Raw genomic sequence first — 144,179 nt, 5'->3', positions numbered from 1 at the left:
TTTTTTAAGGATTTCTTTTAAATTCAATATTTTATAAATAAATTGAAATTTCCAACATTTTTCTCTTTGATGGGAGTTTTAATTTAATTTTTTTTAAATTCTTATACAATTTTCCCTTAAATTTAATATTTATAATTAAGGGGCACCAGTATTCAGCTCAACACATGTGGTTATTATAAGTACCACACTATTACATAAACGTGTACGTACTCCGATAAGGTTAGTTGTGTTATGGTGATTTACTGGAATTGTGACACTCTAAGCTGGTGATATCAATTACAATAATGGTAATTATATGGGCTACTTGCCTTTTATATTGATTAGTTATAACAATGAACTAAAGTAATGTTATTTTCAATTTCTATCATTTTTCTTAATATTTTTACAAAAAAATTTCATATAAATATTTTTTTATTAATTAATATTTTTAATTATATTATATAATATATAAAAATATAATTTACATATAATATATTATTAATTATTATATTAAAAATATTTAATTATAATATTTATTTGATAAAAAAATAATTTAAATATAATATATAAAAATGTAATTTAAATATCATATAATATATTATTGATTATTATATTAAAAACATTTAATTATAATATCTATTTTATAAAAAATTAATTTTCTCCCCAATAAAATTACCAACCTTAATTTTTTATAAAATAAATACTATAATTAAATGCTTCTGAAATTAGAAAGTCCTAATATGCGCATATAAATCCTAATAATTGCATACGATAAAAAATTCAGATTAACAGCCTCGAAATTTCAAAATTTGAGGTTTTCTTATCCAATTAATTTTTGTTTCCAAACCTCAGACCGTTGACTTCGATTTGGAACTACCAGCAGCATGCTGCCTTGCTTGTTAAATGATATTTGTTTAATGATTAAAAATTTTAAACTTGTTATTACTTAGTGGAGTTGTTTTTAGTGTGATTTTTTCTAAGTTTTTTGCTGGGTTTTTATAGTTTAATTTCTCTAAAATCTGGCAGGAATTTATTGAAATCACAAACTTGATAGGTAATCCGTGCACAATTGAAGTGTCCTAAAAAATTTTCAGGGCGCTGAATCCATATATACTATGAAAAAATACAGTTTAAATAACACAAATCAGGATTTCACTTAAAATTTTTCCCCCAGATTCTAGCAAACAAAAATCTAAAAAATCACACTAAAAACAATTCCTTACTAATAAGTGCCATCATTAATGTGCATGATTAATATAAGTATAAACAAATTTTGCATATAAGAACATTTTTAAGTAAATTTATATGAAAGGTAAGTTTTGCAAAATTTAAAATGTTAGCCTCGTTCTATACAGAAATGCAGAAATTATTTAAATATAAATTGGCTTAATTTTAAGACATTAATCTAAATCGTGGGAAGTGAATTAATTTGTATTTTTTTAAAATAATTTGTATTTTTTTATGTTATCTTTTCTAAAATTTAGATGATCTATAATTTTATAAGCGAAGAGTAAAGTATAACTAATTTTTATTTTTAGCTTTACAATGGTTTAGAGAATGATATTTCTAGCCTAAGGAATGAAGGTAATATCTTTTTAATGGGTGACTTTAATGTTCGAACTTCAAGCAACCAAACTATCTTTCTAAGCAATCATTCCAACCCTAATCCTCTTTGGTTAGACGAAGATCTTCCTCTGGATAGCCAGTACAAAAGGAGCTTTGAAGACCACGGGGAGAATTTGTTTGGGTCAGAGCTAGTCACGCTCTGTAGTGCTCAAGATCTCATAATTTGCATTGGGTCTAAAGAAGTGGCTCAATTCTAGCCAGATGACCTGCATCCATGGGCTTGGTAGCAGTGTGGTAGACTATGTTATCTCCAATCTCCCTTTATACAACAAAATAATAAATTTTGACATCTTAAACGACCACGAGCCTGACTCTGATCATAGGCCTTTACTTATAACTCTCAATTTTGTCATGAATAGAGATCCCATAGAAGATAATACTTATAGCCAAAAGAACTTAATCTTTGATAGAAATAAAAAAGATCTCTTTCTAAATGAATTAAAAACTAATTTGATTCATTTATCTAGTATAGACAACATAGAAGAACTCTATCATAATTTTACTACAACCCTCTCATATTCTATTAACAAGTTCTCAATTGAAGTTTCAAGTAATAAAAGAAATAGCAAAACCAACCCATGGTATGACAAAGATTGTAAAAGTGCGAGGAGAGCAATTAAGGAAGTTGTTGATGAATCTCTTAAAATTGACAAGATAAAAATATACAAAGCCCTAACTAAAAGGAAAAAAAGGCAGTATATTCGTAAAAGACAAGAGAATATCTTACACCTCTCTAAGGTAGCTCCTAAGAAATTCTGGAGGCAGATTCTAACTAGGAAAACTAAAGATAATAATAAAATTGCTTTACATGACTGGAATTCCTATCTTAAAAAGCTTTATGAATCTCCAAATGTCATGGATAACTTTGAAACCCTGCTCACTACAAAAGAAGTTTTCTCATTAGAAGACATTGATTTTGGGATTAATCGTTTGGCTAATGGGAAAGCTAAGGACATTGAAGGTTACCAGGTGGAAATCCTAAAAATTGGAGGTCTTGTCCTCATCCCCCACATCCACAAGCTTTTCAATCAAGCGGTCAAGCAAGGGTTCCCTAAACCATGGAAGCAAAGCCTCATTATCCCTATTTTTAAAAGTGGGGATACAAATAACCCCTCTACTTATCGGACTATTATGATCAACCCTCTCCTAGCCAAGTTAAAGAGCAAGGAGGGGTGGTCAAAAGATATTAAGTGTAATATCGGAGTTAAACAAGGTTTCCCCCCCTCCCCTACCCTATTTGGCATTTACATCGACAAGCTAGAAGGTTGTTTAGAGGAAGCAGGATGTGCTGGCACGATCTTAGCTAGGATAGTCATCATCCTTCTTCTCTACGCTAACGATATCATTCTTCTCGCAAGGTGCCCATCTGATCTTGATAAGCAACTTAGACTTCTTAAGGATTTCGGCTCTACCATGGGTATGATTGTTAATGCTAACAAAACAAAATTTATGATTATCAAATCCAAGAAGGACACTTATGATAATTTTATGTATGACAATAGTAACTTGGAGGAAGTGTCTTCCTACAAGTACCTAAGAATTGATATTCATCACAAGCTCAACTGGAACTATAGCATTGAGAAAAGGATTAATGGGGGGTGGAAAGCTTATTTTGGTCTTGAAAATAATTGTAAAATGGAAAACCTCGTAATTTGGGATAGAAAGAAGTTCCTCTTTGAAACTTTAGTCACTCCAGTTATCTTATATGGATGTGAGGTTTGGGGTTGTAGCATCTCTAGAGAATCCTGGAGAAAGATTGAGCAAATCTAGAAGCGTTTTATAACGTATAACCTCAAAATTAAAAACAACACACCCTATCTTATTCTCCTTATAGAAGTGGGTCTTTCCCCTATCGAGAGCCTAGCTATGACTAGGCTTCTGTTGTACAAGCACAAACTCAATAACATAGGAGACCATAGACTTCCTAAACTAGCTTTAAATTCCAGCCAAAACCACCTAAGGCTCAAGCGAGGCTGGTATAAAGACACCAGGGCCTGGTTAAACCATTGGGAGATCGACGAGAATGTTGCATTGCAAAACATTAATAACATTAAAAATATTGTTACTTCTAAGTTCAAAGAAAAAATGTGGTGTGAGAAAGATTTAGCAGCTAAAAGAAAATTAAGATATTATAAGGAGGTCATCAACCCCACCCTAGAAGATCAAAAGTATCTCTCTATTTTAACTAGCCCAAAGAATAAAATTAATATAGCTAATATTAGAACAAATTCTCATGAGCTCCATAGTGAAATGGGTCGTTGGAGAGTTCCTAAAACACCATTGATGGAAAGGTTCTGCCATCTCTATGAGAATACGAACATCGAGGATGAAAATCACTTCCTCTTAGAGTGCCCCACGTACAACCACATTAGATCTCAGTTTCAAAATCTCTATTGCAATACTGACCTTCCTAGCCTTTTACGATGTCAAAATTACAGTGAGCTCGGAAGGCTTCTCTCCAAGCTTTTTGAGCATAGGAATAAAATCTTAAATCAAACTAAATAATTCATTTCTTTAGGTCCGATAGGCCAAAGTTTGGTCTCAGTGAATGTTAACCACCATCATCATCATCATTATAAGATACAAAATTTTTAATTTTAAAATTGGGATGATCAAGGAACTTTAATGTTAAAAAAGTGAAATTTCGTAACAACAAAATTTGATAACATTCCCCCTCATTTGATTTGTTTTTTCAAAATTAAATAATATAGTTTAATTGTAAAAATAATTATATATATATAAATCTTTAAAATTAATATGAAAATATTTATTAAATTTATGTTATTAATATTATAATCATAGTTATACATTTTAAATATATTTATTTACATATCCCGAGCTTTCTTCATTAATGCCACTGCGAGGTTGTTATCGCTACGCTCTAAATCAATGGTACATTTGTTCTTTCTCATCACAACAGTGATTAACAGCTTCTTGGATGATCAATTCTGGTCGATGGCGTGAGATAAAATTATATATATATCTATATATCTATATATATATATATATATATATATATATATATATATATATATATATATATATATATATATATATATATATATATATATATATATGGGGTGCATGCTATCATTTCCGCGAAGAACACGACATACACATATATCAAACGGAGGTAGGGAAAAGGTAGGAGGTGAAGTTGTTAGAAATGGGTTGGGTCATTGGAGGCTGGATGGAAGAGTCCACATATCAAGGTGAATATTGGTTTTCATGATATGGCATGGTGCCATGCATTAAGCCACTAATGATTGGCTTAGTGATTTGTTGTTAGGAATTGCCAAAATTAGGTGCTGAGTATCTGTGAATTTTGCACATCATGCCCACATTTAACGTCTCATCTTTGAAGTTCTCTAGACATAACACGTGCAAAAAGCATGTTGACAAGCCTTTGTGTATTCAAGTGATTGAAATGAATGATTTTAATGACGTCCATGAGGTTAAGCAGTTTAAGGGACCTAGAGAATAACAACCTTAACTCATCTTCGTATTCCTTTCGATGTTAGATCTTCTGCTATGAATCTTGACTAGAAGATTAGCAATATGATTAATTTTATCTTTGTCAAATAGATGGTGCATGTTGTCAACCTTTAGATTGTTTTCATATTGAATGTGGATATCCTTATATGTTGCACACTCCATGACAAAGTGTCATTCTATCTCCACCACACCCTTATCGCAGAAAATGCAAGTTCTCTCTTCCCAAACTTCCTTGGGGATCTTCCATCGACGAGTCTCACATCTAAGGTGATGTGACCCTTTTCTCAACTGTGCCACTAAAACCCTTGTTTTTCCTTTAATAAATGCTCCTAAATATGTTTTCTCACCATGGTCACAAGTTGGGTTGAACTCTTTGATGTAGTATGCTTTTTTACGCCCATTGTGATTGGTCCACATGGCAGTCCTAGATTTTTCCATCATGATTCTTTTTATTTCTTCGTTGGTGCTAAGGTATTCATGCAGCTTGATATTCCACTTACTCAACCATTTTTTGTTTTGCTTCATCCAATTTTTCTTCTTACGATCTAATCCCTCTTCCATAGCTATCTTGGGCCAATGTTTTCTATCCATGTTTCTAGCCTTATTTAAATAGCTTATTAACCTAATTATCGTTGTTGCCTCTAATGGAAAAGTGCCAGCTTCTCCAAAAGGATATCGTACGACATAGTGGATTTAACTTTGATATTGCTAGTAATTTATGTATTCTTTCTAATTGCCTCCAGTTGCAAGTTGACATGGTACTTCCCCATACTTCACAACCGTAGAGAACAACTGGCGTAACCAACAAACCAAAAAGGGTTTTCTTGGTTTTCCAATCCCAAAGTTCAGCTTTTCTGCACCTATTTTGGAGTAAGTATGAGGCTCTCCATCCTTCATGAATTATTTTCGTCCAAAAAGTCTCACAATTGACCTTCTAGTGGAATTCAATCCCAAGATATTTGTATTCTTTCACTATCTCCAGAGGACTACCTTCGAAAAGAAAAGTGTTTGGTTTGTCTTTTCTACTTAAAGAGAAAATCATGCTTTTGGTCTTGTTAATGTTCACTTTCATTGCATCCCAACATCCTGAGAAAATTGTTTTGAGGCCTTTAAGTGTTCTCTTAATCCATGCGCTGTTTTTGAGATTAGGATAAGATCATCAGCGTATAGAAGCAACTTTACCACATAGCTTACTAGAGGAACCCCTTCTCAATCTTCTTTTCTTAACCAAACTTCCAGCTTATCAATATATAAACCGAACAAAATGGGGGATAGAAGAAATCCATGTTTAACACCAATATCGCTACCAGACCATTTGAACATTCCTTCACTTGTTTTGATTTTAGCTCTAACCTTCTCATAAAGTCTATGAACTATTGCTCTATACTCATCTGGGATACCCAACTCTTCCATCATGTTCCATAGTTTGTCTCTAGGCACTGTGTCAAAGGATTTCTTGAAGTCCACAAAACAAAAATAAGTTGTTTCACCTTGCTTGTCCCAAACTTTATGTATCAAATGTCTAAGGGTGACACAATGGTCAGTGGTAGAGTGTTTAGGTCTAAAGTTTGCTTGTCCTTTTCCCCTTTTGCCTTACTTTCTGCCCAACTGTTGATTCTTTGCTCTATCATGCTCCCAAAAATCTTTCCCATGAGGGGGTTGACCATAATAGTGCGTTAGTTAGAGGGGTTATTGATATCTCCACTGTTAAAGAAAGGAATGACCACACTAGTAGTCCGCTCTCCTGGAAAGTCGTCCTCGATGATCCCATTGAAAATTCCTTTTAAATGAGGGGCAAGGAGCTCAACTCCCCATTTTAGGAATACATGTCTCACCAGGCCAACCAAAAAAAAGCTTTCTAATTTGAAAAAAGCTATGGATATACACTTAAAAAGAGTATATAATAATATTATATCATGGGTGGATACAAGGTCATTTAATAATAAGACTCAAAACTATTACAATAATATATTTAACATAAATTCATGATGTCATTTACAAATTACAACAATACATTCAACGTAAACTCATCATGTAATAATATTATATCATAGGTGGATACAAGATCATCTAATAATGATATTATGTCTCGAAACTATTACAATAATGTATTTATCATAAACTCATTATGTCATTTACAAATTACAACAATATATTCAATATAAACTCACCATGTTACTTGCAAGAAATTAAACTTAGACTTATCATGTTATTTATAAGAAATTACATGAAATTAAGCTTTAGAACATTATATATATATATATATATATATATATAGATAGTTTAGGCTATTAATCTAAATATATATTTTTAGATTTATTATAAATAAATTTGTTTATAAGAAACTCTCTCTTTAGTCCCTTATCATCCAGTGTATTTATAATAATTTATCTTCATAAACCTTAAACTATTAACCATTTAATAATATTTGATATATGGAAATTCTTTTTATTTATTAAAATTAAAATTAAATAAATAAATATATTAATCTATATCAAGCTTTGATTTAATTTCTCAAGAATTAAATTAAAAATTCTATGCCATTCCCCTTAATAGTAATTATCATGTTTCAAAACCTTTTATTGTTTAATAATAATTATCATTGGAATATACCATTCTAATTAAATTTTGCCTAATTAAATTTCTGAATATTACAGATGACTGAATATTCATATTTTCATTTGCCTAAATTGATTTTAACTCCAGCACCATGGGCTTCAATGTCATCCCACATGATCAAGAGCTCGGACCACAACTTGAATGACTACATCAAATATTCATTTGTATCCGAATCGAGGCTTACTCTTTAATATGATAGCTCGCTCCACACCTGGAGGCCCAAATAGTCAGATAACTTGTTACAACACAAAACCATGTCACATGTGGAACATTAACCAATATTCCTTTACAATTGTATCTAGATTTAGGTTTCAAACTCATGTACATGTTGCCTACACCCCTAGACCACTAGATGCTTAGATGTCCTAGCACGATCCCTACTTGGGAAAAGTAAATTACAAAGAAAAATTCCACCAAACTAGTCCTTGGCATGAATCTTGAGTCTTTAGGAGCTGCCATGTTGAAAGGCAAATAACCAATCATAACTTTCCACATGGTTCTCTTGCCACGTTATGTCTTCCATGTCATTTCCACATCATATTCCAAGTCAACGAATGTCCATGTGTCACTCTCCACTACTACCATGTGTCATCTGCCACCTATCCAATTGGACACCAAAAGGTGCAAAAAATAAGAGTTCCATGTGTCCTCTTTTTTGGCTGCCATTTCGACGTCCTCTACCACCTTATGCCACCTATCCTGCTACTTGTACTTCCTTGTCAGATGGGGTCCACTTGCTGGATAAGGTAAGGAAATTCATATTTAATAGTTTTCTTAAGCATTTCCCTTCTGTACTCCTAGAGGCTCAAATGCTCGGATATAAAAGAGAGATTTAGAGGAATCTGACGTCTAGATACTAAGCCAATGTGAAGTGCAACAAAGGGCCTATATGTTTGCAAGGGGGATTGAATATCTTTGAAAGCACAAGATATCTTGAAAGGCCTAGATACATTGTTGATACCTAGATATGACGATAAGATGGAACTTTGACAATTCAGAACATTGTTTTAAGTTCTTCACTTCAACTTCATTTTCAACTTGATTCTAGGAGAAGTGCCATATCCCATTGGAAATGTCTTAGAATAGTATATTCAACCATGCAACTTTCATTTTCATTTTGATTATGGACCTAGATAAGAAATTCCTTCAAAGATATGTTATCCAAACTACAACTTTGACATCATGTTATTCACAATCAAAAAACACATTTAAAACTCTCCCAATGCTATGTGAATTTGACATCAATGCAATTGTAGTTGACATCAATGAAAACCTATGTGCAACACCCTAAGATAAGAACCAAAGTGTATTATCTTCTCAACCAACTTATTGTCAAGTAAATCACCGAGTTATTGACATAAGCCTTGAAAAGGTGTAGGTGCATTGTTATGAATATTATTTTGTACAAAGAATAAATTTGTTTCTTGGCTATGATGATGCATAATCGTGTTCAACAAGAAATATCAAAACCAATGATGGATTCCAAATCTTTGATGAAAATATTTAAGTAGATGCAAACCATATTCATACATTTGAACATTACAAATATGTGGATGTAACCAATCAACATCACCAATGGGGAATAAAGTAGGGAATGCTATTTCTAATAATCCTTCAGCAGTGTATTCGTTTATGGGAGAGGAACCAATATCTAACTAGTCTAATAGATTATTAAGTCTAGAATCTACATTTTTCAATAAATTTACTTCTTTCATCCACTTCCCTTCATTCATTGGGTAATAAAGAAACAAAATATGAAAGATGAGAGTACCAATGATTAGGGGAGAATTAATAAATGTCCACACCATTTCTCTCTATTTCATCAATATCATGATCAACAAATTGTAGCTAGGTAGTCACATTGGTCAATCTTTTCGAGAGAGTAAAAACTAAATCCATGTTAATATAAATATCCTTATAATATTTATCCATTTGAATTTTATAAAAGATTGCATCCATTATGTGTTATCTCTTGACATAACATTCATAATATTTGAAGTTAGAATGATATCTCCTTAGAATTAGGAAGTCAAGTTCTTCAACTGTCATAAGAGGTTCTTTGAAATCATAACTACATCTTATGGAAAGATGATTGTGTGGCCATTATATTTATACTGGACACCTTGAGCATGTGTCATTTTCAATGTTGGATTAACCCATGTCATTAGCATCTCTTCAACTTGGGTAAGAACTCTTAGAACATGAGGTTGTTCATCGGGATCCATGTTATTAAAATTAGAGAAGTAGCAGCAATGTATCTCATTCTTACATATTTACAAATAGGTCCTTCAAACCATCTAAGAAATTGAACACAAGGACAACATTTTGATGATAGAGAGGTTATCAATCTTGGACCATTTTTTTTTTATGAACTTCAATCATGTGTATGCCAAAATGAAGGAAAGTGCTTTCATCTTCTCCATCTAGAGCAGCTTTAGGCTAAACATGATGTGAAGCATCCCATTGAATGAGACCATTTCTTTGAAAATTTTAATCCATAATATCATGGGATTGTATACTCATAATTTGGTTTCATCTAATCATGTTTTTCTTAGACACAATTATAAATGTTAATGTTAAACAAGGGCATAGCCAAAACGAGAAGTGGAATTGTAAAAATGAAGCGTAAATTAAATACATTAAACATTTACATTTTTTTTCTAGATATATGGTCCACGTTCAACTTGAGGAAGGTAAATAAATTGTCTTGGTTAATAATGGGCATTTATTTCTCTAACTTCATTGATTGGAATTTTGTTTTGCAAACAAACAAAAAATAAAACATTGATGTAATAATTAATATAATAGATCAAATTGTATAAAAAGAAAGAAAATTGATACTTGAAATACCCATGTTGTTCCAAGAGAGATAGTATGGATAGATTCTATGGGAGAGAGTGAATTTTCTCCAAAATGAGGCCAAGGAAAGGTAGATGAAACACTGGAAACAAAATATTCCATATTTTTGACCATTTGAGCAAGCTTATTCTATCACCAATAAAATTAGATGATGTTAATTGTTCAAATCCATCAATATGCATATCTTGCATACTTGCTACATGCTCCAAACACAAGGTTGCATTAGTAGAAGACTAAGGATTACGGTTTGTAGGAATATAATACTATCTTATAAACACAATGTTTGTGTAGAATACTATTGTTAGGAGATTATGGAAAACATTCATTGTAAGGAACACTAAGTTAAGAAATGTTCTTCACATGATATCATCCAAGCTTCGATACTTATCATTACTAGGAAATGATTATGAATATTAATTGTCATTGTTGTTTTTCTACAATACACAACCCTTCTTTATTCATTTATTGCATATCTGTTTTGTGGATATTGTAAATGTTGGATTTCATTAGCCCTCTCATGTGATGCACAATAACAATTTTGTTTCAAACTATGCCTACTCGTGTCTTGACATTTCTACAAACATATACCAATACTTATGAAATTGAAAAATAAACACGTAAATTTAAATTCTTAAATATAAACAATATTTAAATACATAATTAGTAATATATAGATATATAAAAAATATTTGAATAATTTTTAAAATATAAAATTATGAACTATTGTACTTGAAATATTTCAACAATATTTGAATACATTAAAATAGAGAATGGAGCATGTAAAAAACAGTAAAAATGAAAATGATAATATAGTAGATAAGTCCAGCTCACAATTTTTGAAGGTTCAAAATGAATTAGATAAACCCATGTCACAGCTTTTGTAGTTCAAAATGAAGTCTACTAGATAACACAATATATTATATTAGAGAAAAAAATATGCACAATGAAGTCTATTAGTCCATCTCACAAATTTTGTTGTTCAAAATGGAATCCAATTTCAATACATTACAATACAAAATGAAACATGAACTGTATTAGTTGATATGAAAATTGACATCACAACAATTTTTATGACATCTTTGAAAACATGTTAGAACATATATTTACAAGCATTAATTCCTTAGGAATGATATCCATAAGCAGTGATGGTATGTCAAGAATAGAATTCATAATTGGAACAAGTGGGAAAACATTTCCACTTTCAATAAGATCATTGCATTTTTCAAGTGATGATAAGTGAAACCCATAGTTCTCCAAGATGGATACATTATTAGTAATTTTCATAATATAACAAAAGTTAGTCAACAAATCATATGATTTTAATGGAAATTCCATATGTGAAGAGGAAAGTAGCTAGGGAATCTATTACTGACATAAGAAAAATGTTAATACAATAAGTTCCATATGAATCCCCAATCATCGTTAAAATAGTCCAAGATTTACTCATTGTAGGGTTTCCTAAATTGAAATTGTCAGCTTCTTTAATCGACCAAAAAGAGGTCGAACCATCATTGATGAAGCAAATAAATTGGTGCTTTTTCAATTCCAATGACATACATTGTATGTTAGTAATAGGAACAAATGAAAAACCTCATATATTTGTAAAAATATCTAACCAATAGATAGTGTATCGATATGTAGAGTAATCATCATAATCTTTATCTAAATATAATGAACAAACTTTTCCTTTATAGAAGACAACCTCCCTTAGTGGATCTGTGCTCAGGAGATGTCAATCAATTTTTCATGAATTAACTTCCTCTAATATAGAGAAGAAGTCACACTCTCCAACCCAAAGATGTCTAATATTTGTAAAAGTATTCATAAAAGGATTAATTACAAAAATAATTCTTTGAAAGAGAGAAGGTTGTAGTGATAGATAACATAGTCATTAATACAACTTCATCCTCAACTATGTATATTAAATCAATAAAAGGAGAAATAAAATAACATATGTCGCATTTATCGTTAACATAAGATCTAATAAAGAATATCTCTTGAGTATCAAATATTCACAATTTTTTCTAAATCTTGTCAGCACAAGAAATAGAAGACAAATAGATTAGTTGAACAATGTCAAATGGTAGAAACTTCTATATTCCTTGAAAAATAAAGAAGCTAAGGGAATTACTTGAACTAAAATAAACATTTACCATTATATAATAAAGAAAAAAAAACATTAAACTATATTGACATTATCAACTATATTAACGATATTGAACTATATTGAAACTTTCTTTTTGTGTATGTAGGTTTCCACAATCAACCAACATGTTGTATGCACTTTTGGAATTATATTGTGTATTCATATTGGATATGCCCAACATCTCGAGCAGACACTGCAACCATCATTAGGGACTAATGAAGTATGATGTTCGAAAAGAGTACATTGAGGTAAATAAATAGGAAGAAGAGTGGATAATTGTTGACAAGACCATTCCACCCGATGAGATGTCTATATCTTGAATATAAGTGCTATTAATTATGATTGGGGGGTGGGGGAGTTCAACCATGATAACTGAATTTAGATATAAATTAAAAATTAAATTAGATTGGTGTTGGCTGAAAACCTGCAACTCTGCAACAGCTCGGCTCTGATCACCTTTCTCCAATTTCGGAATGGTTAAACTCCATCAAATATTGTGAACTTAATTTTGGAACCAACAAAATTGAATCTACTTTTAGTAGATATAGATTTTATGGAATTTCACAGATATTTGCTAATTTTAACTAATTTTCTAGTAAAATGTGTGATTCTTTTTTTGAAGGTCATTATGGTTCAGTGAAATCAAAACTTTGTATCTTCCAAATACACTGTGAAAAAATATGGAAAATTTATGGTGCATTATGTTGGTTTGTCTTATTTAATAGGTAGTTTTTAGATTTCTAGTTTTTAACTAATATGTTGAGAAACATGACACTATGTTAAAAATCTTCAAAAACAACAGTTTTTATATATTGGTTCATTTCAAAATATTCTAGTAATTATGATGTGCATTTTTTGGTTCCGTAAATATAGCCATATCGAAGTAGAGACTGTCTAGATTGTTGTAACACAATTTTTTTTCAAAAATACAAGGTTAACAAAGAATACACTAGTGCCAAAAAAACATGACTTTTCATGAATCCCTTGATTTTTAAAGAACACATAGTCAAACGATAGCTAAGTTGACATATCAAATGTGAATAAATTTTTTCTAAAATATAAGCAATAAAAAGTTAATAAAATTTTTGACAAGTTTTCTTTTTATTGTAAAATGAAATTCTAAACATAAAAGTTTATTTGGCTTGCCGAAATTTGAAAAACTTCTAAACCATAATGTGTAATATTTAATATTAAAATATTCATAAGGCATGCATAATTACATCAATAGTACATCGTAGGGGAAAAATGATCCCTATAGGGTGAGTATGTGGTTCTAATATAGATCATGAAAGTCAAAATTTACATGTTGTCCTCTATACACTTCAAAATTATCTATGGTTATGTAAGTATAAATCCTTAAGTATCTATCCAAAAAAAGATAAAAAAAATTACATTTCATTGGATACTATATTATTCTTTGGTAGCTAATATTGTGGATTCCTTCTTGTCCTCTTGTCCATTCCAATCCTCTACTAGCTTGTTGAGGTATGGGAAATCTGGGTTCTCCTTGTTCACCAAGTTGATTGAGAGGGGAGATTCTATGTCTTTCCTCGCAAGATGGAGATTTAAATCCTCCAGCTTTTCCATGATATAACCAAGCTCATATTCAGATGTTCCAATTTCATAATTCTGATCAATGAGCTACTCCATAACTACTATTAGGGAGGAGGCTAGTTAATTATGGTGAATTTGGAGTTTTATAAAGGTAGAATTCACATATTCGTCATCATCTTGCATCTTTGTAACAACTTACAATAATTTAACATAGATAGGGAGAACTCACATTGGGGAATTCCTAAAGATTTTTGTGGCATTGCATTGGAAATAAATAGCCTAAACTAGTCTTGGATGCAGGGAAGAAACTCTAGTAAGATGAAATTAGAGAAGAGAATAAGATAATAGTAAGCACGAAGATCCAAAAAAACTCTTTGTCCAAACCCATCTATTGGGAGTGGAACCAATTGAATTCATCAAGAAATTGTGCTAGGAGATAAGACCTCCTATATGCATGAAACTCAATGCCCATGTGTAACACTAAACCTCGAGGTATCTTTTGCATGGGAAAGGACCTTTCATTTTTTGGCCAGCTACTCCTTTGATCATCATCTTGAATATTCACCTAAGGATCGTACCTTCCACCTTCAAGGATCTTGAATTAACCATCATGCTATCTTGCCATATCTTTGCATAAACTAGATAAGGGAGGCAAGTGCATAGGGGGAAGTAAATATGGATTGTTGTTGATACATCCTCACGTGTGTGTGGGCATGTGGCCACCATCATCCACGTTGCAAGCCTTTTCTTCTACCAATTGTCATGATTCTTAAGATCCATTATGGCTTTGAATGTGTAAATGTTAACCATGTTTATGGAATCAAACATTTGTGTTTATGCTTGCTAACCTTCAATTCTCCCTTTTTTAATTTTACTCCATTATTCACCAACAAGTCAGACTCCATGTTGTCTTAAAATATGAAAGGCTTCATAATCCTCAAACTTATGAAGCAACCCTTTTATCCTTAAAAAGAGAGCCTTCAATTTCAATTTGTTTGGAGGGGACTCTTTGTGCAAATACGAGATGAAGAAGGAGGAATCCCATAATAAAATTAACCTAGTGGTTTTCATAGATATAGCTTGAAGAAGTCCCTAGTATAGGCTATAGACTTATGCTTAATTGTTTAAACATGAAATTAGACCCTGAGAGAATAAAATTACTATTTTTCCTTCAGAGTAATATATCACCCATGCTACCCCTAAAAAAATTATGCATTTCGATGTGGAACTATTAATATATTTTGAACTACATTATATAGTTTGAACTATTTTATGTTTATATATTTGAATTACAATTTGAACTATATAACTTTTTTGGATATACAAATTGCTATGGTTTTACCCTATTTTATGCTTATATATATATATATATATCTATATATATATATATATATATATATATATATATATATATATATATATATATATATATATATATATATATATCTGTGTGTGTGTGTGTGTGTGTGTGTGTGTGTGTGTGTAAACATTATGTTAAAGCTATACACAAATTTGTAATATAAGATTGAACTTGTATTCAGTTTTCTTATATAAAACTAATTTGAAAATACATAAAAATAGACATTTCAAAGTGAAAATATGAATGTATTTGATGTCAAAATGTATAACAAAAAGTATTAGAGCATCATGTTAAAATTACATAAAAAAATTAATAAATAATTGGATTGATATTAAAGTTTTCTATATAGAAGTTCGAGGGGTAGCTCAATTGGTGATGGTAATGGTATGAAGTATTATGTAAATTGTGAGATTAGAGGTTCAAGTAAAATTGATTTAACCATGTTTGTGTCTGAGGGGTGGATGTAAGCATCTAAAGGTTATAGTGGTAGTGGTTGGAATCGACCCCATGCCACACAAGTATGAAACTGGTTCAATTTTCAATTCCTCTATATATTAAAAAGTTATATTCGAATGCCAAACTATTGATATATTTCAATGTATAATAATATATACTTTGAAATTATATTAAAACTACATAATTTTTATTTTTTTTGTAAGCTTGGTAGGACTCTGTGATTTTTGAGTTTTACATGTCCATTATTCACCCCGCTATGGGGGAGGGTAGCAAAGATTTGAACCCAAGATCTCCAGTTCAGTGAGACTTCATTCCACAGCCATTGCCACTTGAGCTACCCCAGGCAGACTAAAACTACATAAAAAATATTAATATAACATTGAATTGATATTAAAGTTTACTATATAAAAATAATTTGAAATTACATCTATTTGAAATTATATTAATATATCACATAAAATTACATTTTTTTTTATAAAAATGGATTGATATTAAAAAAAATTATATAATGATTTGTATTAATGTATTTGAATGTGTAACAATGTTTATTTTTATACTATACTAAAATATTATATTAAACTCAACATAGATCCATCTTAAATTTGGATATACCAGGAATTTAGAAGAATCAAATCTCTCGAGATGCAAACCTCTTTTCGAGTGCAAAACTTAAGGACAAATTTGTATCTTAAGAGATTTGATTCCTCAAAGCACTTGGTAGATCTAGAATTAAGATGGATCTATAGTGTTTTGTAATAATATTATTATATTTATATAAATATCACATCTCTCTCTCTATATATAAATATTCTTATTTTTATTATAGAATGTAGCATTTTTCTTTGACATGTGATATATATATAAATATAAATATTGAATTTTCATATGCTTATTAATTAAATTTAAATATGAAGTTTTGAGATATATTGGTTATGAATATGAACTATCATTTTAGTATATATGGTCAAATGGGTATATATATATATATATATATATATAGAGAGAGAGAGAGAGAGAGAGAGAGTTCACATTTCTATCCTTGGATGGGGTGTAATAAATGAGAAAAGGTCGAGGGAAGGTTGGCGTCGTTCCACCAGGCCATATGGCTAGGGAATGTGGCAACACACCCCCATAATGGATTTGTTTATGACAACTACAAATGGCATCTGGGAAATCACCACTCCACTAGCTAAGGCCTAATACAATTTTACCTACACTCGACAATTCTAAATTTCCTCCAATGCATGTAAATAGGTCCTGACACTCAATATGTAGACCTGGCCACCCTGTATGACTAGTTCATTAATGTAGCGCATTATGGAGGTTTTAATTAATTATCCAATGGATGTCACTCACATCAAATAATAGTTCAATGTTCTACATGCTTATCTTCGGTCTAACAGTTTTCACTTTATTGTTGTGTTGTGGATTCAGGAAATGGGGAAAAATTCTGGCCTTATGTCCATGGTTGAGGCATTATATTTATCCTCTCCTAGGACTTTAGTTTGTTTAGATGGGAGAAAGTGGAAGGATTTATATTTAAGGTCTTCATCTATTTAGGCCTAAGTCTTAGGCCTTCAAGATAGAAAAGCTAGCAAGAAGTGGTTTTTCCCTCTATAACCCATGTCTCTTCCATCTCCAGCTATTGGTAGAGGTTTGTTTATGAATTTAAGGAGCACCTTGTGGAAGTTCTTCTAAGCAAGTATTTTTGGTAGCCACATCTCATTGTCAGAGTTGAAATTCCTCCTATAATTTACTTTGGCTCCCATTTACTCAGGTTCATAACCATTGTCTCTTCTCTTGGCACATTTATCCTTAACTCTTGTATGGAATTTGTTGGTTCCTCAAGTGTTTTCACAACTTTGGGTGGTTTATTTTATCCTTTCTGTCCAACATAAGCATGGTTGTATTTCTCTATGAATTCCTTCGAGCTTCTTCCATTGGGTAAGGCCCTTCATAAGGCCATTTCCACCGAGAAGTATCACTTCTCTTCTCATTTCTATCCCGATCCTAAGGGAACTCCCATCTTTCCCTAGAAAGGTTACACTTTTCAAGCAAGGGAAATTCCTTGTTAGCATGCCTGTGTTCATCACGAGAGCTACTTGCTATTAGGAACATGGGGAATGTTGGCATATTAGGGCACAAGTTCGAGTAGAAAGTGAAATTATATTGTTTTAGGAGCTCACTCCTCAAACAATCCAAGTAGAGATTTCTCATGAAGAACAAGACATAGACAATTAAAGATGCATTCTCTTCAACACGAAATTTCTTGCAGATGTCATAGATTGGTTTCTTGGCACTGGGAACATGTGTAGTCAGTACAAGAAATATATGTACATGGTGAACAACCACTAGCACATTAAATTTATACTTGGAAAAGTATTGTTAGATAGACTTAAAAGATGCGAGGATATTTTCTTGTCCTTGGATCACGTGCAATGTCAATCAAAACTCTCGATCTTCAGCTGGGGAAAATTAAAAATCATGTAAGCATTCCTTGAGACTCTAGCTACTCTTCAGTCAACAACAATGAGCCTATACCTATAGAAGCCAACTATTCAGATAATTCCTCTTAGTTGATCTTTTTATATTGTGTTTTTTTTTTTATGTTTCAGTTCTCTCCTCATTCTCTTCAAGGCCTTGAAGGCCCATTATTAATCAAGTTTATCTTGAATCTTCTTTTGGTAATATTTTGTCTTATGCTTTCCTGAAACGATTGAATTTCTAGAATTGGTTGGGTTTTCCAAGTGATTAACTGCTTTAAAATTCTCAAATTTAGCATGTAATATCATATTTGAAGGCAATACAAATCATTTACTTCACGAGTATGTATATATATATATATATATATATATAAATTAAAATTTTTACTTTTTTTAGGCTTCATGTACGCCCCAAATGGTTAATTTGGTCGACCACCATCAAGGGGTGTGACTTTTGGTCAAAATTCATCCATTTGACAAATATAAAAACATAAGTTGCCTTCCTCATTTGACCAGTTTTATAATCACACACTTCCATTTTCTAAACATTGACACATGTGAAGTCAAGAGGAAGAGATCTAAAGTTTGACAAAGATAACGAAGCTACCATTTGGGTAAGTTTGACCTAACCTATTTGATTGAGAATATGTTGCATTTTAGTGATATTTTGACTGAATTTAACCACAAATAAAGGGGCAAGTTTAACAACAGAAGAGGAATCCTTTGACCATAGTCAACCAGAATTGATCACAGGCCCTTTAACCGCAAGACTAAGTTGACCTTAGGTCAAAATTTCATATTTTTGACTAGCATTGACCAACATTGATTTCTCTTATTTTTGGTGTTTTGACCATCATTGACTAGTTGGTTTTTGACCAGGATTGACTAGTATCTTGGATTTGGATTTTTGGCATAGATTTCTAGAATTTTCTTGGAATTGTAAATATTGTTGAAACACAATTTCTCCTTTGAAGAAAAATTGTTGGTTGTCCCCAAGGTTGGGTTCTCCTAAGGTAAAATTGTTTTCTCTATTGTGTATGGTTGTCTCTTTATGATCCTATTTTTTTCATTGTGTTACTCTTGAAATTTTTTGTGTATAATTGCTTAATGATATATGTGATATAAGATAACTTGATTGGAAATCATTAGGAAACTTAATTATCAAATAAAAAGATCAGTTTCTACTATACATTATTGTAGAAAATTCAACAATATCATGGCTGTGGATATGAATCATTATTATTTAAATTTATTTTAATGTAACATGTATATTATGATTTTTCCATTTTTCCATTTTAGTTAAAAAAAATTACGATGTAACAAATTGAATTGAAATGACTTATTATTTTTATTACTTTTTTAATTGAGTATACATTATGTTTTATTGCGTCAAGAGGAACTCTGAAACCCAATATAGGGGAGATGTGTGCAATGTAAGTAATTAATGTAATTTAAGCAAGTTTATTAACATTTTTTAAATGTACGGAAATATAACTGTGTGCAGGGGAAATGGTGTAATGTAAGTATCTCAACATTTTCTAAATGATAGGGAATATCTATATATATATATATATATATATATATATATATATATATATATATATATATATATATATATAGGGGAGATGTGTAGGCGTAATGTAAATAAGTAAGCAAGTAAGATGTAAATTACAAAATGTAAATTGCAAGAGGGAGATAGTGAAAAGGTTGGAGGGTGGAGAGAAAGAGGGAGGTGGGAGAGAAAGCTAGAGAGTGGAATTGAGAGAGAGAAGGAGAGAGGAAGGGAGAGAGAGATGGAGTTGGAGTGGGGGAGAGAGGGAGGGAAGAAGAAAGACATAGAGAGAAAGGTGGAGAGAGAGAGAGGGAGTGACAAGAGAGAGATAGAGAGAGAGTGAGAGTGAGAGTGAGAGCGAGAGGAGAGTGGGAGGGAAGAGAAAGAGAAGGAGAGAGAAGGAGAGAGAGGGAGAGAATGGGGAGAGAGACGGGGGAATGGAAGAGGGAGAGAGAGAGAAATAGATAGCTATGGAGAGAGAGAGGGAAGAAGACAGTGACAGAGAAGTGGAGCAAGGGAGAGATAGATAAATATAGAGGGAGAGAGAGCATGTGTGCCCGGGGGTGAGATAGAGAGACAAAGAAGGAGATATGGAGCGAGATATATATATAGATGGTATGGGGAGAGAGATTCAAGGGTGAGAGGGAGGGGGAGATACAATGTTATTCACTGAAATAGATGCATTGATTAGATGTTGGTTTCTAATTCTATTTGCTTGCTTGCAGTAGATGAATTTATTTTAGAATAGATGTTTATTTTTGATTCGATGTAGCTAGATGTACAATGTACATTAATTTAAAAGTAATTAGTTTACTAGTGTGCATAGAGTTTAGTGTAAGCACAAAAAAATTATTAATGATGTGCATTGAGGGAAGAGAGAGAGAGGAGAGAGAGAGGAGAGAGAAGAAGAGAATGGGGATAGGGAGAGGGGGAGAGGGGGAGAGGAAAGAGGGATAGACATGTATATAGATATGGAGAGAGCGTATATGTTTTGGGGGTGAGATAGAGAGACAAAGAAGAGAGGAGATAGAGATATAGATGGAGGGGCAAGAGAGGGAAGAAGAGAGAGATAGAGAGAGGAAGAGAGGGAGAGATATATAGATACAGTGTGTGTGTGTGTGGTTGTGTTTGGGGGGTGAGATAAAGAGACACATGGAAAATGGAGGGAGATATAGATATAGATGGAGAGAGAGAGGGGGGGGGATACAATGTTATTCATTGAAATAGATACATTGATTTTAGTGTAGATATTGATTCCTAATCCTATTTAATTAATTACACTAGATGCATTGATTTAAGTGTAGTTGCTGATTTCTATATTCCTTGATCCATAAAGAAGCTAAGGGAATTCCTTAAACCAAAATAAGAATTTACCATTATATAATAAAGATAGAAAACATTAAACTATATTGACATTATCAACTATATTAACGATATTGAACTATATTGAAACTTTCTTTTTGTGTATGTAGGTTTCCACAATCAACCAACATGTTGTATGCACTTTTGGAATTATATTGTGTATTCATATTGGATATTCCCAACATCTCGAGCAGCCACTCCACCCATCATTAGGGACTAATGAAGTATGATGTTCGAAAAGAGTAGAATGAGGTAAATGAATAGGAAGAAGAGTGGATAATTGTCGACAAGACCATTCCACCCAATGAGATGTCTATATCTTGAATATAAGTGCCATTAATTATGATTGGGGGGGGGTGGGGGGTGGGGGGAGTTCAACCATGATAACTGAATTTAGATATAAATTAAAAATAAAATTGGATTGATGTTGGCCGAAACCCTGCAACTCTGCAACAACTCGGCTCTGATCACCTTTCTCCAAGTTCAGAATGGTTAAAATCAATCAAATATGGTGAAATTATTTTTGGAACCAATACCAACATTTTGAGAATTGAATCTACTTTCAGTAGATATAGATTTTATGAAATTTCATAGATATTTTCTAATTTTAACTAATTTTCTAGTAAAATGTGTGTTTTGTTTTGTTTTGTTTTGTTTTTTGTTTGTTTGTTTGTTTGTTTGTTTGTTTTGTTTTGTTTTGTTTTGTTTTTTTTGCACTGAAGGTCATTATGATTCAATGAAAATAAAATTCTGTATCTTCCAAAATACACTGTGAAAAAATATGGAAAATTTATGGTGCATTACGTTGGTTCGTCTTATTTAATGGGTAGTTTTTAGATTTTTAGTTTTTAACTAATATGTTGAGAAACATGGCGCTATGTTAAACATATTCAAAATCTGCAGTTTTTTCATATTGGTTCAATTCAAAAAATTCTAGTAATTATAATGTGCATTTGTTGGTTTCATAAATATAGCCATATCAAAGTAGAGTTTGTCTAGATTGTTGCAACACATTTTTTTTTCAAAAACACAAGGTTAACAAAGAATACACTAGTGCCAAAAAACATGACTTTTTATGAATCCCTTGATTTTTAAAGAACACATAGTCAAACAATTGCTAAGTTGACATATCAAATGTGAATAAAAAAAATTCTAAAAAATAAGCAATAGAAAGCTAATAAATTTTCTGACAAGTTTTCTTTTTATTGTAAAATGAAATTCTAAACATAAAAGTTTCTTTGGCTTGCTGAAAGTTGAAAAACTTCTAAACCATAATGTGTAATATTTAATATTAAAATATTCGTAAGGCATGCATACTTACATCAATAATACATCATAGGGGAAAAATGAACCCTAGAGGCTGAGTATGTGGGTCTAATATAGATCATGAAAGTCAAAATTTACATGTTGTCCTCTATACACTTCAAAAATATCTATGGTTATGTAAATATAATTCCTTAAGTATCTATCCAAAAAAAGATAATAGAAAAACTACATTTCATTGGATACTAGATTATTCTTTGGGAGCTATTGTTGTGGATTCTTTCTTGTCCTCTTGTCCATTCCCATCCTCTACTAGCTTGTTGAGGTATGGGAAATCTAGGTTCTCCTTGTTCACCAAGTTGATTGAGAGGGGAGAGTCTATGTCTTTCCTCGCAAGATGGAGATTTAAATCTTCCAACTTTTCCATGATATAGCCAAGCTCATATTCAATTGTTCCAATTTCAGAATTTTGATCAATGAGCTACTCCATAACTATTATGAGGGAGGAGGCTAGTTAATTATGGTGAATTTGGAGTTTAATAAAGGTATAATTCACATATTCGTCATCATCTTGCATCTTTGTAACAACTTACAATAATTTAACATAGACATGGAGAACTAACATTGGGGAATTCCTACATATTTTTGTTGCATTGCATTGGAAATAAATAACCTAAACTAGGCTTGGATGCAGGGAAAAAACTCCAATAAGATGAAATTGGAGAAGAGAATAAGCTAATAGTAAGCACGAAGATCCAAAAAAATCTTTATCCAAACCCATCTATTGGGAGTGGAACCAGTTGAATTCATCAACAAATTGTGCTAGGAGATAAGACCTCCTTTATGCATGAAATGCGATGCCCATGTGTAACACTAAACCTCGAGGTATCTTTTGCATGGGAAAGGACCTTTCACGTTTTGGCAAGTTACTCCTTTGATCACCATCTTGAATCTTCACATAAGGATTGTACCTTCCACCTTCAAGGATCTTGAATTAACCATCATGCTATCTTTCCATATTTTACATAGACTAGCTAGGGGAGGTGAGTGCATAGGAGGAAGTAAATATAGATAGTTGTTGATACATCCTCACGTGTGTGTGGACATGTGGCCACCATCATCCACGTTGCAAGACTTTTCTTCCACCAATTGTCATGATTCTTAGGATCCATTATGGCTTTGAATGTGGACATGTTAACCATGTTTATGGAATCCAACATTTGTGTTTATGCTTACTAACCTTCAATTCTCCCTTTATTAATGTTAGATCCCTATACTGCTAGTGTAACCCCTTATTATTATTAGTTCAACACCCTTATTATATTGTTGTGCCCATGTATCACCGTTTCGACCTTACTTTTTGAAACTCATACCCAACAACCTACAGTTTCTCCTTTCTGTCACTTTTTACGAAATCTGAATCAGATGCTCCAAGAGAGAGTTATGATAATTTTCCCAAGGTCACTTGTTTGGGATGTAATTCGGGGGCCTGCAAAAACCCTACATGTCTTGGACCGTATCTACGAAAATATAGAGAAGAAAAATATGAAATTTGGGCCCGAGCTTCCCCAGGATTTCTGCTCAAATGGGTTTTAATTTCAGAATCTAAAACTTCGTATAAAACAAATTATAACAGAAATGCCACGATGAACTGTTTGAGATGGAATTCTAGAGCTTGCAAAAACCCTAACTTCCTCAAATCATATCTCCAAAAATATAGCACGACAAGATCTAAAATTCGGACCCGAGGTTCAGAACGATTTTGTTGCAAATAAATTTTTTTAATCTTCTCAAATGTTGCAGAAAAAAAAGATAGCGAAAATTTCACGAAGACTTGTTTTGAGCAGCGAAATCATAGAATCCAAAGCTCTGATACCAAATGTTATGAAACTAGCTCACAAAATAGAAGAAAAGATAGATAAACCTTCAAAATCAGCATGTTCGAGGGGGCAACCTCCTTTACATTACACAAATGAACAATTCTTGGATGATACAAATGAAAATACCTCCTTTCTATATATAGGAGTCTAAGGGGTCATAATGTAATCAAAGCCGACATAATAATAATAATGTAAGAGCACAACAATAAAAATAGTGGGCTTCTATGGGGCACAATAATAACAATATGGGGTTACATTAGTGGTATAGGAACCTAACAATTAATTTTACTCCATTATTCACCAACAAATTAGACTCCATGTTGTTGTCTTAAAATATGAAAGGCTTCACAATCCTCAAACTTATGAAGCACCCCTTTTATCCTTAAAAAGAGATCCTTCAATTTCAAATTGTCATTAGGGAACTCTTTGTCAAAATACGAGATGAAGAAGGAGGAATCCCATAATAAAATTAACCTAGTGGTTTTCATAGATATAGATTGAAGAAGTCCCTAGTATAGGCTATAAACTGTCGCTTAATTGTTTGAACATGAAATTAGATCCTAAGAGAATAAAATTCCTATTTTTCCTTAAGAGTAATATATCACCCCTACCACCCCTAAAAAAAATTATATATTTCGATGTGGAACTATTAATATATTTTAGACTACATTATAAAATTTGAACTATTTTATGTTTATGTGTTTGAATTACAATTTGAACTATATAACATTTTTGGATATACAAATTGCTATGATTTAACACTATTTTATGCTTATATATAAACAAAAAACTAATAATAATATATATATATATATATATATATATATATATATATATATATATATATATATATATATATATATATATACTATGTTAAAGCTATACACAAATTTGTAATATAAGATTGAATTTATATTTATTTTTCATATATAAAACTAATTTGAAAATACATAAAATAGACATTTCAAAGTGAAAATATGAATGTATTTGATGTCAAAATGTATAACCAAAAATATTAAAGCATCATGCTAAAATTACATAAAAAAATAATAATAAATAATTGAATTGATATTAAATTTATCTATATAGAAGTTCTAGGGGTAGCTTAATGGGTGATTGTAATGTTCTGAAGTATTATGTAAATTATGAGATTAAAAGTTCAAATAAAATTGATTTACCCATGTTTGTGTTTGAGGGGTGGATGTAGGCATCTAAAGGTTACAGTGGTAGTGGTTGGAATCAACCTCGTGCCACACAAGTATGACACTGGGTCAACTGTCGATTCCTCTATATATTAAAAAGTTATATTCAAATGTCAAACTATTGATATATTTGAATGTATAATAATATTTATTTTGAAACTATATTAAAACTACATAAAAATTATCAATATAACATTGGAATCATATTAAAGTTTACTATATAAAAATAATTTGAAATTATATCTATTTGAAACTATATTAATATATCACATGAAAATTACATTTTTTTTTTATAATAAAAATGGATTGATATAATATATATATATATATATATATATATATATATATATATATATATATATATATATATATTATATATATATATATATATATATATAATGATCTGTATTAATGTATTTGAATGTGTAACAATGTTTATTTTTAGACTATATTATAATATTATATTAAACTCAACATGGATCCATTTTAAATTTGGATATACTAGGAATTTAGATGGATAAATCTCTCGAGATGCAAACCTCTTTTTGAGTGCAAAACTTAGGGACAAATTTTATCTTAAGGTATTTGATTCCTCAAAGCGCTTAGTAGATCTAGAATTAAGATAGAGCTATATTGTTTCTTAATAATATTATTATATTTATATAAATATCACATCTCTCTCTATATAAATATAATTATTATTATTATTTTTTTTGTTGTTGTGGTTCACAGACACCTTGGTCAATGGGTGGTCACTAAGTCCATGGAAAAATCTAGGCTAATCGACCCCAAAGGGAATCTAGCCCCGCAGCCCACTAGCAAGGCCTAACCCCAAGGGCTTCGGGCAGAATGGACCCTGTGACCTCCCGATCGGTGAGGCACTGATTTTGACCAATTGAGCTAACCCTTGGAGCTTAAATATAATTATTTCTATTATAGAGTGTAGCATTTTTCTTTGACATGTGATATATATATATATAGTGTAAATATTGAATTTTCATATGCTTATTAATTAAATTTAAATATGAAGTTTTGAGATATAATGGTTATGAATATAAATTATCATTTTAATATATACGGTCAAATGGATATATATATATATATAGAGAGAGAGAGAGAGAGAGAGAGAGAGAGAGAGAGAGAGAGATGTTATTCACTGAAATATATACATTGATTTTAGTGTAGATATTGATTCCTAATATTATTTAATTAATTACACTGGATGCATTGATTTGAGTGTAGTTGTTGATTTCTAATCTTATTTTATTGTTTGCATTAGATGCATTGATTTCACTGTAGATGTTGATTTCTAATCATATTTGATTATTTGCACTAGATGCATTGATTTCAATGTAGATGTTTATTTTTAATTCTATTTGAGTGCTTGCACTAGATGCATCGATTTTAGTGTAGATGTTGATTTTTGATTTGATGTAGTTAAATGTATGATGTAGATTAACTTCAAAGTAATTAGATTAATAATGTGCTTTGATTTCAATGTAAGTACAAAAAAACATATTGATGGTGTGGATTAATTTTTGTGTTACAATAATTCAACCATAAATAAAATACGTGAGTTTTCAATTTAAATAAAATGTTCACTTGCCAAAAATGTTTTCTTCTTGAAACTGTAAACTATTTGTAATTGACTACATTCTTATTAATACCATTTTCCATCATTCAACAACATTAGTCACTTTGCATTCAAACAAGGTAATAGAAAACAAGTACAATTGAAACTTATTTGAGGTTTAACACTCCATAAGTCACAATGATTGTTTTGGAGAAAGCTACTATTAATATTAGAGAGCAAGAGAAAAAAGGTGTGATGTTTATTAAAATAGCTCAAATTAAATATTTGAATGCTCTATGATTTCAACCGCCTTTTTCATATGATCCATATGAAAATATGGCAAAACTAATAAGTGTGATAATAATAACAATAGAAGAAAATCATTTGAGATTCATCACAATGAAGACTATTTTTAATTGACTACATTTTTATTATTGACATTTTCTACCATTCAACACTGTTACATTGTCAGTTTGCATTCAAAAAAATTATTTCAACATTTTTCATCATTCAAGTTATTAACACTCTCTATCATCTCAACAACTGAGGTAACTGAACAAATTTAAAGTTAAAATGATCATATTAATCTTATACATATTTAGCATATTTAAAATGATTAAGAATAATTAGATGTTCAACAATTTTTTCATGGTTGCACATGACTGAAACCAACCTAGATACATTTTAACCCCAGATCTATCAAGCACCAAAAAGGATCAAATCTTTCAAGGTGCAAACTTGTCCTCAAGTTTTCACTCAAAAAAAGGTATGCACCTCAAGAGATCCGATCCGTCTCAATGCTTGATAAATCCAAGATTAAAATGGATCTAGGCTAGTTATTATTATTCTTTGATCTATTAGTTAATTTTATGAACACTACAATATCACCCTATATTAACTAATTTTTAAATGTTTACACTCATTTACAAACCCTACAACATCTCCCCCAACCCAATAATAAAATATATTTGAATGTAAAATTATTAATATAATGTCTATTTTAAACCATATCAAAATATTGTATAAAGTTTGTATAATTTTTTTAATATAAAACTTAATATTAAAATTTTCTCTATTAAAATATATATTAAAACTACTACCACTTTTTAGTGTCAAATTATTAATGTATTTGAATGTATAATAATATCTATCTTAAAATTATATTAAAATATTATACTAAAATTACATAAAAAATTTAAAATTAGATTGATATTCAATGAAATATTATATGATCACTAAATTTTGAGTTGAGAATTTTATTAAAAAACCTTAAATTAAAAAGCTTTAAAATTATAAAATAGTTAAAAATATTTAAATTAAATTTATAATTTTAACAATATAATTAATTTAAATATAATTTTTACATAAGTGAGAATGGGAGAATGGTATGCCATAGGGGAAACCATGCAATAGGGAAACCAGCTTACTACAAAATAATAAGGAATCAAGTCCAAAATAAACTTTGAGTTTGAAGCAGAGTTTCAAGAAGATGCAAAGTAACTTAAAGACTAGTGTATATAATGAATGATACATAGGAACCTGCACTCGTAACTAAACAAGCATATATAATGAATGATAGTTTCAAAAAACTCTGAAACTATACATAAGAAAACTAAGTGGGAGTGGAGACATACACTCCAATAGGGATGGAGTGCCTTTGAGTGTTACCACTTGGACCTGGTCTTCAATTTGCTTGAGATGGAGTCATATTTCTTTTTGGTTAAAAAAAAGGGCATGCAAAGCGTGAAGATTATTGACAAAGAGAAACTTTTTCAAGATTAAATTGTTTTGCTTCAAACTCAAGAGTACTCACTTCAGAACATACAACCATTTAGGTTTATTACAAACTGATTCAGTTTTCTCTTGTCTAACTTCATCCAGTGAAAATTTCGATCTGCTTGAGCAACTAAGAATATGTTATAGTGTGTTCTCCATCTACCCATTGACTTCTTATTAAAACATAATCGATGGCTAAGATTAACTGGAAATCGATCCATGTCTTCTTCTAGAAGATTCTCACGTGATTTAATTAATACCCTTTAATTAACCAGATTTCCTAAGTTTAGACTTAGGGAAACATTATAAAAAATTAATTACTTTAATTAAATCATCTCTAGGTGCAATTTTCCCAAATGATTTATGGGTATTGGAGAATGCATGTGTCTTAGCCTCTCTAAAAAATCTCGAGGCAAGAGCAGATCTGATGCTACAGAAATAAACACTCCCACTTAGCGAGGAATGTGTTATAGTGTTGCAACCCACTGAAGCATCACTCTGTCTCTGCACCATCTTTTGTTGTGTTGTTGATGTCTGACCCCACTTCCCACCAGCTACTGTGCAACTTTGATATGAGTTGAAACTGTGTTGCTGCTGACCCTACTGAACTGTTGTCAACTATTGCATCTGCACTGCAACTCCCTCTTAACCGTTGCTACTGAGAATCTATTGAAATGGATTCTCCACCATACCCATATATTCTCTAAACTACATGAAATTAGCTCTCCCTAGAGATTTTGTGAGTATGCCTGCTGCCTGATCACCTGTGGGAACATACTGCATCTAGACTTCCCAACATTGAACACAATCTCTGATGAAATGACATATGATATCAATGTGCTTCGACCTATCATGAAATATTGGATTCTCATAGAGTTTTATGCAACTATGATTATCACAATAAATATTGCTTGCTCCTATATTCTTCCTTAACAAACTCACAGGCAATTTCCTAAGCTATATGGCTTCGCATGTGGTTGTGTTAGCCACCATATATTCTACTTCAACTGAGCTCAGTGCTATTGACTATTTCTTCCTACTGCACCAAGAGATCATGCCTGATCCAACACTGAAACAGTACCGGGAGGTACTTTTCCTGTCCACTAAAATACCTACCCAATCTGCATCTATGAATCTGCTCAACCTAACATCATCTTCTCGAGTATATTTCAATCCAAGTCCAATTGTTCCATGCACATATATGAGAATGTGCCTAGATATTACCCAATGTACTATTTTCGGTTCTACCATGAATTGACTAAGGGTATTGACAGTGAAACAAATGCATGGTCTGGTGTTGACTAGATACATGAGTGACCCAATTAGTTGTCTGTACAAGGTGGGGTCGACTTCCTTGTCCCCTGAAGCATATATCTTTTTCCAGTTGGTAATCATGGGTGTCGCCATGGATCTGCAATCCTGCATTCTGAATCTTTTCAGAATTTCTGTAGCATATCTACCTTGTCTAAGGAAGATTTCCCCATTCTTCTGCCAAATTTCCAACCCCAAAAAATAATGCATCAACCCCATATCCTTCATGTCGAATTATGTTGCAAGGTTCCTTTTGCAGTCCTTTATGAGCCTCGATGATCCTATCAAAAATAGGTCATCTACATATAAAAATAGAATGAGAGGTTGATTCTCCACCATCAGGTAGTAGAGATTGGGATCTACATCACTCTTGATGAATCCCAACTGCTGCAAGTAACTCTTAATATGATCGTACCATGCCCTGGGTGTTTGCTTGAGCCCATACAAGGATTTCTTCTATCTGCATACATGAATGTGTCTCTCATGAGTTTCGAAGCCTTCAGGTTGCTCTTTGTACACCTCTTCTTCTATCACCCCATTCAAGAACGATGACTTGACGTCCATATGGTGAATTTCCCATCCCATCTATGCTGTTAGGGATATGACAGATCTGATAGAGGTATATCTGGAAACTGGGGCGAAGGTCTCCTCATAGTCTATTCCTTCTTTTTGTCCATACCCCTTTTCCATGAATATAGCCTTGTACTTCTCTATGCTTCCATCTGCAACGTACTTGATCTTGTAGATCCATCTGGAACCCACAATTTATCTATCTTTAGGTCTAGGAATCACCTCCCAAACATCATTTGTCATGATAGAGTTGTACTGTTATACCATCGCATCTACCCACATCTGATGTTGTGCAACTTCCTGAAATGGGAGGGTTCTGCAACCTGAGCTACTAAGGCCTAGTATCTGTCTAGTTGCCTACGCTGCCTCCTGTCGGTTCTAGGAGCTCCGACAAACTCTTTTGCTTCCTTTAAGGTCTGACGCACTTCCCTACTAGTCCTACCAATAGTGGTGGGAGGTTCAATATGTTCCTCTACCTGTTTCTGCAACTCTGTCTGATGAGAACTTCTTGGATTTCCTGCTACTAAGGAGATGATGGTACTAGTCACTATACTCGAATCATGTGACTGTCCCCTTGCTTGTTCTTCCTGCAGTCCCTACTACTGCTGGACTAATGGAACATCTGATGATTGATCTCTTGCAAGCATCTCTCAAGATCTTATGAAAGCTTTGTCTTCCATGAAATTTGCATCTCGCCTTACTACAATCTTCCTGTTGCAAAGAACTTAGATTATGTATGCCTTTGAGGTCTCGATATACCCTACGAGATACCCCTTTTCTGCAACCTAATCCAACTTAATGCATTTTTCATCTGGAATGTGACAATAGGCTACACTCCCAAATATCCTCAAATGACTTACCTTAGGTTTCTTCCAATGAAGACTCCCTTTGGCATTTTCTTCCCCAAAGCTCTGTGAGGTGTCCCATTTTGAATGTACATTGTTGTGTTGCATGCTTCTTCCCACATAAATCTAGGCATATCCTCATCATACAACATGGCCATTACTGCCCCGACTATAGTTTTGTTCTTCCATTTCGCTACTCCATTTTGCCGTGGATTGTAGGGAGTTTTCCACTCTCTTTTAATTCCTTCCTATGTGGATTGTAGGGAGTTTTCCACTCTTTTTTTATTCCTTTCCATGAAGTATGTATCTATGTATTCTCCACCATTATCTAAAAGTAGTACCTTGATCTTTTTCCTTGTCATGTTTTCTACAAAAGCCTTGAACTCTCGAAACCAATCAAATACCTCATCTTTGGTCTTTAAGAAGTAGATCCAAGTCTTTCTGGAATGGTCATCAATAAAGGTGATGAAATACTCATCACCACTAAGAGCTTTGGTGGATATAGGGCCACAAATATCTGAGTGTATCAATCCCAACATGCCTTTGGCTCTGCTGTCACTTCTGGGAAACACTGCTTTTGCATACTTCCCAAGTACACATCCTCGACATAGATCATCGTGATCATTACTAAGAATTGAAACTCCTATTACAATCTCTCTGAGCATCTTAAGTGCTCCATGGTGAAAGTGCCCCATCCTCCTGTGCCATAGTTCATTCAGCTCCTTCCTAATGTTATCATCACTGCGTATCAGTGCCATTGGAGAATTGATCTGCAACTTGTATAGTTTGTTGCTTCAAGCTCCAATATGTCTCACCTTCGTCTAGGTGGGATGCTTGACATACACTTTCTTTCCCACAAAGTACACATCATATCCCTTGTCCTATAATTAGGACATCGAGATTAGGTTCATACCCAATCCTGGCACATGTAGCACATTTGTGGAACTAGTGTTATTTCCTGCTTTCGTTTGAAAATATATGGTGCCTCTCCCTATAGGATTACACTTAGTTTGTTTCCCATAGTGATCTGGAAGTCCTTTTTCTCCTCTTGATAGCTCGAGAAATTCCCTTACTCCAGTCATATGAGCTGAAGCTTCGCTATCAGTATACTAAACACCAACTGAAGTTGATCCCGACAGACACGCAAACTCATCTTCCAACCTGGTAGATGATTCTAAGGATTCTTGATTATCCATAACTTCCTGTGATATTCTCCTTTCTTCTGACATTGTTCTGCCAACAACTGCTACAAAATAACTGCGTCCCAGTTGAAGATTTGCTCTGGAAGGAAATTGTGTTGCTCCTTTCTTCCTCTGGAAACATTTGATCTAGAGAATTTAATTTCTTTGTCGACTCACTCAAAGAAATCAATCTCACTCAAAAATTCAACCTCCTTGGCCCAAGGACTACGCTACCTCTGGGATTTTGAACTACTGCGAAGGTAGGATTTTGAACCCCCTTCTTCCTTTCTGATATAAGTTCTCCTATTCATGATTTGTGCTCTGATACTATGTGAAAATTTAGTGATCCTGAATCCTACTACAGTAACTAATAATATTTCTTCTATTCGTTAAATTACTTAAACAAATTATTTGCAGTTTTCTATGGCAAGCATCAAAATACATACATTGCAATCTTCACAAATAGAATTATGCTGAAAGTAAATACAAGGAAAATATTAACACATATATAACCACAGTGACACAATTATTTTTGGACAATTGTCCCCAGAAAAACTCAATGTGGGAAAACCAGTGCAACATATGAGGGTTTCTTTTATTAATCTTCAGTAATAATTTCTGCACAAGACAAAATAGAGGAAGAATCATTGAGAGAATTTTACTGGTGATTTTCTCATAATCCACAATGTTTTCTTACTCTGAAGAGGACATACTTCCTCTTTCACTGGCCTTTCTGCATCACACTCTACGCAGTGACAAGCCCTGCATCAACCCTTCTGCATCTCTCCTCTACGCTACCTCCTCCAGGTTTTTCCTACACTCTTTTACTATGTTGATGCCCTCTCTCTCCCACCCGCAACTCATTGTCTGATTCAATTTTCTCTTTGCCAAACTTCAACCAGTGAGAAAATTGATCTGCTTGAGCAACTACGTATCTGCTTTGGTGTGTTCTCCATCTACCCATCGACTTCTTCTTATAATCTTCTGTTGGAGCACTAATGGCCAATATTAAAACATAATTGATGGCTAATAGTAATTAGAAATCGATCCATTTCTTCTTCTAGAAGATTCTCACCTGATTTAATTAATACCCTTTAATTAACCAGATTTCCTTAAGTTTAGACTTAGGGAACCATTTAAAAAAAATAATTATTTTAATTAAATCATCTCTAGGTAGAATTTTCCCAGACAATTTATGGGTATTGGAGAATGCATGTGCCTTAGCCTCTCTACAAAATCTCGAGGCAAGTGCACATCCGATGCTATAGAGATCAACACTTACTATACAAATAATGACCATAATCTAGATAGTCTATTCTCTAACAATTGTATAGATCATAAGCCATATATTTAAATACTTGTTCAAGAATTTCTTATACAAAAGCATATGCCATTTCATTGATTCGGATGATGGTTTTAAAGAGTAGATTATATAAAGCATAGCTAGTTATATTTGTTATGGTTACTTACTTTTTTAATAAAATACCATGCTTCTAAAGTACATGCCAATCAGGATGTTTATCTTATGAAACCCACATACTTTCATTTTGCACTTATTTCTCAATCTTCTCCATGTTAAGCTTACTAGGGAGGAATATCTTCACAGAAGAGGGCTGGTACCTTTACTGTATCCATAGTTAAACCATATTTACTAACTGGACATCCTTGGGTGATGCCTTCAATCACTGCTACTTGGGTTGAATAGTTTATAGTATACATGGCAATCATTCATGTTTGTAATAGAAACAACATTAGTTGCTATAAATTTATAATTCTGATTAAAAAATTTCATTAGTCTTCATCAATCAATGAACTTAATATGTTATACACCATACTAAACTTTTAATTGATGCATTAATTGTCGAACCAAATCGAATCGTCGAATTTTCGAACATTTTTCGACAATACAACATAATTTGGTAACTATGAATAAATCACAATCTTTGATTTGTGAACATTACTAAGAATATCTTAGAATATTTCATAGAGGTTATATCCTTGCCATCCAAACTAATAATTATTGATAATTAAATTAAAATTCTAAACTTATTCCAAAATAAACAGCATGACATATCTACATATATATTCTAAAATATTCCATGTACTTTTAGATCATTATCATCCACATTATATTGAACTAGGGATGTGATCTTTGAGTGGAGTATTTTTTCTTCTTTTTTTCAAACTAAAAAATAGAGTTTCATTCCTTAAAAACAGAGAAAGTTTACATTTCCATGAATCTATTTCTGATCATACAGAGAAAGTAACTTTGCAGTTTGTAGCTCGAAACTACAAAAAGAGAGCGAGTCCAATGAAATATTTCTCTATAGGAGAAGAGCAAGAAAGCAAGAAAAACAAGGGATTATGCTAGGATCACAATATAAAGAAAAAACTCCAAAAAGGTAAACCATAAAGAAACATTTGGAAGGAGATTTAAATCTCAAACGAACCCATGCCACAACTCCTGCCCTCTCAGAATTTTTTAAAGAACATATATCCCAAATAGAGGGAGAGTTTGAGTTTGGAGATAGCATCAGCCTCCATGTCTTTCTCCTGATAGACATGCTAGAAGATAACCGCCGAGAAAGAAGGGATAATATTCCTAATCAGTTGAATCCAATTGAAGAGAACTGGAAGCTCAAGAGAACATTGACCCTGAATCCAATTGATCATAGTTAGGGAGTAACCGATGATTAGAATGTTTTCAATTCCTAACCAAGAAGAGCACTGGAGAGCACCCCACATCGCTATCAGCTCCGCTCTACATTATCTCCCCTGCCACAATACTAGAAAAAATGATAATGAACAAAGGGTCCATGTGAAAAGAGACACCACATCCACATTCCCCTTCAAAGGAGGCTCCATCGAAGGATCATATAGGGAAAATACCATCCAAATCAAGATAAGAGATAGATTGATGGGAGACCTTTGGAACCCAATAGCCAATTTCTTGGAAAAAAACCATAATTCCTAGAGCAACAACCTTAACCTTAGGGAATTTATCCTAAAAGAACAAAGCATTTATAGCTCTCCATATCCCCCAAAGGACATGAAGGGGAACAATACTATGTTCTTTTGCTCTTAGATTCCATAGAATAATGCATTCATGAATGGAGGTAGCATCATTGATATGAGGAACACCCAATATAGAGGCCATCTCCACCCATATCTTGGCAGCGAAGAGGCAACATAGGAATAGATGTATGTTATTGTCAAAATCCTGACTACACAAAGAGCACCAGCTAGGACCCAAGAAACCTCTCCTATGTAAATTGTCCCATGTCAGAATATGGTTGTGAATGGAAAACCACGAGAAACACTTAATATTCAAGGGAGCTTCCCACTTCCATAGCAGAGAAGTAGATTCTGAGAAGGGAAACGATTGAGATGTCAATGTGATTTGATCATAAACTTCCTCGACCAGAATCTTGTCATTCCCAATGTGACTGCCCCACACAAGCACATCAGGCCTCTGAGAGATGTTAACGCCTAACATGCATAAAAGACTATGATACATTTCCTATTCAACCAGCATATCCTTTGACAAACTAATCTTACAAGCATGTGGTCAAGTATGAGCAACATAAATCTTTCTAGACCACTCCCACAAGCTAGCGAGAGCATCCAACCCCTATGAGATAAGTTCATTAATGATAGAAATAAGAAGAATATGACTGCCATCGAGACCTTTAATAACATTCAGATCCACTTTAATTTCCAGCCCGTCTCCAACCCTCTAGCAAATATTTTTGCAAATCCATGGAATGGCACGCTTGAGACTGCTCTAGATTTTTGAAGGTCTACTAGCCAATGGAACCCCGCTTCAATCCATTCCTCCATGCTTGACTATTGAATATATTTTCAAAACATAATCGTTTTCCATAGCCCCTTCTCAAAGGATAACCTTCAAAGGTTTGTAATCAGAAGAGCCAAATTGAATCTATGGGTATGAATGATACCCCAAATGCCTTTCTACATAGTCTTGGCTATGGACTTCAATCCAATAAGATGTATCTTCCTCTATACAGTAATACCAAACCATAGAAATTTGGCAATGATGGATTCTATTTTGTTAATGGTTGCTTATGGAATGTGGAAGAGATGCATTCAATAGATGATATTGTTAAGCATAACAACCTTTATCATTATGACTCTTCCTCCTATTGAAATCCATCTCTGATCCTAGCTCGACAACTTTTTATTAAAATTAGAGATAAGTCATTCCCAGTCCATTATAGAGTATTTTCTAGGCTTTAATTTGCAACCTAGATTTTTAAAACCCCCAACCATGGATCAGATTTTGACCCCAAATAGGGCAGTTATTTCAAGCATCACCAAAGTATCCTCGAAATCACTAATCAACTATTTTTTCTTTGTTGATATTAAGGGTAGATTCCTTTCCAAAATCCACAAAATTCCTGTGGAATAATTCCCACACGGAGAGCTTGGCCTCACTAGCACACAGGTTGTCGTCCACAAACATTAGGTGGGAAATGCTACAGCCTCTAGAGAGTTACATCCCATAATATCCCCTTTAGCAAATTTGACCTTGATTCCTTTACTAAAGGTATCCATAACTAGTACAAAAAGTAGAGGAGATAATGCACAACCTTGTCTAAAGCCCCTGTGAGTTTTGAAGAATTGAGTTGGCACACCATTGATGAGAACAACCACGGACACTCATGTTATGTAGGCAATAATCCATTGAACATGTCTATGCTTAAAGCTAATCTTATACATGATTAATGAGAGAAAATTCCAATACACACAGTCATATGCCCTGTGAAGATCAATATTCATGAGACATGCCTTTAAATTCTTCATTTTGACCGAGTGTATGCACTCTTATGCATTGAAAACTACCTCTTAGATCCCCCTCTTTGACAAGAACCCAAATTCCTCCAAGGAAATGTGAGGCGATATTATATTTTTTATTCTATTAGCAAGTATTTTAGATATCATTTTATATACAAAATTGTATAAAGAAATAAGCTTGAAATTAGAGAAAGAGAGAGTGTTTTTTTTCTTAGGAATAAGAGTAAGGAAAGTGGAGTTAATAGCACTTAGGATGTTCCAAGAAACACGGATCACTTCCACCATAATGACGAGTTCCAACGCCATCATCTTGAAGAAGAAAAGGAAAAGTTTGACGGGCCAACCATCAGGCCCAAGATTCTTGTCCTTGGCCACCTCCTTGATTGTCTCTAATAGCTCTTCCTCCATGATTGGAATATCCATCAACATTGCATCCTCTTCATTAACCATCACTGGAAACATATATGAAAAAATCAATTTCTCTATCAAATGGTCACCCTCTCTTTCATTAAATAAGCCTCTGAAAAAACGTGTGTACCTCCCTTTTTATCTTCTGTCTAAGGTATAAATGTTTCCATCATCATCTTTAATGACCTAGATGGAATTTATTTGATTTATTTTGGATGCAACTCGATGAAATTTTTTTGTGTTCCCATCACCGCCCTTAATCCATGTAAGACGAATTTTTTGTCTCCATTCTGCTTCTTGTAATTGGAGAATTTTGTCCTTCTTTGTCACTAGGTTCAATATTTCCGCTGTTGATGGTCAGAGAACAAACCAAGTGAATTCATCTCCCATAGCCGAGCAATTTATTCGTCTGGATTGCAATTCATTACTGAGTGTTTCTCTCCTGTTGTAGATCTAGATTTTGTCCACTTTTTTCAATTGAAGGAGTTTGTCCTTAATCTTCAATATAGGGTATTTAGAGATAGGATGAAGTGAGGAAGACCAAGACTGTTGGATCAATTTCTGAAATTCCAGATAATCTAGCCACATCAAATTAAATTTAAAGGGCCTCTTGGGATCAACGAAATTAATGATCCATTCCAGCATAATAGCGTCATGATCTTAAATATCTGAGAAGAATGCCCAAGACTAGATTTGATTTAATTTATGGCACAAAATTGAATTGACCAGGAATCTATCAATTCTTTTAGCAATTTCCTCTTCCCCCGAGTGACCATTCTGCCATGTTGGACACAGGGGTGTCGAAGCAACATCTCTAAGAGATTTATGGTCTAAAAGTTCTTTGAAATATTTTTTCATTAGATCCATCTTGACGATGTGTTACCAACATTCATTTTCAACAATAGTGAAATTCATATCTACGGCTATGATTAATGGTCGATTGTCTTGTATTCCAGATGTCTCAAGTAAATCCCAGAAGGCTCTATGATTGGCATATGTTGCATATGTGTTCATCACCTAGAATCTAAAAGGGTTGTCCCTACATCATGTTGTCAGTATTATGCCAGTATAACAATAATATGCTTGGAATTTGAAGATTGTTGGATCCCATACAGCTACAAGGACCCAAGAATTTCCTTGTGAGTTTGTAGCACAACCCCTCCATTGTGGGCTTATCTTAAAATAATCTCAATGTATTTTTCCTTTGCTATCATGGTTTCCTGTAGCAGGACAATGGATGGTCCTTTATTTTTTATGTTGTATTTTAAGGATATTATTGTGTGGGAAGATCTCAGGTCTCTAACATTTAGAGACATGATCTTCATTGGATAACATTGTCAGTGGGAAATCTTGCTATAAGGTCTCAAAATTGTGTTTCTTCCCTTCTTTCATTTGATGTGTTGGAAGGACCTCAATCAAAAGCATGGAATAAAACCGCCTCCATGACTTCATAAAAATGAGAATTTAAATCAATCCAAGACCGCCACAATGTGAGAGACTTTTGTATTTGGTCTCTCTTCTCTTCTTCCTATTAGACTCTATTATCTTTGTAACCCTATTAACCGAATCTAGATTGATAGTCAATTGTTTCCTAATGGAAATAGGTTCAAGTGCAATGCCCAAATTCCTTTATAGAGCCAGAAGATCCACGTCAACCAAAATTGGGGAGAATTCTGCCTCAAATTGATTTTGATTGCAGATAGGAGATAATAAGGATAACCTTCTAGATTAACTCACTCCCCTCAATTTGATGTTCTTACCCTTCGTCTTCAAAGGGGTCCAACCTTATAATTGGAGTCATAGTCCGACTGTCATTTACTTTTTGGTTTATGCAAAGGGTTGTTCTTATATTCGATCCTCTGACTGTACAAGAGTTCGTTTCTAATAGATTTGAATCTAGGACCATACTATCCATGTTTTTCTCCGGAAATCTCGAAGGGGACCCATCCTCGTTATTTCCAACTGCAATCCTTGTGTAATTCCTACAAGTCAGGCCACAGTCCATATCTAAGCTTCCTTTGCTTATATATCGATTAGGGAAATTAATCATTAGGTGTCCCATCTTTTGACATTCAAGACATCGGAATGAAATTCCCTAGTAATCAACCCTTTGTCTGATATAAAATGTGGTCGAATATAAATGAATCTCAACAAGTAATCCACCAGCGATGTCCAGTTCTACTGAGAACCAAGTGGTCCTTTTATCTAACAATCCCATGGACCCCTCATCCACATAATATATATTACCATTTCTACTCGTAATTTCGCGGTTCACCCCTTTTGTCCATATTTCAATAGGGAATCTAGGCAGCTTTGCCTAAATGATTTTCCTCTTGGGAACTTCCGTTACAGGGTCAAAACCAACCTTCCAATGTTGCAGGACCAGGAACCATCATCCTTTTAACCATGATAATGATACTTCTTGTTTGCATCCTCCTCCTTTACAAAATGGAATCCAAACCACCCATTAACCATAACGCTCACTTTGGGTCTATACCTAGAAGAGCAGACCAACTTTTATGGACCCAATCCATAATTTTAACACCACTCATCCTAATAAACTCCCATTTGTCGACTAATATTATTTTTCTTAGTCTCATTGCATTATCCTAGTATAGATCACCCCTAATATTATCTTTTGGACTTCGTCCTGCACTTTAATTGGTTTTTTGTTCTTAAATTTGTTCTCTCTCCGCTAAGTATCGAGATTTATCATAGGAACCTTCGTTCTAACCACACCAGTATCAATAGCATGATCGATCATCCCCAAAGCCAACTTGAAATTTGGTTGATTGCACACCGTAGCTTTATGATGAGAATTATTAACACCACTACAAACCCCAAGCTTCATAGTTTTGTGCTTTTGTTGGCAGCATCTGAAGTCCTTCTTGTTCTCTACAACAATCGTGACCTCTATGGGCGTTGCAATGTCTATGTCTAGATCAACAATCAAGGACTGACTCTCCATTATTTAGTAATCTGTAGATACATTTTTGTTTTCTTTCTGGGATGACACAGAGATAACCAGGAACTCCGCTAGTAGTTCCAGTGCTATTACAGTTGACTCCACTTTGAAATAAGGTGATTTCAGTCAAGAGACACCCGCCACTAATGGAATTGAAAGGTGTTCAAAAACTCCATCATATCAGGAAATACAACATCCAATACAATTTTTAATACTTCACCTACCAATATCCTAGTTGGCTTACCATCAACCAATCGTTCTAGGAGAGCATATTACTAGACCTATAGGATGAAATGAAGTATTATATTATTGAGACATGTTTCTTCCTACCTATTAAATTCGTCGAAGCCAACAAGAATCAATCAATGGGCCACATTGAAACTTCAACTATCCAATCCAATGATGTTGTGACAGAAAATCCCCTCTACAGACAGAGGTGATCCCTCTAGCCCAATGAGTGGGTCTAGCAAAAAATTAAACAAACTACCATACACTTTCCTAGCTTATGTTTGACAAATGCAGAGAGAAGGAGAAACCTACCTCACTTTGATGCTAATCAATCGATCCTTAGAGGTGGCTTTGAATATTTCAATCTAGGGCTCGCTCCTTAGCTATTCTTCACATCTGGATACCTTGAAGGAATATAAAAGTACTATGAAAGATATGAGAGCATATATGGCATACATCAAACATAAACTACTTAACAGATTAAGGAACATTAAGCTAATAGCATAAAAATTTACACAATTATGGAAACTGAACATCAGATGTATGTATTAATAAGCTAAAAAGGGAAGCATACAACCTATGCCTTGACGTTGGAGACCTCCCTTTGGTGAATCCCAAGTCCAAGAAAAGAATCTTCAAGCCCTCTTTCTCCAAGCTAGAATGGGTGGCATGTAAGCATAACCTTAGCATAGGGATGCAACAATCAATGACCAACATTTGGGGATGGATGGGAGTGAATTTATAGGAAAGGAAAGGGAGTTAGGGATCCACAAAAGAGGGAGGAAGGTCCACATGTTAAGGGGAAATCCCATGATGATAAGATCAAGAGGCCGAAATGAGAGAGCTCAACCATATCAACAACAATCAATATCCAGCTTGATGTTCCCGAAGGTTCTAGTGAGTGGAGCTTCTCCTCTAGTTTGGGAAAACCTGCCAGAAAATGTTCAACATGGGTTTTCCTATGAAAAACTATGCTGGCAGCATGAGTGTATAATTGAGCAACCTACCATTAGCATGGGTAGGTAGTGGAGAAAAACACGTTGATACCAAAAATTAATTTTTTAGGAAACCTTCTCCAGAATGGATTCAGGGTAGTTTTCCTTTGATTCTCCAGGGAGGTTTTGGTCTGTATATCATGATGGATATGCTGCATAGTAGTCAATGTTTTGGCACTTCAGGATATGGTACAGGAAGTGAATAGGAGATATGACAAAATATTGTGTAACAGATGCCCCCTAAAGCATGAAGGCAGAACATGGAGTGATGGCTGAGATGCTTTACAAGTCAGTGCAAGGATGAGAACAACACTGTTAGGAGACCTGCAAATCAAGCATATACATATATGACATCTCTGATGATCATGCCTAACGATACAAGAATAGGCATCTAATAATACATGAATCCGCGGTATGGATGTAGCCATCCGTATAAAAGGGATCATGTGCAAAGATCCTCGGTATGGTCGCAGCCATTCGAATAGAAAGGATCATGAATATGGACCCACGGTATGGTCACATCCATCTGTCCAGAGGAATCATGTGTACAATCATGAATAACTAATAACTCCACACAACCTAGACTTTATCAAACAAAATCCAAGGTCTTGCGCTCCGTCTCGACCCGATCAATGTACAAATTCTAACATGTGAATAGATGTGTCGAAGTCAAACATGATAGAAAACCACCTAATTACCGGTCAATGATGTAAACCGTTAACAGGCACGAGAGAAACCACCAATGATGACAATGGCTCTCAAGGTACAATCAGCATAATCCACGATGGTGAATAGTGAAAATGAAGTCGAACAACCATGGAATCATTTTATCGAAGGTCAATGATGTAAACATGTCATCGAATGCGAAGAACTTGCCATTGAGGCATGCAAGCTCTAAGGTACTAGAAGGGAGTTTCTAGATCATCTTCCCGGATAATGAGCTGAAGTCGACAGGAAGTGATCCATCAAAGGAGGGCCATAATGAATCCCACATCATCGACACAAAACAAAAGAGGTAGTAGAGTAGATAAGTATGATCTTGGATTGTGGAAGAAATTCAGACAATGTATAAGCAGTAAAGAACTGCAGATAGGACTTCTCTTGAATAAATCGGTGACACAACTCTGGAGTTTGGCAACATTTGACTCAACATAGGATTAGAGGTCATGATGATGAAGTAGTATAATCAGATGAGAGGAAAAATGGATTTCCCAAACCCAGGAAGGCAAGTGACTAAGTGAGGATGTCCCAAACCCGAAATGAGCAACATATGAGTGTCATGTTCAAGAGTGACATGCTGCCTTTTATACAAAATACAAGAGATTTTCGCCTTCAATTTTCCCCCGCTATTGCTAGCGAGTAGCTCTTTATTTTTACACAAGCTTGAAGATGATACCATATGCCTTTCATATAATTTCATCCTTAAGATGAATCCATCCTAGTAAGTTTTAGGATCCCTAGGAAGGAGAAACTCGGTCTCATCATGGTGACAAGTCTTGCGTTGTTTATGTTTTACGAGTCCAACGGAGGGAAAACTCGGCATCTTTTCATGTTTAGAGAGTTTGAAAAAGAAGTGGAAAAGAAAACTCCAAAAGTCCCTTTTCGTAAATCATCTCTTGAACCCAAAAATGGTAGAAAAAACAAGAGAACCTCTTAGCCATGTTCGACTACAGTATTCCTTTTTCTTATAATAGTCTATCGCAGTCTAGAAAAGCGTTAAACTTATACTAAATAGACGCCTTTTCATTTACTTTTACGAGTTCGAAAAGACAAGTGCTCGACAATCTTTTCATATTTTTGGAGTCTGAAAAGAGTTGAAAGAGGACTCCACCTAGAGAAATGAGTGTCATAAAAGGATAGCAAATGATTCCGATCATGATGGAACTGCTCAAAACATGTAAAGGTCAAGAGGCTGGCTAATAAGACCACTCATTGTAGATGTTCCTTAGGCAAGGGTAAAACAACCAAGTGAAAGTGAATGATCAGCCAAAGAGATAGTGCAGATGGAATGGACAAACCAAGGCTCATCTGCAAAAATCGGTCGATAAAAATGACAATCATGAGATGTAAAGTGGGAATGGTTTCATTTTTACACGATCTTGAAACATGAGAAAAAACTATGCTTGGATTTGGTTTCAATTTTACACAAGCTTGAAATGGAAACAAACTATGCTTGAGAGTGGTTTCATTTGTACACAAGCTTGAAACAAGGAAAAACTATGCTTGAGATAAGTTTGCATGCCCCCAACATAATGACTCAATTCAAGGTACATGCCCCCCAAGCTTCATTTCATTCGCCTAATTATATGATTGGTTACTAACATGTGGATGGAATGAAGGTTTACTTACGAGATCAAGTGAAAGACTAGACTGAGATTTTACAAGATCTAATCAAAGACTCTAATTGGAAGGGGATTTGTTTCATTTTTTAATGAGCTTGACACAAGAAAAGAACCATGCTCATGACACCTTGTTTCATTTTTTAATGAGGTTGACATAGTAAAAGAACTATCCTCATGGACCTTGTTTCACTTTTTAACGAGCTTGACACAAGACAAGGAACTCTGCTCCAACAACTTGTTTCATTTTTTAATGAGCTTGGCAAAAGTAAAAGAACTCTTCTCATGGGAACTTATTTCATTTTTTAATGAGGTTGACATAGTAAAAGAACTATCCTCATGGAGACCTATTTCATTTTTTAATGAGGTTGACATAGTAAAATAACTATCATCATATCCCTTATTTCATTTTTTAATGAGCTTGACACAAGACAAGGAACTCTGCTCCAAGCTCTTGATCATAGACCAAAAGAGGCCATGTCTTCCAAGATGTTCTCATTAGATGGGAGAACAGCACTCTGGAAGGGATACATTTCCAGAGATCCAAATGAAAAATTGATCTCCAATGCCCTCAGTACATGATCTACTACATCACCTACTAGATCATCAATAGATGTGGGCATGGAACAGGTGGCCACATAATTAACCTGTGGCAGGGGTGATATTGCTTGCATATAATGACCATTTAGGGATGATGGTTGATTAGGGGTTGATTCAGGACCAATGAATGTAATCTGCTCAATGATCACAATTCTTCCTTCATGCAGGAAACACATCACATGAAAGGGAGAAGATACAAGAGCTCCCGTGACATAAACATAGTCATGACCAAGGAGTAGATTAAAATCTAAAGGGCCTTGGAAAACCATCACGTCTATATAGAGTGTCTTTCCTCCTAAATTAATAGGAAACTTAGGAAGGATCCCTAATGGTTGACTGGTTCCTTTGTTAAAAGCTAACAGATTATGGGTGACGGGGACAAGCTGAGGAGACCCCAAAGCTTTCCAAGAATTTGAGGATAGAATGCTAGCAGATGCACCCTCATCTATGACTGTGCTAGGTACAACCATATTGTAAGCCTGTACTATAATCTGGAAAGGCACATAAGACGAAAGATGATATCCTGCTAGTCGACTCCAATCAAAAGAAGTGACTAAACTACTCGAAGGGGGTGTCATAGGAACATGAGAGCTGCCCTCTTGTACTATGGGAACAGGAGAACTACTCTCATGCACCTTGGGAACAAGAGGATTTCCCTCTAGTTCATTCGAAACTGAAGAAACCAGAAGAACCTAAGCAGTATGAGGTTCACTCTCTATTGGAAAGGTACGGTTAACTGAAGGTGGAGCCAATTCTACCGTTTTCTCAACCAATGGTTGGTCAAGAACGAACTCATGAGACTCACTTTCAGAGAGAGGGGTTGACCAAAGATGAATTTTGATCAATCACTGGATCAACTAGTGGAGGATCATGGGAAAACTTTCGATAACCAGCCGGAAGATGAGGCTATGAAACAATAAGGTTTTCCAACTCTTTGGAAGCTTCATCCATAAGAGAACAAAGGTGAATGGGATGATTACCTTCACACAACTTACAAGGAAATTTGGATTTTCCCTTTTTCCCATGGACCTTATTATTACTAGTTGAAGTTTTATCACCAGCATGATTCCCAGAGGCTGATGACAAAGGTTGATGTGAACTTGTGGACCACACTTCTAAGACCTTGGGAATACCAGGACAATTTCGAAGAAGATGGTCACCCTTACATAACATGAAAGGGAATTTTACTTTCTGGTGCTGGTTGGAAGATTTTTCTACATCAGTTGAATCTGTAGCAATGCCTGCTTGGTTGCCCCCTTGCCTATTTTGCATCTTCTTCTTCATCCTCTTCTTCTTCTTCTTAGCTTCCTGGTTACTAGAATTTATACTTTCACCAGACGAAGAGGAAGAACAAGGTTAATAAATAGGCGAAGAAGACGAGAGGTCAAATTTAGGATCGACATGATGTTGATTTTTTTTAGGTGGAGGAGAACTTGGTTGAAAAGCAGTTTGGACACTCGAAATCACCAAGGCCAAAAACAACCAAACTGGAAACCCAATGGTTAATCCAGGAAGGGACATTGTGAGCAACAACATTTCCAAAAGAATGAAAATGACTAGGATTCCTATTAGGGGGGTTTCCTTGGTTGGTAGACTCAAGAAATGTTGCCATTGGTATCAACCTAAGATTTACTAAGGAGTATTTCCATAAGAAGGATGTTGTTTCAACATCCATTAATTTTAGAAATTAACAACAAATAAATCAAAAAGGGGTAACTAGGAAAAAGGGTTTACCAAGTATACGTGAACCACAATATACACCTTTGTCAAAACCAAGGAATTAACATATGACAACCAATCTCCCTGAATTTTTTGTTCAGTGTATCACATCTACAAGACGACTGACTCGATTACCTGTGGCTAAAGGATAAAAACCTAGTGGGGTCTCCCATTATATATGTGATGGTACGAGGAGCACAAGTCTGTGTTAGCGTCGCCTAATGCATAACCATTCAGTGAGAGCATTGCCATATACTTTTCATAATAGAGTGTCTATGATATACCCTAGAGTATTGGAGAACCTCCGATATACATCCGTACTAGAACAAGATTTCACCCCCGGGATACAATGCAAGCAGTTATCAACAACTGCTAGGTTTATAGATGTCGGAACACATCTCTAGCCTATACCTCTAAATGTTTGTGTTAAGTTCCAAATGCTCCTTAGGTTAATTCAGTAAATTTTAATGTTTTTCTTGAATTATGTTTCAATTTTGGGCTCAAAATGATGTCACTTGAATGCCTAAGACGCAACTATATGAGAAGATGGAAAAAAATCATTTCAATGAAAGCTAGCTAATCAAGGGAAGAAAGTTCAATCAATAATGCATCAAACAAAATGCATTTCACTAACTTTCACTTTCGTCTTCCAAATGCAATCCCAAAAGTAAAAATGATTTTCACTTTTCACTATCCTAATTGCAACTTTTTCGAAAGAAAAATGATTTTACTTTACTAAGATGCACTTATATGAATTATAATTATCTTTTCGTTTTGAATGATTTGATGCACCTAATACAGTCTTTAGCTTTCAATCACTGAAAAATGTGATCTATTTTCAATGACGAATCTCAAAAAATAACTTTTCAATGCAACTAATCTAATGCATTTTCATGAAAAGTAAATTTTGAAAGACAAGCTAAAACAAATGCAAAACATTGTTTGCAATGATTTCCATAGAAAGCAACACTAAATCAATAAGCAAAACCATCATCTCAATGACAACAACAAGCAACAACTAATGACCAATTGACTATAAACCCTAGAACTCAATCAAATTTCACTTCAAAGCCAATGAGATAAATTTTGCAAATTAATCAAGACAATCAATCAAAAACACTGACAAATTCAAGCATACTGGATGGGAAAAGACCTCAGGGGCCAAGACACACTGGATTTTGATAGAGAAAACCTAAAAATTCTCACATTCAAGGATCAATGCTACTTTATATAGCAAAACCCCTGCTGGCAGGGTTGTCAGTGCTACCTTCCATAACAAAACCCGTGTTGTCAGTGCTAATTTTCATAGCAAAATCCATGGTGGTCTTCAGCACGGGTAAACAGTGGAAGACAGGGTTTCCAGCGTGACTATACAGGTAAAAAAAAGGGCGCTAACAACACGGATTTCACTGATAAAACTCGCATTGAGCGAGGAATATGGGAAAAGAAAAAAGATTTCACAAACACTTCAGACTTAGCACTCTAAGGTAGAAATCAATGATTGTGCAGACAATATACACACTCAAACTAACTGGGAACTCGATGGTCGGTCAAACTAATTGAGAGGAAAAAGGGGATGAAAAGGCTATAGCTTCCCTAGTGGAGTCACCATTTTGTTCTGAAGACAAATCCCCTCTGTGGATAGAGGCAATCCCTCTAGCCCAATGAGTGGATCTAACAACAAAATAAACAAACTAACATACAATTTCCTAGCTTATGTTCAACAAATGCAAAGAAAAGGAGAAACCTACCTTGCTCTAATGCTAATCACTCGAGCCTTAGAGGTGGCTTTGAATCTTTTGCTCTAGGCCTCGCTCCTTAGTTGTTATTCACGTCCAGATACTTGCAAGGAAGATCAAAGTACTATGCAAGATACGAGAGCATATATAGCATACATAAAACATAAACTACTTAATAGATCAAGGAACATTAAGCTAATAACATAAACATTTACAAAATTATGGAAAGTGAATACCAAATGTATGTATTAATAAGCTAAAAAGGGAAGCATACAACCTATGCCTTGATGTTGGAGACCTCCTTTTTGTGAATGTCCAAGTCCAAGAAAAGACTCTTCAAGCACTCCTTCTCTAAGCTAGAATGGGTAGCATGTAAGAATAACCTCAACATAGGGATGCAACAATCAATTACCAACCATTTGGGGATGGAAGGGAGTGAATTTATAGGAAATGAGAGGGAGTTAGGGATCTAGAAAAAAAGGATGAAGGTCCACATCTCAAGGAGAAATCCCATGATTATAATATTAAGAGGCCCAAATGAGAGAGTTCGACCATATCAACAACAACCAATATCCATCTCATTGTTTCAAAGGTTCTAGTGAGTGAAGCTTCTTCTCTAGTTTTGGAAAACTTGCCAGAAAAGGTTCAACATGGGTTTTCCTATGAAAACACGCGCTGGCAGTGTGAGTGTATAACTGAGAAACCTGCCATCACCACGGGAAGGCAGTGGAGCAAAATGAGTTGATGCCAAAAATTAGCTTTTTAGGCAACCTTCTCCAGAATGGATTCAAGGTTGTTTTCCTTTGATTCTCCAGGGAGGTTTTGGTCTATATATCATGATGGATATGTTGCACAGTAGTCAATATTTTGGCACTTTGGGATAGAGTTTGGGAAGTGAACAGGAGATATGACAAAATAATGTGTAACAGCTGATAGGGACAAACCATCCAATACGATCAGTGCAAACAACATTTGTCCCACCACCTTTTAGTTCCTTATAAATAATCCAATTAGGTTGAGGAAGTGTACCACCCCAAGATTTTGTACCCCACCAGCTATTATCTCTACCACCCTATCTGATTTGATACTTGTAATCATGGGAGTACACCCCTAATTGACTAGGATGGTCGATACAAGGTGACTAGGATGGTCAATCCAACCACTTTAGATTGATTATTCTATTTTCTCCTTCAACTTTACGCAATCCATCTTGTCAACAACAAATTTGTAATCTGTGGCAGCGAGAAATAACCCCATTGACATAAAGAATCCAGTCTAAATTCAAATTTATCCACTGCCACCAAACCACATTAATGCAATTGAGCACCATTGAAACCAGCTCCTGGTTCATGTAAGCATCCACCCTTTAGTGACCATGGCCCCAATAGGAAGATTTATTCTATATGGACAGAACAACCAAAACGTTTGCATCATTTGTGGCTGATAGTAGCACCATTGTGCCAACATTGTATCATGTTCACTTAATCCTTAAGAAAAATAATTTTGTAACCAACAACACCAAATCTTGCACCACCAAATACTACATTTAATCCACTTGTTTGCAACTCTGCACTTGAAATGTCCATTTTTATCATCTTCCTACTTTACCCCCTCCTGATCTTCTTCCAAAATTTGCTAGATTGTTTTGAAAGTTTGAATCACTCTATATACAGAAACCTAGATAGATTTAGAGCATTTTTCCCACTCCAACTGCGTAGACAAAACCTCGTCCATCTTCCATCTATCAATCCCCTATTATATCTCTGAATTCTACCATGTATACAGAATGAACTACCTACTAGTTTTCTATGGAGGATTTCAGCTCCTTTTTGTCTATGTTATAGCTTAGAACTCCTCATACATACTTCCTTTTCCCATTCCTTCTCGAATCATTTATCATTTGATATAGAATTAATATTGCGATTATAACCAGTATCACCAACAAGATGCATTCCAAAATATCGCCATTTTCCATTGGAAACTACAATTTTATCAGTTCATATCACACTTATTTCAATAATGTCCATACTATATCTAACCAGTCTAAAACTATCCCCAGACTCGGGTGAGAGAACCATCCCTGGAAAATTACCTTGGAGATATATTGTAGGGGGTTCATTCCACAACATATAGGTCAGTCCCATAAAATATCACTCAGATCATCTCTCCAACCCTGCTGCAGCTATCAGGTGAAAGCAAAGCCTACTCACAGACCATAAATGTTGAGGCTGAGACTTGCATTAAGGTAGAGCCTGCTGGTGTTGCTGAGCAAACTCAAACTATCCTCCTCCTCATTGGTACTTGCCAAGCCTCTCAGAATAGTCTTTGTCCACTTCCTTCAACAACAACAAGACCTTGATTGTGCATCTTGTCCGACAGAGTACAAGGGTCGATCCTTCTTTTCTTCTCTAAAATGGAGAGTAGTGCGGATGGAGCTTATGCTATAATATTGAAACCAAATGAGATTGCAAGGTTTTTAAGGTGGCATACAAAATCCTAAAGAAGCGAATGGTAAATGTGGATTTCTAGTAGTCTGAAGGATGTGGTCTAACAGTTAGGTGGGGAGGTTGGCTCTCCAATTGAAAAAAATGTGGGCTGCAGATATAGAATGACATAGTTTATTATTACTTATTTTACTTCTATGACATGCAAGACTGAGGCGATTTACAATTTCTTAGATAATAGAGTGTGAATATTGATTTATGAGCATTTATTTTTCCACTGAAGAAATCATGTTTGGAGCAGCTCTCAGACATAAATAGTCTTGTCTGGTATTGGACCACCAGACCTATGGGGACCAAACCTCCCCACTTAACCTTTAGACCACATCCTCGAGACCAATAAACATTGCCACGTACGGTGAAGTTATTCATCTCAATGTTACATTTCAAAAAGTGCAAAGTACTTTGATGATAACATGCAACCTTCATTTCAAAAAAACAATTATCCAAAATTCATTGTTGATAGATGACTATGAAGGAAAAAAAAATGAGAGAAAACTTGTCAAATTGTAGAAAGATACGTATGCACTGTTACACCAAAAATTCGTCTGCCTCACAAGTTTTCTCCCTCTTACACCAAGTAGACAAAAGTTTTGTTCCACTTCCTAACAACTAGAAAAAGACTGAAGTTTTTTTCCACTTCCTAACGACTAGAAATCTAATTTAGTGGTATATTTTTCTCTCTTTTAATTATGTTACACCAAGAATACTGAAGTTTTATTCCACTTCCTAACAACTAGAATTCTTTAATTACGTTACACCAAGAAGATTGAAGTTTTCTTCTACTTCCTAACAACTGGAATTAAACTAGTTGTATGTTTTTCTCTTTGAATTACATTTAATATGAAATTTAGTAGTTGACTGTGTGTCTTCTTTGTCAAGTCATGTTAATCAAACTAGGTTATCGATTTAATGATTGCATTAATTAGTACATAAGTTAAATTACAAGATAATATAATCGACCTTAATTGAAAAAATCAATAAACAGATTGATGGCAGAGAGAATTTTTTATTTTTTATATTTTTCTGCTGACTAACAGAAAAATGAAAAATAAACAAGTAGTCTAAAAAATCCACAAATTAGCTTGGAAAATATTGGAAATTCCGGTAAGATTATGATAAAATTTGGCAAATGTTTTTGAAAATATGGGTTATACCTGTCAAACTTTAGGATTTTGGGTGTCCCAAGGGTTCGTGATGGTTTTGATTCCATTCCAGCATCAAAAAAATAATTCAAACACTCCACCATTCTGATTTTTATTTTTTTTGCCAGATTTCAATAAGAATCTACCGTCCAGGCGAATTTGTGGCGTAGCCAAAAATAAAAGATATTACATTATGTAGAAAACAAATTTGTCCTGAAAATGAAAATGAGGGCAAACAGAATATGTGTTAAATTATTCAAAATTTCTACATGGTATCGGAGCTGTTGATCATCATATCTACTATTCAGGAAGTGTTTACATTCTATTTCTTCAGGCAGAGTCTGTAATCGGGCCAGGTAGCCTCTGGATTCATCCTTCCTTTGGAAGGTGAGATATCCGGTGAATGCCCATACAGTCAATCTATGTACGAGAAATATTGTGTTCTCACAAATCTTAGATCCGAGGCGGTTGAGTTGGTTGCTGGTGGAATTCGAATTTGCAGTAGTGTTTTCTTGGTGGCAGCGCAGCAATGTCTTTCAACGGATTGCGATTGGATTATGCTCTTGAGGGCAGCTCAAACTATATTGCATGGAAGGATAGGATGGAGGCAGTATTGGATGATAACGGGCTGAAGGAGTTCATAGATACAGATGTCCCAAAGCCTACTGATGCTACTCAAGCTGATGCTTGGCAAAAGAAGACTGCAAAATGTCAAAGGATTCTGTTGGAGGGCGTGAAGGATCACATTGTGTCCAGCCTCCATGGAAAGGCTACTCCATATTTGATGTGGAATTCATTAACAGAATTATTCCAAAGCAAGAGCGATCAGAGGAAGCTGGCGCTCAAAGATAAACTCAGAAACATCAAATGCGAGAAGGGTGATAGTATGCCCAAGTATCTCACAAAGTTCACTCAGTGTCAAGATGAGCTGGGAAGTGTGGGGGATACTGTCGATGATGAGGACTTGGTGAGCTTGGCTCTCCTTGGTCTTCTGAAGAGTTGGCATTCCTATCAGGACTCTGTCAATGGTCGGGAGAAATTGCCAGGATGGGAAAGACTATGGTCAGATCTTGTGCAGGAGGAGATCAGGCAGAGTACCAGGGACGGATCTTCGTCAAAGGGAGCTGATGAAGAAAATTGCGCTTTGGCTGCCAAAGTAAAGAAGGGGAAGAAAAAGAAATCTTCTCAGTCTGGTGTGAAAGGCAAGAAGCAGGATATGTCCAAGGTGAAGTGTTTTCACTGTCACCAGCACGGACACTATGCCACTAATTGTCCGCAAAAGAAGAAGAACAAGCAGGCCGCTGGATCTTCAGCAGGAGAGGCTCTAGCCTCACAGTTTGAGCTTGATTTTTCATTGATCACATGCTTGGTTTCAAGTGTGATGGGATCGGTGTGGTTCTTGGACAGTGGTGTGTCTTTTCACATGACGGGAGATAGAGATTTGTTCTCTGATCTGGAGGACAAAGATCTTGGAGTGCACATCGAGATGGGCGATGATGGTAGATATAGTGTGACCGGTATCGGTACCATTTCTTTTGAGAGGGAGTCTAGTAAACCCTTCGTATTGAAGGAAGTCATGCATGTTCTAGGATTGAAGAAGAATCTTATCTCAGTGGCGATGTTGGAAGACAAGGGGTATGATGTTATTTTCAGTGAGGGAAAGGCCTTCCTGTGCAGCAAGACAACTGGTGAGACCTGGAAGATAGGGGTTCGAGTGAGGAACCTTTATCAGTTGCATGTAGATGGATGCGTAGCAATGGCAAGAAAGGCAGAAGGATTGGTGAGCCGGGATGATGGCGAGTTGTGGCACAGGAGATTGGGTCACCTTCACCATGGAGCCTTGAAGATACTGCAGCAGATCACTACAGGGCTTCCTAAAGGCACACTTGTGCAGTCAGATCAGTGCAAGGGGTGTACTTTGGGGAAGTTTGTGAAAGCCACCTTTCACGAGAAGGATAGTCGCACCACGACGATCCTTGAGAGAATTCACACAGACGTGTGTGGACCTTTCTCAGTTGCTTCGATAGCAAAACACATGTATTATGTGATTTTTGTTGATGATTTCTCTCGTAAGTGCTGGATCTTCTTCATGCAGAAGAAGAGCGAGACATATTCAAAGTTCTGTGAATTCAGAGCACTGGTCGAGAAGGAGTCGAGGAAGAAGGTGAAGGCTCTTAGGAGCGATAATGGTGGTGAATACATCTCGGATGAGTTCAAGGATTTCTGCAAGGCAGAAGGGATTCGTAGAGAGCTCATAGCTCCCCATAACCCACAGCAGAACGGGGTAGCTGAGTGGAAGAACAGAACGATTGTGGGTGTTGCACGGGTAATGTTGCATGATCAGGGCCTACTCCTTCACTTGTGGGCGGAAGCATGCAATACAGCAGTTTATGTGCAGAACCGTTGTCCTCATAGGATACTTGGCATGAGTACACCCGAGGAGGCTTATTCTGGTAAGAAACCTGATCTTTCTCATTTGAGGATTTTTGGTGCTAACGTTTACATGCATGTGACGAAGGATGCCAGGAAGAAGTTGGAGCCGACCGCTGAGGTTGGGATATTTTTGGGGTACACTGATACGCCCCACAACTATCGTGTGTATTTGCCAGACAGTGGTAAAAGTGTTGTGCGACGGGATATAAAATTTCAGGAGGAGAAAGCCATGAAGTGTTCGCTTGAGAGGGAGCTACACTTGCATGCAGATGAGGAGCTATTAGTTCCTAAGGATGAGCTTCAGGATGTGGATCAGCCACAGGACGAGGTTCATGGAGTGGAAGAGACCACTCATGCAGCGCCAACCATCAGAAGGCGAAAGCGCTTGACAGAAGCTGAGCAATTGGCTCAAGATGCAAATAAAGTTGTAGGACCACCTACAGCCCAATGCAGGCAGAGACAGTCACCTGATCGGTACACTGGATACATGGCTCTTATGAGAAAGTGTGTTGTGACTGAGCCATCCTCTTTCGAGGAAGCTGTGGAGGATCCCACATGGGTAGACGCCATGGTGGAAGAGTATGATTCTATTGTCAGAAACAGTGCATGGGAGATTGTTCCTAGACCAGAAGGGAAATCAGTGGTGGGTTCGAGATGGATCTACAAAGTTAAGCAGGCAGCTGACAGGAGTGTAGAGAAGTACAAGGCAAGATTTGTTGCCCAAGGCTTTTCACAGATAGAGGGGATTGATTATGAGGAGACCTTTGCACCTGTCGCAAGGTATTCTTCCATATGGACGATTCTTGCTCTCTCAACGCAGATGGGATGGCACATTCATCAGATGGATGTGAAGACTGTGTTCCTCAACGGAGTCATTGAGGAGGAGGTGTACATTGAGCAACCCGAAGGCTTTGAGGTCTTCAGCAGCGAGTCGCATGTGTGCAGGCTCAAGAGAGCACTGTATGGGTTGAAGCAAGCACCACGTGCTTGGTACACACGGATAGACAGCTATTTCCCAGGACTTGGATTCTACAAGAGTGAGGAGGATCCTAACCTATACCAGATTGTGGTGGAGGGTAAGTTGCTTATCATTGTACTATATGTTGATGATTTGATTCTAACGGGTGATGAGCTATTGATAGTGTCATGCAAGAAGGATCTTGCTACAGAGTTTGAGATGAAGGATTTGGGCCTCCTTCACTATTTCCTAGGATTGGAAATATGGCAGCGCAGTGGTGGACTATTTGTTTCTCAGGGCAAGTATGCTCGGGAGATACTGGAGAAGTTCAACATGCATGGCTGCAAGCCTGTTGATACTCCTCTTCCTGGAGGTTGGAGGAAGGAGGATGCCACTTCGGGAGAAGAAGTGGATGCCACTGTTTATCGACGGTTGGTGGGGTTGCTGATGTATTTGGTCAATACACTACCTGATATATGCTATGCAGTTAACCAGCTTTCATAAGCTATGGTTAAGCCTACCAATCTCTTCTGGAAGGCGGGTAAGCATGTATTGCGTTATTTGAGAGGCACATCGGGATATGGTTTGTGGTACAGATAGGAGGATGAGGTGAAGCTATGTGGCTTCACGGATGCAGATTGGGCAGGGATCCCAACGGACAAAAAGAGCACATCAGGAGGGGTCTTCAGTATTGGATCGACAACAGTTTCTTGGTACAACAGGTAGCAGAGATCCGTGGCACTCAGTTCAGGAGAGGCCGAGTATATGGCAACAAGTTTGGCTGCATGCGAGGCTATATGGATGAGGAAGATCCTGGTTGGTTTGTTCGGTTCTCATTTGGATCCTACTGTGATTTACTGTGATAACCAGAGTTGCATTAAACTCTCGGCTAATCCTGTATTTCATGATAGATCTAAGCATATTGACATCAGGTACCATCATATCAGAGATTGTGTGCAGCGAAGGATCATGTTGCTTTCATACATTCCAACGGAGGATCAAGATGCTGATATTCTGACAAAGGCTCTCACCAGGAGCAAATTCGAGTACCACCGAGGCAGGATAGGGGTTGCTGATAATCCATATCTTGTCGAGAGGGAGTGTTGAGATTGCAACAAGATGATGGAGCTTAGTGAAAAGAGTCACCTTCACTAAGTGGGCCCACAGGCAAATTATGGCGCAAGTTCTATTTTTGGATCCCAGCAGGGATGATCACAGCAGGAGTGACCACAGCAGGGATGATAATAGTAGGAGTGACCACAGCAGGAGTGATCACAGTAGGAGTGACCACAGCAGGAGTGATCACAGCAGGAGTGATCAAAGTCTATTTTTAGACTGGCTGTCCAAAATAGAAAAGTCAAATATTATTGTCTCATAATAATATTTGGACTATAAACTTGATCTTATTCTCTTGGAGCACTTTAGTTTGAGCTACAGATGTGGCCCATGTAGCTGTCAGAAAGAAGTACGCTTTTCTTATGAGTCAGTTGAGTTGTTGCATGCATGAATTCAGTTAGAACTCAATCAGTTGAGTTTGGTGGAGTTGATGGAGTTGTGTTCAGTTCGACTTGGTTAAACTAGTTGTAGTTAGTCTAACTGCAAATAGACTAATGATGAGTTGTTAAAATAATTATTAAATCATAATACAACTATAGAGTACATCAGTTAACTCAGTTGCATGTCAGTGCATGTTCAGTTCAACAGGGACAGGTGTTAGAGAATCAAATTGCTGTCAGTTGTGACTATAGTTGTGCATGAGGATTTGCACAATCAAGGGATTGAGTATGCCAATGAGTTTGCTCATGTATTTGCCCAGTATTCTAGCCTCTGCTCACATCTAACACGGTGTGAGTGATTCATTGGAGGTGAAATACGAGTTTGGTAAACCATTCTCATACATTCTTGAGCAGGTATTGAGCAGTGGAGGCAGGCAAGCAGTGGAATAGATTTGGAGATCAGATCTTAGCTGTATTGTGTGTAACAGGTGGAGCTGGTACTGGATTGCTTGTGATAAGCATTGTACTTAGTAATGTTACATGGTCTCAATCATTAATATACAGATAGTTGGGGTTTTTAGCGAGATGCTTTCCCCGGGTTACATACTGTGTTAATGTGTGAATGCTCTTGATGCTTTATTGTTATTGATGCTGCTATATTGATGATCAACGTAGAGGAGCTTATGTATTGTGTATGTATTCCGCAATAGTACATGATTAGGATAATCTCTGTTGAATATGTGTTAAATTATTCAAAATTTCTACATGGTATCGGAGCTGTTGATCACCAGATCTACTATTCAGGAAGTGTTTACATTCTATTTCTTCAGGCAGAGTCTGTAATCGGGCCAGGTAGCCTATGGATTCATCCTTCCTTTGGAAGGTGAGATATCCGGTGAATGCCCATACAGTCAATATTTGTACGAGAAATATTGTGTTCTCACGAATCTTAGATCCGAGGCGGTTGAGTTGGTTGCTGGTGGAATTCGAATTTGCAGCAGTGTTTTCTTGGTGGCAACGCAGCAATGTCTTTCAACGGATTGCGATTGGAGTATGCTCTTGAGGGTAGCTCAAACTATATTGCATGGAAGGACAGGATGGAGGTAGTATTGGATGATAACGGGTTGAAGGAGTTCATAGATACGGATGTCCCAAAGCCTACTGATGCTACTCAAGTTGATGCTTGGCAAAAGAAGACCGCAAAATGTCGAAGGATTCTGTTGGAGGGCGTGAAGGATCACATTGTGTCCAGCCTACATGGAAAGGCTACTCCATATTTGATGTGGAAATCATTAACAGAATTATTCCAAAGCAAGATCGATCAGAGGAAGCTGGCGCTCAAAGATAAACTCAGAAACATCAAATGCGAGAAGGGTGACAGTATGCCCAAGTATCTCACGAAGTTCACTCAGTGTCGAGATGAGCTAGGAAGTGTGGGGGTTACCGTCGATGATGAGGACTTGGTGAGCTTGGCTCTCCTTGGTCTTCTGAAGAGTTGGCATTCCTATCAGGACTCTGTCAATGGTCGGGAGAAATTGCCAGGATGGGAAAGACTATGGTCAAATCTTGTGCAGGAGGAAATCAGGAGGAGTACCAAGGATGGATCTTCGTCAAAGGGAGCTGATGAAGAAAATTGCGCTTTGGCTGCCAAAGCAAAGAAGGGGAAGAACAAGAAAGCTTCTCAGTCTGGTGCGAAAGGCAAGAAGCAGGATATGTCCAAGGTGAAGTGTTTTCACTGTCACCAACACGGACACTATGCCACTAATTGTCCGCAAAAGAAGAAGAACAAGCAGGCTGCTAGATCTTCAGCAGGAGAGGCTCTAGCCTCACAGTTTGAGCTTGATTTTTCATTGATCGCATGCTTGGTTTCAAGTGTGATGGGATCGGTGTGGTTCTTGGACAGTGGTGCATCTTTTCACATGACAGGAGATAGAGATTTGTTCTCTGATCTGGAGGACAAAGATCTTGAAGTGCACATCGAGATGGGCGATGATGGTAGATACAGTGCGACCAGTATCAGTACCATTTCCTTTGAGAGGGAGTCTGGTAAACCCTTCGTATTGAAGGAAGTCATCCATGTTCTAGGATTGAAGAATAATCTTATCTCAGTGGCGATGTTGGAAGACAAGGGGTATGATGTTGTTTTCAGTGAGGGAAAGGCCTTCCTATGCAACAAGACAACTGGTGAGACCCGAAAGATAGGGGTTCGAGTGAGGAACCTTTATAAGTTGCATGTAGATGGATGCACAGCAATGGCAGGCAAGGCAGAAGGATTGGTGAGCCGGGATGATGGCGAGTTGTGGCACAGGAGATTGGGTCACCTTCACCATGGAGCCTTGAAGATACTGCAGCAGATCACTACAGGGCTTCCTAAAGGCACACTTGCGCAGTCAGATCAGTGCAAGGGGTGTACTTTGGGGAAGTTCGTGAAATCCACCTTTCACGAGAAGGATAGTCACGCCACAACGATCCTTGAGAGAATTCACACAGACGTGTGTGGACCTTTCTCAGTTGATTCGACACCAAAACACAGGTATTATGTGATTTTTGTTGATGATTTCTCTCGTAAGTGCTGGATCTTCTTCATGCAGAAGAAGAGCGAGACATATTCAAAGTTCTGTGAATTCAAAGCACTGGTCGAGAAGGAGTCGGGGAAGAAGGTGAAGGCTCTTAGGAGCAATAACGGTGGTGAATACATCTCGGATGAGTTCAAGGATTTCTGCAATGCAGAAGGGATTCATAGAGAGCTCATAGCTCCCCACAACCCACAGCAGAACGGGGTAGCTGAGCAAAAGAACAGAACGATTGTGGGTGCTGCACGGGCAATGTTGCATGATTAGGGCCTACCCCTTCACTTGTGGGCGGAAGCATGCAATACAACATTTTTTGTGCAGAACCGTTGTCCTCATAGGATACTTGGCATGAGTACACCCGAGGAGGCTTATTCTAGTAAGAAGCATGATCTTTCTCATTTGAAGATTTTTGGTGCTAACGTTTACATGCATGTGACGAAGGATGCCAGGAAGAAGTTGGAGCCGACCGCTGAGGTTGGGATATTTGTGGGGTACACTAATATGCCCCACAACTATTGTGTGTATTTTCCAGACAGTGGTAAAACTGTTGTGCGACGGGATATAAAATTTCAGGAGGAGAAAGCCATGAAGTGTTCGCTTGAGAGGGAGCTACACTTGCATGCAGATGAGGAGCTATTAGTTCCTAAGGATGAGCTTCAGGATGTGGATCAGCCACAGGACGAGGTTCATGGAGTGGAAGAGACCACTCATGCAGCGCCAACCATCAGAGGGCGAAAGCGCTTCACAGAAGTTGAGCGATTGGCTCAAGATGCAGAGAAAGTTGTAGGACCACCTACAGCCCAACGCAGGTAGAGACAGTCACCTGATCGGTACACTGGATACATGGCTCTTATGAGCAAGTGTGTTGTGACTGAGCCATCCTCTTTCGAGGAAGCTGTGGAGGATCTCGCATGGGTAGACGCCATGGTGGAAGAGTATGATTCTATCGTTAGAAACAGTGCATGGGAGATTGTTCCTAGTCCGGAAGGGAAATCAGTGGTGGGTTCGAGATGGATCTACAAAGTTAAGCAGGCAGCTGACGGGAGTGTAGAGAAGTACAAGGCAAGATTTGTTGCCCGAGGCTTTTCACAGATAGACGGGATTGATTATGAGGAGACCTTTGCACCTGTCGCAAGGTATTCTTCCATATGGACGATTCTTGCTCTCTCAGCGCAGATGGGATGGCACATTCATCAGATGGATGTGAAGACTGCATTCCTCAACGGAGTCATTGAGGAGGAGGTGTACATTGAGCAACCCAAAGGCTTTGAGGTCTTCAGCAGCGAGTCGCATGTGTGCAGGCTCAAGAGAGCGTTGTATGGGTTGAAGCAAGCACCACGTGCTTGGTACACACAGATAGACAGCTATTTCAAAGGACTTGGATTCTCCAAGAGCGAGGCGGATCCTAACCTATACCAGATTGTGGCGAAGGGTAAGTTGCTTATCATTGTACTGTATGTTGATGATTTGATTCTAACGGGTGATGAGCTGTTGATACTGTCATGCAAGAAGGATCTTGCTACAGAGTTTGAGATGAAGGATTTGGGCCTCCTTCACTATTTCCTAGGATTGGAAATATGGCAGCGCAGTGGTGGACTGTTTGTTTCTCAGGGCAAGTATGCTCAGGAGATACTGGAGAAGTTCAACATGCATGGCTGCAAGCCTGTTGATACTCCTCTTCCTGGAGGTTGGAGGAAGGAGGATGCCACTTCGGGAGAAGAAGTGGATGCCACTGTTTATCGACAGTTGGTGGGGTTGCTGATGTATTTGGTCAATACACGACCTGATATATGCTATGCAGTTAACCAGCTTTCACAATCTATGGTTAAGCCTGCCAAGCTCTTCTGGAAGGCGGGTAAGCATGTATTGCGTTATTTGAGAGGCACATCGGGATATGGTTTGTGGTGTAGACAGGAGGATTAGGTGAAGCTATGTGGCTTCACGGATGCAGATTGGGCAGGGAGCCCAACGGACAAAAAGAGCACATCAGGAGGGGTCTTCAGTATTGGATCGACAGCAGTTTCTTGGTACAGCAGGAAGCAGATATCCGTGGCACTCAGTTCAGCGGAGGCCGAGTATATGGCAGCAAGTTTGGCTGCATGCGAGGATATATGGATGAGGAAGATCCTGGTTGGTTTGTTCGGTTCTCATTTGGATCCTACTGTGATTTATTGTGATAACCAGAGTTGCATTAAACTCTCGGCTAATCCTGTATTTCATGATAGATCTAAGCATATTGACATCAGGTACCATCATATCAGAGATTGTGTGCAGCGGAGGATCATGTTGCTTTCATACATTCCAACGGAGGATCAGGATGCTGATATTTTGACGAAGGCTCTCACCAGGAGCAAATTCGAGTACCACCGAGGCAGGATAGGGGTTGCTGATAATCCATATCTTGTCGAGAGGGAGTGTTGAGATTGCAACAAGATGATGGAGCTTAGTGAAAAGAGTCGCCTTCACTAAGTGGGCCCACAAGCAAATTATGGTGCAATTTCTATTTTTGGATCCCAGCAGGGATGATCATAGCAGGAGTGACCACAGCAGGGATGATCACAGCAGGAGTGACCACAGCAGGAGTGATCATAGTAGGAGTGAGCATAGCAGGAGTGATCACAGTAGGAGTGATCAAAGTCTATTTTTAGACTGGCTGTCCAAAATAGAAAAGTCAAATATTATTGTCTCATAATAATATTTGGACTATAAACTTAATCTTATTCTCTTGGAGCACTTCTGTTTGAGCTATAGATGTGGCCCATGCAGCTGTCAGAAGGAAGTACGCTTTTCTTATGAGTCAGTTGAGTTTTTTCATGCATGACTTCAGTTAGAACTCAATCAGTTGAGTTTGGTGGAGTTGATTGTGGAGTTGATGGAGTTGTGTTCAGTTTGACTTGGTTAAACTAGTTGTAGTTAGTCTAACTGCAAATAGACTAATGATGAGTTGTTAAACTAATTATTAAATCATAATACAACTATAGAATACATCAGTTAACTCAGTTGCATGTCAGTGCATGTTCAGTTCAATAGGGACAGGTGTTAGAGAATCAGATTGCTATCAGTTGTGACTATAGTTGTGCATGAGGATTTGCACAATCAAGGGATTGAGTATGCCAATGAGTTTGCTCATGTATTTGCCCAGTATTATAGCCTCTTCTCACATCTAACATAGTGTGAGTGATTCTTTGGAGGTGAAATACGAGTTTGGTAAACCATTCTCATACATTCTTGAGCAGGTATTGAGCAGTGGAGGCAGGCAAGCAGTGGAATAGATTTGGAGATCAGATATTAGCTGTATTGTGTGTAACAGGTGGAGATGGTACTAGATTGCTTGTGATAAGCATTGTACTTTGTAATGTTACATGGTCTCAATCATTAATATACAGATAGTTGGGGTTTTTAGCGAGATGCTTTCCCCGGGTTACATACCGTGTTAATGTGTGAATGCTCTTGATGTTTTATTGTTATTGATGCTGCTATATTGATGATCAACGTAGAGGAGCTTATGTATTGTGTATGTATTCCGCAATAGTACATGATCAGGATAATCTCTGTTGAATATGTGTTAAATTATTCAAAATTTCTACACAACTCCAGCCATGGAAAAATGTAGAAAGCATGGTAGATGTGTTGACATGGCATCTGACATGTCACCTCTCTTTCTTGAAATTCCTTTTGACAAATGGTACAATGTGAAGGGAGCTGCTCTCATGAAATGGTAACGGTGGATGTCGGCAGAAGAGTACCGTATCATTGAACATCATTCCCTGTGAATGACAAATAAAGGAAGGGATTTTGTCACTGAAATGGTTCTATGGGACCATTGTTGGGTTGTGTTATATTCTTTCCACGACTAGCCCACGTAGTTAACCAGGGGGTTAGAGGGGGGGCAGAGCCCCCCTTTGTTGCGCCGAATGTGTAGCAGAGGGGGGCCACAAGGGGTTTGAGGCATACCAAAATTTTGGTTTTGGACCCTATGTTAGGATGGGCAGACCCACCTATGGTTTTGTGCATGATTTTTGTACATGTTTTTGGACGCGATGGTTTTCGGTCCATGGTATTGAATGCTTTGGCATGTATAAATATGTATTGTAACATTGAAAGGAACATAATGAAAAATCAAGTTGGTAGTCTCGGTTTTGGGATCTAGTGGGAAAATCTCTGTGTATATGTGTTTTATGTGTTATGCTCTCGCATTGTTTATTTTTCTGTGTTTTAGAATTCATATGCAGGTAATTTCTGTATGGGGTTAAAACCTACATTTGGTATCAGAGTTGTTTTGGCTTCAAGGGGACGCCTTTGTTGCTGAGGGGTTTCGCTCAGGCCTGTGGTAGACCCTGTTCAGTGGGAGATCTGCGAGATCAATTCTAGTGGTGAAAGAAGATGGCGAGCAGTGGAAAGATAGAGATCGAGAAATTTAATGGTCAAAATTTTGAGTTGTGGAAACTCAAGATGGAGGATCTGTTGGTGGATAAAGATCAGTGGATCGCAGTAGATCCAGGTACTAAACCAACAGGAGTGTCCGATGAAGAATGGAAGAAGTTGGATCGGAAGGCAAAGAGCACAATATGATTGTGTGTCTCAGATTCAGTATTGCTGAATGTATTAGAGGAAGCTACAGTGAAGACTTTGTGGGACAAGTTAGGGGCTTTGTACCAATCTAAGTCTCTGGTGAATAAACTATTCCTGCGGAAAAAGTTGTATAACCTGAGGATGAAAGATGGAGACTCGGTGACAGAGCATCTGAATGCATTTAATACTGTGGTAAGTCAGTTAGCATATGTTGATATTAAAATTTCAGATGAAGATAAGTGCATCAGTTTGTTGTGTTCTCTACCAGATTCGTGGGATAGTCTGGATATTGCAATAGGTAGCAATGCAACCGCCTTGTAGTTTGATGAAATAGTCTCATCCTTGCTAATGGAGGAGATGAGACGGAAAAATATGGAGAGCTAGAATGGTGATGCCTTGTCTGTATGAGGACGGTCCCAGAATAGAAACAAAAAAAAGTCATTGAGTGGGAGATCTAAATCTCTAGGAAAACCTGTAAAGGTGGTGTGCTGGAAATGCGGAAAGGAAGGGCACTACAAAAGGGACTGTAAATCTAAAGCTCCTGAAAAAGGAAAGGGATCTGGTGATGCTCCTTCTGCAGAGGCAAAAACCACCTCAGATGAAGGTGGGGATGTGTAATTGGCTTCTTCAAGTACACATGTAGATCATGAGGCATGGTTAATTGACTCAGGTGCATCCTTTCACTTCAATCCCCATAGAGAGTGGTTCTGCGAGTATGAGAAATACAATGGTGGTGATGTCTTCTTAGGGGATGATATGAAGGCTAGAATCGTTGGTCGCAAAAAAGTAAAGCTGAATTTGCAAGGTGGAAGGGTTAGAACACTTCCGGGTGTTCTGCATATTCCTGTATTGGCCAGAAATCTGATTTTTGTAAGCAAGCTGGATGATGCAAGTGAAAAATAGTGTTCGAGAAGGATACCTGCAAAATGGTTCGGGGAGCACTAGTATTGATGTGGGGAGTTCGAATTGGAACTCTGTACAAGCTGCAAGGTAGCACTGTTATTGATGAGTGCAACATTTCTATGGTTCCTAAAAGTGGAGCAGAAAATCTAGTGGTCTTTGGAGAGAAGACCATGTTGTGGCATCAAAGGCTTGGACATATTGGAGAGAAGGGCCTTCGAATACTTCATGGTAAAATTATGGTAGAAGCTATGAGTAATAGCTCTCTGGATTTTGATTTCTGTGAAAATTGTGTATATGGGAGGCAGAATCGGGTGAGTTTCCCGTCTAGTAGTAAGAGGGCGAAATAGATATTAGAACTTGTGCACAATGATGTGTTTGGACCTGTGAAGGTTCCATCACTGGGTAAGTCTGTGTACTATGTATCATTTATAGATGACTTCTCAAGGAATACATGGATATATTTCCTTAAGAAGAAATCTGAAGTCTTTGACAGTTTTAAAGAATTTAAGGCTCTCGTGGAAAATCAGACAGAGAAGAAGATAAAGGTGTTGAGGACAGATAATGGTGGAGAGTTTTGCAACAAGGAATTTGAAGAATTCTGTAAGAAGTGTAGTATATCATGGCAGAAGGCTACTCCATATACACCTCAGCAAAATGGAGTTGCAGAAAGAATGAATAAGACGTTGATGGAAAGGGCAAGAAGCATGCTTAGTGGTGCTGGGTTAGGATAGGAATTCTGGGTAGAAGCGGTGGATACTGCATCTTACCTGGTCAACAGGTCACCTTAATCAGCGTTGGAGGATAAGACTCCACAAGAGGTATGGATTGGTAAGAAACCCTCTCTTTCACATCTAAGGGTATTTAGATGTGATGCATATGTACATGTTCCAAAGTAGAAATGAACCAAGTTGGATAGTAAATCTGAAAAGTGCATCTTTATTGGGTATAAGGATGGTTTAAAGGGTTATAAGCTTTGGAACCCATTAACAAGGAAGGTTGTGTACAATCGAGATGTGGTGTTCAGAGAGGTGAAAGATGTTATTAAACATGAAGTCCAACCAAAGGAACCTGAGAAGATAGAGTTTGAGCTAAAGGAGGAAGAATCAAACTCTACAGCAGAGGAGGAATCAAAAGATGAAGAGCCATAAACTCTGGGTGTGAGAAGATCAGTTCAAGAAAGATGGCAGCCAGAAAGGTATAGTCCATCTGCTTTCTATTCAGATTTTGCTTTATCTATTACTGATGATGATCTCAGAACTGTGAAGGAAGCAGTAGATACAGAGGATGGAAAACTCTGGAAAGAGGCCATGGTTGATGAAATGGCATCTTTGCACAAAAATGAGGCTTGGGATCTGGTGGAGTTGTCGGCTGGAAGGAAACCCATCGGCAGCAAATGGGTGTTCAAGAAGAAGACAAATTCAGAAGGAAAGGTGGAGAAATACAAAGCTCGGTTGGTAGCAAAAGGTTATTCCCAGGTGCCAAGAATTGATTTTGGTCATATTTTTTCTCCTGATGCCAAGGTAACCTCTATTAGATTACTTTTATCTGTTGTTGCTGCTTTTGATTTTGAGGTAGAACAGATGGATGTGAAGACAACATTTCTTCATGGGGATCTAGAAAAGGAAATCTACATGAAGCAACCTGAAGGCTTTGCAGTGAAGGGTAAGAAAGAACTGGTATGCAAGTTAAAGAAGTCTCTGTATGGGTTAAAACAGTCACCAAGGATGTGGTATCAGAAATTTGATACATTTATATGGGGACTTGGCTTCACCAGAAGCAAAGCAGATCATTGTGTGTATTTTAAATTAATTGGTGATTGTGTTATTTATCTGGTCTTGTATGTGGATGATATGTTGCTGGTTGGAAATGACAAAGAAATTATCCAGGATTTGAAGACCCAATTGTCCTCCAAATTCGACATGAAATATATTGGTGTTGCAAACTATATTTTGGGCATGGAAATTAAAAGAGATCGGGCAAAGAGCAAGATGTGGTTAAACCAAAGGAAGTATGTCAAGACAATACTACAGATGTTTAATATGCAGGATAGTAAACCGGTGAAGGTTCCTATTCCTGTAGGTGTAAGGTTATCTGTTGAACAGTGTCCTAATGTATGCAATGGTTTGTACTAGACTAGACGTTGCACATGCAGTGGGAGTATTGAGCAGGTTTATGTCAAAACCAGGAAAGGAGCATTAGACAACAGTGAAGCGGGTTTTCAGGTATTTGCATGGCACTAGTGATTATGGATTGTGTTACCAAGGAAGACCAGGATTGGACAGAGTGTTGGATATTCGTGGCTTTGTTGATGCAAACTGGGATGGGGATCTGGATCAAAGAAGATCTATAAGTGGGTATGTGTTTAACCTATTTGGAGGTGCAGTCAGTTGGATGAGTAAGAAACAATTTGTAGTGGCACTATCAACAATAGAGGCAGAATACATGGCAGCCACTTATGCAAGCAAGGAAGCAGTTTGGTTTTAGAGATTGTGTTCAAGTATGGGGTTAGTACAAAAAGCTATAAGGATAGACTGTGACAACCAAAGTGCAATTTTCTTGGCAAAGAACCATGAATATCATTCAAAGACAAAGCACATTGATGTTCATTATCACTTTGTGAGGGATATGATAGAAGACAAAAAGGTGTTGCTGGTAAAGGTGGACACTTTGAAGAATACTGCAAATGCATTGACAAAATCTGTGAGCTCTGAGAAATTCTCTTGGTGTAGAGAGACAATGGGCGTTTCAGGGCTGGAAAAATGACTAAGCTCTCTTGTGGCCCACTGTGGAAAGAAAACAACAAGTGGGAGAATGTTGGGTTGTGTTATATTCTTTCCACGACTAGCCCACGTAGTTAACCGGGGGGTTAGAGGGGGGGTGGAGCCCCATTTTGTTGCGTTGATTGTGTAGCGGGGGCGGGGGGAAGGGGGTCACAGGGGGTTTGAGGCGTACCAAAATTTTGGTTTTGGACCCTATGTTAGGATGGGCGGACCCACCTATGGTTTTGTGCATGATTTTTGCACATGTTTTTGGACACGATAGTTTTTGGTCCATGGTTTTGGACGCAATGGTTTTCCGTCCATGGTATTGGATGCTTCAGCATGTATAAATATGTATTGTAACATTGAAAGGAACATAATGAAAAATCAAGCTGGTAGTCCTGGTTTTGGGATCCAGTGGGAAAATCTCTGTGTATATGTGTTATGCTCTTGCATTGTTTATTATTCTATGTTTTAGAATTCGTATGCAAGTATTTTCTGTACGGGGTTAAAACCTACAGCCCTGAAGGTAGCGAATGCAAATAATCAGCTCACCCCTGACAAAAAGAGAGACCATAAATTGGCAATAGTGATGGCACTAGTATCCATATTCAGTATGGGGACAGCATAGCAAGTGCCCATTTTTCTTGTAAAAGCTAGCCACAGCAACACCGATTACTTTTTTGAAGATGATTTTCAATACATGACTTGCTTGGCAGATTTGGTTAGATGATCACTATAAATACAATCTCAAGTAACCCTATAAATGTTATTTGGGTAAAAGTAGGTGCCAAGTATCTGTGAATTTTTCACATCATGAACACATTTAACGCATCATCTTCAAAGCTCTCTCGATAGAACATGTGAACAAACAAATAAAATTTACATTTAAGAATACCTTTAAAATAGTACATTTAAAAATATTCTTAATTTGGTTCCTAGGTGGTAGTACAATTGATAAAAGGCATGTTGGCAAGCTCTTATGTACTAGGTGGTAGTACAATAGGAAAAAAGCATGTTGGCAAGCCCATTGTGTACTCGAGTGATTGGAAGTTCAATCCCCCATACATGTCTCACCAGTCCAACCAAAAAACAAAAAACCTTCTAATTTGAAAAAAGGCATAAATATGCACTTACAAAGAAGAGTATATAATAATATTATATAATATCATATCATGAGTGGATACAAGATCATTTAATAATAAGACTGAAACTATTACAATAATATGTTTAGCATAAATTCATCATGTCATTTGCAAATTACAATAATATATTCCACATAAACATATTTTATGATATTATATCATGGGTGGATACAAAGATCATTTAATAATAATATTATGACTGGAAACTATTACAATAATATATTTAACATAAACTCATTATGTCATTTACACATTACAACAATATATTCAACATAAACTCATCATGTTATTTGCAAGAAATTATACATAAATTCATCGTGTTATTTGCAAGAAATGACTTGAAATTAAACTTGGGTGGGGACAATAACAATCATTACTCCCAATTATCTAAAATAAACCATTTGACAAACATTAAAATATTTTATTCATTACCAACATTTAAATTTTATTTTTTCTTATTAATATATTTTTAAATGTTGCAGGACAATTCTATATCATGAAAAGAATTATGCTATCTCCTTCATACTGGGTGGGGACAATAACAATCATGACTCCCAACTACCTAAAATAAACCATTTAACAGACATTAAAATATTTTATTTACTACCAACATTGAAATATTATTTTTCGGATTAATATATTTTTAAATGTTGTGTGACAATTCGATATTACAGAAATAATTACACATATCCTTCATACTCAAAGGAAAGCACCTTTTGGCATAGTCAGTTATGAATGATTTTAAGTAAATTATCATATAAAATTTGGCATTACAACATTCATTGTGTGGGGACAAATTTACTTTGAATTGTTTAACATTTCATTGTGACCCATACTCATATTAGACACAAAAATCCAAAACATCACTATAAGGTCCATCTTCCTCTCATTAGCTTGTGCATCCAACTAGTCCACAACTATATTTTCCATTGTGTCAGAAGATTGCATTATGTCATGCTCCTAAAGAGCCTGCTTTTAAATGTTGCATGACAATTCCATATTACATAAATAATTACACATATCGTTCATACTCAAAGGAAGGCACCTTTTGGCATAATCAGTTATGAATGATTTAAGTAAATTATCATATAAAATTTGGCATTACAACATTCATTGTGTGGGGACAAATTTACTTTGACTTATTTACCATTTCATGGTGACCCATACTCATGTTAGACACAAACATCCAAAACATCATTGTAAGGTCCATCTTTCTCTCATTAGCTTGTGCATCCAACTAGTCCACAACTATATTTTCTGTTGTGTCAGAAGATTGCATTATGTCATGCCCCTAAAGAACCTGCACAACTAAAAGCGCCCCATGGATCTCTAAACATGTGGCACCAATAATTTTTCTTTCCAAGGACTTGCTCTACTTGGGTTTACTTAAACTTGGGTTATCCCTCCTCCAATTTTATTTAGTTGATTGCTTATAGAATTGCTTTTTACTTAATCAATTTCAATTCTTTTACATCATCGATAATCTCTACATGTACAATTGCAATAAGAAAACATATGCAAGAGACAAAAATAATAGGTAAATCTCCCACATAATATGAAAACTACACATATACGTATATACATATATACGCTTGAGAAATACAAGTTACATAGAATAACCTTTATTGGATCAAAATGTCTAAGCAATTTGTGCCAAACTCATACATAGTCTTGCCTAGTCAAAACAACAAATTTGGGTCTAATCCCAAACTCACAATAAACACTGCTCTGTTTGACTTTGTAACAAGTTGATCTTGGTTGCTCTATCCATGCTCTTTCTCAACTCTGTTGAACTTGTTTTTGTTGTTGTTCCAAGTCCTCTCGCCATTATATACTTAATTTTAACACCATTTATCCTAATAAACTCCCATCTGCCAACTAGTTCCTTGTAAATAATTTAATTAGATTGAGGAAGTGTACCAGCACAATATTTTGTACCCGCCAACTATTATCTCTACCACCCAATCTGATTTCATACTTGCAATCAAGGGAGTACAAAATTGATTGACGGTACAAGGTGACTAGGATGGTCGATCCGACCACTTTAGATTGATTATTCTGCCTGCTTCTTCATCTTTACGCAATCCATCTTGTCAACAACAAATTTGTAATCAGTGGTGACGTCAAATAACTCCATTGACATAAAGAATCCAGTCTAAATTCAAATTTATCCACTGCCAACAAACCACATTCATGCAATTGAGCGCCATCGAAACCAACTCTTGGTTCATGGAAGCATCCACCCTTTAGTGACCATGGCCCCAATAGGAAGAGTTATTCTATATGGACCGAACAACCACAATGTTTGCATCATTTGTGGCTGATAGTAGCACCATTGTGCCAGCATTGTATCATGTTCACTTAATCTTTAATAACAATAATTTTGTAACCAACAACACCAAATACTACATTTAATCCATTTGTTTGCAACTCTGCACTTGAAACGTACATTCTTATCTTCTTCTTGCTTTACACCCTTCTGATCTTCTTCCAAAATTTGTTGGATGGTTTTGGAAGTTTACATCACTCTATATTCATAAACCTAGATAGCTTCAAAGCATTTTACCGACTCCAACGACGTAGACAAAACCCCATCCGTCTTCCATCTACCATCAAATTTCCATTACTACTTCTTATTAAGATATTGGTTTTGAAGTGAAGTCCAACAAGCACAACTGGTTGAGGATGAGTCTCTTTAGCAAGGCGACTTGGGATCAATTCTCATGCGGGTGGTTGTGCTTGTGCTAAGGGGATAGACATATATCCAATAGTTTAGTGAAAGAAAGTTTTTTGGAAACAATTCCATCATCATATCTACAATAATAAATCAATTATTTTGATTTTTTTTTTTATTATAATCCATGAGATTGAGCAGATTTTATAGTCTCATTAATAATGTCCTCTAACCATACTTGTAAGAAAAACACATGTCCAAAAGTTTAGTGACATATATCTAAAAGTTGAGTGAAAAAAAGATTTTTATAAACAATTCCATCATCTTCTTCTTATTTGCAACAATAAATTAATTATCTTGATTTATTTTTTTAATAATCCACGAAATTGAACAGATTTTATAGTCTTATTGATAAAGTTCTCTAAACCATTCTTATAAAAAAAAACCATGTCCATTTTTTTTTGTTTTTAAAGAATAATAATTTTTTTCAAAACAATTCCATCATCTTCTCCATGAAATCTGCAATAATAAATCAATTATCTTTAATATAAATCAATATAATTATATATTTGTAAAACAAAAATAAAAACATTGCTTCAGTTAAAATACGTATACTATAAAAAGAAATTCTTATTTTTCTATCCTAAATAAATCACTACTTCAAGATTTATTAGAATAGAATTGCTAAATATGCTAAATAAATAATCATACAAATACCAGCGGATCAGAATTGCTTACTTGAATGGCGGGGTGCAATGGGAATGTAGTTTATGAACCATTTTTGTTAACTCAGAGAAAGAGAGAGTAGACGCCGAGCAAATATGTCGCCCTTCTACAGTGGGTTGCTCCATCAAAAATATGTAGGCCTCACATACGTCATCTATGTGAACCAATGATATGGATTCAACCAATGATATGGATTCAAAGTTGAATTGTGTAAAATTACCTGTGGATTTTAAACCAAAAGGATGTTGCTACATGTATTTTAAATATTTTTAAAACTTCACAGTAATAAAGTTTACCTTATTTTGAACACAAATTTAGAAGAAAATTAATTTTTTTTGTATTCAAGTTTATGTGATCCATAATGGATTAAGTAAAAAATTTTGGTAGAAATCACAATGGAGAAATTTCAAGTTCGACAAATTAAGCAAAGTTTTTCAGTAGAAATCACATAATAGATTTTTGATAGTTTAGAGGATAGTGGTTTAATTGTTAGGTGGGGAGGGTCACCAATTAAAAAAACTGTGGATTATGAGTATAAAATGATGTAGTTTATTATCACTTTTTATATTTTTAAGATATGCAAGACTAAGGCTGTTTCCAATTGTTTAAATGAGAATATTGATTTATGAATATTTCTTTTTCAACTGAATACATAGTTTTGCTCCAGATTAAATCACCAAATCTATAAAGACCAAACCTCCCCACTTAACTTTTATATCATATTCTGGAAACCAATAAACAATATCACATACAGTAAAACTATTCATCCAAAACTTGTCAAACTGTAAAAAAGTACATGTTCACTGTTACACCGGAAAGGCGTCCACTCACATGTTTTCTCCCTCCTATCTTATTCAAAGCGTATTTTACAGCTGGTAGACAGTAGTTTTCTCCCACTTTTTAACAACTAGAAAAAGACTGAAATTTTTTTTCCACTTTCTAACAACTAGAATCTAATTTAGTGGTATATTTTTCTCTCTTTTAAACACGTTTTAAACACGTTACACCAAGAAAACTGAAGTTTTCTTCCACTTCTTAACAACTAGAATTAAACGAACAACTAGAATTAAACTAAAAAATTGTATGAATTACATTTAATATGAAATTTAGTAGCTGGCTGTGCGTCTCACACGGGGTTATCGATTTAATAACTGGTAGTTAAATTACAAGATAATATAATCGACCTTATTTGAAAAAATCAATATAATATAATTTTTTTTTCTCAGATTTCAGTAAGAATCTGTGGCGAAAAAAAATAAAAGATATCCTGAAAAATGAAAATTAGGGCAAACAGAAGATAATCATTCAATCGGTTCAGAAAGAGAGCGTTGTCCGAAGCACATACTGAAAAAACCAAAAACTCTGCTAACTGCCTGCGAAAGTGAAATAGGAAAGCAATGGTATCTGACCCGGCCTGATATGGACTCAACCCGCTGCGATCTTAGCCCAACCTCGCAACGGAGGGGCATCTCGAAGCGGCAGATGGGACAACAGCGGTGCAACTCTAACCATGGCAGGATGCAGTCAGCGTGGTAGATGTGTTGACATGGCATCTGACACGTCACGTCTCCCTCTTGAAATTCATCCAGACAAACCATACACTTGGAAGGGAGCTGCTCTGGTGAAATCGTAACGGTGGACATGGCCGGCAGAGTACCGCACCGTGCAACATCATTCCCTGTGGACGCCAAAGAAAGGAAGGGATCTTCTTGCCGAAATGGTTCTACGGGGCCATGAAGGCAGCGAGCGCAAGTAATCTGCTCATCCCTGACAAAGAGAGGGACCACCAATTGGCTACAGCGATGGCACCAGTATCTGTATTCATATTCATTATCATAATGGGGACCGCGCAGTGAGCCGCTCATTTTGCCTGTGAAATCTAGCCTCAACAACACTGGTTATTTTCACGCGATTTTCAATACATGACTTGTTTGGCCAATTTGGTTAGATTACCATAATAAATACAATCTCAAGTGACCTAACCCTATAAATCTTATTTGGGTAATTGGGTAAAAGTAGGTCCGCATTTAACGCATCATCTTAGAGGTTCCCTGGAAATTCTGCCCAGCACTTCATGAAATGCAATAAGGAACTACCGCTACCGTCTCCAATAATGTGATGACAATTAACTCTGATGCAGATTCCGATTCACATAAACATGGTGACTTGCAATAGCCGAAAATAGGATAAGAATTTTAGGTCAAAATCTAATAAGGCAAAATAGCATAGTCACTCTATATGTATTAAAATTTGAAAAAGTTGATTTTTAATATATTTAATTTACTTTTATGTAGTAAAATCATGAATTTATGTTTGTTAAATAAATATTTGAATCTGTATATTTAATATATTCAATTTAAGAGTAACATATATATTAAATTTAATATTTGTTTTTATTATTATATAATTATTTGTTAGGGTTCGCACATATGATTAAGAAGTAAATGTTCAAATATATATAATTATATAACTATTTGTTATATTAGCAGATATGTAAGAAGTAAATGTTCACATACATTTAACTATATAACTATTTGTTATTTTAGAAGATATGATTAATAGATAAATGTTTTTTCAATAAGATTAATATATAAATATTGAGATATTTAGAAGATGACTGTTAATATAAAATTAGGATGATTAGAGTGAATATAAATATAGATTTAGGGTATGTAAGAGTTTGGATTAATTTAAATTTAAGATGATTATGATAAATATAAATTTATTAGGTTTATTTTTTTTAAAGTACGATTTTTAATATATTTAATTCATATTTTTATGTAATAAAATCGTGAATTTATGTTTCTTAAATATATATTTGAATTTGTATGTTCAATTTAAGAGTACCACATATATTAAATTTAATATTTCTTTTAATATTTATATAATTATTTGTTATGTTAGCATATATGGTTAAGAGGTAAATGTTGAGATATATATAATTATTTGTTTTGTTAGAAGATATGATTAATAGGTAAATGTTGAGATATTTAGAAGATGACCGTTAATATAAAATTAGGATGATTAAAGCGAATATAAATATAGATTTAGGATATGTAAGAGTTTAGATTAATTTAAATTTAAGATGATTATGATAAATATAAATTTATTAGATTTATTTTTTTTAAATTTGAAAAAAAATTATTTTTAATATATTTAATTTACTTTTATATAATAAAATCATGAATTTTTGTTTGTTAATACATATTTGAATTTGTATATTCAATTTAAGAGTACCACATATAATAAATTTAATATTTGTTTTTATTTAAGTATAACTATTTGTTATGTTAGCAGATATGATTAAGAGGTAAATGTTTATATTTATATATATATATATATATATATATATATATATATAACTATTTGTTAAGTTAGAAGATATGATTAATAGGTAAATGTTGAGATATTTAAAAGATTACCGTTAATATAAAATTAGGATGATTATAATAAATATAAATTTATTAGATTTATTTTTTTATTATAATTTATTATAATTGAATTACTATATGATATAAAATGTAATGGTATAAATTATATTTTATTATTATTTATTATAAGGAAAGTACTATATGGTATAGAATTTAATAATATAAATTTATATTTTAAAATAGAGCCCATCATGGTTCATCCTTGCTCTGGCCATAGAGGTTGGAGGGACTACAAAACCATATGGCTACTCATGCCTAAGAGTGTGTTGAGGCCTCTACAGTAATGTATTGGGAAAAAACACCCGCAGCTGTTTGAGCAAAAAAACTTTGCAAAAGCAAGAATGAAGAAAGTTGTTTTTTGATGACCATATTAAGGAAGATTTGGGGCAATGGGTCCCACATATTTGAAACACAAGAAGCAAGAACACTAAGTACATGCAAGTAATGGACCTATATTAAAAAATTACAATAATCATGGGAAAATTCTTATTTGAAAAAAAATGAGTCATACCTAGAAACTTTCTCCTCCATGCCTTACAATTACATGTTAAATAGCTTCATCATGGGTCTCCATACTAAATAGAAAAACAATATTTTTGGAGATTAGAGCCCCTAAGGATAATTCTTGAAGTCCTAAAGCTAAAACTATTTTCTCTCCCTCCATTTGATATGTGTATATTTTTGCTTTTGTTATCTTTACATCTTAGTATTGTTACCGAGCATCAATGTAATACTAAGTTGTCTAGTAATTATGGTAATAAAATTAATTTCTTTCCAAAAAATGTATAGTTTTGTAATAATTTTATATTTTTGTTATTGATGAATTATTATTATTATTATTATTACTATTTAATTTTTTCTCCAAATTAATATAATTAAAAAAAAATAAAAAATAAAAATTCTTTTAGAGTGAAAAGAAATTTGATCCCTCTAGGCCCTTGGTAGATTCACAATTAAGATGGATCTAAGTTGGTTTAATTTTAATTTTAAAACGTAGTGTTATTTTTATTTTTTCTTTATTTCATGTTTGACCTGGTAAAAATGTTTAACATAGTGTTATTTTTAATGTTTAACATAACGTTATTTTTATTTTTATTTATTTGATAGAGTAAAATATTTACATAACATGACAAGACAGAAAAACACCTCTTTCATACTACCCTAAAAGTGCCTCTTTATATCCTAAATTATACCTAATACATTTAATTTTATAATTTTATGTTAATTCTTTTTTACAAAATCATATATATATATCATTTAAACAAGTACAAGTTTCTCTACCAGGAAAAAATATTTAATAAATTCGGAATATGATTATCATATAAAATTATAAATATATTAATTGTTTATAAAGTATTATAAATATTATTATGTTATAATAAATAATAGAATTGTTCATTAAAATAGTTTACATAATTAATTCGGAATATGATTATCATATAAAATTATAAATATATTAATTGTTTATAAAGTATTATAAATATTATTATGTTATAATAAATAATAGAATTGTTCATTAAAATAGTTTACATAATTAAGAAAAGAGGTATGAATGTTTTTATTTAAATTTAATTTTAAAATTTTCAAAATTGTGTAATAAAATAATATTTAAATTTTTAATAAAATATATTAATAATGATGATAATTATTTATTGAAATTTTAAGAATATAAAATATTATTTAATTTTTAATATTAAGATAAAATCAAGTTATTGTTAATTGATGTTATTTAGAGTGGTTAAATGGAATGATTGTTATTTTTTCTATCTAGTTTCAAATTCCTGTGAGTTATATGATGAAGGATAATGCCTTGGATAAATATTGTTGTAATGGTTTTCATGTTTATGAATATTGTTATATTGGCTTTGATCGTTGTGAAATCTTAAGTGAGTATACCTGTGGGGCTGAGAGGGAGGTATATATATATATATAGCCATAGTTTGACTTATAGACGGAATAGCCTTTTTCACTAGAATTTAGTGATACAATTTCAAGCAATATTGTGATTTTGTTGTTGTTTAAAATACATTTTTGAATGCATAAATAGATTTAGCACCCTGAGAAACCCCTAGGGAACTTGAATTCTACACATTAAACAACTTAAACTCAAGTCTTTAAAAATATCTGAAATTAACCAGAATATATATATATATATATATATATATATATATATATATATATATATATATATATATATATATATATATATATATATATATATATATATATATATCGCAACCATATAAATTAAATGGTTGGTAAATGAAGGGCTTTCAGCCACTGAACACTGCATTAATAGACCCTCCTCTTGCTCTTGTTGCCGCTGATATGCAATCATTTGTAAATTCATGGGTATCTGGCCTACAGAACCAGATATCCTATGATGGATCCATATCAAACGACAGCCAAAATCCCCCTTTGATCTTTGCCTACATGCCAAGGGTGTTTTCACAGTAATCTTCGAAGATCTGGAAGATCGAAAGTGAATCCTGGACAATGGCCCTTATTTCATGAATAGTGTTAGTCAATTTAGGAGGCATTGGGAACCCTATTATAACCTAGAGAAGGAACAATTCTTAGCAGCCCCTATCTGGGTTCGATTGTATTCTCTTCTAGAGGATTTTTGGGATATGGACATTTTGAAATCAATTGGCAACTCCATCGATGACTTTTTCCAGGTCTTGGAGATCACTCGGCGTAAAAGGTTTTCTTCGTATGCTCGAATATGTGTGTATATGAACATCTCCTAGCCTCTCTCAGAATTGGTGGAAATAGAATACCAAGATGAGACTTGGTCATAGCCGTTGGGCTATGAACACGTCTCATTTAAATGCAGACTTTGCCATGAATATGAGCATCTAATTCACGATTACCCTCAACAAGCTTCAGCTCCTATGGATGGCTTCCAGGAAGTTAAGAGGTGACATCCTCCTCCAAGAAAAGTCCCTCCCTCCCAAGCCCCGCCAAGCACCTCTCAAGCAACCTCCAACCAGACAGTTGGACCCTCTCAAGAGGCCCCCAACGACCCCTCTAATAATTCCCAAGCAACCCCAAATCTCCCTTTAGGAAACCGCTTCGCTATCCTAGAAGATTCGGTTGAACCAGAGTAGTCAGTGACACCTGGGTTTGTGTCCCAATCCCAAGCATCGAAGGAAATATAATAGGGGTAGGAAAACCCCAAGAATAAATATTTGAGCAAATGCAAAACCCCAAGAATAAATAGTTGAGAAAATGTAAAACCCTGGAGGCTCATACCAACAATAAGGAAATCCAACAATTCCTCACTAAGATACGTCATGCTTTAGAACATGATGTGAAGATGGATCAACTCAATTCTAATGAAAGGGTTATGGTCGCCTATTTGCACAACTAGGCTAAAGATGGATAAGCAAATATCCCCCAAGATTACCTAGACCAATTCCATCAAAGCTACAAGGATTGGGAGAAATTCCAAGCCTCTGTGGATTCCCCTCCTCAATTGGCTTTATCTGTACGGGATGAAGATACATCCACGCGATGGATATATACTAGCTCGAGCTTCAGGAAGAAAGACATAAGGTGAACTAGGGAAGTGATCCAGGAAGCAGGGGCAATCTTACTCAACTCAGGACAAACTAACATCCAAATGGAGTATTATCAATGATTCCTCCCCCCCTCCCCCGCCTGCCCCCTCAATGAAGCTGCTATCATGGAAATAAGATGTCTCAACTCCAAGGGGAAGTTGAGGTATCTAAAGGATAGAATCCAAATAGAGAAACCAAACATAGTAGTCCTATAAGAAACTAAAGTGACACAGGAGAAACTTAAAGATATCGCCAACAGGAGCTGGCCTTTGGCGGAATGCATTGAACTGGACGCAAGGGGTAGTGTAGGAGATCTGGGTATTCTATGGGACCCTCGATCCATCTCCTTCGGGCACTGGATCTCCAACTGCCATACCCTTTCAGGCTAATTTGAATGCATAGGATCTTCTGACAATGTTTGGATAACATAGGCTTACAACCCTTCCCTCCCATGGATGAAAGTAAGATTTCTCCATAGTCTGCGACACCTCAAGGATATTTTGGGGGAAACCAACTAGATCCTGGCTGGGGATTTCAAGCTCATAAAATATCTCAGTGAGAATAAGGGATGAGTTCAACGATTGGATTCGATATCCCCAACATTCTAGGAAACCATCCAAGACATGGTAACCAAGGACATTGATTTTAAGAATTGGTCCTTCACCTGGAACAACTGACGGGGAGGTAAGTATCAGAAAACCTCAAAATTAGATCGCTTTCCTCTTTCTGATAACATCCTCCATTAGGATCTATTTTTTCAAGCGCCAATCCTCCCGTGCCTAGGATCAGATCACTGGCCAATCTGTATTAAGATCGATCTGCAGATGGCTCCTCACAACCATCCATTTCGCTTTGAATCATTTTGGATTAACAAGCTAGACTTCCTGGCAAAGATGGAAGAATGGTGGAAAGTAATTAGGGTGTCTGGTCACATCCCAATGGAAACTTTCCAACTAAATATGAAAGAATTAAAAGGAAAAATCAAGGAATGGAACCGATTGGATTTCAGCAATATCCATTGGGAAAAGCGACAACTTGAAGAAGAAATGTGATATATTCAACAATATATCATCTCAGAATGGAGAAAAAATGCCCTCATAGCCCAGGAGGGACAACTCCCAACTGATCTAGAACAACAATGGAAATAGGAGTAAATCCTATGGAAACAAAAGTCATGAGTCCAATGGCTCAAGGAGGCGAACGGAACATGAAATTTTTCCACAGGACCATATTGAAGCACCGCCAATATAACCAGATCTTCTCCCTCAATGGCTCTGATGTTGGACGGCTGGTGCAACATGAGGAAATTTCAGAAGCGTTGATCACTCACTTCCAGACTCCATTCGTAGAGCCAAATAATGATAGGAGTGAGGCAATATCTAGGATCTGGCAATGCAACATTCCAAAATTAATTTCAGAAGATCAAAATGAGGCCCTTATGAGAGAAATCTCCTTGGAAGAAGTGGATGAAGTGGTATGGCTCTTCCATTGATCAAAGCCCTTGGCCTAGATGGTTTAACCTCTGAGTTCTTCAAAGCTAGCTGGAAATTTCTGGGAGACAAGATTCATGAGCTAGTAGAGCACTCTCACCGCAACCAATGGATTTGATTGGGTCTGAATGCAACATTTTTGATTCCTTATCCCTAAGAATGGCACGATGTTGGACCCTGGTGGATTTCGTACAATTGCACTTTGCAACATAATCTACAAGATTATCTCAGGAAATTCTAGTTCAATAGCTCAAACCCCTGCTTCACAATATCATTGGACCTGAAAAATCTAGTTTTGTAGAAGGAAAACAAATAATGGATGGGATATTGGTGGTTCATGAGGTGGTGCACTCTCTTTCCTCATCCCGAACCCAGTTATGCTTTTCGAATTTTATCTCTCCAAAGCTTATGATCGATTAAATTGAGATTTTTTTTTCTATGCTCGTTGCTTTCAATTTCTCCCCTTCTTGGATTAGTTGGGACAAATCCATGATTTCGGCCCCCTTTTATTCAATCCTTGTGGATGGAGTGCCCTCTTGGACCTTTCTTGGATCTAGAGAGCTTCTCTAAGGAGATCCCATCTTTCCTTTTCTCTTTATCATACTAGAGCAGAAGGATTGGGAATACTTATCAAAGCAATTGTTGAATCTCACAGCCTCTTAGGCATCAAGATCTTGCAAGAGGGCCCTCCTCTCACCCACCAACAATTTTTTCATGACAATATGCTATATGGGAAACCCACCTTAAAAGATTCAAAGCAATTGGAATCTATTATGGTGCTATTCCAACAGGAATCTAGTACCCACTTCAATGGTGACGAATCAAACATCTTCTTCTTCAACACTCATCCTAGAGTGTAAAGTCATTTGGCAAGAACTCTCAGATTCAAAGTTGGCTCACTCCCTAACACTTACCTCGGAGTACATCTGGTGTCAAACTTTCTCAAGGTCTCTTATTGGAAGGAGATGATATCCCACATTGATAAGAAGCTATCAAGTTGGACCTTTCGAGTTCTGAACTTGGTAGGCCAACTTGTTCTTCTAAAGGCGGTTCTGCATACTATTCCCCTATATTAGCTCTCAGCCCTTCCGGCCCCCAGGAGCATCTATAAGGAGCTCACAACTAAGTTCCAAAAATTTCTCTAGGCTAGACCGTAGATTGGACGAAAATGGCCCCTAGTGGCATGGGAAAAGTTGTGTAAACCAAATATTCATGGTGTCCTAGGACTGAAAAATCCTGAGTTGTTATCTCATGCCCTTAGTGAAAACTTTTGGTGGCGATGGTTGTAAGGTAGACAAGAGATATGGAAGCAACTTTTGGAGTGCAAATACAGGGTTTCGGGTTGGCAGGATCCATTGCAGTACCATCATAGCCTACCAAACGACTCCTCGATCTGGAATCGGGCAAAAGCCCACCAGGGCCTCATTCGAGATCACGGGTTCTAGGAAATCAAGAATGGAAGCAAGGCCAAATTTGGAAAGAGGCTTGGATACAATACCCTATATTGGATCAAGACCTTACCCTTGAATATCTCCAAGAATTTACCTCTTAGTTAGGGGTGGTTCGCGTTAAGGACTTCTGGCAGGACCCAATCCCAGGGTCGAAATGGAGGGAATAGAAATATTTATCCCATTGGCCAACCCATGACCCACCTCTGGACTGGATCCAAGACCATAGGTTCAAATATCTTCCTCCTCCATCAAGTCAACCTTTCAATATAATTCGGTAACCTTTAATAGTCTCTTCTTGTCCAATAGCGATGACCCAGCAACAACCCAAAATTTCGACCCCTATCAACTCAGAATTTCAACCTAGCTTCAACATTGCAATTTTGGCCCGTCTAGAAGATCAACAACTTCACACGTGAGAGAAAGAGAGAGAGAATTTTAAATTCTTATGCTTGATAGAGATCTCCTTCTCCTTCGCAATCTATTTCCTCTTCTTCACTTGAATTTCACAACTTTTCTGGCTCCAAAAGTTTTAGATCGAACTTTATGAGTGAGTGTTTCAAATGAGGTTTCTTTTTGCCTTTATATAGGAGATTTTTCCCCTCGGTTAGGCCGACTTATCCGTTTTGAGTCCGTCTTGTTGGAGGAGGCCTAATTGACCTATTTTACATTAAAATATTTTTTTCTTGACAAATAAAACCCAAGAAGGGTCTGTTACAATATGACACGGACAAGAACACTTGACATAAACCCTAGAAGCCTACAATGGAGGCTTTGACCTATAAAAAATTGACCCAAGCATGAAACCCATGCTTTAATAAGTCAACTTATTTTCTTTCTTTTGACAAATTCATTATATCATGACTCAAGTTACATTATTCACTAGTTAAATCAGATATGAGCATTAACTAAATTAGATATATCCATTTTTCCAAACATGCTTCCAGAGTGTTCAAGTTTTTATGGAGAGATTTACCTGTACAAACACAAACCCAATCAGTAATAAACTTTCAAATATAAGTAAACACAAACCTTCAGGGTCCTCAATCATTTTGATGCTACTTTCATCATCAAGTTATCCATATAAAATTTATTAGAAGATTTCTTCTTTCATTTCTTCATCAGCATCAAGACATCCTTAGTACATTGCAAATCCATTCATTCTTTAGTTTCATGCTTTCTTCAAGGTATTCATCATGACTATCATAACATATCCTTTCCTTTATCCAAGCTCCCTCTCAACTTAGGGAGATCAACAACTTACTTCTTTTATAACATGGAGAAACATCAATACTCCATGGAATCAAGGTCATCTTGATCATTTTTGAATATCTTCAATATCTTGAAGATCATGTACCTGCAAGACTTTAATAGAAAGTACAAGAAAAAAGAATATATAGAAGCATGAAGTTAACTATATGATATCATTACAATGGAAGCATCAAAACATTTTAAACATCATATACCTAAACCTAGGTAGGTTCATAATCAAAAAAGGTTATATCCTTTTATATTCTAGCCTTTTATAACTTGCTAGGGTTTTTCATAAACCTTAGACTCCATCTTCAAGACACAGAGTCTTAGATGTCAGCAATTCAATCAAATAACAAATTTACTATACACCTAAGGCTTCAATAATACGCTTTTAGAATTACATGAAAAACTTCTATTAGGACTCATTGCAAACCCTATATTTTATCATCAAAGCTAAATCATATCAGTAATCAAAAATAATATTATCATGTCCTAGAACATCAATCTCTACTAAGGTTTTGTTACAAACCCTAGACTTCACGAACTAAAACATGAGTATCAACAATACTAGGATCATTTCACATCAATAGCTACTAAGTAAACCTAAGACATAAACATCAATAAATTTTGACTATGTTAGAGTTTGATCAAACAAACGAACATATACCTAGGATTTCATTCATAGGATTTTATTATAACTATCACAAGGGCTTTTTTCATAAACCCTAATTCACCAAACCCTAAAATCTAGGCTTTTGACTTCTAAACAATAAACACTAACTTATCAAATCTTAAATATCTAAGTTTTTGGTTTATAACTTGGACAATAACATAAAACCCTAAAATTCTAGGGTCTTTTCCATAATAATACCAAAACCATAAACATAGAAATTCATAATTTGTTCTAGACTTTATTAACAACCCTAAGAGGACTAGGTTTCATTATCAACATTGACAGACCCTTATCAACAAGATTCTAGGGTTTTATAGTGAACCCTAAGAGTAAGGGTTCCACAAAAATGATCAAATGATAATGTAATGAGGGTAGATTCATTCTAATGATTAATCACCCTGACAAGAATATTTAAGATTCAAAACCCTAGACATAACGATGTTAGTAATGTAAAGTAAATTTCAGAAAAGAATGAATATACCCTTTGCACGAAGAGGACCTTGTAACAAAACTTATAGTTTAAGACATACCTTGAATTGTTCTTTGAAAAATCTTATAGGACATCAATTCTTGAAGGGATTCCTTTGCACCCTAACTTCTTCCATGCTTCAAGTCTCCTCCATAACATTTTTGTATTCTTCAATATTTCCTAACCAAGGAAAATATAAAGAAAAGGTTATTAGTATACAATACAAACAAATCTCGATGTGAGGAGGAAACCAAATATAAAATATGAAACAAAATACTTATCTTTTGGTAAAATTGGGGAGGCTCCCTCTTAATTCAATCTTTCTGAGGGACACCTACAACTTATCAAAAGTGATTCAAAAATGATATAACAAGACATGTTAGACCTACAAATTGTAGAAATCAAAACATAAAGGAAAACAATTCAGAACTTAAAATAGAATACTAAGAGGGATATGTGAGAGAGGACTTAGTAGTATAAGTCCTTGAATTCTAATTATTTAGTCTTGTTCTTCTTAGGTGGAGATTCATTGGTAACATTTTCTTGATCCCTATCTCTCTTTTTATTCCTTGGATTCTCTGGACATTGATTTTTGTAATGACCCATCTTTTGAAAATTGTAACATTCAATCTTGGATACATCAACTTTCTTCTTTGGTCCTTTGAACTCCTTGAAGGTTCCATTATTCTTGTGATGAGTATCATATGCATTAGAAGTGTTTTATTCTTCATCCTTCTTCTTGTTGTTTACTAATGATATTCAAGCTTCTTCATGACTGCATGCATTCCACATTTTTTCGAATGTTGGGGTATCCTTCCAACTGTTAATTCCTGATGCAAAAGCACTGTAATATTTTGGTAGTCCTAGAAGACCAGTAATTACGAGCTCTTTTTCTGGTACAACTTCATATATTGCTTGGAGTTCATCTCTAATTCTAGATATTCTTATAAAGTAGGATGATACAATATTTTCTTTCATCATTTTAATAGTTCTTAATTAATTCTTGAGGATTTATATTTGACCAATGTTCTTGATGGTGAATAATTTGGAGAGAGCCTCATACATTTCTTGAGCGAAATCTATTTTGGATATGTTTGGAATTAGGTTGTCCTTTACTCCATCCACTATTAGGTTCATGGCCAATATTTCTATTTCTATAAACTTCTCTTTCTCTACTTCATCAATAGGCTTCTTGATTTTTCCTTGGACAAGATTTAAAATTTGTGCTTTTCGAGGATACGATCTATCCTCCTTTTCCATGCCCTATAGTTGGAGGCTCCTTCTAGCTTTTTTTCTCCCTTCATTGAAGTTGACATAGTTCCTGTAGGTAGTAGGCTTGTCTTCTTATATAATCCTTTTCCTTAACGACCTTTTTCTAATCCCCTTTTCCTTCAATAGATCTTCAGTCTACCTCTTTCCTTCTTCTTCACCGTAGCTCTAATACATGTTACAAAATCAAAAAGGTGGAAAGAGTTTCTTATGTTGATAATTATGTGTGATATCTCTAAGTTCTTATTAACTTTCTTATGTTCTTCTTTTATCTTTGTTTCATCAATAAATTATCAAAATAGAAACACAAATATCGAAGACACCAAATGTAGGCACTCTGTTAAGGCTAAAACCCCTATATAGGGTAAAACCTAGTGAAACTCTTCCACTAGAAATTCAAGTTGAGATAGACCAAGACCCTAGATTTAAATACCTTCCTCCTCCACCAATTCATCCTTTCAATATAATGCAACAACCTTCCATAGTCTCTTCTTGTCCAGCAACTATGACCCAGCAACAACCCATAATTTCGTCCCCCAGAAACTCAAAATTTTAGCCCATCTTTAGGGCTACAGTTTTGGTCCCTCCAGCAGCTCAAAAACTTCACATGTGTAAGATAGAGAAAGAGAATTTCAACTTCTAATTCTTGATAGAGATCTCCTTATCCTTCGCTAGCCCTTTCCTCTTCTTCCCTTGAATTTCACACTTTTTATAGCCCCAAAAGTTTGAGATCGAACTTTGAGTGAGTGTTTCAAATGAGGTCGAGTTGTTTCCTTTATATAGGATATTTTACCCCTTCGTTAGGTTGACTTGTCGAGTTTGAGGCTGACTTGGTGGAGGAGGCCTAATTGACCTATTTTACATTAACATAATTTCTTTTCTTGAGAAATAAAACCTAAGAAGGGTCTATTACAATATGACATGGACAAGGACACTTGACATAAACCCTAGAAGCCTACAATGGAGGCTTTGACCTATAAAAAATTGAACCAAGCATGAAAGCATGCTTTAATAAGTCAACTTATTTTTCTTTATTTTGATAAATTCATTATATCATGACTCAAGTTACATTCTTCACTAGTTAAATAAGATATGGGCATCAACTAAATTAGATATATCCATTTTTCCAAGCATGTTTCTAGAGTGTCCAACCTTTTATGGAGAGATTTACCTGTATAAACACAAACCCAATCAGTAATAAACTTTCAAATATAAGTAAACACAAACCTTCAGGGTCCTCAATCATTTTGATGCTACTTTCATCATCAAGTTATCTAAATAAAATTTATCAGAAGCTTTCTTCTTTCATTTCTTCAACAACATCAAGAGATCCTTAGTACATTGCAAATCCATTCACTCTTTAGTTTCATGTCTTCTTCAAGGTATTCATCATGACTATCATAATGTATCCTTTCCTTTATCCAGACTCCCTCTCAACTTAGGGAGATCAACAACTTACTTCTTTTATAACATTGGAGAAGCTTCAATACTTCATGGCATCAAGGTCATCTTGATAATTTTTGAATATCTTCAATACCTTGAAGATCATGTACCTGCAAGAATTTAATAACAAGTACAAGCAAAAAGAATATATAGAAGCATGAGTTTAACTATATCATATCATTACAATGGAAACATCAAAACGTTTTAGACATCATATACCTAAACCTAGTTAGGTTCATAATCAACAAAGGTTATATCCTTTTATATTCTAGGCTTTTATAACTTGCTAGGGTTTTGTCATAAACCCTAGACTCCATCTTCAAGACACGGAATCTTAGATGTCAACAATTCAATCAAATAACAAATTTACTATACACTTAAGGCTTCAATAATACGCTTTTAGAATTACATGACAAACTTCTACTAAGATTCATTTCAAACCCTATGTTTTAACATCAAAGCTAAATCATATCAATAATAAAAAATAATATTATCGTGTCCTAGAACATCAATCTCTACTAAGGTTTTGTTACAAACCCTAGATTTCACGAACTAAAACATGAGTATCAACAATACTAGGTTCATTTCACATCAATAGCTACTAAGTAAATATAAGACATAAACATCAATAAATTTTGACTATGTTAGGGTTTGATCAAACAGACGAACATATACCTAGGATTTTATTATAACTACCACAAGGGTTTTTTTATAAACCCTAATTCATCAAATCCTAAAATCTAGGGTTTTGACTTCTAAACAACAAACCCTAGCTCATCAAATCTTAAATATCTAAGGTTTTGGTTTATAACTTGGACAATAAAAACAAACCCTAAAATTATAGGGTCTTTTCCATAACAATACCAAAACCCTAAACATAGAAATTAATCATTTGTTCTAGATTTTATTAACAACCCTAAGAGGACTAGGTTTCATTATCAACATTGACAGACCCTTACCAACAAGATGCCAGGGTTTTATATGATCAAATGATAATGTAACGAGGGTAGATTCATTCTAATGATTAATCACCCTGACAAGAATATTTAAGATTCAAAACCCTAGACATAATGATGTCAGTAATGTAAAGTAAATTTTAGAAAAGAATGAATATACCCTTTGCATGAAGAGGACCTTATAAAAAAACTTGTAGTTTAAGACATACCTTGAATTGTTCTTTGCACCATAACTTCCTTCATGCTTCAAGTCTCCTCCATAACCTTTTTGTATTCTTCAATATTTCATAACCAAGGAAAATATAAAGAAAAGTTATTAGTATACAATACAAACAAATCTCGATGTGAGGAGGAAACCAAACATAAAAGATGAAACAAAATACTTATATTTTGGAAAAATTGGGGAGGCTCCCTCTTAATTCAATCTTTCTGAGGGACACCTAAAACTTATCAAAATTAATTCAAAAAGGTTCTAACAAGACATGTTAGACCTACAAACTATAGAAATCAAAACATAAAGGAAAACAATTCAAAGCTTAAAATAGAATACTAAGAGGGATATGTGAGAGAGGACTTAGTAGAATAGGTCCTTGACTTATGATTATTTATTCTTGTTCTTCTTAGGTGGAGATTCATCAGTAACATTTTCTTGATCCCTATCTCTCTTTTTATTCCCTGGATTCTCTGGACATTGATTTTTGTAATGACCCATCTTGTGAAAATTGTAACATTCAATCTTGGATAGGTCAACTTTCTTCTTTGTTCCTTTGAACTCCTTGAAGGTTCCATTATTTTTGTGATTAGCATAATATTCATTAGAAGTTTTTTATTATTCATCCTCCTTCTTGTTGTTTACTAATGATATTCAATCTTCTTCGTGACTGCATGCATTCCACATTTTTTTGAATGTTGGGGTATCCTTCCAACTGTTAATTCCTGATGCAAAAGCGTGTAAGATATTGGTAGTCCTAGAAGATCAGTAATTACGAGCTATTTCTCTGGTACAACTTCATATATTGCTTAGAGTTCATCACTTATTCTATATATTCTTATAAAGTAAGATGATACAATATTTTCTTTCGTCATTTTAATAGTTCTTAATTAATTCTTGAGGATTTCTATTTGACCAATGTTCTTGATGGTGAATAATTTGGAGAGAGCCTCATGCATTTCTTGAGCAAGATCTATGTTGGATATGTTTGGAATTAGGTTGTCCTTTACTCCATCCACTATTAGGTTCATGGCCAAGATTTTTGTTTCTCTAAACTTCTCTTTCTCTGCTTCATCAATAGGCTTCTTGATTTTTCCTTGGACAAGATTCAAAAGTTTGTGCTTTTTTAGGATACGATCTATCCTCTTTTTCCATGCCCTGTAGTTGGATGCTCCTTCTAGATTTTTTTCTCCCTTCATTAAAGCTGACATAGTTCCTGTAGGTAGTAGGCTTCTCTTCTTATATAATCATTTTCCTTAATGACATTTGTTGAATCCCATTTTTCTTCAATAGATATGCAATCTACCTCTTTCCTTCTTCTTCACCGTAGCTCTAATACCATGTTAGAAAATCAAAAAGGTAGAAAGAGTTTCTTATGTCGATAATTATGTGTGATATCTCTAAGTTCTTATTAACTTTCTTATGTTTTTCTTTTATCTTTGTTTCATCAAGAAATTATCAAAATAGAAACACAAATGTCGAAGACACCAAATGTAGGCACTTTGTTAGGGCTAAAACCCCTATATAGGGGAAAACCTAGTGAAACTCTTCCACTAGCAAATTCAAGTTGAGATAGACCAAGACCCTAGATCTAAAGACCTTCCTCCCCCACCAAGTCATCCTTTCAATATAATGCAATAGCCTTCAATAGTCTCTTCTTGTCCAGCAACTATGACCCAGCAACAACCCATAATTTCAGCCCCCAGCAACTCAGAATTTTAGCCCAGCTTTAGGGCTCCAGTTTTAGTCCCTCCAACAGCTCAACAACTCCTGACACATGTGAGAGAGAGAGAGAGAGATAATTTCGACTTCTTATGCTTGATATAGATCTCCTTAACCTTCGCTAGTCCTTTCCTCTTCTTCCCTTGAATTTCACACTTTTTCTAGCCCCATAAGCTTGAGATGAAACTTTATGAGTGAGTGTTTCAAATGAGGTCGAGTTGTTGCCTTTATATAGGATATTTTACCCCTTAGTTAGGTTGACTTGCCGAGTTTGAGGCTAACTTGGTGGAGGAGGCCTAATTGACCTATTTTACATTAACATTATTTTTTTTCTTGGGAAATAAAACCCAAGAAGGGTTTATTACAATATGACATGGACAAGGACACTTGACACAAACCCTAGAATCAAGAAAAGGTGATATGAGGAATTTTGATGGAAAGGATCTGGTAAACTGGATACTACAGATGGAGCAATATTTTAATATACATGAAGTGCAACTCTTACAAAAGGTATGTATTGCATCTTCATATTTAGAACCAGATCAATTTTTATGGTATAAAGGGCTTTGTTCTCGTAAACCACTTGTTATGTGGTCAATTTTCACGGAGGAAATGATAGCACATTATGAGGATACAAAGAGAAAAACCTTCTTTAGCCAATTGATAAATCTCAAACAAAAGTGTTCAATGGCAAAGCACATTGAAGACTTTCAAAAATTGAATATAAGGGAAAATGATATTCTAGAGAAGCGGAGGATTGATGTCTCCATAGGGACTTTAAAGGATAACATTCAACATGAGGTTCGTCTTTGGAAACTTGATTCATTGGAGAATGAATTCAAGTTGGAAAGAAAAGTGGAAAGCAAAATTATGGCAACAAGGAAGTCTACCCCTCACAACTATAAAGATGGAAGTGTTGTTTCTCCTAGCCTTCCAGAACCTACAAGGTTGACACCACAACAATTGAAAGAAAAAAGAGCAAAAGGGCTTTGTTACAATTGTGATAACAAATACATTAAAGGTCATAAGTGTGCTGAGAAGAAATTATTTTACATTGATTGTGGAGAGGAGGAAGAAAAGGATCAAGAAACGTCAAAAGAAGAGGATATACACCAAGAACCAAACCTAGAGAAAGAAGAAATGAATCCGATCATATCTTGTAAAGCATTGGCAAGAATTACCACTCCTCAAACTCTCAAGATAGAAGTACATATCAAGAAGAAAAAGGTTCAAGAAGTGAAATATCACATCGAGAAAGAAGAAATGAATCCAACCATATCTTGTAATGCATTGGTCGGAATTAGCACTCCTCAAACTATCAAGATAGAAGGACATATCAAGAAGAAAAATGTTCAAGGAGTGAAAGATCACATCAAGCATCAAGAAATGAATCCGACCATATCTTGTAATGCATTGGAAGAAATTACCACTCCTCAAACTTTCAAGATAGAAGGACATATCAAGAAGAAAAAGATTCAAGAAGTGAAAGATCACATCAAGCATCAACAACAAGTTCTCCAACTTTTAAAGGATAACGCCACTTTGGTGCAGAATCAAATGAAACAACATGCAATTCAACATCGTAGTGAAAGAAGTTTTGATGTAGGCGATTGGGTATTTTTACGACTACATTCAAGCAAGCTTTTTATGAGAAGGAAATGTTGTTAATACTACATGCACTTGAGAAATGGAGACCTTACCTAATGGGAATACACTTCAAGGTAAAAATGGATCAAGATAGTCTTAAATACTTTTTAGAACAAAGATTATCTTTAGAAGAACAGAAAAAATGGGTCACAAATATGTTGGGTTATGACTTTGAAATCATCTACAAAAAAGGGAAGCAAAATGTTGTTGCAGATGCACTCTCAAGAAAGGATGAGGATGTGGAAGAATCGTTTTGTGTCATTTCTATTATCCAACCAGATTGGATAAACAAAGCAAGGGATGAATGGAAGAAGGACGAAGAAGTGTGGCCACGCATTCAAAAGTTGCAGAAGATCCCAGTTCAAACAATATTGCCAGAAATTGATGAGGAAAGAAAAATCATATTGGAATCTGGAGCAGTGACAGAAACAAGAACTCGACAGCTACGAAATCGATCAATTTCAGAGTATCTCATCAAATGGAAGAACTTACTTGCTGAAGATTCCACATGGGAAGCATCAAGAACTACTCAAGCGTTGAGGACAACACTTTTTGAAGGAGAGGGGCATGTTAGGTCCCTATACTACTAGTGTAACCCCTTATTGTTATTAGTACAACCCCCTTATTATATTGTTGTGCACATGTAGTCCCCATATTGTTATTATTGTGCCCTTACATTATTATTTTTATGTCGGCTCTGATTATATTATGACCCCTTATACTCCTATATATGGAAAGGATGTCTTGTCATTTGTCTCATCCAAGAATTGTCCATTTGTGTAATGTAAAGGAGGTTGCCCCCTCGAAGAGGCTGATTTCTAAGGCATTGATCTATCTTTTCTATCTTTTTGTGAGCTTGTTTCATTACAGTCTCCATGGATAAGAATCATGTTATGTGTTTTTTCATATATATATATATATATATATATATATATATCAGTTTAAGAACATATTGGATTATATATCAATTATTGTTATTACTGTGATGATTATTGGTTAGGATGATGAAGTAAATAGGAGATTATATATGAGCAGAACTGTGCATCCATAGTTAAAATAGTTTTATGATCAAAACCAGTTATGTTTACTATTATAATTATTTCATGATGAGTGTGTAACTCAAACAAAACTATTTGACTAAATTGTATTACATGTGTGAGATTGTACATTTATATTCTAGAGTTAAAATATAATATATAGAAGGATTATTAATCTAATTATCAGAAAATAAAATTTGGATAACTAGATTCGTAAGATATTTAAAATTAAGAACAATACATATATGACATTATGTTTAAATATTTACGCGTAGAAGAGTCCATATGTATAGTACATGCATGATGTGTGTGTGTAAATATTCTAAATTTTAAATTTATTTTAAATGAATTTATTTTAAATTTTAATTTTAAATATTTTTTTTAAAGTTAGTTAAAAAAATTATATTACTTTGGAGAAAAATTAAATAATAATAATAGTGATTCATCAATAGAAAAAGTATAAAACTATTACAAAACTACAAATTTTCTAGAAAGAAATTAATTTGATTAACATAATTGCTAGACAACTTAGTATTACATTGATGCTTGGTAGAAACAATAAGATGTATAGATAACAAAACCAACAATATATACATATCAAATGGAGGGAGTGTCAATATTTTTAGCTTTAGGACTTCAAGAATTGTCCTTAGGGGCTCCAATCTTCAAGCCTATTGTTTTGCTATTCAGTATGGAGACCCATAATGAAGTTATAACATGAAATTGTAAGGCATCCAAGAGAATATTTCTCAGTGTGATTAATTTCTTTCAACTAAGAATTTTCCCATGATTATTTTAATTTGCTAGTATAGGTCCATTAGTTGCATGTACTTAGTGTTCTTTTTTCTTGTGTTTCCAATATTTGGTATCCAATGCCCCACATCTTCCTTAATATCATCATCATGAATACAACTTTATACACCACCCTCCTACCTTTGTAAATTTTTTTTTTTGCTGAAACCATTGGGGGTGTTTTTTCCCAATACATAACTAAAGAGGCCTCCACACACTATTAGGCATGAGTAACCATCTAACTCTATAGTCCATGTGACCTCTATGACTAGAGCAAGGATGAACCATGCTTGGTTGTGCATGAATGGAGAGAAAAATCTCTAGGGATTGACAAAAGAGCATGTCACCCCAGACACTAGAGGGTACACCCAAGAGAACTCAAGTTGAGAGATGACAAGGTAGAGTGAGATGAGAGAACTCAAGATATCCCTCCTGATTACTTGCTCCGAGATCAAAAACTGATCCAACCGGGATGTGATTTGATGGACTCCTACCCATCTATTGTTCCAGGTGTAGACTCCATTATTCGTCTACAGATCCACAAGGTGTAGGTCCGCAATGAGATCCCCAAATGTTTCCATGTCTGCCTCTGTTCGACGGATCCCTCCCTTCTTTTCTTCCATCAATGATATCATGTTGAAATATCCCCCTACTATCTAGAGATCTTCTGGATACACTTGTCGTAATTTTGTGAGGTTCTGGAGGAAAACCCCTTTTTCTCATGGAATGTGAGGCCCATAAACTCCTGTCAAGAGGACCTAATCTTTGGAGCCAATATGGCGAAATTTTCCTGAGAGTATTCTTGGGAGGCTAACCCAGTCCTCAAATATTATTTCAGCAAGGTTCCATAGGATAGCCATGCCTCTAGCACTGCCTCTGGCATCCTGAGCCACTACTTCATAATGGGGTTTGTAGCTCTTCAGGATTTCCTTAAGCTTTAATTCAATAATCTTGGTTTCTTGGATCACCATAATACTCAGCTTATATCTTCTGAGTTTTTCCTTAAAATACCTTTGTTTCCCCTTGTTGTTGAGGCCTCTTACATTCCAAGATGTAATTATCATTTCAAGGGTTTGTTAAGTTGGTGGAAGACCGTTGCCAATTTTCCGTAAACTTAAAAAAATGATAAGAATATGAATTTAGCCCCACAGGGGTAGGCAAGTTGGTAATCACAATGTGGTGAAGTTTGTTAGAAAGGCAGGCTCTGTACTGAAGGTCATGAGTTCAAATCCCCCGGACTAGCCCGGAGTTGTGGAGAGGGGCGGGCGCAGTTCCCAAGGGTTATAGTGGTAGCGGTCAGAATCGACCCCGTGTTACGCGAGTTGCGAGGCTGCTCCAGTTGCTGATTCCTCTGTAATAAAAAAAAAAGCTGGTGGAAGACCATTGACACTGGAACCACCCTTCCAAAGTTTACCAACATTTCTCCTACCATCTGGGTGGATTCATCCCTGAAGCCCACTTGAAATTTGGTTGCTTTCACACTGCAGCTTTATGAAGAGCATTATTAACACCACTACAAATCTAAGGATTCATAGTTTTGTACTTTTTTTGGCGGAATCTAAAGTCCTTCTCGTTCTCTACAACAACCGTGACCTCTATGAGCTTTGCAATGTCTATGTCTAGATCAACAGTCGAGGATTGACTCTTCATTATTTAGTAATTTGTAGATATTTTCTTGTTTTATTACTAGGATGACACAGTGACAACGAGGAACTCCACTAGTAGTTCCAGTGCTATTACGATTGACTCCACTTCTAAATAAGGTGATTTTAGTCAAGAGACATCTGCCACGAATGGAATTGAAAGGTGTTCACCAACTCCATCCTAGCAGGAAACACAACATCCAATTCGATGTTTAATACTTCACCTACCAATATCCTAGTTGGCTTACCATTGACCAATCGTTCTGAGAGAGAATATTACTAGACCTATAGGATGAAAGGAAGTATTATATTATTGAGACATGTTTATTCCTACCTATTAAATATGTCGAAGCCAACAAGACCCGATCCACGGGCCACACTAAAACTTCAACTATCCAATCCACCAATGTTGTGAAGGAAAATCACCTCTGCAGATAGAGGCGATCCCTCTAGCCCAATGAGTGGGTCTAGCAACAAACTAAACAAACTAGCATACACTTTCCTATCTTATGTTCGACAAATGCAGAGAGAAGGAGAAACCTACCTCGCTCTGATGCTAATTGCTCAATCCTTAGAGGTGGCTTTGAACCATTCACTCCAGGCCTCTCTCCTTTGTTGTTCTTCATGTCTGGATACCTGCAAGGAAGATCAAAGTACTATGCAAGATACGAGAGCATATATGGCATACATCAATCATAAACTAATTAACAGATCATGGAACATTAAGCTAATAGCATAAACATTTACACAATTATGGAAAGTGAACATCAGATGTGTTACGAAACCAGCTCACAAAAAGATAGAAAAGATAGATCAATGCCTTAGAATTCAGCCTTTTCGAGGGGGCAACCTCCTTTACATTACACAAATGAATGATTCTTTTATGATTCAAACGACAAAACCTCCTTTCTATATATAGGAGTCTAAGGAGTCACAATATAACCCAACCGACCTAACAATAATAATATAAAGGCACAAAAATAACAATAGAGGGATTCTATGGGGCACAATAATAACAATATGGGGACAATAGGGGCACAACAATATTAATAAGGGATACAACTACAATAGTAATGGGGTAATCACTAGTATTATAGGGACCTAACATGCCCCTCTCCTTCAAAAAAGTGTTGTCCTCAACGCTTGAGTAGTTCTGGATGCTTCTGCATAAAATTATCATCCTCCCATGTGGAATATTTAGCGGATAAGTTCTTCCACTTGATGAGATACTTAGAAATTGATCGGTTACGTAGCTGTCTACTTCTTGTTTCTATGACTACTTTCGGTTCCAATATAATTTTTCCTTCCTCATCAAGTTCTGGAAATATTGTTTGAACTGGGAGCTTGTCGCCTATAACCTTCTTTAAACATGAAACATGGTAAACTGGGTGCACTCAAGAAGCTGCAGGAAGCCCCAATTTGTATGCCATAGTACCAATCTTTTGCAACACCTTGTATGGACCATAATACTTTGGTGATAATTTCTTATCCTTCTTAGCTTGCTTGAGGGACATTCGTTTATATGGTTGTAGCCGTAGGAATACCCAATCACCTACATCAAAACTTCTTTCACTGCGATGTTGATCTGCCTGTTGTTTCATTCTATTCTACACCAACACGAGGTTATCCTTTAAGAGTTGGAGGACTTGTTGTTGATGCTCGATGTGATGTTCCACTGCTTGAACCTTAGAATTTTCTCTTAAATATGATGTGATGGATGGTGGTTGATATCCATAAAGTGCCATAAATGGGGTCATTTTTGTTGCTGTATGGAAGGAAGTGTTATACCACCATTCAGCCAGAGGCAACCATTTGACCCATTATGTTTGTTTATTAGATACAAAGAAACGAAGATATCCTTCCAAACATTTGTTTACTATCTCAGTTTTCCCATCAGATTGAGGATGATAAGATGAGCTATGAGCTAACTGAGTACCGAGACAAGAAAATAATTCTGTCCAAAAATTTCTAGTGAAAATGGGATCCCTATCACTTACAATAATCTTTGGGTTTCCATGTAGCTTTTGAATTGTTTCCATAAATGCAGTAGAAACTGTACTGGCTTTAAATGGATGTGATAATGCACAAAAGTATGCATACTTGGTAAGTCTATCAACTACCACCATGATGACACTCTTTCCCTCAGACTTGGGTAAACCTATGATAAAATCCATTGAAACCTCCTCCCAACGTTGGTTTGGAATGGATAAAGGTTGTAATAGACCCGGGGTCTTAATTGTTTCAACTTTATTTTGTTGGCAAACCAAACATTCCGCCACAAACTTTTGAATATCTGATTTAAGGCCATTCCAAAAAAATTCCTTCTTAACCCTGTGGTAAGTTTTTAAAAATCCTAAGTGCCCTCCTAAGAGAGAAGTGTGCAATTCCATAAGAATCTTTTGCTTGAGTTGGGAATTCTTAAAGAGGTATAAGCAATCTTTGTACCATAACGAATGATTTTGCCAGCTAAATGTATTAGATGTACTGGAATCTTGTTGTAACTTTCGAATAAGTGCCCACACTTTTTCATCATTCTTCCATTCCTCCCTTGCTTCGTTTATCCAATCTGGTTGGATAATAGAAATGGCACACAACAATGCTTCCACATCCTCATCCTTTCTTGAGAGTGCATCTGCCACCACATTTTGCTTCCCTTTTTTGTAGATGATTTCAAAGTCATAACCCAACATCTTTGTGACCCACTTTTGTTGCTCTTCAGAGGATAATCTTTGTTCTAAAAAGTATTTAAGGCTATCATGATCCGTTTTTACCTTGAAGTGTCTTCCCATTAGGTAGGGTCGCCATTTCTTAAGTGCATGTAGTATTGCCAACATTTCCTTCTCATAAATAGCTTTGTGTAAAAACTTTCCCTTGATTGGACGACTTTCAAAAGCAATGGGTCTTTCATCTTGCATTAAAACAGCACCAATTCCATTTCCTGAAGCATCACATTCCACAATAAAGGTTTTTGTGAAGTCCAGTGTAGCTAAGACAGGTGCTTGGCACATTGCCTCTTTAAGATGTTCAAAGGCCTTTGTTGCTTTTGGAGTCCATGAAAATGCATCTTTCTTCAATAATGTTGTTAGAGGTGCTATTATTCTCCCATAATTCTTAACAAACTTGTGATAATATCCTGTCAACCCGAGAAATCCTCGCAGATGCTTTATGGATGTGAGGATTTTCCATTCCTTAATGGCTTTAATTTTGCTAGGGTCTACCTTAACTCCTTCATGAGATACAATATGACCCAGATATTCCACCTCTTGTACTCCAAAGAAACATTTGGATCCTTTTGCATATAATTGTTTCTCCTCCAATAGTTGTAGCACCCTGTCAACATGTTCAACATGATCCTTCCAAGACTTGTTGTATATTAGTATATCATCAAAAAATACTAACACAATTTTTCTAAGGAAGGGTTTGAAAATGGAATTCATCAAACCTTGAAATGTAGAGGGTGCATTGGTAAGGCCAAAAGGCATGACCAAAAATTCATAATGACCCTCATGAGTTCTAAATGTTGTTTTCAGAATGTCTTCAGTATTCATTCTGATTTGATGATATCCTGAACAGAGATCCAACTTGGTGAAGTAAATTGATCCATGCAATTCATCCAGTAATTCATCAATGACAAGAATGGGAAATTTATCTTTAATAGTGAGCTTGTTGAGCTCCCTATAATCTGGACACATGCACCATGATCCATCCTTCTTGTGCACCAATACTACTGGAGCAGAGAAAGAACTTTGACTAGGTTGAATTATACCAGCCTCTAGCATTTCTGCAACCATATGTTCAATTTCACTCTTTTGGGCATAGGGATATCTATACGGCCTGATGTTTGGAGGAACACTTCCTGGAATCAGATGAATAGCATGATCATGATCACGAATAGGTGGGAGACATTTGGGAGTCTCAAATACCTTGGAATGATTGTCCAAGACTTTTTGGAGATTTGGAGAAATAGATGATTTCGATGTGGAAACATCTAGTGAACATAATTGTGCAATTACACCTCTTTGTTCCTTTTTTAGAAGCTTTGTAATACCATTAGAGCTGATTATCTTTCTCGGTTTCCCTGCAATACCCCTTAATTCAACTTCCTTTCCTTCCGCATAAAATTTCATGAAAAGTTCTTGAAAATTAAAAGCTATTGTACCCAAGGATTGTAGCCATTGGACTCCTAGTACAACATCAGCGCCTCCCATTGGAATGGAAAGCATTGGGCTAGTCAATACATATTCTCCCATGGATAGCTTGATATTATGGAACTTTCCAGAGCAATTTATTGTTCCTCCATTTGCAACCATCACTTGACACTCTGGTGCTGGATATAGGAAGCAATTCAATTCTTTTGCTACCTTATAATGAATAAAATTGTGGGTACTTCCTGAATCAATCAACACTATTACCTTTTCTTCTTGATTTTTCCTTCTATCTTGATGGTTTGAGGAGTGGTAATTCCAGCCAATGCATTACAAGATATGGTCGGATTTATTTCTTCTTTATCTAGGCTTTGTTCCTGGATATATCCTCTTCTTTTGACCTTTCTTGCTCATTTTCTTCTTCCTCTTCACAATCTATGTAGAATAATTTCTTCTCAGCACACTTATGACCTTTAGTCTATTTGCTATCAAAACTGTAACAAAGCCCTTTTGCTCCTTTTTCTTCCAATTGTTGTGGTGTCAACCTTATAGGTTGTGGAAGACTAGGGGCAACAATACTTCCATCTTTATAGTTGTGAGTGGTATGCTTCCTGGTTGCCATAATTTTGCTTTCCATTTTTCTTGCTAACCTGAATGCCTTCTCTAATGAATCAGGTTCCCAAAGGCGAACATCATGTTGGATATTATCCTTTAAAGTCTCTATGAACACATCAATCCTATGCTTCTCTGGAATATTTTTTACCCTTATGTTCAATTTTTGGAACTCCTCAATGTGCTCCATTATTGAACCCTTTTGTTTGAGACTTATCAATTGGCTAAAAAAAGTGTTGCTTTTTGTATCCTCATAACATGTTGTCAATTCTTTCGTAAAAATTGCCCAAGTGATAATTTGTTTACGAGAACAAAGCCATTGATACCATACAAACTGATTTGGTTCCAAATATAAAGTTGCAATACATACCTTTTGTGTGTTTTTCACATTGTTGAGATCGAAAAATTGCTCCATCTGTAATATCCATGTTGCGGGATCCTTGCCATCAAACTTCCTCATATCGATTTTTGGATTATGGTGGGTCTTCGATCCAACATTAGAGTCTATGAAATCATGATTAACATTTCTTTTGTTCGCATCATGAGTTTCCTTTGCTACCCTTTCACCATTAGTAAGTATTTCTTGTAGAAAATTTGTCAAATATGTCTTCAAATCTATCTTCAAATCGTCAATCTTAGCTTCCACACCATTCATCTTAGCTTCCATGCCCTTTATATTAGATTCCACGCCATCTATCTTAGCTTCTGTTAGCTTTTGCAATAGTGAAATTTGTTGCACTTGGTCTTGTAATTTTGATATATCATGTAGCATTTCTTCCTCTTCTTCATGAGTCATGCTAGAGCTTTCAGGTTGCTTACTAGGTGTTTTCATTTTCTTTCCTCGGGGCATCAGTTACTGATAATAATTCTCTACTATGCCCTTTGAATTCCTTTAAAATGATTTTTCAAACCAAGCTTAAGAAAAAATTTAAAAAAATTCTACACACCTTTTTTCACTTTGTAGGAGCTCGATATTGCCTCTGATGTATCTCTGTAATTTCGGATCATCCAGTTCTAAAATTGTGATATGTAGTAGCCCTCTGTGTCCTCTTTCCAATGCCACCAGTCTGATCCCAATTGGATTCTCCAAGGAAGAGTTATGCCAAATCTCCCACAGTGACCTGATTATAGACTAGTTCAGTAGAGCAAACTTGTACGACGTGCCACATGTCCTTGTTTCGACCTTTGGCTCTGAAAATATATACAAGAAACTACAGTCTGTTCTCTTTTTGTACCTTCTTACGAAATTTCAATCTGATGCTTAGAGAGAAAGTTATGACGATTTTCCCCAGGTCACCTGTTTGGAATGTAATTCAGGAGTCTACAAAAACACCAACTTCCTCAGATCATATCTCCAAAAATATAGCATAAAAAGCTCTGAAATTCGGACCTGAGCTTCAGTACGATCGCGTCTCAAATGGGTTTTATTTTTAGCTTCTGAAACGTCTCAGAAAAAAAGTTATAGTGAAAATACCACGATGACCTATTTGGAGCAGTGAAACCCTAGAATCCAAAGCTCTGATACCAAATGTTATGAAACCAGCTCACAAAAAGATAGAAAAGATAGATCAATGCCTTAGAATTTAGCCTCTTCGAGGGGGAAACCTCCTTTACATTACACAAATGAATGATTCTTTTATGATTCAAATGACAAAACCTCCTTTCTATATATAGGAGTCTAAGGAGTCACAATATAACCCAACCGACCTAACAATAATAATATAAAGGCACAAAAATAACAATAGAGGGATTCTATGGGGCACAGTAATAACAATATGGGGGCAATAGGGGCACAACAATATTAATAAGGGATACAACTACAATATTAATGGGGTAATCACTAGTATTATAGGGACCTAACAAGATGTATGTATTAATAAGATAAAAAGGGAAGCATACAACCTATGCCTTAATGTTTGAGACCTCCTTTTGGTGAATGTCCAAGTCCAAGAAAAGACTCTTCAAGGACTTCTTCTCCAAGCTAGAATGGGTAGCATGTAAGCATAACCTCAACATAGGGATGCAACAATCAATGACCAACCATTTGGGGATGGAAGTGAGTGAATTTATAGGAAAGGAGAGGGAGTTAGGGATCCACAAAAGAGGGAGAAAGGTCCACATCTCAAGGGAAAATCCCATGACGATAATATCAAGAGGCCCAAATGAGAGAGTTTGACCATATCAACAACAACCAATATCCAGCTCGTTGTTCCCAAAGGTTCTAGTGAGAGAAGCTTCTCCTCCAGTGTATAACTAAGAAACTTTCCATCAACATGAGTAGATAGTAGAGCAAAATGCGCTGATGCCAAAAATTAGTTTTTTAGGCAACCTTCTCCAAAATGGATTCAGGGTAGTTTTCCTTTGATTCTCCAGAGAAGTTTTGGTCTGTATATCATGATGGATATGTTGCATAGTAGTCAATGTTTTCAAACTTCGGGATAGGGTACGCGAAGTGAACAGGAGATATGACAAAATATTGTGTAACAGCCGATAGGGACAAACCATCCAATACGAGCAATGCAAACAAAAATTTTCCTCACCACCTTTTAGTTCCTTGTAAATAATCCAATCAAATTGAGGAAGTGTACCACCCCAAGATTTTGTACCCCGCGAGCTATTATCTCTACCACCCTATATGATTTGATACTTGCAATCAAGGGAGTACACAACTGATTGACTAGGATGGTCGATACAAGGTGACTAGGATGTCGATCCAACCACTTTAGATTGATTATTCTACCTGCTCTTTCACATTTATGCAATCCATCTTGTCAACAACAAATTTTTAATCAATTGCGGCAACAAATAACCCCATTGACATAAAGAATCCAGTTTAAATTAAAATTTATCCACTGCCACCAAACCACATTAATGCAAATGAGCACCATCGAAACTAGTTCATGTAAGCATCCACCCTTCAGTGACCATGGCCCCAATAGGAAGATTTATTCTATATGGACCGAACAACCAGAACATTTGCATCATTTGTGGTTGATAGTAGCACCATTGTGCCAACATTGTATCATGTTCACTTAATCCTTAAGAACAATAATTTTGTAACCAACAACACCGAATATTGCACCACGAAACACTACATTTAATCCATTTGTTTGCAAATTTTCACTTGAAATGTCCATTTTTATCTTCTTCCTGCTTTACCCCCTATTGATCTTCTTCCAAAATTTTCTAGATGGTTTTGGAAGTTTGCATCTTTCTATATATGGAAACCTAGATAGCTTCAGAGAATTTTGCCCACTCCAACTGTGTAGACAAAACCACGTTCATCTTCCATCTACCAATCCCCTATTATATCTCCCAATTCTTCACTATGTACAGAATGAACTACCTACTAGTTTTCTATGGCGGACTTCAGCTCCTTTTTGTCTATGTTATAGCTTAGAACTCCTCATACATACTTCCTTTTCCCATTCCTTCTTGAATCATTTGTCATTTGATATAGAATTAATATTGCGATTATAACCAATATCACCAGCAAGATGCATTTTGAAATATCACCATTTTCCATTGGAACCTACGATTTTATCAGCTCATATTGCAATTATCTCAACAGTGTCCCTAATATATCTAACTAGTCTAAAACTATTCCCAGACTCGGGTGAGAGAACCATCCATGGAAACTTACCTCAAAGATATATTGTATTCAGTTCATTCCACAACATACAAGTCTCTCCCATAACATATCACACAAATTATCTCTCCAACCTTGTAGTAGCTATCAAGTAAAAGCAACGCCTACTCATCAGACCATAAATGTTGAGGTTGAGACTAGCATTAAGGTGGAGCCTGCTGGTGTTGGTGAGTAAACTCAAACTATCCTCCTCCTTGTTGGTACTTGCCAGGCCTCTAAGAGTAGTCTTTGTCCACTTCCTTCAACACCAATAACACCTCGATTGTGCATCTTGTCCGACAGAGTACAAGGGTTTCTCCTTCTTTTCTTCTCTAAAAATAGAGAGTAGTGCGAATGGAGCTTATGTTGTAATATTGAAACAAAATGAGATTGCAAAGTTGTTAATGTGGCACAAAAAATCCTAAAGAAGCGAATGGTAAATGTGGATTTCTGGTAGTCCAGAGGATGTGGTCTAACAGTTAGGTGGGGAGGTTGGGTCTCCAATTGAAAAAAATGTCGACTGCAGGTATAGAATGATGTAGTTTACTATCACTTATTGTACTTCTATGACATGAAAGACTGAGGCAATTTACAATTGCTTAGATAATCGAGTGTGAATATTGATTTATGAGCATTTTATTTTCAACTGAAGAAATAATGTCTAGAGAAGTTCTCGGACATAAATAGTCATGTCCGGGATTGGACCACTAAACTTGTGGGGACTAAACCTCCCCACTTAACCTTTAGATCACATCCTTGGGACCAATAAGCATTGCCACATACGGTGAAGCTATTCATCTCAATATTACGTTTCAAAAAGTACAAAGTACTTTGATGATAACATGCAACCTTCATTTCAAAAAAACAATTATCCAAAATTCATTGTTCATAGATGACTGTGAAGGGAAAAAAAATGAGAGAGAAAACTTGTCAAACTGTAAAAAGATACATATTCACTATTACACCAAAAATGCATCCGCCTCACAAGTTTTCTCCCTCTTACACCAAGTAGACAAAAGTTTTCTTCCACTTCCTAACAACTAGATAAAGACTGAAGTTTTTTTCCACTTCCAAACGACTAGAAATCTAATTTAGTGGTATATTTTTCTCTCTTTTAATTATGTTACACCAAGAAGACTAGAGTTTTCTTCCACTTCCTAACAACTAGAATTTTTTAATTACGTTACACCAAGAAGACTGAAGTTTTCTTCCACTTCCTAACAACTAGAATTAAACTAGTTGTATGCTTTTCTCTTTGAATCACATTTAATATGAAAATTAGTAGTTGGTTGTGCGTCTTCTTTGTCAAGTCATGTTAATCAAACCGTGTTAACAATTTAACGACTTCATTATTTAGTACATAAATTAAATTACAAGATAACATAATCGACCTTGATTGAAAAAATCAATAAACAAATTAAGATAAACTCATTATTACAACAATATATTCAACATAAACTCATCATGTTATTTGCAAGAAAATTATAATTATACTCATCGTGTTATTTGCAACAAATTACATTAAAATAAACTTGGGTGGGGACAATAACATCATTACTCCCAATTATCTAAAATAAACCATTTGACAAACATTAAAATATTTTACTTATTACCAACATTGAAATATTATTTTTCTTATTAATATATTTTTAAATGTTGCACGACAATTCTATATCATGAAAAGAATTACGTTGTCTCCTTCATACTAGGTGGAGACAATAACAATCATGACTCCCAACTACCTAAAATAAATCATTTAACAAACATTAAAATATTTTATTTATTACCAACATTGAAATATTATTTTTTATGATTAATATATTTTTAAATGTTGCATGACAATTCCATATTATAGAAATAATTACATATATCCTTCATACTCAAAGGAAATCACCTTTTGGCATAGTCAGTTATGAATTATTTTAAATAAATTATCATATAAAATTTGGCATTACATCATTAATTGTGTGGGGACTTATTTACCCTTTCATTGTTACCCATACTCATATTAGACACAAACATCCAAAACATCACTCTAAGGTCCATATTCCTCTCATTAGCTTTTGCATCCAACTAGTCCACAACTATATTTGTCATTGTGTCAGAAGATTGCATTATGTCATGCCGCTAAAGAACCCGCACAATTAAAGGTGCCCCATGGATCTCTAAACATGTGAAACCAACATTCCTTCTTTCCAAGGACTTGTTCTAATTGGATTTACTTAAACTTGGGTTATCCCTATTACAATTTACCTTAGTTAAATGTTTATAGAATTGCTTTTTACTTAATCAATTTCAATTTTTTTACATCATCAATAATTTCTACATGTACAATTGCAATAAGCAAACATATGCAAGAGACAAAAATAATAAGTAAATCTCCCACATAATATGCAAACTACACATATATGTATATAAATATATATTCTTGAGCAATACAAGTTATGTAAAATAACCCTTTTTGGATCAAAATGTCTAAGCAATTTGTACCAAACTCATACATAGTCTTGCCTAGCCAAAACAATAAATTTGGGTCTAATCCCAAATTTACAATAAACATTGCTCTGCTTGACTTTGTAACAAGTTGAGCTTGGTTACTCTGTCCATTCTCTTTCTTGACTCTATCCTAACCGATGCATTGGTTCAGTTAGGGTGCATCCCTTCAACAAGTTGACGCCTCTTCTACCCCAAGTTGATTCATGCCTAGTCTCTGCATGCATGTCTCGTCTAAGTCGACTCACTTGTTTGATTACTTGGGCACTTCTGTTACAAGGTCAAAACCAAGTTTCCAATGTTGCAGGATTAGGAACCTGTGTCTTTTTATTCATGGTAATGATATGGTAATGTACATTTTTATCTTCATCTTGCTTTACCCCCTTCTGATCTTCTTCCAAAATTTGTTGGATGGTTTTGGAGGTTTGCATCACTCTATATACAGAAACCTAGATAGCTTCAAAGCATTTTTCCGACTCTAACTACATAGGCAAAGCCTCGTCTGTCTTCCATCTACCAATCCCTTGTTATATCTCCCAATTTTACCCTGTATACAGAATGAACTACCTACCTACTAGTTTTCTATGGCAGACTTCAACTCCTTTTTTGTCTAGCTTAAAACACCTCATACATACTTCCTTTTCTGATTATTTCTTGAATCATTTATCATTTCATATAGAATTAATATTGCGATTATAATTAGTATCACCAGCAAGATGCATTCCGAAATATCACCATTTTCTATTGAAACCTACAATTTTATCAGCTCATATAGCAATTATCTCAATAATGTCCATAATATATCTAACCAGTCTAAAACTATTCCCAGACTCAGGTGAGAGAACAATCACTGGTAACTTACCTCGAAGATATATTGCAGGGGATTCATTCCACAACATACAGGCCGCTCCCATAAAATATTACACAGATTATCTCTCCAACCTTGTTGCAATTATCAAGTAAAAGCAACGCCTACTCATCAGACCATAAACGCAGAGGCTGAAACTAGCATTAAGGTGGAGCCTGCTAGTGCTGGTGGGAAAACTAAAACTATCCTCCTCATTAGTACTTTCCAAGCCTTTGAGAGGAATCATTGTCCACTTCAACACCAAGAAGACCTCAATTGTGTGTCTTGTTCGATTGAGTACCAGGGTTGATCCTTCTTTTCTTATCAAAAAATGGAGAGCAACATGAATGGAGCTTATGTTATAATATTGAAACCAAATGAGATTGCAAGGTTGTTAATGTGGCATGCAAAATCTTAAAGAAGTGAATGGTAAATGTGGATTTCTAGTAGTTCGAGCATGTGGTCTAACAGAGGTGGGGAGGTTGGGTTCCCAATTGAAAAAATTGTGGATTGTTAATATAGAATGACATAGTTTACTATTACTTCTTATACTTTTATGACATGCAAGACTGAGGTGGTTTCCAATTTCTTAGATAATGTAGTGTTGATATAGATTTATGAGAATTTTCTTTTAACTAAAAAAATGATTTATGGGGGAGTTCTCACACATGCATAGTCTTTCTTGAGATTGGATCACCACACTTGTGAAAAGTAAACCTCCCCCTAAACCTTTAAGCCATAATCTGTAAAACTATTCATCCAAATATTACGTTTCAAAAAGTGCAAAGTACTTTGATGGTAATCTGCAACTTTCATTTCAAAAAAACAATTATCCAAAATTCATTGTTCATAGATGACAAGAAAAAAACAAAAAACCTAGGGAAAACTTGTCAAACTGTAAAAAGGTACACCAAAAAAGCGTTTGCCTCACAAATTTTCTCCCTCTTACCTCATTCAAAGCATATTTTACACCAAATAGACAAAAGTTTTCTTCCACTTCCTAACAACTAGAAAAACACTGAAGTTTTTTCCACTTCCTAACCGCTAGAATCTAATTTAGTGGTATATTTTTCTCTCTTTTAAACACGTTACCCAAAAAAACTGAAGTTTTCTTCCACTTCCTAACCACTCTAATTAAACTAAACTAGTTGTATGTTTTTCTCTTTTAATTACATTTAATATGAAATTTAGTAGTTGGTTGTGCATATTAATGGGGACCACGTAGTGAGCCGCTCATTTTTCCTGTAAACGCAACAACACCGATTATCTTTTTACGTGATTTCCAATACATGACTTGTGACAGTCTAAAAGTAAGTCTAAAAAGTAACCCTAAATGACCATAATAAATACAATCTCAAGTAACCCTATAAATCTGGTGCAGGTGCTAAATATCTTTGAATTTTACACATCATGCCCGCTCGCATCATCTTAGAGGCTCGAAAGAACACGAGCACAAACAAATAAAATATTACATTTAAGAATACCAATAAAATAGTACATTTAAGGATATCATGAAAAATGATATACACTTAAAAAGAGTATATAATAATATTATATTATGAGTGGATACAAGATCATTATTTATTATTAATAATAATAATTGAAATTATTACAAAAATATATTTAATATAAATTCATCATAAACTCATTTACAAATTATAATTATATTTAATATGAACTCATTAGGTTCTCCCTGGAAAGAACACGTGCACAAACAAATAAAATATTACATTTAAGAATATCAAGAAAAAGCATATACACTTAAAAAATATATATAATAATATTATATCGTAAGTAAGTACAACATCATTATTTAATAATAATAATAATAATAATACTCAAAATTATTACAAAAATATATTTAATATAAATTTATCATAAATTTATTTACAAATTATAATAGCATATTTAATATAAACTTATTAAGTTATTTACAAGAAATTAAATTTGGGGGACAAATTACTCCCAATTACCTAAACTATTTTTTTTGAACTAAAGTGGTTATGATTTTTATTTATTTGAAAAAATCTTGGGTCTTTGCCCAAGCGGCTCCTATTACATTGCAGATTTCTAACTGTTGCTGATTAAGATCTACTTGATTTTCAGGGCATTTGTACAATGCTTTCATTGTTTACAATTAGCAGTCCTTTCATCAGAGAGCTGCCTTTGTTTGCCATCTGATCAGCTTCGCTGTTTGACTTTCTAAGAATATGATAAAACTTACATGTGTCAAAGTCTAGGAGAACTCTCTTCAATCTGTCCAGTATTTTGTTGAGGCTGGCATTGCTAAATAGATTTCCCAGCTTTAGGCTTTTTATTATTAACTCTGAATCTCCAAAAACTTGGAGGTCTTTGACACCTTTGTCTCTTGCGATGTGGCAAGCTTTGAGAAGCCCAAGAATCTCTGCTTGATTGTTAGATTTATGGCCTAATCCCCAGCTGAAACAGTCTTTTGAAGCCCCGTCCGAAGAGTAGATGACCCCCCCAGCACCTACGGCTCCGGGATTGCCTTTAGACGCTCCATCAAAGAAAATTGTGGTTAAGTTTTGTGACCACCACCATGATTGGAATTTGTCATCTTCATCTCTTATGCGCCATTCCTGGTTTGCCTTCTGTGGGGAGAGGAGCTGCTTATGTGGGCAGGGCTCTAGCGGGCCGAGCCATCTTTTTTCTTCAAGCAGTAACAATGGGTCTTCTTTGAAATACTACTGTTGGGCTGCTTCCAGTAGAAAGGATTTAGCTTTTGCTGCGACTTGCAATGGAGTGTGCCTCATCTCTCTGAAAATCTGCTGATTTCGAGCTAGCCAAAGCTGCCAACAAACATATTTTGGGATAGCTGTCCATATTTTACTCCAGAATGATTTGGAAGGGATGCACTGGGGATAGAAACGACTCCAAGTGGTGTAGAGATCTGCAACAGAGATTTGTGAAGGCAGTATAATCTGAAATTCATGTAAAGTAATTCCCCATACCTCTTTTGCAAAATTGCACTCCAAGAAAAGGTGCTGGGCTATTTCGAAGTTGTTGCTGCATAATACACATCTGTGCGGCCCTACTATATTCCTTTTTTCCAGATTATCGCCAGTTAGGAGTTTATTATGAGCCAGGGTCCAGAAAAAGAAATTCACTTTTGGAAGGGCTAGGGGTTCCCAGACATTCTTCCAAAAAGCCGGGGTTTGACTGCTATTTCTTGAAGCCTGCAATGCTCTATATCCTGTTGTTGTAGTGTAGACTCCAGACTGACCCCATCCCCATTTGTCTTTCATGGTTCTGTTGACAGGCGCTGCTTCCTCCAGCAGATCTTCAAGCAGAATTTGTTGGTGAGATAACCGCTCTGGGACTCCATGAAAATCCCATCCTGCCCAATCTCCACGATGATCCCAATTTGACAGATCGTATATGGTGTTGACTCCTGCTTGCTTCAGCCAGTCCCTGAGATCAGCTATGTCCTCATTATTCTTCAGGGGTTCTTTCCCCATAATACTGTCAAGCCACAGATGGGTGCGTTTGCCGTTGCCAGGAATCCTGTAAACCTGTTTGTTGAAGAACTTACTGCTCCTACAGCATAGTTTCCACACCTGCGTGCTGTTGACTGTATTTGCATTCTGAAGATTACTGAGGGATTTGTTGGGTCTGTACTTAGTGCGCAGCACTACACTAACCGGATGGGTGGGCTCATGGATCAGCTTCCACAAGATCTTTCCTCCCAGGACTAAATTGACAAGAGCTGGATCTGTGATTTGCAGCCCTCCATCTGCCTTTATTTTTTTTACCACGTCCCAGTTCACCAGATGCATTTTATTTTCGTTTCCCTTTCCTCCCTGCCATAAGAAGTCTCTAAGAAGTTTTGATATTTGCTCCGCCACATTTCTTGGTGTTAGGAGAAATGTTGCCTGGTAGATTGGTAGCGCTGACAGCATGGCTTTTATTAGAATTACTTTGCCTCCCTTCGTCAGCCAATAGCCTCCCCACGCTGCAATTTTTGTTTTGATTTTCGAGATTATTTCACTCCAGAGCGATCTTTTATTGGCTCCTGATATAATGGGAAGGCCCAGGTACTTGAATCTATCCCAGGTTGCTTGTCCTTTGAAACCGAGGAGAGTGGTTATACCAGAGAGCTCCCTCTGATCTATGTTCCAGCTATAAACTTCGCTTTTGTTCTCATTTATTAATGCCCCTGAGGCTCTGCAATAACTATTGAGGACTGCGTTTATGGCTTTGGCAATTCTGATGGAGGCTCCACCTAGGAGAAGGGAATCATCAGCGAATAAAGCGTGGTTCAGGGCTTCAGCTCCGTGGGAAGGCTTGAGACCCGGGATGTTGCCATTTATTTTTTCTGCAGTGAGTTTACGGCTGAGGGTATCCACCATTATGATGTACATGAATGGGGAGAGGGGGCATCCCTGCCTGATGCCCCTCTGGCTTTGGAAGAAATTTGTGGGGCGACCGTTGACTAAAGGGGCGATCCATGGTTTATCTATGCAGGCTTTGATGAGATTAACGAATTGGGACGAAAAGCCAAATGAGAGCAGGACATTGCAGAGGAAAGAGCGATCCACTCTGTCGAAGGCATTTTCCATGTCTAATTTGATCAGCATGCCTTTTTCATTCCGCTGCTTGCTAGAGTGAATGATCTCCTGTACCTGGATTACATTATCTAGAATATGCCTGCCTTCAACGAAACCGCCTTGAGGAGGGGAGATCAGTCTTTTTAACAGCGGCTTGATCCTGTTTGCTATCAGTTTTGCCAGAATTTTATATGAAGCGTTGCACAACGAAATCGGCCTGAACCTTGCGAATGTCTCCGGATTGGTGTCTTTGGGAATTAGGGCGAGGTAAGTGGAGTTAGTTCCTCTGCCTACCTTGGCTTTTTTCATGAACCAGCCTATCATTTTGCAGAGATCAGCTTTAATAATATGCCAACAAGACTTGTAGAAATGGATTGTAAATCCATCAGGCCCGGGAGCCTTATCTGCGTCCATGGACCAGATAACTTTTATAATTTCCTCCTCCATGGTTGGCCTGCAGAGAGCTACGTTTTCTTCAGAGCTAATAAGAGAAGGGATGTTGGCAATGAAATCAGCAGCTTCCTCATTATTTCTGTGGGTTTCTTCTCTGTAGAGATTCCTAAAGTGGATTTCAGCGGCAGCTTTGACTTGATTAAAACCTTTGCAAACAATACCCTCTGATGTTTTAATTTCTGCTATGTGGTTCCTAGTCAATCTCACTCTGTATTGTCGGTGGAAGAAGGAGGTGTTTTGGTCTCCAGCCTTCAACCACAAACTTCTAGATTTTAGTCGCCAGTATTCTTCTTCCTTTCTGAAAGTTTGGTGAGCAGAACGTTGGGCTTTTGTTTCTTTTTCCAGCAACTCTGTTGTGATGTCTTTGTTTTCCATCTCTGTTTGCAGAGTCTGCAATGCATGAACTGACTCCTTTCTTTGCTCAGTAGGAGAGGGTCCTGGTCTCTTTATCCAGTTCTTCAGTGCCTGCTTAGTTGCTTTCAGTTTTTGCTCCCAGACATAGCTTGGGGATCCCGTGAAAGTTTTGGCCCAAGCTGCCTTCACTGTCTCTATATAACCTTCCTTCTCGATCCATAGGGGGATGAATCAGAATGGAATAGGCCCCAGATCTTCTTCATCTTAAAGGAGAAGTTGATTAGGCTTTCTTGTGTTTTGAGTCTTTCTGCCTCCTCCTCCCTTTTTTCTTTGCGGGATTTCCTTCCAGCTTTTATGTTTTTCGCTCATAGGTTTCATCCTCTGAGGAACCAGAGCTTTAAACTGGTTTTTTCCTTGCTATCTCTGCATATGAAGGATTGGAGGGGCTACCTTGGTTGGCCTCGATCTGGATTGCTTCCCCTTCCTCCTTGTTTAAAGGTGGAATGTCCGCCTGTTCTACATTCTCCTGGGGTGGGGTAACTTGATTGTTCTGAGCACTTTCTGTCCCTTTTGGATTTACTTCTGTTTCCTGGTTGGCTTTGTTGCTGCTAGGGCCTCCATCCTTGTTACCTTGCCTGTTCCTTTTTTTGAGGTTGCATTCTTCTGGACTAGGGTCCATTGTTCCCCATTCTGCTTGTCTGCTTGCTCCTCTGCTCTTTTTTTATAGTTCTTTGCAAAGTGGCCATGGCCATGGCAATATCTGCATTTAAAGGGTAGTTGCTTGTAGTCCAACTCCTGGACATGCGTCCACCCAGCTATAGTGAGTTTGATAGCTTCCGGTAATCCCTCCTCTAGGTCCACTTCTACGCAGATACGGGCGCATGAGTACTGGTATTTTCTCGCTGCCTAATCTATGTATTTTCCCATAGCATTACCTACGATCTGTAGTGATTTTTGGTTCCAGCAGTGAAGAGGCAAATGTGGGAGCCTAACCCAGACCGGGACAACAGAGGGGATGTCCTAGGTGGGATCGAAATCAGGGGACCATTTGTTCAGGTAAAGGCCCTGGGGCCCCATGAAATACGGTCCATTTCTAAAGATTAAACCTCTATCATCTGGGTTTTCAAAGACAAACACAAAGAAACCCTTGCCTACGAAATAAATTTTAACTCCTTCTTTGATCAGGGGCTTCCAGTTCCTTTGGGTCCATCCATCCACCGACTTGGGAGATGGCCAGAGGCCAGTGAACTGACCTATAAGGCCTCTCTTCGCAAGGTTCAACGCAACTTTACAAGTTTCTTCTTCTGGTAGGGTGTTAGGCCCCTATACTACTAGTGTAACCCCTTATTATTATTAGTACAACCCACTTATTATATTGATGTACCCATGTAGTGCCCATATTGTTACTAATGTGCCCCATAGAAGCCCACTATTGTTATTATTGTGCCCTTACAATATTATTGTTATGTCGGCTCTGATTATGTTATGACCCCTTAGAATCCTATATATAGAAAGGAGGTCTTTTCATTTGTATCATACAAGAATTGTTCATTTATGTAATGTAAAGGAGATTGCCCCCTCGAAGAGGCTGAATTCTAAGGCGTTGATCTATCTTTTCTATCTTTTCTTGAGCTGGTTTCATAATTTCAGAGCACTATTTCGCAGCAATATTTGAGAGATATGATCTGAGGAAGTTGGTCTTTTTGCAGACTCTTGAATTACATTCAAAACAGGTGACCTGGGGAAAATAGTCATAACTTTCTCTCTGAGCATTGGATTTAAATTTCGTAAGAAGGTACAGAAAGAGGACGGACTGTAGTTTCTTGTGTATCTTTTTTAGAGCCAAACGTTGAAAAATTGACACGTGGCACTTCATACAAATTCGCTCTTCTGGAAAGGTCTATAATCAGGTCATCTTGGGAGATTGTGCATAACTCTTTTTTGGAGAATCCAATTTGGATCAGACTGGTGGCATTGGAAATATGACACAGAGGGCTACTATAGGTAGAAATTTCAGAACTTAAATATCCACAAGTACAGAGTTACAGTCGTTTCAAGATCGAGGTCCTAAAATCAAGAAAAAGCAAGATGAGGAAGTTTGATGGCAAGGATCCAGTAAATTGGATACTTCAGATGGAGCAATATTTTGATCTACATGGTGTACCACTGTTACAAAAGGTATGTATTGCATCTTCATATTTAGAACCAGATCAATTTTTATGGTATAAATGGCTTTGTTCTCGTAAACAACTTGTTACGTGGTCAATTCTCATGGAGGAAATGCTAGCACATTATGAGGATACAAAGAGCAACACCTTCTTTAGAGCAACACCACAACAATTGGAAAGAGTAAAAGGGCTTCGTGACATATTTGAAAGTAAAATTATGGCAACAAGGAAGTCTACCCGTCACAACTTTAAAGATGGACATGTTGTTTCTCCTAGCCTTCCACAACCTACAAGGGTTACACCACAACAATTGGAAGAAAAAAAGAAAAAGGGATTTGTTACAATTGTGATAGCAAATGCACTAAAGGTCATAAGTGTGCTGAGAAGAAATTATTTTACATAGAGTATGAATAGGAGGAAGAAAAGGATCAAGAAACATCAAAAGAAGGGGATATATGCCAGGACCCGACCCGAGAGAAAGAAGAAATGAATCAGAACATATCTTGTAAACTATTGGCAAGAATGACCACTCCTCAAACTCTCAAGATAGAAGGACATATCAAGAAGAAAAAGGTGCAAGAAGTGAAAGATCACATCAAGAAAGAAGAAATGAATCCAGCCATATCTTGTAATTCACTGGTCGGAATTACCACTCCTCAAACTATCAAGATAGGACATATCAAGAAGAAAAATGTTCAAGAAATGAAAGATCACATAGAGCGTCAAGAAATGAATCCGACCATATCTTGTAAAGGATTGGAAGAAATTACCACTCCTCAAACTCCAAAGATAAAAGGACATATCAAGAAGAAGGTTCAAGCAGTGAAAGATCACATCGAGCATCAACAACAAGTTCTCCAACTTTTAAAAGATAACGCCACTTCGGTGCAAAATCAAATGAAACAACAGGTAGATCAACATCATCGTGAAAAATGTTTTGATGTAGGCGACTGGGTATTTTTACTGCTACATCTAAAGCAAGCTATTTATGAGAAGGAAATTTTGGCAATACTACATGCACTTAAAAAATGGCGACCTAACCGAATGGGAAGACTCTTCAAGGATGAGGATGTGGAAGCATTGTTTTGTGCTATTTCTATTATCCAACCAGATTGGATAAACGAAGCAAGGGATGAATGGAAGAAGGACAAAGAAGTATGGCCACTTATTCAAAAGTTGCAAAAGATCCCAATTCAAACAATATTGCCAAATATTGAAAAGGAAGGAAAAATCATATTGGAAATTGGAGCAGTCACAGAAACAAGAACCCGACAGCTACGAAATCGATCAATTTCAGAGTATCTCATCAAGTGGAAGAACTTACCCCCTAAATATTCCACATGGGAGGACAAGAATTTTATACAGAAGCATCAAGAACTACTCAAGCGTTGAGGACAACGCTTTTTGAAGGAGAGGGGCATGTTAGACCCCTATACTACTAGTGTAACCCCTTATTGTTATTAGTACAATCCACTTATTATATTGATGTACCCATGTAGTGCCCATATTGTTACTAATGTGCCCCATAGAAGCACACTATTGTTATTATTGTGCCCTTACATTATTATTGTTATGTTGGCTCTGATTATGTTATGACCCCTTAGACTCCTATATATAGAAAGGAGGTCTTTTCATTTGTATCATACAAGAATTGTTCATTTATGTAATGTAAAGGAGGTTGCCCCCTCGAAGAGGCTGAATTCTAAGGCGTTGATCTATCTTTTCTATCTTTTCTTGAGCTGGTTTCATAACATAGGGCTACCGATGGAATCGTATCCAGCTTTTTTACAAACTTCTGTTGTGAAGCTGGGAGGTCGCTTTGGACCAGCTGCGATCATTGATCGGAAGGCTAACACCTCCGGAGGCAGCGAAGGAGGGGGATCAGGGTCCTCGCTGGCCTCCATTGGTGAGGCTGAGCGGACAAGGGGGCACACGGCCTGGAGCGAGCTGAAGCAGTCAACTGTTGCAAAGCAGGCGCGCATGCGGCAGCTAGAAAGTTATTAACATATTTATTACCTAAACTAAATTATTTGACAAATATTAAAATATTTTATTTATTACCAACCTTGAAATATTATTTTTCTTATTAAGCTTTTCTCACTTCATTTTTTTCTGGTTAATTTTAGCCAAAATCCAGGAAAGATGTTTAAAAACTTGAGTTTAGATTGTTTAATTTGAGTTTAGGTTGTTTAATTTGATTTTTGAAAACTTGAATTAGGGTGTTGAATCAATTTATGCATTCAAAATTATATTTTAAGTAACAAAAATTCACATTTTTGCTTGAAATTGTAAAGCAAACTATTTTCTCTATAAGTTAAATTACACTTATTTTTATGTTGCATGACAATTCCATATCATGAAAAAGTTACACTATCGCCTTCCTACTAGGTGGGGACAATAACAATCATTACTCCCAACTACCTAAAATAAATCATTTAATATGCATTAAAATATTTTATTTATTACCAACATTGAAATATTTTTTTTTTTGTTTAATATAATTTTAAATGTTGCATGACAATTCCATATCATGGAAAGAATTACACATATCTTTCATATTTAAAGGAAAGCACCTTTTGGCATAGTCACTTATGAATTATTTTCAGTAAAATATGATATAAAATTTGGCATTACATTATTCATTGTGTGGGGACAAATTTACTTTGACTTATACCTTTTTATGGTGATCCATACTAACACAAACATCCAAAACATCATTGTAAGTTCCATCTTCCTCTCATTAGCTTGTGCATCCAACTAGTCCACAACTATATTTTCCATTGTGTGAATATTGCATTATGCCACCCCCTCAAGAACCTACACAATTAAAGGCATCCCATGGATCTCTAAACACGTGACACCAATGTTCTTTATTTCCAAAGACTTGTTGTACTTGGGTTTACTTAAACTTGGACTATGCCTACTCCAATTTTCCTTAGTTAAGTGTTTACATAATTACTTTTTACTTAACTAATATGTTTTTTACATCATCAATAATATCTATATGTACAATCGCAATAAATACACAAATGCAAGAGACAAAGATATAATGGACGAATCTCCCACACAATACACAAACTACACACACACACACACACACACACACACACACATATATATATATACAAATATATGCTTGAGAAATACAAGTTACATATAATAACCCTTCTTGGCTCAAAACGTCCAAGCAATCTGTCAAACTCATACAACCTAGCCAAAACAACAAATTTGGGTCAAATCCCAAATTTACAATAAAACACTTCTTTGTCTGACTTTGTAACAAGTTGAGCTTGGTAACTCTGCCCATTGTCTTTCTTGGCTTCGTCAAACTTGTTTTTTAGTTTTTCCAAGTCCTCGCGCCATGATATGCGCATTGGATCTATCTCACCTAACTGACTCATTGATTCAGTTGGAGTGCATCCCTTCATCAAGTTGACGCCTCTTCTACCCCAACTTGATTCATGCCTAGTTTGTGCATGCATGTCCTGTCTCGACCAACTCACTCATTCGATTGCTTCTACGCATGGCATGCCTAGCTAACTCCCCTCATCCATTTAGGTGGCATCCATGGCACGCCTGACCAACTCTGTATCAAATCATATAACATGTGTGCATGCCCACCAACTGACCTAATTCATCTTGATTATGATGCAACCATGCCCGAACTTTTTGGTCCATCTCTTCGACATGTCCTATGCCCATGCCAAGTGTGTGGGAAGTCACTCTATCCACCCAACTCACCCATGTTGGTTGACCCATGTCATCTCATTGATTATATCGTGTCGTTGCATAAAGGTGGAACCCCAAATTTGAGAATTTTGTCCCACACCATTTCATGCAAGGACCCAACCAATCACTTAGGTGTACCCATGTCGTGTGATATCACATCACAAGTTGCATGACACTCAACTCATCTTCGATATCGATGTGACAAAGTTTCTGAGGGCCTTACATCCTCCCCCACTAAAAATCATTGGTTTCCTCGACAATCTTGTAATCAACAAAATTGACCCAACAATTCACAAATCAAAGTCTCCACATAAACTTGTCACAAAGTCTCCAAACTTTTCCCAATCCAACACCTCTATCCTTCGTAGGTAACTTCAAAGGCTTATGATATAACTCAACTAGATGCAATGTGTTGCAACTATCGACACTGTCATTTGCCTAATGTGGCCATAAAAACCTAGGATACCTCCCTCCTAACCCCATTTGTATTGTCTCAAGTTGCAATTACCATTGTACTAACCAATGTTGTTAATGGTGTAGCATCACAAAATAGTCTAAGCGATGAACTATTGTAACTCCTTCTCCCATAGTCCTACCAAATTTATCATGTCTCAATGCATTACCAGTCCCCATGCTTTTGATTGACTGGGTATCTAATCAAAATGTCACGCCAAACTCATGAGAGTGCACATCCTCATGTCATCTTCAACAATTTTTTCTTGCACTCTCACCACACTACTTAACCTTAGCTACTATCATAATTTTCCAAAATCCATTAAGAAGTGCCTTCATAATGTCCAAGTTCTATGCCTCCATATTGTCATAAACATACTTATGACTCATTTCACAACTATGTCTATTCACACATCATCTCGAACCAAAGCATCATTTCTGTACTACCTATGAAGCATCTCCATGATGAATTTCATCAAAGAAGTCCATTGCCTACTCCATCATCCAAATACTATAAAGAGATCCAAAAATCACATGAATTCCATCTCCATAATCTCTCCAAGTCTGCCTGACAATCATCTCATGTCACCCTATTAGCAATAATCACGTCATCCACACCTCTGAGTGTGCTAGCAAGTTTGTCAAGTCTAATTTCCACCAACATCCTTGATGGAGTCTCTCCACTCCTCATATCTCTATTCTAATGTAGGACACAATTCCCTCTCATATAACCAAACTATTTATGCAAGTTTTTGATGGATGAAACTCCATTTTCCCCAACATCTACTTAATGTACTGCCCAATGCCTTCATTCTAAATGGGTCAACATATCTCTCTATGTTATCTTCTTTAAGAAGGAACCTTAGTGTCAAGAAAGCCTCAGAAGTTTTCCATCTCCTCCTTGGCAAGGAAAGCACATCCATGTCAAGGTAAACATTAACTCCAATTCACAATCACCATAACAATTAGGGCATCTATCTCTCCAATATGGCTCAAGAAAATCCTACCCTATCTAGTGTCTCCTATCAAAGGTGGGTAGACATCTTAAGTCCCTTGAACTACATCTTGCCCCATCCCAAAATTCTATTGATAAATCAATTGGCCAACTCTTTGATGCCTTTGTCAAATTTATAGGTCAAAATTATCATGCTCCTCAACTATCCTAGTCCCCAATTTCTATGGTGGTTAAGTCGTCATGACTCAACCAAATTGTTACCGAATTGAATCTTCACTAAGGCCTCATCATATACTCAAGAAAATCTTCCCAACTCCCTCACTAGATCCATGTGATGATATCTATGAAGCTCTCTTTCTTTACAATACCAAGACTTCTACAAAGTGGTACATCTCAACTACAAGCATGCCCAAAACAAGATATAAGAAAATTATTAAGAAAACATACCTCCACATTAAGTCTCATTGATTACATCAATGACATATTCACATGTCGCCTTGAGCCTGTCTTTCCCAAGTCAAAAAAATGGGTTGCAATTCTCATCATTCTCTTGACTGGACCATGTCTCCAATAATGTCTTCACCTCCTCTAGCTACCTCTACCATCGGGTTATCAAGTCCTCACATCCATCGCTATGTCCAACTTGAGTTGCTCAACCAACTCTCTCTATCCATGGTCATCAATGAGTCTCAGATCATAGTGAAGTACTTGACGAATATCATCCAACCATCTCATGACAATTCATGACCGTAATTGTGTTCCCTTCTTCTCCATGTGTTTCTCCAATCGAATGGCCTCAATCCTCAAGTTGCAATGGAAACTTGGCCAATCTACCTCTTGGTCAACTGTGACTTGTATCTAAAGTCCATCTCATTACTACCCTTGTCCAAGGCATCGAGACCATCCTATCTCAGATTGGCTTCCCCTTGAGCAATATTTGCATCTCTCCATGATGTGCGTTTGAATTATAAATCACCTCAATCTACAACATGCATGAAACCTCACAATCAACACCCTAGTTTCCCTCTCTATCCAAGGCTTGGATCTACCCAAGCTCCAGTCGATTGCTCAAAACCTGTGGAAATCTTATCCTAGTGTTAGAAACCTTTTGCACAACCAACGGTTGTATGTCGAGCTCTCCTCAAACCCACCAGAACTCTCATCATGTATCATCATCAAACCAATCAAATCCACAACTCCAACTCTTAACATCCATGGATGCATGCATTTATTTTTAATACCATCCAAATCCCAACCCTATCTCATGTGTCACTCTATGTGCAACATGTTGGAAATACTGAGAGGTGGGTGAATCAACATTTCACTTATAATTAATTATAAAATTTTAGAGCATGAACAATAGAATAATAATCATCAACACGTCACAAGAGAAGTACACAACAAAGTTTTAGGCGGAAACCCTTCCGCAAGAAAAACCACCGAATGCCTTTCTAATAATTTATGAGTACAAAAATAATTCCAACTCCAACTAAAAGGGAAGCTCCACTTTCATAGTACTCTAGAAAAACATTTAATTTATTAGGAAGATCCAACTCCTGAAAGGATTCTCCTATACCCTAGTTTTACCAGCTCCAATTGGAAGGACACTCCAACATTTTGGTTTTATCAATTACAACTGATAGGATGCTCTAACACCCTTCAAGCTCTAACTTTCCCTAGCACCACCCTGCCATCGTGAAGTATTTTATGGCTACAACTTCAAGGAGACTTCACTCTCCACCCTAAAAAATATAAGAATAGATAAATGGTTGTGGGCTCCCATACTGGGGAAAATGGTACGCTCACAAAGATATCCAACAAAACCCTTAACTGTAAATTTATACTTCAAATGTAGAATCAACTGTCAAACTACAAAAATGATCCTTTCATACTGTTAATTTTTTCTTCTCAAATTGCAATAGATTATAATTCCTTTCAATCAAATGATACTTCAAGTCTTTTGATGTATATCGTGCCACTATAGTGCTTGAAGATATATTTTTTGAAGTCAAGTGTGCCACAAATGCCCAAACATGCCTTCTTCTATCATTGATCTGACCTTTGTTAGTCTACCCCCTTTTTTCTCTTATCTTGATGAAATACATACCTCAGATTTAATTCATTGTTGTCTGCATCACAAGTATCAACCTCAGAACAAATCCACAAATGGCCCTTTACTATGACCTCGAAATACCTCAAGAATTTTAATGAGTAGCTTTGAATTTGATCTATGGTTACTACAAAAATTAGCCTCATAAGTGCTTTGAAAACATGCCATAGAAAATATCTCAATTCTTACCAAGACACAAAGATCCAAGGGCTTCAAATTACTAACAAGGATTGCCTTAGAATCAACTATAAGAAGGGTCCTTAAACTGCAAGGAACCTGCCTCAAACTTGAGCATCTATCCCTTTGATTAGGGCTTAGATTAGGGCTTAGGCTAATAGTGAAATTTTCCACAAAATTCTCGCATTATGTCACAACAAATACTAGTGAAATAACCCTTAATTTTGTGGAAAAGTCACTTCCTCAGACTGAAAATAATGGAATAAGCCTACACAACAAATACACCATCACTTGCTTCAGAATATGCCCTAGGAAGTCCATAATATACACAATTGAGTATAGAGATTTGAAATAGCCCTAGAATAGGACTCAAAAGAGCTCAAAAAGTCTCAATTTAAGAATGAGATAGTTAACATAAGAACTTATGATGTTTATGAATCCACTGAACTGGTCTCTCATAGGGATGAGTAGTACTTAGGCTTAGATCAAAAATGTTTAACATTGCTACCCCTGCCTCAGAGGTACAAAAATACCCACAAATTGTAAACTTGTAATAACCTCAAATATTATGAGATATTACTCCACAAATACTTTGATAACAATTTTTGGGAAGGTGTGAATATTCCCTCAAAGAGCCTCAGATAATGCACCTGAATCAGCCTTAGGAAAAATAACAAATGGCCTCACAGGTGCTCAAAACCCATAGATGAACCATAACAAAAAGATATAGAAATTAAAACTAGAATTCTTCTGACTTGGCCTCCTGTTTGACTTGGTGTGACTCCACAAGATTGCAAACAAACCTTAGAGATATGTGTGAGAGTTCAAGGCTCATGGAATGGAAGACAAGGTCCCTTTTATATAGATCGAAGAGGCTTCTAGGAGGGGGATGACTTCATCAATTGGAGGGAGTCAACCTTAGAAAAGTTCAAATTTGATTTTCCCTTGACTAAAAATTAATTTAATTTAATCACAAATTAACCAAAAAAATTCAAGCTACCCACCGTGACGAGTTATGGATCGTGCCACCTACCGTTAGAATCGACACGATAAGGAATATCAATTGAATATGGTTTATCTAGTAGAAAAATTGGTCTTCCTTGTTAGTTTATTGATTAAAGGTGGTGATTCTTATGGCGTTGCTTGGGTTGACATTAATGACAACCAAATTTCAACAATATCCCTCTTTGGCATTAATAGCAACACAAAGACTCCCCCTAAGACTGATACTCCCCTTGACTCCATGCCTCTGATATTTCATTTTTGATTTCTTTCCTCCTTTGGAATCAATGAAAAAGGGTATCTCCCCCAACAAGATATCTACTTTTCTCTTCCTGCAACATACCTTACTCCCCCTAGATGCTTCGCTAGATCAAATGTATATCAATATGTACCTGGTAGAATCCCGAGCTTCTATTGAAGATACTCAAAGGTATCTTGAGGTAGAGGTTTGGTGAAGATGTTATCTATTTGCTCCTTTTTCCAAATTTACTCCACCTTGATGTTCTTTTTTGCAACCTATTCTCAAAGGAAGTCATATTTGATAGGAATGTGTTTTGTTTTTGAATGCATGATAGGATTCTTGGAGATACTAATGGTGTTGGTATTGTCACAGAAGTTTGGAATAGATTCATTAAACTTCAACTGAAGATCCTGCGGACTTTGCTTCATCCAAAGAAAATGAGTAGAACATGATGTTGCTATTGTATATTCTATTTATTCTATGGACAAAGAGACTAAGTAATACTTCTTTCTTAACCATGATACAAGACAAACACCCAATTAGAAGGATACTCCATTGGTGCTCTTACGATCATCAATACTTCTTGCCCAATCTGCATCTATATAGATTGTTAAGGTCAATTCATTCCCCTTTGGATACCATAGTCCAAAATATGTTGTTCCTTTAAGGTACCAAAATATCCTTTTAACTACAACAACATGGGATTATTTTGGTGTTGATTGGAATAATTCCACCTATATAATTGTTTGCTTCAAATCTAGTCTCAAAGTTTTCACATACAACAAGCTGCCAATCATCGATCTGTATAATATTTGATATGATTCCTTAGATTCATCGTCCTTACTCAACTTGCAACCGGTGACCATGGAAATGTTAATTGGTTTACAATCTTCACAAAATGTTCTAAAGTCCCAAGAAGAAAGTCAACTCACTAAGTAAAGACATCGTGAACTCATTTTGCATATTGTTGGCAAACTTTTTTCTCAACTTGTCATCATCATTGCCAAAAATGTTTTCATCCACATACACTTCAATGAGGGTCAAGCTATCTTGTTCAATATTTATGCATAGGTTGCTATCGACACTTCCTATTTTCAAACCTTGTTGCTACAAATACATGTCCAAACAAGGATACCAAGCTCTAGGAGCTTGCTTGAGACCACACAAATATTTCTTTAAACTGCAAACATTATATTTATTTTTTGTAAGTAGAAAATCTCCGGGCTACTCTATGTAGACTTCTTCTTCCAATTCCCCATTCATAAAAGTTGATTTGATGTCCATCTTGTACACCTTGATCTTTCTTGAGCAAGAATAGGCTAAGAACATCCTAACAACTTTCATCCTAGCAACAAGGGAAAAATTCTCTTCGAAATCTATTCCTTCAACATGTGCATATCCGTTACATACCATTATTTCTTCGTTCTTGGTCACCTATCCATCTTCATTTAGCTTGTTCCTGAAGACCCATTTTGTGCCAATGACATTTTTGTCCCTAGGTCTTAGGATCAATTCCCATAAGTTTATTCTTTTCAATTTGATATAATTCTTCTTCCATTGTTATGATCCAATGCTCATCATAGATGGCTTCTTCAAAGTAGCTAGGTTTCCTTGTTCTGGCATGCATATTTGTCAGTTTCTTCTATTTTCTATTCCTACATTCATATCATCGATGACTTGTTCTGATGGATGACTTCTAGTGCCATTGTTTAAGAGTTTTAAGAGATGTTTGTTGATTATATCTTGCTTCTTTGTGGTTGAAATTTGGCTGTTTGTCTGATTTTTCTTGAGTCTTCATTTATTCTTCCTTCTTGTTTTGATTCTTTTGTTTCTTATTCTCTTAAATATGAGCCTCCTTTCCTGGCCTTTTTTCCATGAACTTCGTCAATCGTTACATTGATGTTTTCAACTATCTTTTTGAGTCTCAAATTATAGCATTTGTATGCCTTTATTTTGTGTGAATACCCAATAAATATGCCTTCATTTACATGAGAATAAAATTTTCCTATCTTATTGTCTTCCCTCTTTATGTAGCATTTTATTTCTAATATTCTAAAGCACTTGACGTTTGTAAGTCTTCCCTTCCATAATTCATATGGGGCCTTGTCACTATTTCTTCTAATCATTCCTTTGTTCTGAATGTGCACAAGTATCTCCATTGTTTGAACATAGAATACATCATCCAATATGGAATCATTCAACATCATCCTAGACCTTTCTTTTACCATTTTTTCTTTTCTTTTAGTGACTCCATTTTGTTGTGGTGTCCTCGTTGTTGACAATTACATTTTTATCCTATGTTATTCACAAAAGTTTTGGAATTGTTTGGATATAAGTTCTCCTCCATTATCATATTTTAAACACTTGATTCTCAAATTAGTTTCATTCTAAACAATATCCTTGTGGACTTTGAAACATTCAAATTATTTTGACCTTTTCTTCAAAAAATAAACTACTTTGATTCTAGAGTAATCGTTGATAAAAAAAATGAAGTATTGTCTAACTTCCAATCCTTTGGTTCTCATGGGACAACATAGATTTCTATGTACCAACTCTAATGGTTTTTAAGTGGAATGTTCCTTGGTCTGAACTCAACTGTTGTATGTTTTCCATGCTTGCAATTCTTACACATGGTGCTAGTTGGTTTTGAAATTTCCAACATTTCTCTGGAAGCTTCCTTTTTACTGATCTTTACCAAATTATCAAACTTTATGTGACCCGTTCTCTTGTGCCAAATCCAACTTTCATCCTCTTTTTCCAATAAACAACCTTCCTTTCCAATTTCATCCAAGGTATATATATATATATATATATATATATATATATATATATATATATATATATATATATATATATATATATATATATATATATATATATATATGTTTGGTGTCCTTGCTACAGTCACCACTAATCTACTTGATTTATCCATTCTTATTTCACATTTCCTTGAGTAAAAAAAAAAAAAAAACATTTGTCCTTGATCACACATATGAATCACACTTATTAGGTTATGGTTCATATTTTCAATGAGAAAAATATATTTTTCCATGGCATTCTTGCTTCGAGCTTAACTGCACCTTTTCCCATGACTTTAGCTAAACCATCATTTCCAAATGAGATTGTTCCATCTTTTTCTTCTTGTAGAGATACATTTTTTTTTTTTTATCACTTGCATATGCGTTGAAAAACCACTTTCAATATACCATACACTTTTCTTTCCTTTAGATTTTAAAACAATCGCACAACGTTCATCCTTCTCCTTCTAGATTCTTGAAGGTTCGTTTGGATGAACATTTGATTCATGCTTTGGCCGCCTTGGAGGAGTGTTCAACCTACAATATTTTTCTACATGTCCAAAATTGTTTCATTTATAACATTATACTTCATTACTTATTGAAACCGTTGTAATTGTGTTTGTATCTTTCGTGAGATTTTCTAGGATAATCACTCCGAGACTAGCTTCCATTCTTGGTTATGTTCCTAGCATAATATTTGCAATCCACAACGTTGTTCCCAAAATTATTGCAAGAATAACACACACCAATGAAGATAGTGTGATACCTTAGAGTGGGGGATATTCTATGTGATAAAATTTTCCAAAGACCTTCCTTGGTTGTTTATTTCACATCTTCTGATCTTGAACCTTCTTTTTTCTAAGCATGCTTACCTCTTCTTTGATAGGTTCCTTGACAATATTTTCATAGGTCTTTTGTTCAACTTATGTCGTCATGGAGCTTGAACCTTTAATGAACATGTGATTGTATCCTAATCATGTCTTGTCATCACATGATCTTTGAGTGTTGATAATTTCATCCAATAATTTGGTGTTGTTCATAATGTTTTGTTGGATATTCTTTTTTTGGGCTTCCTTTCATAGAGAGGCTATTTCTACTTCCTATTCCTCCTTTGTCTTAATGTGTTCTTCTAGTTTCCTTTTGAGTGTTTCTTCAATTTTATTGGCCTCCCCTCACTATAATTTTAGATTGATGACAATATTATCTGATTCTTCAATCTTCTTATTGATACTTTTAGTGTGTTTCTTTAGTTCACTCAACTCGACTTCCAATGCCTCAACATTCCTCCTTTATATCTTTATATCTTTTAAAGCACTAACAAATTCTCTTTCAAGGTCTACCTCACCTCACCTTCTTCTTCGTCTTCTTCAGGAGATTCATTTTGATTGTACCTTTCCATAAATAATATCATTCTCGTGTCATTTTCACTATGGTTGTCACTATCACTCTCTTCATCTCATGAGGAATTGTCTTCTTTTAGTAGAAAATGTTCTTGAAGGCTTTCTTTTTATGTTGCTTATTATATTTTCTTTTATTCTTCTTTACTTTCCTAGGAGATTATTCTTCATCATCAATGTCTGAATTCTTTGCCTAGGGAACTTTGAAGCCAATTAATCAATTTCACCACAACTGGGACACTATAAGGGAACCTTACCTTTGTACTTTCCGTTCCTCTTTTCAACTTCCTCACAAAGTTGGATATTTCTTCATCTGATATTTTTCCATAGCTGCAACTGGGGCTTATCTTTAGTTGTTGCTTATTTTTTCTTGTCTTCTTGGATGTCATAAAATTTGCTTCTCTCTTAGTTGGATTCTCATGCTTTATTATTATTTCATAGTATATAAGTATTCCATGCTGACATTTTCCAAGCCTCATATTTCTTCTAGTATTGATACTTTAACATCAAATCTCATCGTAAGTGCCTTTCTTCTAGTACCTTTTAGACAATTACCTTTCTTTCCATTGGTTCTCCAAATCCTTCTATGGTGTTTACTACTTCATCAACTTAGAGAAAACATGTTGCAATTTATCTTAATTCATTCTTAGCTACTCAAATTTTCCTCTAAAAGTCTGAAGCTTTCCCCACTTGAAATTTTTGTCCCCTTCATATATGTTTTGGATCTTGTCCCAACATTTTTTGTAGATGTGAAATTCATTACTTAACATACATTGAATTAGCTAGACCATTCAAAATAACATTCCTAGCTTCAGCATTACTATCATAAAGCTTCTTATTTGCATCATCCATTAGAGGAGTCGAGGGTTCTTTGTATCAAGCATTATAGAGTGACAAACATCATATCCCCATTCTTGCACATATGCTTTCATCCTTCCACTCCAAAGCACATAGTTTTTTCCATTAAATACTAGAATTTCTTTCTTTGTGCAATCTATGATCTCTCTTCTAGTGGTTAGACTGTTTGTGAAGGAACCTGGTCTGATACTAATTGTTGGAAATTCTGAGAGGGGGTGAATCAATATTTCACTTAAATTATAAAATTTTAGAGCATGAGCATTAGAACAATAATCATCAACACATCACTAGAGTAGTACACAAAAAAATTTAGGTGGAAAACCCTTCCAGGAGAAAAAAACGTAACACTTTTCTAATAATTTATGAGTACAAAAAATAAAATTCAGCTCCAACTAAAAGTGAAGCTTCAACTTCCTAGTACTCTACAAAAGCATTCAATTTATTAGGAAGCTCCATGTAACCACCCCCTCCCACATTTACCCAATTTAATTTCAGTGGCCTATTAAGGTAAACATGAGATGAAGAGTTACTATGACATGAACCGCCCTCTAAGCTTCAGTTATGGAAATGGGGCCAACAACTAACAACTCACAGACATCTCTCAAGGCTTACAGGACACTCAGGGGCCAAAGAACCATCCCAGGTGACCAAATCTTAAGCTGGAATTTTTTTTCTCAAATCTTAGGCCCCAACCACATGCAAATAAGGCAAGGGTGCAGTTATAGGGTTCCAACCACATGCATGACATTCCTTCCATGTAGTTATAGCCCAAAATATCCAGTTCAAAGGGTGTAGTTCCAAGATCTAGGCCACTTTTCAAGACCAGCCTCCAGAACACTACCCAAAAATGGTTATAACTCATCATAATGATATAACATAATGAAAAATATAATCATACAAATATTGAACAAGAACTAGACCCATAGATTCCTAATCCATAACATAAATTTCATTAAACACATGGTGCATATAAGAGTTATAGGTCATGAATGCATATTTGATTAATACATTCATCAACCAATTAATAACTAAACAATTCATGACAAGAGTCATAGATAATACACCTCATATAACCAACATATAACTAGAAAATAACCAACATAGAAATCATGGCAACCCAGCCATAATATCACCAATATAGTACTACAAATTATCATAGATCGCAATAAGGAAATGTCTCATATTAACATAGGAAAATACCAACCAATTCAGGGACTTCCACGTACCACCCGACCATGGATTGGGATGAACCAAATCTTTCTTTCAGCCAATCACCCCCACACCATATTCCAAGCATGAATGTGGGATCTCATGGAATAAACCAAGAAACAAACAAATCATGGATTCTAGAGGCCAAACTACCTCAACCCTCAACCAAAATGATTCCACCTCCACGGCAAGACATCACTAACACCAACCAAATCGATCTCTACCCAAGTTGTCCAAGGCTCCAAGAACTAGTAACTCAACCCACAACCTTCCAAGGCTCCAGAGCATTTGTCCAACCGACACCAGGGACTAGTAACTCAACCTACCAAGGGCTCTAGATCGTTTGTCCCAACCTAGACTATGGGACTAGTAACTCAACCCAAGTTGTTCCAGGGCTTCTAGAAAGTTTTTTCTAACCCACACTTGTAAGGAACATTAGCATCAATCAGAAAACAATCAAGTGGAAAACCCACAACCCCATGGTTATCCAGGAAATGGAAAGGCAAGGCTAAAAGCACTGTCAATTCGGGCAATCCCCATGCCAAGGACAACACATAACCAGAAAATTCACATGCATATACCATACATCCATAAATCAGCAAGGGAATCACACATGTAACCTATTTCCTACAAATCAATCTAGCTGCAGTTGTTGATCCATCCATTCCCTTGCACTTTCCTACTTTCCTTTGCCTTCTTTTTCCAATCCAAGTGAAATTACAATTCTACAAGCATGCTCCAATAATGCTCTAATTGTGAAAAAGTATGAGAGAATGAAAGAATAGAAAAGAGATCCACCCAAAAACCATCAAAAGGTTGTGAACTGATCCTTAAAAGCCTTTTTATCATTGAGGCCTTTATTTTCTTCATTTTCATTAATTTTCCTTCTCATGCAAATCTATGACCCTTCATCTCCCTTTTCTCTTATTTTCCTTTATTTTCATAATTAAATGCCAATTATTGCCTCTTTACCTTTTCCAATTTCCTTAGCCATTAATAAACCGAAAGTGACACCCACTAGGATATTTTTCCCACCATTCAGCTTGGAATACGTCTCTGATGACCTTCGTCTTATTTTTCCTTTAATATCCTTTATTACATGAAACTTTAACCCGCAGATGTTATAAACCCCTCCACCTTGGTGGAATAGCATCCTTAATGTTCTATGACACCGAAGAATAGAAAAGCACTAAAAAAAACATATTGCCTATGGAGCTTTATAACACAACACGTTGCAATATTTACAATGACCACTGCTGAAAACATAACAAATATACTATTTATTGGATCTTTATAACACAACTCATTACGGTATTTACAATAAAAAACACATATTTATGCACATTTGCTTCAACCAACAAATAACCATATTGTCGATGCAACTTTATAAATCTAGCTCAATAAAATATTTACAATAAAATACACATATATACATATGCACATTTTCTCTAACCAACAAATAAAAGGATAAAATGTATGCATAAACAACAAGGAAGTCCAGAGGCTCACGCCTCCACCCTTAAATGTAGTACCTAGATTAACCTCCTTCCTAGGAAGTTTAGAATCCACTGCCAAATTCAAACGTACATCTAATGTCCAGTGCTATGATCCTTGAGCTACCTATTCCCTCAGTGAACAATTACCGATTCATGGTTCCAGGACACACTCCAATGTGCTTATGATTCCATCTGAAAATGTTAATGACCAAACCAAATTCATTTCCTGACCTTCTCTTCTCCACTAAACAATCCATCGATCAATGCAGTCACTCACCTTCCAAGTTGCCTGACATTGCCTTCTTTGCTACACAATCCCTCAGGCAATCCATCCCTTAGCAAGGTTTCCTTGCATCAGAAGGTCCAAAAACCAAGGCATATCCCTGCCTCAAAACCACCATACCAATCATAGCATGCTCATGGAAATCAATGCACACTATTGGGTACCAATGTCCCACAATGGCCCTACTCTTGAATGCTTTACAAGTATATTGTTGCCTATTCCAATTCCTTTTTTCGTTGCTGCTAATTCTTGGAGTCAGTATCAACCACCCAAACTGGGCATTTCCTTCTTTACTGTACCGAGCACATAATTTCCATTGGACTAAAATGGAATTGAAATAAATTCAAATCATACCTCATTGGTGGCCTGCCAATAAGGTACACTTGCAATTCTGTTTACTTCCTCTCACAACAAGTTAAACTAGCTCTTCGATCAAATCATCATGTATAAACATATCACATATGGTTAGCTCAAATTGCAACCATCATAAATCATAATCATTGATAAAATACATAATTAAAAACTAAAATAAAATATTGATACTTATCTTTCAAATGGTTCTTTGTTTCTTCCTTTTTCTTCTCCTTTCTGTACACACTTTGAATAGGTTTCCAAACTTGAAATCACCCAATGGCTTTTCTTCTCTTCAAAGCAACTAGGGAATCTAGAGACTAAACCACCTCCTTCCTCAATATCAACAACAAGGCTATCCCGAGACTAAACTGCCTTAACCCTCAAATTAGCAACAAGGGCATCGAGAGACTAAACCGCCTAAACCCTCAATATCAACAATAAGGGACAATAAGGGCATCTAGAGACTAAACCACCTCAACCCTCAATATCAACAACAATGACATCCAAAGACTAAACCGTTGTAACACCCCCTCCTCCTAGGCCTGCCCAAGAAACCAACCAGCTCGGGTAAACATACAATGAGAAAGCTCACTATAAGGGATTAAAATTCCTTGGTGAACTTAAGGAAATGGAACAGAAAAAAAATATCAAAAAAACACATCCACATCAACATCAACACCCTCAAGAGACATGTCAACCACTCAAACATCCTGTCACTAAGTCCCACTGATGATTTAAGCCTTTTAACCCTTGGTCACTCTCTTGCTATAGGCATGAAAACATCCAGAAGCCAAAGTTGCTCTCACAGGCCTATGTGCCAGCGTCCCTGGACTCTTTTCAACAGAACTATGCTAGCGTCCCAGAGATTTGAGCCACTTTTCTAGCCTAGAATCCCGGCCTCTGCCCATAACTTGTTACAACCTTTACAATCCATCAAAGACATGATGAAAATAATAAAAAATCAAAATTCAACGTTAGGATTAGGCCTGAGCATCCCCAACTGGGACTAACATTCTATCAAACACTTGGCATCAATGCAACCTATAGGTCTAGGATACAAGACAAAGCATAAATGACTGAAAGAACTTATGAAACATAACCAAAAGGATCACCACCTTCCCCATTGCATAAGGTCTTGCATCCATCCATTTAACAATTACAAATAAATACATGAAATAACCATGACATGAACCAGTCATATAACCATGCTTATAACTAACATAAAACCATATAAATATCATAGATATGACAAGCATTAAATCCACATATAAACAAGTGCAAAATTAAGAGAATCTAACTTTTATTAATCATACACAAATCCAACCAGGTTCGAGACTTCCATGTACCACCCGACCGTAGACATGGTTGAACCAAATCTTTCTTCCATCCATTCACCCCCGTGCCATATTCCAAACATGAATGTGGGATCTCATAGAACAACGAATCCAAGAACAAACAAGGGAATCCAAAGGTTAAACCACCTCCACCCTCACCAAATCGTGATCACACCAAAACCGATGCTCCGATCACATCTGAACCAAACTTGGAATGCCATTCAAAATCCATCACCATCCTTGAGGAATTTTCCATCTCCTTGTCTCTCAAGCTTTACTAAAATCCAATCTTGGATCACTAGGCCCTAAATCGAGACCAGTCTCTTAGCCTTTACCACATTCCAAACCTGATCAATTTGCCCTAAACTGAGATTCCTCCCTTAGGCTTTACCGTGTATCCCGCCAAAACCAGTCAATGGATTCCTAGGCCTTTGGGAATGAAACTTGAGATCACCTCTGCCCTGGATTCTCAAATCCATTTGGCAAACCAAAGCTCAAAACCTGAAATAAAGATCTCAACACCATGGAATCCAGAAAAAGGCAAGGCTAGGTTGAAAACCACTGTCATAACCCAAAAAAACCATGCCGTCGGCAACAAGAGAACCATACACTAACATGCAAAGCCATGCATGTCCAAACCAGCTAGGAAATCACACATGCAAAAGGTTACCTACAAGTATTCCTACAAAAGTTGCTTGATCTCATTTTTCCTTCCCTGATCCTTGTTTTCCTTCCTTTCCCTTTTATTTCTTTTACTTTCTTTCTTCAAAGTTAGAGTGCTCCAAGAAGACTCTAATTGACCAAGAATGTGAAAGAGAGATAGAGAGAGAGAATAAGGAGAGAGCCCCAAACTTGAACTGACAAAAGTTTACCAAATGATCCTCAAAAGCCTTTTTATTAATGAGGCCTCTAATTTCTTCATTTTCCATTATTTTTCTTAAATTTCCTCCTCACATACAACCTGTGACCTTTCACCTTAATTTTCTCCTAATTTCCTTTATTTTCATAAATAAATGTGCCAAAAATGCCTTTTTCCTTTTAATGTCTTTTCCTTAGCCTTTACAAATTTTCCTTAGCCAAAACACACATCGTGTGATGCCCACTAGGATATCTTTTCCCAACATTCAGCTTGGAATAAATGTCCCTTAACCATGGTCTTATTTTTTCCTTTATTAACTTTTATTACACGAACTTTTCATCGGGGTTGTTACAAATTCTTCCCCCTTCGGGAACACCATTCTCGGTGTTAAACCACACCATGACCTCAACAAAACTACTGAAAAGAAAAATTACTGCCCATGGAGATTTATAACTTAGCTCATTGCAGTGTTTAAAATGAAACACCTGCTCAAAAGCAAGAGGTCATGACAACATGACAAGATAACAACCATAATAACATGACACCCATACTTCTTATTGGAGATTTATAACTTAGCTCATGGAGGTATTTACATCCATATACATATACATACATATACCAAAACATCAACAAAACATATGCCAAACATAGACCAAACATAGACCAAATATCAAACCAAAACTTCTGTGCCTCAACTATCAAACAATGAAGGATACAAGGCCCGCATCTAATCTTCCATCTCCCATGTAGCTTCTTCAGGCCCAAAGTGCTTCGATTGCACTTTAACTTGCTCTATGGCTCTGTTCCTGAGCATGAGATGTTTCTGTTGTAATATGCATTGAGGATCCGACTGGAACTCTCCTTCTTGCTCCACTTGCACTACATACCAATCAATAACTTGATCAACATCCTTTATATACTTCTAAAGCAATGAAATATGGAAAACATCATGGACTTTCATTGTTGGAGGTAGTTCAAGTTGATATGCCACTGTTCCAATCCTCTCAAGGATATCGAAAGGCCTGCAATAATGTGGTGCCAACTTGGCACATGAACCAATCCTTAAAGATAATTTCTTGGGCTCACCAACCTAAAAATCCTTGAACAACTTGTGCTGATCCGCTTAACTCTTCTATCTATTTTGTGATACCTTTAGATTCTTATTTATAACCTACATTTCCTACTCCATGTCTGCCAACATATCTGGTCCAATAAGTACCTTGTTCACTGGATCACTCTAGCTAATGGGAGTGTTCCAACTCCATCCATATAATGCCTCGAAAGGACTCATCCTCAATGACTCCTGATAACCATTTTTGTATGTGAACTCAACCAATGGAAGATACTCCTCCCATTTATTCTACTAGTGCATCACGTACATCCTTAACATATCCTCCAAGATCTTATTGACCATCTCTGTTTTCCATCTGTCTGTGGATGATAAGTCGTGCTGAAGGCAAACTCTATGCCCAAACCTACAAACAACTCCTTTCAAAACTTGGAAGTGAACTTTGCATCCCTGTTCGACACAATCTTCTTTGGAACACCATGTAGTCTCATTATCTCTCTAATAAACACTTGTGTTACCTCACTGGCTGAATATGTAGTCTTTACTAGAATGAAGTGAGCTACCTTGCTCAACCTATCAACCATGACCATAATAGAATCATGTTGCTTCATTGTCCTTAGAAGACCTGTAATGAAATCCATGGAAATGACCTCCCATTTCCATTCTAGGATCGCTATAGGCTGTAGTAAATGGCCTAGATGCTTACATTTTGCCTGAACCTACTGACAATCTAAACATCTAGCCACAAAATGTGCCACTTCCTTCTTCAGTTTCGGCCAATTGTAGAACTTATTTACTGTCGTTAATGTCTTCTGATATCATGGATGACCCGAGTATGGCTTGACGTGAAACTCCCTCAACATAAACTTCTTGAGCTCACTATAATTCTGTACATATATCATGTCTGAAAACTTCACCAAACCATCTGCCGTGAGACGATGGTCTGCATCCCGATCACCTGTAGATGTACCTTCACCTGTACCTATACCTATACATATGCTCTACTCTAACCTATGCATAATCTCCATGTATTTTTCATCCCGATGTCCTGCTTGCAAGATCCTATCATGTAACTCTGGCCTATCAGAGCTCCTCCATGTTATATGATTTACCTGTACCTTCCTTCTGAGAGCATGTGCAACCCAGTTCTCCTTCCCTTTGATGTATCTAATCTCGAAGTCGAACTCACTATGGGTAGCCAACCATCTAGGTTTCCTGGCATTTAGATTCAGCTGATCAAACAAATATATCAACCCACTATGATCTCTCATCAATGTAAATATCCTGCCCAGAAGATAGTGCCTGCACATCTTTAATGCATGTATAATCGTTGCTAGCTCAATATCATGCATTGGAGAGTTATGCTCGTGCTCATTCAGCTTATGTGACTCATAGCACACTACCTATCCTTCTTTCATGAGAAATCCACCAAGTCCTCTCTTGTAAGCATCTGTACATACTACAAACTCCTTGTTCGCATCCTCAATCTTTAGCACTGGTGCATTTGCCAACAACTCCTTAAGTTGCTCAAAACTATCCTCACGTTCTTCTATCCATTCAAACTTGTTACCTTTCCTATGTAATGATGTGATAGGATATGCAATGCGTGAGAAGTTCCAAATGAACCTCTTGTAGTAACCAGCCAATCCCATAAATGATCTCACCTCATCCACATTCTTAGGAGCTGCCCACTCCATGATGACCCTTATCTTTTCTAGATCCACTGTTATGCCATCCTTGGAGACAACATACCCCAAGTAATGTACCTCAGTATGAAATAAGTTTCAGTTGTTAAGTTTAACATATAATTGATGCTCTCTTAGCAATATCAACACTGATGCTAAATGCTCAACATGTTCTTCCTCATTTTTAGAATATACCAGTATATCATCAGTGAATACAATAACAAACTTGTCCAGATAAGGATGCAACACACTATTCATCAAACACATGAATCTAGCTAGAGCATTAGTCAAACTGAATGGAACAACAACAAACTCATAATGCCCATACCTAGTCCTGAACGTAGTCTTGAAGATATCCTCTTCCTTGATGTGTACCTGATGGTATCCCAATCTCAATTCGATCTTAGAGAACACTATTGCTCCCTTCAATTGATCAAACAAATCATCAATCCTCGGCAATGGGTACTTGTTCTTGATCATTACTTTGTTCAGCTTCCTGTAGTCAATGCACAATCTAAGAGTACCATATTTCTTATTTACAAACAACACTGGTGCACCCCAAGGCGATACACTCAACCTAATTTTCCCCTTGTCCAACATTTCTGTCAGGTGAAAATTTAAATCAACCAACTTAGGTCTACTCATCTTGTAAGGTTCTTTTGATGCTAGAGCTACCCAACCAACTCAATATAAAAGTCTACCTCCCTGTGAGGTGGAAACTCTGTAATGTCCTTAGGAAATACATCCTAAAATTGTTGCAAAACTGGGTGCCTGTTTAACACTTCGGCATCCTCAACTTCCTTCCCTTTATCACTATAAATGTGCATTGCAAACATCACACAATCTTTTCTCAAACTATGCTTAGCCTCGATAGTGGTAACCATCCTCATTGATCTAGGCTTCTTCTTTCCCTACAAGGTCCTCTTTTCTACACTATCATCCACACACTCAATGGCCTTGTCAAATCAATCCACTTTGGTCTTGTGAAGGTATAGCCAATCCATACCCAAAATCATACTATATTGTCCCAATGGAAATACATTCAAATGTGTTATTGTAGGCATACCATTTAACTAAAATGTGCAAGATCTTACCCAATGGTGAACTCGCTTCTTTGTACTGGTAGCCAAATGTACCGACCAAGATTATGTAGGGACTTCTTTTCAAAAACCACACTTACCCACCAGGTCAGGATTAATATAACTATAGTTAGATCCAGGATCAATCAAAATAGAAACAACTTGATCACAAATCTTATTGTCCATCTCAATGATTGATGCTTGATGATCTGCCTGCATGTTGTCCACAACTGCATAGATCCATAGAATGCTATGACCAACATCACCAACTGTATGTGCCTCCTGAGCACTATAGATCTAGGGTTTACCACCACTCTGATATTGTGGACAATCCCTCTTATGATGATCCTTACCACATATCCAACACTGTAATGGTTACCCATCACTGCCTCTAGCTTGCTTCTCTCCATGCCCTTTCTCAGATGTATTGAACTTCTTGTAAGGAACTGCATTTTCTTTCTCACTTGCATCAGTCTTCCTCTCTTTGGTGGTCATTTTCCTTTATATTTCTCATTTCTTTTCAAGTCATGTTTAGGCTCAACTTTTCACTTTGACATCTCATAACAATGCTTCACCTTTCAGACGACCTCCTCCAACGATTTAGGCTCATCGAACCTAATCTGGTCTTTGTATACTACTATAAGTCCACTAATAAATCTCTGGACCTTGGCCTTCTCCTCCCTGAGGGAAGACACATATCTCAACAACTCCAAAAACCTGCTAGTATACTCCTCATCTGTCATAGAACCCATCCGCAACTCGTAAAACTCCTTAGCCCTGTCATCATAGTACCTCTCCGACAAGTACTTCTTCTTGAAGAGCCTCTCAAATGCATGCTAAGTCAAATCATTCTCATGTATACCTTTGACATTCTTCACGTCTTCCCACCAAATATTTTCTTTACCTTTGATACTGAAAGTGTCTATCTTTGCTTTCACTTTTTCTGAATAACCATGTAATCGAAAGAAATTTTCCATACCAAGCAACCACACCTTTGCATCCTATGATTTCTTCATCTTTACATAAAATTTATGTGGCTTTGCTTTCTTAAACTAATTCGACAAGTTTCCCCTATCAATCCGCCTATAAGGGTGATAACGATGATGATCATCTTGCCTGTTAGAGCCATAACTAGAATAGTACCTGTGTTTATCACCTCTCCTATCCGAAGTGTCCAACAACCTACCATCTCTGATCTTGTCATATCTATCCAACCTATGTCTACTAGGAGACTTACTACCATATGCCCCATTAGTTATGTCCTATTGTCCATGGCTGATCTGACGTGGTCCTTGTCACTGCAATTCTAACAAACTCTGGAGAAGCATTGCATTAAGCTCTGCTTGTTTATCTTATGCCTGTATGATTTTGTCATTTTCTTCTTTACAACTTCTTATTTCTTCCTTTAGGATTCTCAATGTTTCTACCAAGTTAGAAGAGTTCCCACACCACATTGCCCATCTAATTCATAGGGAGATTCTATGTAGTCTACCACCTTGCTAGCCATTTGGTCTCTTTCCTACAAGGCATACTATGTTAGTTAAACCAAATCACAATAAACCAACATACCTTAGCATAATTCAGGGAGGATACCTTATCTGCAAGATCATCAAATCAATGTGATACATGTATAACATAATCATAACATCATATAGACATATATTGAATAAGTGTATCAATGCATAAACATCATTCTAGTGAGGGTCTCATCATCAATGCAAGGCCATATCAACAATGCATGCTATGACCTCATGCATGACAGCAACCATTACTTCGTTGTACACATTACCACATTCAATTATCAACATGCATAAGCAATGCCTAATCAATTACACATACACATAAATGCATGTAGTCGAGCATAAGTAATCAATTCTTGTAACCAACTACAAGACTGATACATGTAATCAAACATACCAAGAATGTAACCTAACATATAAGGATGTAATCAAGTTTCATATAATCCTGTAACCATTTATATAATTCTAACGATGCATCCCACAAAATCAACATCAAGTTCCTCATGAAAACCTTACTACAATCATGATCAACATGATGCAATGCAACAAGCACATATAATGCAAGTGTAAGAGACACACATGCAACTTACATGCATGCATGACCAACACCTTCACAAAGGAGAGGGAAACCATGCTTTGATACCAATCTATAACACCCCCTCCTCCCAGGCCCACCCAAGCAACCGACCATATGGGGTAAAATTATGACGAGAGAGGTCACTATAAGGGGTTCAACTTCCTTGGTGACCTTAAGGAAATGGAATTGACGGAACATATCAAACAAACCCATCCACACCAGCAAGAACACCCTTAGGAGACATATCAGGCACTCAGACATCCTTTCCCTAAGTCACACTGATGATTTATGCCTTTTAACCCCTGGTCGCTCTCATGTTATGGGCATGATAGTGTCCAGAAGCCAAAGTCGCTCTCACATGCCTATGTGCCAGTGTCCATGGACTCTTTTCAATAGACCTATACCAGTGTCCCCAAGATTTGAGCCACGTTTCTAGCCCAGAATCCTGGCCTCTGCCCAGAACTTGTTACAACCTCCAGAATCCATCAAAGACATGATGAAAATATAAATAAATCAAAATTCAACCTTAGGACTAGGCCTGAGCATCCCCAACTAGGACTGACATTCTGTCAAACAGTTGGAATCAATTCAACCTACAGGTCTGGGATACAAGACAGAGCATAAATGACTAAAATAACTTATGAAACATAACCAAAAGGATCACCACCTTCTCCATTGAACTATTATAACATCAATTAGGTCTTGCATCCATCCATTTAACAATTACAAGTAAATACATGAAATAACCATGACATGAACTAGTCATATAACCATGCTTATAACAAGCATAAAACCATATAAATATCATAGATATGACAAACATTAAATCCACATATAAACAAGTGAAATAGTAAGATAACTTAGATTTTATTAATCATAGGAAAATCTGACCAAGTTCAGGACATCCACGTAGCACCCGACCATACACATGGTTGAACCAAATATTTCTTCCAGCCAGTCACCCCCATGCCATATTCCAAGCATAAATGTGGCATCTCATGAAACAACCAATCCAAGAACAACTAAGGGAATCCAAAGGTTAAACCACCTCCACCCTCACCAAACCATGATCACACAAAAATCGGTGCTCCGATCACAACTGAACTGAACCTGGAATTCCATCTGAAATCCATCACTATCCTTGAGGAGTTTTTTGTCTCCTTTTCTCTTAGGCTTTACTGCAATCCAATCATGGATCACTAGACCCTAAAACTAGACCAGTCTCTCAGGCTTTACCGCAATCCAAACCTAGATCACTAGGCCCTAAACCAAGACTCCTCCATCAGGATTTACTGTGTATTCTGCCAAAATTAGTCAAGGGATTCCTAGGCCCTTTCGAATGAAACTTGAGACCACCTCTGCCCTAGATTCAGAAATCCATCCTGTAAACCAAAGCTCAAAACTCGAAACAAACATGCCATCCATCCAAAAAATGGCAAGGCTAGGCTGAAAACCATTGTCATAACTTGACAAAATCATGCCACCGACAACAAGAGAACCATACACCAACATGCAAGGCCATGCATTTCCAAACTAGCTAGGAAATCACACATGCAAAAGGTTACCTACAAGTATTCCTACGGAAGCTGCTTGATCCTGCTTTTCCTTCGTTGATCCTTGCTTTGCTTCATTCCCCTTTGCCTGCTTTTCCTTTCTTTCTCTAAAGCTAGAGGGCTCCAAGAAAACTCTAAGTGACCAAGAGTGTGAGAGAGAGAGATAGATAATAATGAGAGAGCTCCAAACTTGAACTGAAAAAGGTTAGCAGTTGATCCTCAGAAGCATTTTTATTACTAAAGCCTCTAATTTCTTCATTTTCCATTATTTTCCTTCAATTTCCTCCTCACATGCAACCTGTGATCTTTCACCTTACTTTTCTCCTAATTTTCTTTATTTTCATAAATAAATGTGCCAAAAATGCCTTTTTGCCTTTTAATTCCTTTGCCTTAGCCTTTTCTGATTTTCCTTAGCCAAAGCACACATCCAGTGATGCAAACTAGGATATCTTTGCCCAACATTTAGCTTGGAATAAGTGTCCCTTAACCGTGGTCTTATTTTTGGCCTTTATTAACTTTTATTACATGAAATTTTCAGCAGGGCTATTACAACCACCTCAACCCTCAATATCAACAACAAGGGCATCTAGAAACTAAACCGCCTCAACCCTCAATACCAACAACAAGAGCCCAAAAAGTCCCATACGCTCCTGCCCCATCACATTGTACAACACATACACATACATAGTATACAAAACATACACATACACCTACACCTGATGTACAACATGACACATACACCTACACACTGTGTACAACATGACACATACACCTACACCTAGTGTACAACACCACACATACACCTACACCTAATGTACAAGACAACACATACACCTACACCTGGTGTACAACATAAAACTTATATGTACACAACGTACTGTTATCACCAAATATTGATCATCTAGCCTAATTTACTAGATGGATCGACGTATACCATGTCAAGCCAATTTTACCCTAGTAAAATTGCTTTCACTGTGAGAAATTACTTAATAAACCACCTCTATTAAGTAATTTATAGTTAAACCCATGAAGAATAATTAAATAAATCACTATTTATTTGATTTTCTTCTAGGAATAATTAATTAAACCATTGTTTTATTATTATTCCTTGTCAAATTTGGCCCAATTATGAAAAATAAATAGATAAATGATTATTTAACTTATTTTTCTCTAAGAATAACTAATTAATCATTAATTAATTAATATTCTTTGTTAAATTTGACTAAATCCCTTAGGAATAATTAAATAAATCATTATTTATTTATTATTTGTTAACTAATTCATTGAGATGATAAATAAATCATTTATTTATTTATTATTTCTAAATAAAAGTTTAAATACTTTTCCCTCCTAAACAAATATAATAAAATATTCCAAGTGGTTATTCCAAGAATGGGATCAATAATATTTTATTATTGCTCTTTATTTGAGGATAACTCAACGTTTTGTTATAAATAGAAGGGTTTACCATTCATTATTCACTTTAGATTATTTTCATTGTCGCACACCATATTTTTGATGGGTTTATGCATTTGGAGGAGAGAGACTCTACGGAAGCTAAAGACATTTGAGGATAGCCAAGAACCCATCCCATCGAGGGGGACAAGTAACATTTATCTATTCTCTTCACAGGTGTTATTATAAAATTATTCTTTACATATCTGGTTTCCATTGGATAATTGGGGTTATTACTCTTTCTTTCTCTGTTTAACTATGATTGTAGCATAGATCAAAATTATTGCAGGTTTTGTTTCTATCAATAGCTGCAGATCTACAATGTTTAGCATCCATTTCTATTGTTGATATTGTTTGTCATCCACAAGCTTAAGTTGGTTCTTTTCGTACATCATTGAGAAGAAAATGTTGGGTTGTGTTATATTCTTTCCATGACTAGCCCATGTAGTTAACCGAGGGGTTAGAGGGGGGGGGGGGGGGGGGGGGGCGGGGGGGGGGGGCGCGCGGAGCCGCCCGTTCGTTGTGTTGATTGCATAGAGGGGGCGTCATAGGGGGTTTGAGGGGTGCAGGTAACCCCACTCTATGGGGTCCAGGGCAGTGCCTAGGAAAATTTTGGTTTTGGAACCTATGTTAGGTTGGGTGGACCCACCTATGGTTTTGTGCAGGATTTTCGCACATGTTTTTAGACACGATGGTTTTCGGTCCATGGTTTTGGATGCGATGGTTTTTGGTCCATGGTATTGGATCCTTCGGCATGTATAAATATGTATTGTAACATTGAAAGGAACATAATGAAAAATCAAGTTGGTAGTCCCGGTTTGGGATCCAGGGGAAAATCTCTGCGTATATGTGTTTTATGTGTTATGCTCTCGCATTGTTTATTTT

This window comes from Pinus tabuliformis, chromosome 5_1 (genome assembly GCF_031772625.1).
Source record: "Pinus tabuliformis cultivar Carrire ecotype Pingquan chromosome 5_1, CPIR1, whole genome shotgun sequence".
NCBI lineage: Eukaryota > Viridiplantae > Streptophyta > Pinopsida > Pinales > Pinaceae > Pinus > Pinus tabuliformis.
This window is presented reverse-complemented; position numbering follows the sequence as displayed.